The sequence below is a fragment of the Barbatula barbatula genome (assembly GCF_947034865.1).
Source record: "Barbatula barbatula genome assembly, chromosome: 13".
NCBI lineage: Eukaryota > Metazoa > Chordata > Actinopteri > Cypriniformes > Nemacheilidae > Barbatula > Barbatula barbatula.
In genome coordinates, this window is record NC_136776.1 from 14773981 (window position 1) to 14899985 (window position 126005).

The following is a 126005-nucleotide window of genomic DNA, read 5'->3' on the forward strand; positions in this document are numbered from 1 at the left end:
AAATGTTTGCTTTTGTGTTCCACAGAAAAAAAAGAGTCATTCAGGTTTTGGAGGACACGGGGGTGAATAAATGATGATAACATTTCTGTTTTCTGTTGTTAAACTATCCCTTTACATTTGTCCTTACAATTAAACACTATTTGGCCATTACATATCTCAACTATACACTATTTTCAATTAAATTGAGGTTGTATTAACTTTTATTGTCTCCTACCCCAGCCAAATGCAACGGACACCTTCAGAAACCATGCAGGTGCTCCAGTAATAGTCGCTTTGAAGAGGAGGAACACATGAATCCCAAAAAGAAAATTCCAAGTGAACGTGGCCAACAAAAAGTAATGAATCAAGGCTGTAAATATGGTGCAGGGACCCTCGTCTGGGTACCGCTTGTGATCCGACGAAGGAATTGTATTTTCTGGAATAAATTTTTCCTCTTTTGCATGTGTGATAGGATTGTTTATGCCAAATATGAAGATGAGGTAGAAAATGGTCATGCTCAAGCAGATGTTCACTGTAAGCAGGGTAGGGCTGCTACCTCGTGAATTCCTGTGCCGGAAAACATATGAATATATAAACTGCAGGTCAACTGGAAACAAAATGCCTGAGAAGTATGATTGTGAGCTGTTTACAACTTTCTTTTACCTGGTCGCAATTTGATAAACCACTGTGACAGCCAGTCCCACTATAGACACAGAACAGCCGATAATGCTGATCCAACTTAATGCTTCTGAATATTGATAGTTTGTATTGAAAGTCTGCAAAAGGACATTTTTAAAAACTTTATAGTTTTTATAGAGTCTTTATAGAGTCAATCACTGCAATACTACATAAATAATATATAAATAATATATATTACATCAGTAATAATATAATATATATTACAGATTACATCAGCTACTAAACACGTTTTGTTGCCATTTGACCATACATTTATAAATAAAAATGATTGGTAGTTTTTTTCGGGTTTCAATAAAAAAAACATGGTTGCTATAATATTGAATCTTTTTATCATTTATTTTTCAAATCATTTTTCCTCATCAAATTCAGTTAGATTATCAGTTTATTCCCTTTTGGTTTAACTTGTCAACTTCCCTTCTCTTTTTATTGTGTTATCATGTTTCATGGACTTTTATTGTGTTAGTTAGCTGATTTGTTTTAGTTAATATTACTTACTAAAAAAAAACAGCCGCAGTTTGATTGATATTTATTGGAATGCACAATAAAAACATGATTTTTGAAAAACAAAAGGATTTTGCGAATTAACTATAATAAATAAATGAATGAATAAATATGATTTTGTTGTAAATGTAAAGCTTACCATGAGGATGGCAAAGTTAAAATTCTTTTCATGCGAGTTTAAATTATTTTCATCCGAGGGTTTACAACCGCAATGTACATGGCCCGAGAAATTATTTGTTTTCGTGCAGCCTTCTGTACTCCAGTCATTTTTGGAGTAACTCCAAAACACACATGCAAAGTTGTGGAGGGACAATGTGGAATCATCCTGAAAGACAGTTAGATCAAATGTGGATAAATAAGGTCATCTTTGTCCATACCTTCTCATTTCTTTATTTAATGAGTGGATGAATGTAATTATTGTTTGCCACGCAAACGTGTCACAAAAAACAGCCCCAATTGAAGGACTGCCCCAATTTGTTAGTCATTTATTATGTCTGACAGTGCTGTTATGACCAATAGAACATTTTTTATGCTCAATTGATCAGAAGTTTTTAAGGAGATTTCAGCTGTGTGTGCTATATGATGCTGTTATAATATAGCCATAGATGGAATGGCAGAAGTGCATAATCTCATGTGGTCCTAAATTGTTAGGAGAAATAAAAACAGAAACAAATGAGACGATTGTTCAAATACTTAAAGACTATGAAGATGTACAGTAAATGTAAAAATTTTCTGAATTTGGATAGATTTGAGATTTGAGCCTTCATATTGAGATCTTCAACAGTATTGACTTTTGACTAGCCGTATTTAAACTCAGTTTGTGACATTGTTGCGATCTCTTCTGAAACTTTAATGGAGACGTGTACAAGACTTAAGCGAAAGTTTCCATTTGCTCTCCATTAAATCTCATTCATGTCAAGGTGAAATACTAAAGATATTGAGGAGATCTCTTCTGGGCGCTGAAAAAGAAGCTCACTCCAACAGTACGGCAAAACTGATAAGGTTGGAAATTACAGAGAAGATTGCTCACCGATGGTTTAACTGCAAACTGAAGCTCCATGTTTTGAAATTCTAACAGGTTAGCAGAGAGCACTCTTCTCTTGGTATCCAGGGAAGATTTAAAGCTTTTTGACTGAAAAAAATGATCACTATCATAGAGAAGAAACCCGACAACTTTATCATAATCTAGAGAGAGAGAGAGAGAGAGAGAGAGAGAGAGAGAGTGCTTTATTGACATTACCTAATCGTGCCTAATGTCTGGTTATTGAAATAGATTTATACCAGTAATGTAATATCTAAATTTTCAACGTAATGTTGTGGTTAAAATGTGTTTGGATCTACCAGTACTGAATGTGATATTGATCTGCAGGTCAACCTTGTCTTTTGGAATAGGCAAATCTTCAGGCACAGAGTCTAGAGGGATAGTGTGCGCGCACAAGAGAGAGAGATGTTTACTCGAGGTATGCAAACTCCATACAGAAAGACCATATGGCTCCAATATCACTCAAGAAATAAATGTATATACAAATTTTCTTACCTTTAGGCACATTCTGGCTCGAATTCAGTTTAATTCTGTCAGGTAAAAAAGTATCACTCCGTTCTGTAGATGAGAAAATAATCATAATTATAATAATCATAATAAGTTACCGTGTTAGCAAGATAAAATGACTTACAGCCAGTAATAATGCCAATTGTGCAAGCCCTGCAATTCTTTTTACAATGTGGACATTTTTACGTTACAATTTTTTACATTTTCACAATTGAATTACATTTATTTTTAGTCCTGGCTATATATATATATAGAGAGAGAGATTTTTACAGATCACATATTTAAAGTATCAGCCAAAGATTGTTTTAAATTGTTGTGTACGTACCATTAAACAAGGTTAACTGCGCTTGTCGAATTGGACTTGTCCCCTTAAAAGACTGCACTGCCAAATTTGGCTGCACCAGCGATGTTTTCAAGTCCTGAAGCAGTGAGACTTTCTGAAGAGTCTGTGTTAAACTACACAAACACAATACAAATTCAGATATACGGTACATTCAAGCATTATGCTGACATTTATACGTCGTGAGCTTTGTGGGAGTACACAGAGATGGGAATCATAAAGTATTTAGCTCCTGAAAGGTATAGCTCACCCAAAATCTAAATCCTTTCTTTATTCTGTGAAACATACAGTATCTTGAGAAATGTCTATGTGGTTTTGTGTTCATAATGCAAGTCAATGGGGGCCATTATTGTTTAGTTTAACAACATTATTCAAAATATCTTTTTTGTTTTCTTCGAAACTATACTCTCAGAAGAACTTCTGAGAAAATAATGATTCCTAACTCCACATATTTCTAAGTATCAACACTATAAAATACAGGCAAATGCATTTTATTTATATAAGACACTTATATAAAAAGCCTTTTTCTAAAAGCTAAATCTATAACTGGAGGGTCATCTTATAAAATCAGTAAATACAAAAAGATCACTTTCACTGGCATAACTTTTTCGCCATGGCTGTATTGGTGCAATGCTTTAACACATGAATAACTCATTGATACTGTTCATGATTCCCAGCCCAAGCAGTGAAGTGTGTGTGTGTGTGTGTGTGACATTTTTTAATACTTAGAAATTTCATCATGGTTGACTTCAGAGAACTGCACAGGATTGGTGTTCAGGAGCTGACTGACCACAGCTACTGTAGACACAACAATACCCTGCACAACAAACAAAGAGCTTTAAAGGTTACAACCTGTATCTCTGGCGCTCAGAGGGCAATGTTTATTTATTAACTTCTGCCATTCCAACCTCTATGGCTATAATAATGGCAAGAACCAATTGATACACACAGATGTTGGTCGACACAAGTTGATCCACACAAGTTGGAGGGACAATTTAGAATCTTCAATTAACCTAACATGTTTTTGGTCTGTGGGAGGAAAGCATAATATCCAGTGTAAACCCACACGGACATAGGGAGAATATTCAAACTCCACACAGAAGGGTCTCCCGTCCCCGCTGGGGTTCAACCAGGGACCTTCTTTGCTGTGAGACAACAGTGCTAACCACCGAGCCACTGTTCCATTCGTCAAGTCTTTGGTGGGGTCAAAAAGTTGTACCTGGGATTGTCAAATTACCAAGTTTATCTATCTGTTTCATCGGAAGCATGGAAAAGTAGGCGGACAAGGTTACGATGCATTGTGAGATAAAAATACCAAATGCAAACTACTTCCGTGAAAACAAAACACAAACTACCATCCACATAGACCAAAGCGGATTAAAGATAGGAACAAGTAAAACGTGCATTTGAAAATTCCAGTCTTGTTTCATCAACCCGGTTAGTTTATCGACAATGGGTTAAAACAACCCAGCACTGTCCCACATACTGTAATAAATGTACCGGAATCCAACAAAATTAATTAAAATTATGAATATTTATTTTCAGTCAAACAAATTATTTGTATGTGCCGTCGTGCTATCTTCATACATGATGTTTTATTAACAACGTTCGGGAGGAACCTAAGCATATAAATCAGCCCGATGTTCCATCAGCAGCAATCACCTATCAGCCGAGCACGCTATCTCTACTTAATTATCTAGGCATGTTCACCATCAGCAATCACCGTATTTACCCTATCAGCTCCAGCAAGCTCTATCATAAATAGACAAACAATCTTACCTGATACATCTTGCAAGATAAGCATCCCTCCTCCACCCCAGCTCCTCTCATTTTCTCTAAGTCCCGCAGGACCCTGTGTTCTGGCCTCGAGCCGGTTCCGAGCCCGGAGCACTTGCTCTGAGCAGGGTAGAGTGCTCCGGGTTCGGATAGATCCGGCGAGCTCGGAGCCCACTCCCTGTACAACACGCCAAATACGCATAACCTGCATTCCCATGCTTTACCATCTATCCCAACAAGGAGCTGTTTATCGGCGAGGGCGAACTCGTGAAACAGCGCTTGTGACAAAACACGCATATGACAACTAGTGTGATATGAATGTAATATGAAGTTATTGATATTAACGTCAATTGAGTTAATGTGTCAAAACTAAAATCTCGTTCAGACAAAGGTCTGCTTAATATTCAGCTGTTGAGTAGACAACATTTTTTTTTTAATTTTGTGGAATGAACGTGAATTTCACTATAATGTTTTACAATGCACCTGCCGGTAAACATTTTAATATCACTAAATGGGCTATCCATTTAATGATTTAAAATATAGTTTTGCTATATAAATATAGTAATAATTTTTTATGAAAGATGCATTACCATTGATTCTATGGATTTATCATCAGAGAGCAGAATGTTGGCTATCTTCACTGCGTTTGTGATGTTGCCAGGAGTTAGATTTTCTGGTTTAGATGTGAGGATCTGGGTGCTGGAAACTAATTTCCTTTTATCTGCCAAAGAAGCCACAGAAATCTTAATTGGAAAGAAAAATGTAATACAAACAGTTAGAAACTTTATTATATAGAGTTTTATCTAATTTAATATTGTTATCAAGTGACATTGATTGCTTACCTTTCCAAAAATGGTGTCCAAGGACAAACTACAATTTAGAATATTTGGATCTTCAAACTTCTGAGTAGTTATGTCACAGAGGGCTGATGCCAGTGGAATCCCAGCTGAAAAAATATAACTCGGAATAAAAAGACATTCGGAAAAACATTAACTGTAGTTTTTATATCATTAAAACCGCATTTTACGAGGATGAGTAGGCTACCATTAGGTGTTGACACATCACATAGCTCTCGAGAGGAAGCGAACTGGCCCAGGACAGTTCGAGGAAAGGTAAATGTGTTTTTTTTTGCTTCAGAGCAAAAAGTTGCTGTAAAACATATGACATATGTAAATTCTGCATTCAATTTAAAAGAGCCTATGGATAGTTCAACATAAATGTAAATTCTGCAAACATTTTAAAGGTCCAATGTGTGATTTGTTTGGTATCTGTTAACAGAAATGCTATATAATATACATGACTATGTCTTCAAAGGTGTATAAAGACCATTTATAATGAAGCGTTATGTTTATTTTACCCTTAGAATGAGCTATTTCAATCTACATATACCACGGGTCTCTTACATGGAATTCACCATGTTTATACAGTAGCCCCAATGGGACAAACTGCTCTACAGAGCGCACATCGTAAATACATTATATCCTTCAGCAAAGAAGCAAAAACGTGACAAAATAGTTGTCCTGTGTCAGCTGTAGTGCTTCGAAAGGGAGGGGGAGAGTGAGCCGTAAATTTCATACACTGGACCTTTAACATGTACTTGTAGAGACGGTTTATCTAAAATAACATGTACAACATAAGCTGTCAATCCAAACAATCTATAGTCTATACACATAATACAGACAAATATACTAAATATATCTTTACATAAATTTGCAGTGTAAAATGTGACCAAATATGTATACAGAAATATTGCTTGACGAAAGAGATAATACACATCAACATTTAAATATAAATTGAATTGTTTTACAAATGCTGCAGGTAGGTCCACTCCAATCGTCTGAACAGAGACAAAATCCATGTATGGGGACCCCGTTTTGGCAAACCGGTGTAGTTGTGTCGTTGAGCGTTGCACTGTTGACTGGTGTGTTCAGGTGTGTGGCACTGATGACTGTTGGGTTCTGGGGTGGTGTTGCTGTGGTGATGTTAACTGTGTTGTTTTGAGACCAACCCTGTTCAAGAACAGCTGTTTACAGAGAAAAAACATGATTTCTCTTGCCTAGCCAGATTTATAATTATTAGCATAAAGTCTGTTCGGCTTGCAGCCCAAGTTGGACAAGCACTGCCTTAAAGTCTGCCTACCTTACCTTAAGTTTTGTCGAACAGCGTCTAAACATTTAACTAGGATTATAATTTCTTATTGATTCTTTCTGCATCTCAAAATGAAGCTTTAATGCCAAAAGCTGTTAAAAAAATCTATTAAAGCAAAAAAGTATCGCAGCAAACCTTTATTGTTTATTGTATTAGCTTTGTAAGTGAGACTGTACGAGATTGCATTTGTTAACATTGGTTAATGCATTAGCTAATATGTTCACTAAAGAATAGATCATAACGAATTTTTTAAGCTCATTTCAGCATTCACTAATACATTTTTTAAAACATTGTGTATGTGAACATTGCTTAATGCAAAATGAACAGACACAAACAACAGTATTGGAATTAACCTACATTTAAAAAGATTAATAAATCACTAAAAACGATATTGCTCATTGTTGGCTTATGGTTATTAACTATAATGTTAACAAATACAACTGTAATGTACATTTATACAGAGATTTACAATACCATCTGGTGTACAATAATGCAGTTCCAGGCAAGTTTTTTGTACAGTATCAGATGGATACTGTACAACTTATTCAAATGAGTTTACGGCATTGTCTGAACAGTAGTCTGTTGTGTGGTTGTCAAATTAGGCTACGTAACTGTGTTCGTGTGAACTTGGAAAACACGCAATGATGCAAAATGGGTATGCTGTGGACATACTATGGTATTATGCAAATAACTCACAAGTCACACAAACAGACTAATAAGAGAATTTAAAAATATATGAACAAGTACTACGGTGTACTACATACCAATGAACCAATAAAACAACTCACCCTCATAAAAGTAATAATATTATCTCAATCATTAAAAATAATACATTTATAATATAAATAAACATCCATGGTACTATCATTGTATTCATTCATTCGTATAATATTTTTTTACATTTTCAAAAATGAATCTTACCCAAGGTAAACATCAAGAGCATACAGATGTCCATTGCAAACACGATGGATAATATCCAACTGGTACGAGCCGAACAACTACTGAACAACTGAACGATTCTTCTCTCTGTCTGCTTTATATAGTGGGCAGTACATCAATGGAGGAAATATCACATTTACAAACATAACAGGCGGAAAACCACAATTTTTCATTTCGTATACCATTGATATTAGTTCATCTACAATAAGTTAACCTTTATAAAGCATTTATAAATGTGTTCATTCATGATTAATGAGTAATTCACAAATGCATTATAAAGCAGTTCAAAGTGCTTGAATAAACGGGGGATTCTCACGAAATGCCTGCCAAATAGTGAGCAGGTATAAAAAAACAACATTACACACAGTCTGACAGCCTTTATTGCAAACAACATCAAGATAATAATAAATCTGCTTTCAAGTCAAATAAATAATGAATAAATACATGCAAATTAAATTTGGCAGGTATTTCGTTAGAATCCCACTTTTTATTCATGCAGTTATAACTGCTTCATAGTGCATTTGTAAATGACTTACTAATCATTAATGAACACATTTATAAATGGTTTGTAAAGGTTACCTTAATGTAAAGTGTTACCAGAAATGGTTTTTCAATAACAATACAAAGAAATATTTAATAACTAAAAAATAAAGTTTTATTGTTTACTTAGCCTCATGTCAGTCCAAACTAATATGCATGTGGAATATGTTGTCTGATGCAAACTTCAGAATGTTAACACAGACATCTTTATTACGAAATCAGTATTGTGGTGATGATTAATGTCAAGCTCAGATAAGTAACAAATAATAATCATGATAAAGAATTGTTTCCTTCGCATTGTTCCTATAATCGCTGCGAATCATTTACCTATTATCTGTTTTAAAGATTATGAGAAGACAGAGTAAACATTTCTCTGTGGATATCATGTTATACCTAACAAAATTATAATTTGACAAGAGTGTTATTGTATTGTTAAAAAAATAAACATATTTGGAATATATGGAAAACATGTTGATGATGAAGAAGAAAAGGGCATTTACTCTGTGCTTTACAACTGCTTAACTACCACTAAATAAAGGGAAATAAAGGGCAAAATGCTGGCAAAAAACAGCTTGAGATACTTTGTAAGAAAACTGTTATTTTACACAATTGTACTGTTTTTTAAATATGGTTAAACCCCTATCAGAAAAACATCACAAACCTGTTATTTTACAGTATTTTGATATCTTATACAGTTTAGGCCAATTTCTGTGTGTGATCCCTGTCTTATGTCTCCAGAAACAGAACTGTTTTCAAGGAACCATCTTTGATTCAGTCTTTAAATCCGTATTATAGCGAGCTTTCTTCTGGAGAAATGGCTTTAGTGTGAAGAAAATAAAAATCTGAACTCCCTTTAAAAGACCAAAAAGAATAGTCAAGACACACAAACATGGACAGTAAAATAATAGCACCATCTCCATCAGCTATTATCACATATATCTCTGTTGTATTGTATTTTATTGCCGTTAATGTAAACATTAAAAGTGTTTAAAAGTATAAATAAAAGTGCATTAACATACCTGTGTTGTGTTGCAGAGACAGAAGAGCGCACTCAGAATGATGTAAAGAGTTTTATCGTGAGTGATAAGCACAACGTATCCAATGACCCAAGACAAACCGAGTACCACAGCCAGAGAGAAACTACTCAGAATCTTCTTCTTTAAAGGAGTCGTCCGTGAACTTAATACACAAAATGCTGTTAGTTACCACAGATGACTTAGCTTGTAAAATAAGCATTTAGTTTTTCTACCGTAACAGACTATAGAAAATCGGAATATTTATAATATATAATATTGTTAACTGGACATGTTTCGTTTATGATACAGCATCTTTACGCTTGTTTTTCGTTACACTTACCTCTTTAGGTTTGGCTTTGCACAGCAGATGGTGAGAGAGAAGTAGACCAGAACTGCGATGTTAAAACTGAGCATGACCGCAAGAGGGAGCAAGAAGCCCCACAACATGGGCCGCTTGGGATCAAACCTCCCCTCCTTATCCAGAGACGCCAGCCAACAACTGCAGCAGACAAAACGGATGAAATCACTTTTTTTAAATGGTTGAATTGAAGAGAATGACTGTATAGTCCACTTACAATTCTTCTTGTCTATAGCCTAAAGGGTCTTTGAAGCTGTAAGTGGTGCCCAGTGAGATGCCAACAAGAAGAGCAGGCAGACCTAAGACATGAAATGAAAAACTTAAGTTGAGAGGATCTCAATGATTCTCGGTCAAGTTGACACACTTAAGAGTTAAATGTAACCTACCCCAGCCGGCTGAAATTGCAAAGGGAAGGAAACCCGCTGGGGGACCATTTAAGGCATTTCTAATGAGGAAGAACACGTGAGCGGCATACATGATGTTCCAGGTAAAGGTGGCGAGCAGGAAGTATTGAAGCAGAGCTGTGACTGGTGTACATGGACCATCATCCAGCTCCTGATACAAATCTGAAGCAGGAACCACGTTCTTCAATGATTTTGACTGATTCTTGTACTGGACGGGATTGTTGACTCCAAACATGAAGATCAGGTAGAAGACCGTCATGCACACACAGATGTTTACTAAGAGCACGGTGGAATTGGTTCCTCTTGATTTCCTATCGAGAAAGTGGGTCATGTACATTTAAATAACTATTGTTATTATTCCATTTAAAAGCTAGCTTTAGGGGTTTACAAAACATCTTTACTTTCAAAAAGTACAGTATTAGACATGGGATCAGGGCGATAGCATGCTATTCAGATAGAAGTCAATATAAGATTATTTTCATCTCTGCTTGAACTTTTGCTTTAAGGGTTTTCCTTTAAATTACGAGTTGACTGAATAAAAAATGTCTCGTAAACTTGAATTGGCATTATCTGTACATACCTGGTCTGAATTTGATAAAGTACAGTGAGCACCAATCCCACAAGAGACATACTGCATCCGAGAATGCTAATCCAGTTTAACGCCTCAGAATATTGATAATCTGCTTTGAAGCTCTGCAGGAAACATTAATGAAGTTTTGAGTTTTGCATTTATTTTTCTCCATCTAATAGTGGCTTGTAGAACTGGTCAGTCCAAGTCTCAGAAAGTATTTGTTATTTGCAGGGAGGTAGATGAGTAGATGATAAACTAACCGTTAGAACTGCAAAGTTGGTGGTGTGGTTGCATTTACACTCCACGTCTCCAGAGGGAGTCAGTATTTTATGGCATCCCTCTGTGCTCCAGTCTCTCTCAGTGTAGTCCCAAAACACACATGCAGAGCTCTGAGGCGTTACGCCAGATATGTTCTGAAAATACAGTTTAAAACAAAAGACAGTGAGTGCGTCCGAAATCGCCTACTGCCATACTATATAGTAGGTGAAAATGATTATCAGTCATGAATAGTATGTCCGAAACCTCAATATACAAAAAACAGTAGGTGAGAAATACCCAGATGGTCCACTACTTCCGCCGAGATTCGAGAGTGTGTATCGGATGGACACTTATCTATCCCATGATGCCACGGGAGCTGATTAACGGTCAAATTTCAAAAGTAAATCAAATAAATATAGTGGTAAACTTTAAGGCAGACGTCCATTAAATTGTGCCGATAAATGAATTTCTCGTGACTACATTATGTTTTTATCAAGCCTCACGTGTAGGTTGTTGTTAATTCGTCATATGGCATACGGGTCACATGACCATAAAACATGGCGGATGCCGTATGTCCGAAATATATTCATACTACATACTACTGTTTCAAAGGCTGATAGGTAGGAAATGCAGTGCGTACTTTCACGGTGTGCGATTTCGGACGCAGCTACAGTCTTTATGTGTCTACACTTAAACAAACATTTGTGTGCTTTGTTTGATACAGAAAGATGGGAATGGGACATATGCACAAGGTACGATGACGTACTTCCGCTAAAATCTTAGCCAGCTAGGTCACTTCCGCTCTCATAGCACTAAGGGACTTTTCACCAAGTAATAGCGATGCGTTTAGTAAGAAAACACTCAAATTTCGGCGAACCATCAGCACTACGGGTGAGCATTGTTAAGTGCCTCAGTGATCATGCCTCTAGTAAGTGCAAAAGTTCAATTGGCTTTTTTTGATATTTGTTGATCTACCTTGAAATGGATAGCCTGTAGTGCCTCTCCTTTATGGTTGTCGATGTATGGCGAAGTGTTTGAATAATTTGACTTACGTTGTTGATCGTAATCCTATGTGTATCCTGAAGCACAACGCAATCGTTCCCTATGGGGCCGGATGTAACAGCCTGGCCAAGATTTTAGCAGAAGTACGTCATCGACCCGTGTGTCTATACCCTATTGTCTTTTGATTAAAGTCACTGCTAGATATCATAAAGACATGTGACAGTGGTCCATGTGGTCATTTACCTTTGGCATGATGTTGAATTGGATATGATCAAGCATTTGTTTGTCCGTGAGACTGGCTGACACCACTCTTCTCTTGGTGCCTATTTGCATATTAAAGCTTTTCGACTTGAAAAAGTTATCATTTTTATACATCACCACTCCAATACCTACATTTTGGTTCTCTACAGAGAGAAAAAGAGGCAGGTGTAATAAAACCAGTGTTTCTTAGTTATGTCCTTGAGATGGTTTTCAAAATAACTGCAAGAACAACAGAAGAATTTATGATACCCCAGTTTTCCTGAGCATCTTTTTGCAGGTGAAGAGTTAACTGGATCTCAGCGGGATATCCTGAAGTGGATCTTGTGTTAGCAGCTTCTGTGCCCAGACCTAAAAACGTCCCTGGAAGTCCTAGAGAAATGCAACATATACAATATAATATTCATTGTACTGTATTTGCAAAAGAGTTTCTGTAAAAACGTCTTTCTAACATCAACAATTATAAAGAGGCAGATGTACACTTTAAATACTCTAAAAAAAGATGACTTTTCATCCCACACTGTAAAATTACTGTAATTTTATGGAATGTTACAGTTTTATTTCACAAACTTGTCACATATTTTTGAAATGCGGTAAAAATGTGAAATTACCGAAATACACTGTAAATTTACATGAGTGTAAAATAACATGTAAATATCATAACATAAATGTTATTTTATGTTTTTTTGTTGGTGCCCCAGCTGACGGAATAATGCCAGGGGTTTTTAAAGTTTTTTAATTGCATGCATGTTGGTTAAATTTGTAGACAGAACCAACCTTCTGTATGAATGAACCTATGCTCATTTGTTTGAACCCGATCATGGCTTAAAACAACCCATTATGTATTACCCACTGGTTCGTTCTGTCCATATAACAACCATGAGTTGAAATCAACCCAACATCACCATCTCTTGCAGAATCTTGGAATTTTTTAAAACTAAAAGAGAACAACCTTAAAATATAAATTTCTTAGACTATGTAGACTGACCTGTTGGTGTGTAGAATTGCACTTGTGGCGTCCCGCTCGGCACTTTAATGTATTGTATTTCCAGGTTTGGCTGCACCAGGCCACCAGATGTCGTATCGTTCATACTCATGCCCAAAGCAAAATCCTCCAAAGTCTTAGTAAGACTGTAAATATAAAATGCAAAGGTGAAAACGCATTTTTCTATCCTGACTAAAATTAGTTACTGCTTGAGTTATTCTCCCTCACAAAACAAAGACATGGCAATGTGTGTTTTGTGTCACAGTTCTGCAGTTACAATTGTTAAACAATTGTTTATTAACACATTTTCATTTGGGTCATGGGTGTTTGTATGTAAATACTTCTCAATAGCTGTGTAAGAGTCTTCAGAGTATTGGTTATGAGCAGCGTCCATCAGTTGACTAATGGTGGTCACCACTGCCAATGCAATCGTCTACACAATAAAAATAAAAATTTAAATTGTAAGATTATATATATATATTGTTACATTTTTTTTTACAATCCGTGCGAAGGAAAACTTTAGGAGGAACATATTTATGTTGACAAGCATATTAAAGGGGAGGTCTGATGGAATTTCACTTCTTGAAACTTTCTTAGTGAGTAGTATTGTTGCAACCTTCAAAGTTCACAGAAAAACTATATATTTTCTTTAATACAAATCACATTTTAAAGATTACAATCAACAGCTCCATGGGACCACAACAAGCTACTTCCTGCTGCAGAAGTCACATCATGACAGACAAATTTTACATAAACCCTGCCTCCTGAAAAACAGATAGGGTAATGGGCCTTACACTCTAAGAGTATATTTAGGTATGTTTGCGTTTTTTAAAAGTTTTAGGTACACACGACAGCGTTATCAAAATGATCTGCATTCACATGGGTCTGGGAAAACACATAATAACTATGTATTATGCATGCCAGGCTTGCGCACATCCGCATACACTGTTTTAATCTATAAGTGCTTTTAGTACACTTTGTCGGCATGTATGTGTGTTTATAGTAGTGATAAATACTATGTGTTTGCTGGTTGTAGTGGTGCACTAAAACTACTTTAGCTGAAGAAATTATTATAATTATGTCAAGTGGCACAAACATGCAGCATGGAGGCCGCCATTAGTATTTGGGGAATAGTTGCGCATGCCTAGACTGAATGCGCAATAAGCATGTGTGTAACGTCTATGTGTGTAACAAAGTGCCACTATTTGTGATCCCTGGCAACTATGACATTTATTTTACATTTGTTCATTGGTACTAAAATGATATACAGTACTTCTATGGTATAATTCAGTAAAATTAATAATTTCTTGCCTTATTTAACAGATTGGAGGACAACAGTCTGCGGGCAATAGTAGCAGCTGAGGTGATGTTCTCGTGGGTTAGTTGTTCTGGTTTGGATGTAAGCATCTGTACACTGGAAGCAATGAACCAGTTCTTGTCCACAGTGGTGCCAGATGCCTAAATAAAACAAACAAAATGTGAAAATCAAGCTAAGAGCTTTGTGGATACCTGTATCTAACTCATTTCTTAAAATGGTAATAATAATAATAATAATAGGGAATGAGTTGTGGCTAGAAGGGATAAAGCTAAGGCCCAAAATCTTGCCAGGCGAGCGCTGTTTTCAAATGAATTCTACCCTTAAACCTAAAATATTGCAGTATACCTTCTAGCCCTAGCCGAAGGAATGATGACTTACATTGACTATGTCTTGAAGGTTCTCCAGTGTCCAGACACAGTTAAGTCGAAGTTCACCAAAAGAGCGAGTTGAATTCAAACAGACAGCTGATACCATCGGGAGATCTAAACAACACAGAGAAACACAACAGGGATTAAAAAGGTTTATGTACATTTGTGTTATATGTAAAAAACTGAAGAACATTAGATACCATTGATTGTTCCTTGAGGACATGTCTGTGTTGAATAAGTAAGTTGACCAACGACAGAAAGTGGAAATGTGAAACCATTTACTGTTTCCGCTTGACAGAAATTACCTGCAACAATTTGATAAATTGTTTAGAATTTTCTTGAAAGAAATACACATTAATAAGCAAGCAATGACCTGTATATGAGTCGTTCTTAAAAAGATGAACCACACGACACATCAAAAATATTCATTATCTCGAAAGTTTCTCTAGAACATCAATGGGATTAAAGAGAGAAAAACTGAAACATTTATCCAAAGCGATTTACAAAGAGTTCAGGGAGCGATGAAGCATTGCTTTAATGTTATTGTGAAATAATCTTACTTATATTACAGGTATCCCCAGTCCATTCATCAGGACAGAGACAGACACCAGTGTCTGACAAAACCCCTTCCAGGCACTGTAAGGTGGGCTGGGATGCTGTTGAGGCCAGGTCGAGGGTGGTCACATTGGATGATGTCGATTGTGTAGTTGTAGCAGGTGACGGGCTGAGCAAATTGCTTTGTGTGGTTGACATGTTGGATAAATTAAGCACTGTGCTGGCCGTGATGTTAAACCATGTCGTATTTTGGCCCTCTGTCGTAACGGACTCATTTCCTACGTTAAATGTAGTGAGTGTTATGTTGTCTCCGTCGGTCATAGCGGACCCATATTCTGTGTCTGTTGTGTCATAACTTGAGGTTGTCATAACCTGTGCTGATGTTGTTATAATATTATAGAGTGACATCGGATTTGAAAAAGCTGTTGAAAAAAAAGGATTTAGATCATTGCTGGGTTTATTAAACCGGCTGTGTGTACATTATCCAATTCATACTATATAGACGACTTCGCAAGATGTAAACACTGGTCCAGAGGCACTTCCATGGATGAATTTCTGAGTTTTTTTTAATTAAAAATTTCTGTGTATTGTTTTTAAAAATTTTAAATTCATAATGAAATCGTAAATAAATCGTTGATCGTTTAACGTTTTGTTTCAGTTATAAATGTTCTGATGGTTGTATGTTGTAGTGTTAAGTTTGTGGATTTTTTTGTGTCAGTATTATTTAGTCATAAAAAAAATTAAAGATCTAAAAGAAATCTGAGATTGATAACAAAATTATTTGCATTGCGTGAAATCTTTGATATCTTTTCATTTTCTTTTCAAAAACGTTTCATCACGAAACTTTCGTGCACAAAGGAAAAATATGAAAGATTTGCACGCAATGCAAATCATCTTGTTATCAATCTCAGAGTTTTTTTGCGATCTTTCATTTTTTAATTACAAAATAATTCGTTTTACTCTCAAACACAGAATTCTTGATTGCATAAAAAAGACACAAAACACACACTCTATAGAAGTTCTTCTGGACCAGCGTTGATTACATCATCTGAAGTGGTCTATAAAATACACGATTAAACTGAACTGATTTTATTCATAATTATGGGTGGGCTACTGGGCTCATGGCACGAAACTCATACAAAATGCACATATTTTTTTAAATGGCAGTGACACATGCAAATTGCACGAACCCAGGACTATCCATTATATAAATAACAACCGATAATAATAAATGGCATGGACTTTTCAGCGCATGCAAAGTAGAGTGTTGTATTTCATATTAGGAGAATCTGTGCGGTTTAGGTACATTTAAAGGCTGTCAAAATGTGGAAAATTATATTTATTTGCATGCACCATCAAGAGCCCATTCAGTCTCTCCACAGGAATGTATAAATGGAATTTAAATAAAAGGGGACCTTTGTGAAATAATGAACATTTCTTGGATGTTTTTCACTATAAAGGACAGATGTTATCTATAAGCCATGTGTTCAGGTTAAAAATAATGAAAAACACCACTAATAGGCAGTACATAGTTCATTATTACTGATAAGAATTAACCATTAATTCCCCAAGTAACAGTAACTTTGTTTAACTAAAGGCTTCATGTAGTTACCGGAGGATTTTTCCTTTTTTTAAATGACAAGATTCAAGAAAATAAAATTAAAATAAATGGGTAAAATAGATAACAACCATAAAACAAAAACCATAACTCACATAATGTAAAACACACCATTTAGATTATACGGAAACATATATAATTTTTTTTTCTAAAATATGAAGTTGATATAAATGTGGAATTATAATGATAGAAATATTGTATTCACCGATAAAAAAACGTTTTGCGATTCAAGGGTCTCTAGATCTGTAAAAGTAGAAACCTCTTCTCTAAATCTATTACACTATTAGACGGTTAACTTCTGCATGATCTATAATGTAACAATAACACACTTACCTTTAACAAATATGAGCAGCAACATATGCATCGTGTTCCTGTTAATGTTTGGTTCTCTTCTTAAGCATGTCTGTAATTGACTTATGTAGGAGGATCTCACATGTTTAGTTTGACAAATTTGCATTTCTAAAAATGTTTTTGCAAGAACCATACATGAAATGAAACGGATTATAGTCAAAGGCTATTTAATGCAGTAGTATTTGAAACATAACTCACGTTTGCCATATTCCTGCACATACTGGCGTACGTGACAGAGAAGCTGGGCTCAGAGATGGCTTTCTCATGCACCAGCTCTACGACACGCCTGAGACGCTCCATCGTGTCGATCTGCAGCTCATTCACCTTCACCATCAGCTGGTCGAACTTCTCGGGGGTCAATCTGTTGAGGATGCTCCTGAAGCTCCGCAGAAGTTCCTACATAAAACAAACATTAAACATTATTTCAAGATACAAATGAATTCAATGAACCAAAGGCTGAATGAGATGCAAATTTGAGTTAAAGTAATTAAACACACCTCAGTTTTCTTGTGCTCTGAAACTTGACTGCTTGTCTGCTCTTTCTTGACGCTGGGCCTCCAAGCATCAGCCGACTTGTTCAGCTGGACGTCTTTATCCAGCTGAACGTTGATAATTTTGAGTGCAGGTAGTCGACGCACTTCTTTGTCCTGAGAAAAGAGCCAAATAATTTAACTCGGGATAACTTGAACTAGAGCTTCTAAATACACATCACTTTTGTTTATGAGTTAAACAACTATAATCCTGTTTTCAGTTAAAAGTATCCGTAAAGAAGAGATTTTAAATGGATGTTTCACACAAAAATTTTATTGAATGATGTTCAAGATATTGGAATATACAATTTCACTAATAATTATTTTCATTCAGTTTTCTAGGAAATAAAAGCTTTTTAAAAACTATTAGAATAGTAAAGATGGCGGCAAGTGGGCTGTGCGTGCTGGAGGAGCTGGAAGCTTTATGAGTATATAACTGAATGGATTGAAGAGCCCAAGCGGCTGCTGTTTGAAAAGTGTCCGTCTTCAATGCGCTGCGTAAAGCACAAAGGGTCTTAGAAAGACATCAATATCATAAAAGCCTGAGAGTTTTTAATGAGTGCAGAGAAAATATTCCCATATGAAAATATCTGGATGAGCTCCCTCCTGTTGGATTTGAGCATGTGGATGCATCTGCGTTGTTCAGCAGATTACAGCAGCTCAGTAGGGAGGAGCCGGTCTGAGAGCGACTCTGGAAACTCAGACCAGGAAGAATGAGAACGTGAGGGTGGTGGCGGCTGTGGAGCATCGGTTGTCTGCCTTGGAAAGGCGGCGCGTACCACCAGGCCAAGCCTATGGAGACGCTGGTCAACAAGCCTACGAAGTGGCCCCTGTACTACTGACGGAGACTTAAATGGCACCAGTGCGCTTATGTTGAAGCTGGATGTTCGCCGCCTTGTTGTAAACAAGCTTTTAGAAACTTAGGATATATTGTTTGTGCAGGAGACTTTCTTATCCAAACAGAAAAGCTGAACTGTTTACATGAAGACATCTATGGGGCAGGGGAGTCTACCACAGACTCTAGTACCAGGATAATCAGTGGCAGAATTTTAGGAGGTGTTGCGGTGTTATGGCTGAAAAAGTATGACCATCTGATTAAAGTGGTCAGGCTGAACGATGACTGGGCTATAGGGCTGGATTATGGCTCGATTATGTTGTTTGGATAAAAAGTTAACAATATTGAACATACATACACCATATGAATGCTCTGATAATGAATTTGAGTACCTCAATAGGCTGGCATATGTTATGGCATGTATACAAGATAATGCTTCTAGCTTTTCAATGCGGATCTCTCAGATAATAGGTCCTTGTTTGCTACTCACCTAAAGCATTTTTGCTCAGAAAATAGCCTTCTCCTCTCGCCAGTGAAGCACTTTTATTAAACGACAGCTACACGTACATTAGTGAGGCGTGGCATACCACCTCCTGATTAGATCATTGCATATGTACCAGTGATGCTCATGGTTCTATTGTATCCATTTGGATCAACTATTTGCTATTTCGGATCATGTGCCCTTCTCTTTGGTGGAGAATGTGGGCAAAATGCCATCTCTTAAGTGTATGAGCAATGAGACGCAAGTTGGAAAGATTAAGTGGTCCACCACAACGAAAGAGGAAATTGGTACATATACTGCCCAGACTGAAACCAGGCAGAGTAATATTGAGCTGCCTAAAAGTGCTGTAACCTGTAATGATATTAACTGTCAGAATCTGCAGCACAGAGTCGAACTGTGCACATTGTATGATAAGATTGCAGACTCTCTCCTTGTCCCAAGTCAACCTCTGTATAAGATGAAGATATATAAAGCTAAACCAGGCTGGAATAAATATGTGTAGCAGTCCCATGCTGAGGCCAGAAGGGCCCTTAATGCTTGGGATGAATCAGGCAGACCCAAGTGTGGTCGTGTTTTTGAGTATATGAAGAAAGCAAAGGCAAACTTTAAATATGCCCTACGGTTTATTAAAAGTAATGAGAACACTCTTAAGGCTGACTTATTGGTGAGGAAACTGCAAAGCAATAGCCCTACAGACTTCTGGAAATAAATGAAAACATGAACAGCAATAAACTGCTCCTACCAACACACATTGATGGTTTGAATGGAGCAGAAGAGATTGCAGAGATGTGGCAAAAACATTACTTTGAGATTTTCAATGCTGTGAAGAGTAATTATTTTATTGCTGACAAAATTGAGAGGAGTGAAGATCTGATTGTCACTCCACAAGAAGTCTTTGAGATAGTAATGCAGGCATGTGGTGCAGACGGGGTATCTGCTGAACATCTAAAATATGCTAGCAGTAAACTGTATCCCTTGCTCGCCATTTTGACAGGCTTTCTAATACCTTACCTGACCGATTATTGTCTGTCATTTTGGTTCCAATTTTAAAAAAGAAAACCGGTTAAATTAACAGGAAAGAAAATTATAGACCTATAGCTCTGGCTAGCACTTTCTCTAAGGTACTGGAAAGGTCCATTCTGAATAAGATGGAAGAGTTTTTTTCTGACTTCCGATTACCAGTTTGGCTTTAAACCCAAACATGGAACAGATATTTGCATTTTTGCTTTGAAAGAAATCTTGGATCTGTACAATAGAAATAATCCAACAATTTTTATGTGTTTAATTGATGCCTTAAAGGCCTTTGACTATGTAAACCATGATACATTTTTCTCTAAGTTGTATAAGATAGGTGCTCCAAAATGTCTATTGAGAATTCTGTTTATTTGGTATGGCCATCAATTAATGTCTGTAAAATGGGGAAATTGTTTATCTGCATCTTTTTGTGTCAAATGGAGTAAGACAGGGCAGCATTCTATCTCAGTTTTTATTTAATGTATATATGGACGAATTGTCAAGGGTTTTAAATGATTGTGGAACGGGCTGTAGGGTCGCCAACAGTACCATTAACCACCTTATGACCTTGTTATTTTTTGTCAATATAGCGCAGGGTTACAAGAGCTGTTGCATGTGTGCTCAAAGTATGGAACAGACTTTGACATAAGATACAACTCAAAGAAAAGTATTATTTTTTTGATACATGATTTCTTTCAAAATCTTAAATTACACAAACTGACGACGGATGAAGCCCCTGCGTTAGTAGAGCCAATTAGAAAAGAGGAGGTGAAAGAAACAATTATTAGCTTAGATGCTGAGGAAGCATTTGATCTGGTAGATAGGAAATTTTTAGAACAAACATTAACAGAGATGGACTTCAATGAAAAATGTACCTTCTGGTTTCGGCTGTTGTACAAGAATCCCAAATCAAAAATGTGAATTATTGGACATTGCTCTGACTTTTTTGATATAGAGAGAGGTGTAAAACAGAGGGATTATTTGGTCAGATTGTAAACTAAAAGTCTTAAACCAAAATTTCAAAGTCTACATTTGAAACTAAAATTCCAAGTCGAAAATGAATTTGATATATAGGATTGTGCATTTTGTATGTATGATTGGGCATTTAATAATTTAGCCATTTAGGATTGAGGATTTGGGGATTTAGGATTGGGAATTTGAGGATTAAGGATTGGGCATTTTGTATGTATGATTGGGCATTTAATCATTTAGCCATTTAGGTTTGAGGATTTGGGGATTTAGGATTGGGAATTTGAGGATTAGGCATTTGAGGATTGAGGAGTGTATGCAAATTAGAAGGCGTGGCCCAAATACTGGAGGATGGGTTTGAAATGGCTGGTACGCAGTGGCACCTTATGGACAGCAGAGAGAGCTCCCTCAGTGTAATGAAACCAAACACAGCGGGTGAGTGGCTGGAGCGAGGATGAGGCGCCGTATAGGGTTTAAATCAAACTGCGCTTAGGAATACATATATGAAAGCGTGCACACACACATATAGTTTGCTCACATATACATGTATAGTATTGGATGTTCAATATATGAAACACATATGAAAAACATGTGCGCTCTAATGTGAAATCCATACCAATACATATTATGTTAGTAATGCATGCATGTACACTTTTTCACGCATACATATAAACTCAATGCGTGCAAACAAACCTAAACATTCATACAAACTCTGCACACACACATCTATAAAACACTCGCACATACATATAAAACACTCGCACATACATACAAACTCTGCACACACACATCTATAAAACACTCGCACATACATACAAACTCTGCACACACACATCTATAAAACACTCGCACATACATACAAACTCTGCACACACACATCTATAAAACACTCGCACATACATACAAACTCTGCACACACACATCTATAAAACACTCGCACATACATACAAACTCTGCACACACACATCTATAAAACACTCGCACATTCATACAAACTCTGCACACACACATCTATAAAACACTCGCACATACATACAAACTCTGCACACACACATCTATAAAACACTCGCACATACATACAAACTCTGCACACACACATCTATAAAACACTCGCACATACATGCAAACTCTGCACACACACATCTATAAAACACTCGCACATTCATGCAAACTCTGCACACACACATCTATAAAACACTCGCACATACATACAAACTCTGCACACACACATCTATAAAACACTCGCACATACATACAAACTCTGCACACACACATCTATAAAACACTCGCACATACATACAAACTCTGCACACACACATCTATAAAACACTCGCACATACATACAAACTCTGCACACACACATCTATAAAACACTCGCACATACATACAAACTCTGCACATTAGACATTACATGAGAGCGCACATGTTTTCCATATGTGCTTGCTTGAACATCCAATACTATACATGTATATGTGAGCAATGTATACGTTTGTATGCACGCTTTTATCTATGTATTCATAAGCGCAGTTTGATTTAAACCCTATACGCCGCCTCATAGTCCTCCATCCAGCCACTCACTCGGTCTGTTTGGTTTCATAACAGTGAGTGTGCTCTTTAGCACTGGGAGCTCTCTCTGCTGTCCATAAGGTGCCTCTGCGCACCAGCCATTTCAAACCCATCCTCCAGTATTTGGGCCACGCCTTCTAATTTGCATACACTCCTCAAGCCTCAAATGCCCAATCCTCAAACCTTAAATTCCCAATCCTATATGGCTAAATTATTAAACGGCCACTCTTACATACAAAATGCCCAATCCAACATACCAAATTCATTTTCGACTTGGATTTTTACTTTTACATCCATTTCCATCCATTTTCTACCGCTTATCCGGGGCCGGGTCGCGGGGGCAGCAGTCTAAGCAGAGATGCACAGACATCCCTCACCCTAGACACTTACTCTAGCTCTTCCGGGGGGACACCGAGGCGTTCCCAGGCCAGCCGGGAGACATAGTCCCACCAGCATGTCCTAGGTCTTCCCCGGGGTCTCCTCCCGGTCGGACGGGCCCTGAACACCTTCCGGGGAAGGCGTCCAGTAGGCATCCGTAACAGATGCCCAAGCCACCTCAGCTGACCCCTCTCGATGTGGAGGAGCAGCGGCTCTACTCCGAGCTCCTCCCGGGTGACCGAGCTTCTCACCCTATCTCTAAGGGATCGCCCAGCCACCCTGCGGAGGAAGCTCATTTCAGCCGCCTGTATTCGGGATCTTGTCCTTTCGGTCATGACCCAAAGCTCATGACCATAGGTGAGAGTTGGAACGTAGATTCACCGGTAAATTGAGAGCTTCGCCTTGTGGCTCAGCTCTTTCTTCACCACGACGGACCGGTACATCGACCGCATTACTGCAGAAGCTGCACCGATCCGTCTGTCAATCTCCCGTTCCATCCTTCCCTCACTCGTGAACAAGACCCCGAGATACTTAAACTCCTCCACTTGAGGAAGGAACTCTCCACCAACCTGAAGTGGACAAGCCACCCTTTTCCGACTCAGGACCATGGCCTCGGATTTGGAGGTACTGATTTTCATGCCAGCCGCTTCACACTCTGCTGTAAACCGTCCCAGTGCATGCTGAAGGTCCTGGTTTGAAGGGGCCAACACGACAACGTCATCCGCAAATAGCAGAGACGAGATCGTGTGGTCCCCAAACCTGACACCCTCCGGCCCCTGGCTGCGCCTAGAAATTCTGTCCATAAAAATTACGAACAGAACCGGTGACAAAGGGCAACCCTGCCGGAGTCCGAGTACAATTTTACTTTTACATTTACATTTATTCATTTTGGCAGACGCTTTTATCCAAAGCGACTTACAAGTATTTTGTTGTTTATTTTTTTACAGTGGCACATTACTGCAGAGCAATCAGGGGTAAGGTGCCTTGCTCAGGGGCACTGAGATTCGAACCGGCAACCTTCTGATCACTAGCCCAACCCTCTAAGCACGAGGCCACCGCTTTTAGTATTAAATTTTAGTTAACAATCTGACCCAATAATCCCTCCATATTAAACAGGGTGATTCTCTCTCACCCATTCTCTTTGCTCTCAGTATCGAGCCTCTAGCGGAGGCAATACGACAGGATGTCCAGATAGAGGGAGTTGAGGATGGGGGGGCAACATCCCATTACTTCAATACCTCGACTAATGTAATGTCTAAAAGATTATGGAGACATTTCTGGATACAAAATTAATCAAAACAAATCAGAGGCAATGATGATATCAGGAAAATGGCCCAAACGACTAAACGAGATGGTGTCATTTCACTGCTCTAAACAGGGATTTAGGTACTTGGGGATTACTATCACACCTGAAACTACAAGACTTTGAGGAAACTATAATAAACTAATTCATCAAATAAGGAGGGTAATAAGGTAATAAGGAGGGATCTAGTTTGTTGGGAAGTTCTTCCTTTATCTCTGTTTGGCAGAGTTGAGACCGTAAGGATGAACCTGCTCCCACATTTCCTATTTATATTCCAGTCGTTGCCCATAACAAACTTTTAATATGTTAACAAATTAATTTCTCAATTCATATGGCAACACAAAGGACCCAGAATTAAACTTAACACTTCATCTGGCTAAGGATAAAGAAGGTTATTTCAAATGTTGTAAAAGTAACATCTGCTGCTCTATGCTGGAGACAATGTGGTAAAGCAGGTGACCATACACATATATTTTGGAAATGTCCAGTAATCCCTGCATTTTGGAAAAATATTAAAGAAGGAAATACAGAAATTGTAAAAAGGGAAATTCCCTCAAATGTACGTTTTTTCTTACTGGGTGTTATATCAGTTGATGCTTTCAATGCTGACCAAAGATATATTTTACGTGTATTACTACTAATTGCCAAAAAAACATTACTGAGTCTGTGAAATCACCAACTGTAACTGAATGGAAACAGAGACTAAAACAGATGTATATGATGGAAATAATGACTGCAGCAATACAATTGATAACTGACCTTTTTAATCAGATGGCATATGGTTAAAGAATATTTGAATCTATAAATTAAAATAGCCATATATCTATTTATTTATCTTTTTATTTATCTATTTATCTATTTATCAGTTTATTTATCTTTTTATTTATATATTTATCTATCTATCTATCTCTATCTATTTATTTATTTATCTATTTGTTTATTTATTTATCTATTTATTTATTTGTCTATTTATCTATTTATCTATTTATCTGTTTATTTATTTATCTATCTATTTATTCATCTGTTTATTTATTTGTCTTTTTATTTATCTATCTATCTATCTATTTATTTATCTGTTTATTTATTTATCTTTTTATTTATCTATTTATCTGTTTATCTGTTTATTTATCTTTTTATTTATCTATTTATCTATCTATCTATCTCTATCTATTTATTTATTTATTTATTTATTTATTTATTTATTTATCTATTTGTTTATTTATTTATTTATCTATTTATTTATTTGTCTATTTATCTATTTATCTGTTTGTTTATTTATCTATTTATCTATTTATTTAGTTATCTATTTATTTATTTGTCTATTTATTTATTTATTTATGTATCTATCTATTTATTTATCTATCTGTTTATTTTTTTATTTTTTTTCCACTATATACTTTACATCATTATATGGCTGTTTATAATTGTATCATGTCTGTTGTGAAGTGAAGATTCATATTAGGTGCATCAAAATATATATATATATACAGATTATTATTATTATTATTTGTATTATTCTTGTTATTTTATCACTTGTCTCAGATAATGTCCCTTGTGTTCTGTTTTGTGAAAAATATAAATAAAACGTTTCTATTTGATTGATTCATGTCAATGTGAATATACAAACCACTAGATTTTTGTGCTCCGTGTCCAGAAGGTTCTCTGTGGTCTCTGATTGTTCTTCCACAACATACTCTTCGGATTGGGATGAGGATGAGGCTGATGATGGGATCTGGGAAAGTGGAAGCTCTCTTCCCCCAAACCAAAATCCTCAGATAGGGCTGGAGATGTGGTCTGGGGCAGCTCTGGTTGTTTTCCCTTTTTCTTTGGTGCCGGGGAGACGAACCATGGAGTCTTTGGTCTAAATGAGATGTGGCTTTCATCGTCTTTCTTTAACTCTTTCTTGAACAGCGGACGTCTGACTTTCTGCTGTTCCATCTCCTCTTCCATCTTTGCCTCCTGGTGGATCTGGGTGATAGTCTTGGGACCCAGATTTGCCCTCCGTGGAACCCATAGATTCTGGAAAAAGAATAATACTGTATGTTAATGCTGTGATTAAAACATATTTTGAATATTGACAAAATAAAAATCTCACACAACTCACAAGTCTCAGGTCCATGACGTCCTGCATCATGAAGCGGATGCGCGTAGATGTTTTGCGCTCCTTCACCAAAGTTTCCATCTGGTTAATGTATTCGTCCATTTTAATCTGAATGTGAAAAACACAAGAGTCAAAAACATCCACAAGCATCAATCAATTCATCGGTATGCTGTTTTGCTGACACACAACCAAACACAAGAACCCTTACCTTTCTTTCCCCAGCGTCGAGTTCTTTGCCCACTGTGGTGAGCAGCTTGCAGAGGCACTCGAGTGTCTCATCATTATGTTGGTTCAATGAGTTGGTGAGACACTCGTGTATGATGGTCTCCTTCAACATCTTCAGTTTGTAGAGCTCCCCGATGAAGTTGACGTTTCCAATGGAGCATCTTCTAGCTTTCGCCCTGGCCTCTGCAAGCTCTTGTCTCAGTTTTTCCTGTTCGCCAGCCTGAAAGAAAGCAAGAAATATAAAATGAATTTCTACTATAATTTCATAAAAATACTGTGAAAAACTGTTTATCTAATACCTACAGCACCTTTAGAAGGTTTCTAATATAGCTTTTAATTATTAGTCTTTACATTTGAAGAAAACTTTGAATGTTTTTTTTTGAGTACTGAAACACTTACTGGTGCAGCCTCCATCTCCTTCTGTTTGATGGTGAAGCCGTCCTCCTTCACTTGGTCATTGTCAAACTGCTTCAAGCAGAATCGGAGCAGAATTGACTTGAAGGACGAATATGTTTTGGATGACTGTTTCGAGGGGACTTTAAACTACAAACACAGAAAACAAAAATAACTTAAACTCCCATCTGAAATCTTCAGCTGGATCTACATATGTAAGTCAAAGGCTATTTAATGCAGTAGTATTTGAAACATAACTCACGTTTGCCATATTCCTGCACATACTGGCGTACGTGACAGAGAAGCTGGGCTCAGAGATGGCTTTCTCATGCACCAGCTCTACGACACGCCTGAGACGCTCCATCGTGTCGATCTGCAGCTCATTCACCTTCACCATCAGCTGGTCGAACTTCTCGGGGGTCAATCTGTTGAGGATGCTCCTGAAGCTCCGCAGAAGTTCCTACATAAAACAAACATTAAACATTATTTCAAGATACAAATGAATTCAATGAACCAAAAGCTGAATGAGATGCAAATTTGAGTTAAAGTAATTAAACACACCTCAGTTTTCTTGTGCTCTGAAACTTGACTGCTTGTCTCCTCTTTCTTGACTCTGGGCCTCCAAGCATCAGCCGACTTGTTCAGCTGGACGTCTTTATCCAGCTGAACGTTGATAATTTTGCGTGCAGGTAGTCGACGCACTTCTTTGTCCTGAGAAATGAGACCGAATAATTTAACTCGGGATAACTTGAACTAGAGCTTCTAAATACACATCACTTTTGTTTATGAGTTAAACGACTATAATCCTGTTTTCAGTTTAAAGTATCCGTAAAGAAGAGATTTTAAATGGATGTTTCACACAAAAATATCATTGAATGATGTTCAAGATATTGGAATATACAATTTCACTAATAATTATTTTCATTCCGTTTTCGTGGGAAATAAAAGCTTTTTAGAAACTATTCTATAATAGCAGCAAATACATATTTCATCTGCTAGAAATAAATAAACCTCAACAAATGACGACTGTAATGTGTATGTGATTCAAGTCAATGTGAATATACACACCTCTAGATTTCTGTACTCTGTGTCCTGGAGGTTCTCTGTGGTCTCTTGCTGTTCTTTCACAACAGACTCTTCAGATTGGGATGAGGATGAGGCTGATGGTGTGATCTGGGACAGTGGAAGCTCTGGGGTCTCTTCCCCCAAACCAGAATCCTCAGATAGGGCTGGAGATGTGGTCTGGGGCAGCTCTGGTTGTTTTCCCTTTTTCTTTGGTGCCGGGGAGACGAACCATGGAGTCTTTGGTCTAAATGAGATGTGGCTTTCATCATCTTTCTTTAACTCTTTCTTGAACAGCGGACGGCTGACTTTCTGCTGTCCCATCTCCTCTTCCATCTTTGCCTCCTGGTGGATCTGGGTGATAGTCTTGGGACCCAGATTTGCCCTCCGTGGAACCCATAGATTCTGGAAAAAGAATAATACTGTATGTTAATGCTGTGATTAAAACATATTTTTGAATATTGGCAAAATAAAAATCTCACACAACTCACAAGTCTCAGGTCCATGACGTCCTGCATCATGAAGCGGATGCGCGTAGATGTTTTGCGCTCCTTCACCAAAGTTTCCATCTGGAGAATGTACTCGTCCATTTTAATCTGAATGTGAAAAACACAAGAGTCAAAAACATCCACAAGCATCAATCAATTCATCGGTATGCTGTTTTGCTGACACACAACCAAACACAAGAACCCTTACCTTTCTTTCCCCAGCGTCGAGTTCTTTGCCCACTGTGGTGAGCAGCTTGCAGAGGCACTCGAGTGTCTCATCATCATGTTGGTTCAATGAGTTGGTGAGACACTTGTGTATGATGGTCTCCTTCAACATCTTCAGTTTGTAGAGCTCCCCGATGAAGTTGACGTTTCCAATGGAGCATCTTCTAGCTTTCGCCCTGGCCTCTGCAAGCTCTTGTCTCAGTTTTTCCTGTTCGCCAGCCTGAAGGAAAGCAAGAAATATAAAATTAATTTCTCGATAATTTCATAAAATAACCCTTTTGAAGAAAACTTTATGAATTTTTTTGGAGTACTGAAACACTTACTGGTGCAGCCTCCATCTCCTTCTGTTTGATGGTGAAGCCGTCCTCCTTCACTTGGTCATTGTCAAACTGCTCCAAGCAGAATCGGAGCAGAATTGACTTGAAGGACGAATATGTTTTGGATGACTGTTTCGAGGGGACTTTAAACTACAAACACAGAAAACAAAAATAACTTAAACTCCCATCTGAAATCTTCAGCTGGATCTACATATGTAAGTCAAAGGCTATTTAATGCAGTAGTATTTGAAACATAACTCACGTTTGCCGTATTCCTGCACATACTGGCGTACGTGACAGAGAAGCTGGGCTCAGAGATGGCTTTCTCATGCACCAGCTCTACGACACGCCTGAGACGCTCCATCGTGTCGATCTGCAGCTCATTCACCTTCACCATCAGCTGGTCGAACTTCTCGGGGGTCAATCTGTTGAGGATGCTCCTGAAGCTCCGCAGAAGTTCCTACATAAAACAAACATTAAACATTATTTCAAGATACAAATGAATTCAATGAACCAAAGGCTGAATGAGATGCAAATTTGAGTTAAAGTAATTAAACACACCTCAGTTTTCTTGTGCTCTGAAACTTGACAGCTTGTCTCCTCTTTCTTGACGCTGGGCCTCCAAGCATCAGCCGACTTGTTCAGCTGGACGTCTTTATCCAGCTGAATGTTGATAATTTTGCGTGCAGGTAGTCGACGCACTTCTTTGTCCTGAGAAATGAGACCGAATAATTTAACTCGGGATAACTTGAACTAGAGCTTCTAAATACACATCACTTTTGTTTATGAGTTAAACAACTATAATCCTGTTTTCAGTTTAAAGTATCCGTAAAGAAGAGATTTTAAATGGATGTTTCACACAAAAATATTATTGAATGATGTTCAAGATATTGGAATATACAATTTCACTAATAATTATTTTCATTCCGTTTTCTAGGAAATAAAAGCTTTTTAGAAACTATTCTATAATAGCAGCAAATACATATTTCATCTGCTAGAAATAAATAAACCTCAACAAATGACGACTGTAATGTGTATGTGATTCAAGTCAATGTGAATATACACACCTCTAGATTTCTGTACTCTGTGTCCTGGAGGTTCTCTGTGGTCTCTTGTTGTTCTTTCACAACAGACTCTTCAGATTGGGATGAGGATGAGGCTGATGGTGTGATCTGGGACAGTGGAAGCTCTGGGGTCTCTTCCCCCAAACCAGAATCCTCAGATAGGGCTGGAGATGTAGTCTGGGGCAGCTCTGGTTGTTTTCCCTTTTTCTTTGGTGCCGGGGAGACGAACCATGGAGTCTTTGGTCTAAATGAGATGTGGCTTTCATCGTCTTTCTTTAACTCTTTCTTGAACAGCGGACGGCTGACTTTCTGCTGTCCCATCTCCTCTTCCATCTTTGCCTCCTGGTGGATCTGGGTGATAGTCTTGGGACCCAGATTTGCCCTCCGTGGAACCCATAGATTCTGGAAAAAGAATAATACTGTATGTTAATGCTGTGATTAAAACATATTTTTGAATATTGGCAAAATAAAAATCTCACACAACTCACAAGTCTCAGGTCCATGACGTCCTGCATCATGAAGCGGATGCGCGTAGATGTTTTGCGCTCCTTCACCAAAGTTTCCATCTGGTGAATGTACTCGTCCATTTTAATCTGAATGTGAAAAACACAAGAGTCAAAAACATCCACAAGCATCAATCAATTCATCGGTATGCTGTTTTGCTGACACACAACCAAACACAAGAACCCTTACCTTTCTTTCCCCAGCGTCGAGTTCTTTGCCCACTGTGGTGAGCAGCTTGCAGAGGCACTCGAGTGTCTCATCATCATGTTGGTTCAATGAGTTGGTGAGACACTTGTGTATGATGGTCTCCTTCAACATCTTCAGTTTGTAGAGCTCCCCGATGAAGTTGACGTTTCCAATGGAGCATCTTCTAGCTTTCGCCCTGGCCTCTGCAAGCTCTTGTCTCAGTTTTTCCTGTTCGCCAGCCTGAAGGAAAGCAAGAAATATAAAATTAATTTCTCGATAATTTCATAAAATAACCCTTTTGAAGAAAACTTTATGAATTTTTTTGGAGTACTGAAACACTTACTGGTGCAGCCTCCATCTCCTTCTGTTTGATGGTGAAGCCGTCCTCCTTTACTCGGTCATTGTCAAACTGCTCCAAGCAGAATCGGAGCAGAATTGACTTGAAGGACGAATATGTTTTGGATGACTGTTTCGAGGGGACTTTAAACTACAAACACAGAAAACAAAAATAACTTAAACTCCCATCTGAAATCTTCAGCTGGATCTACATATGTAAGTCAAAGGCTATTTAATGCAGTAGTATTTGAAACATAACTCACGTTTGCCATATTCCTGCACATACTGGCGTACGTGACAGAGAAGCTGGGCTCAGAGATGGCTTTCTCATGCACCAGCTCTACGACACGCCTGAGACGCTCCATCGTGTCGATCTGCAGCTCATTCACCTTCACCATCAGCTGGTCGAACTTCTCGGGGGTCAATCTGTTGAGGATGCTCCTGAAGCTCCGCAGAAGTTCCTACATAAAACAAACATTAAACATTATTTCAAGATACAAATGAATTCAATGAACCAAAAGCTGAATGAGATGCAAATTTGAGTTAAAGTAATTAAACACACCTCAGTTTTCTTGTGCTCTGAAACTTGACTGCTTGTCTCCTCTTTCTTGACGCTGGGCCTCCAAGCATCAGCCGACTTGTTCAGCTGGACGTCTTTATCCAGCTGAACGTTGATAATTTTGCGTGCAGGTAGTCGACGCACTTCTTTGTCCTGAGAAATGAGACCGAATAATTTAACTCGGGATAACTTGAACTAGAGCTTCTAAATACACATCACTTTTGTTTATGAGTTAAACGACTATAATCCTGTTTTCAGTTTAAAGTATCCGTAAAGAAGAGATTTTAAATGGATGTTTCAAATAAGACAAAGACAAACCATTGATCGGCTGCTTGATGGAGTTTTAGGCTTTGATCTCCTGTCGATGCTTGGACCCACTGGCAGCCTCTTTTCATTCATCTGTTAAAACAGCCAATCACAGAGCAGACACATGTTAAAATTTGGTAATTTTCTAATACTTAAAGAGTCAAGATTACTCAAGAGAACTTCTGCTTGTTTGATGTGTTAGAGCAGGACTTGACGTAACAGAGACTGACTGAGATTTCACTGGAAGCTGCTAAGATTTAGCACAGAATTATTGAATCACTTGCATATGGCTTTAGATATTGTAAACTAGAAGTCTTCTGGTTAAATATTAGTTCAAAATAATCTTCCATTCAAATGATAAATTCAATATTGTTATATAAATGCAGTAGTTCAGGGAATGCAATCAAACTGCATTAAGGCATTTTTAACAATTAGCTGTTGTGTTTTATATATTGTTGCTTATCATAGACATTATTACTTCTGTTGTTGGCCAAAGTGTATATTACATATACATTTAGATAACACATATTGCAATGAACATGCTTCCTTCTAATAACGTGTTGTGTATAAGAATAGGTGTCACCTCAGTGTTGGAGGTCTCTGGATCCTGGTCCCTCTGGGGCTCAGATGGACTTTCGGACGTCCCGTCTTGTTCTTCAGTGACGGGCTCCTCCATCATGGTTGAGGGTTGTTGTTCCTCTTTTTCAGGCTGGAGAATTAGCAGAGAAATAAATTTCAAAACGTCAATGTCACTTACTTTTCATTTAGAGTTGTTCTACATATAAACCACAATAAAACTAATCAAAATGTAACATGTGAAAAAAACATTTTAGCACAATGACATATTGCTCATATAATTTATTTCACACATTCAGTGGAAACATTTTATACGTACATAAAACAATCACTGTCTGTTTAGATGTTACACATAAAACATGTTTCTATTAAAAACCTACAATAAGGACACTTACATCCACTCTTTCCAGCGGCAGAATGGACCCCATAGCCTTGATGTTGAGGCATGATGGTAGTACGGACCCCATAGATATGATGGCGGGGTCCAGTATAGACATCAGGGTAACATTGGTCGGGTCGGTTGCTAGAACTGACTCCATACCAATGGCAGGAACTGATGATCTTCTTGGATATATGACAGTAGTTGGGTCAAAGGGAACTAGCTGCACTTCAATGATGAAAGAGTCGAAGTCTTGAAGTGGAAAAGCACTAGACCTTTGCTGCTGATAATAAATCGCTTTGAGAAAGTGATACAAACAATTTGCAGTCACGTAACTCTCGCTGTACTCCTAACCTGTGAGAGACAACAAGAAGGTAAACATCGATCGATCTTAACCGATCTCGGTTATTATCTTAACCGACGTGTTTTTTCATCAAAACAAGTGCAGTTGATCTAAATACATACGTTAAATACAACAAAATAGCTTAAAAACTGAAGAGGTTTTTCAAGCGTTACTTACCAGTCGTTCGCTCAGATAAGAGTGAGCGCGTCTACGCGTCAACAGAGTTTTGAAGCGCGCGGACTCATTATTACGTCACGCCATAGCAACAACCAACGTTACATAACATCAAACCAGTAACTGGAAGCAATAAAACACATAGAAACACATAGAAATCATGTTATATTATTATAATAAAACATTCACAAGACAAGTCGATTTGATCACTGGAATAAATAACATGTTTAGTCATGTTTTATGTATTAAAGCATTAGTGAACCGCACTTATACAGATGCCGCTTCAATTCCGCTTGCGGACAACTGCCACGCATGTAAATACTTCACAGGAATCATAAGACGAAGTTTAAATGTGCGTTAACATGTATAAAAATACACTTAATAATTGCTGTAGTCCTTTTTATTCTGTGAAGAAATACATTGTTTATTTTCATTGCCGTAGGCCTCATTTATTTGTCATTTGGTGGACGGAAATACCGTCTACATGCTTTGAGATTTTATGAGGAATAAAAAATGATTCATGGTCATCAACATTTCATCAAGTATTATTTAACGCATAAATCGCCCATTTCGAAGCCACCTTCAAATTCTTTCACGGAGCTTTTAGCTTTTTTTAAGATGGCGACGTTTATTTTCTCTATAACTATTTCTTTACATTCCTAAACATTTCGCTTTAATAATAGGACTCTTCTTTCCGTTTCCATCTCGATTCTCTCCACCACTTACAACCAGTGACTGTATCCAGTGTTATATTAAATAATGTTTTATAACATCAAAACACCCAAAGACAATAACAACACATCAAATGAATATTTGTTTTAATAGACAGACCTCCCCTCAGTTCAGGCTGCATAATACATGAAATTCTTTAGTTACGGTGTTTGTATCAAATGCTATCAACTGTGCTTACTCTGGTAAAACCCATGTTAATAATTATCGTAATAAAGTGATTTTACAAAATAAATACTAAATCATTTACTAGTTATTATTATGGCTATATTGTTAATTTTAGATCAAACTTTGGAATCCACTTATGATGTTTAATGGCAACAGAAGAGAAAGACTTGCAATAATAATAAAAACAATTCAATTGTATCCACACATAACAATAAAGATTTGATAGTATAGTACAAACTCACAGTATATTATGTTTACAGATCTCGTGCGTTTTAAACTCAAAGATGAAAATGTAAACAACACTTCTATTATAAGATTGTGATGCATCTAAATATGTATTAATATGTCTAAATGTGCACAAAATGGTGCCAGGTTGTAATGGTACCAATAGTACCAACATGTACTACACATTTACAAGAACATTTTACTTTCTGTCACAAACAATTTAATACAAAATTCAGATCCACAAACAATGCAAACAAGGTAAGCATAAATCATTCACATAAAATATCAATGTTAAAGTGCAACAACTTAATTTAACCGTTTAACTTTGAATAAAAGTTCCTACGACATGACATCTTAAATACTTGTATACTGTAAAAGATGACTTGCAGTCATTCAGTCCACAAGCTGTTAAAATTGAGTTCATGTGACGTGTTCATAGTTTCGTAAAGGTTATTGTTGTTCTTGTTGACCTTGTGCATCGATTTGACAGTTATTGGAAGGGGCTTTTCACCCACCTCTGGAGGAACAAAGCAAGCACTGAAGACTCCAATAATTCCCTTTTAAACTCCAAATCTCCTGCAAACCTGCGCACTATCCATTTTGACAAGTTTCCTCCTGGAGAAAGTCTTTTCCCAATCGTTTTTTACCAACTGTGAATGGAGCACCAGCATCACACTGTGAGAAAACAACATTAAGACATTAATGCAACCAGATTTCAATTAATCACAAACGTCTTGTTAAGTACATATGGACATATGACATAATTTTTCCCCTTTTTAAACCATACATGGTTCATCCCTAAAAACAATAATGCACTTAAGAGTTTAAAAAAAAGTTAATTTTGCCATTCTGACCTTTGTCTTTATGTTAATGTCATATCTCATCTTTTTGTGAATGTTTTGTATTGGCGAGAGATCATTTTATTTGCCCGACCGGACTGAGTCCATGTAAGTAGATGTGGACGTGGAATCCTGTTATTTACATGTCATCTGTGAATTATGTGCTCAGTTGAACATACGACACGAGTGATGGTCAAGGATTTATCTGAGGATATGAACACATGAACTTCATCTCCAGAGTTCCTCTGAGAGTTTATTTACAAGTGTTTTACTGTCTGAGTGAAGCGATCGGCGAACACACAAAAACCCCATCATCTTCCCTGCAGTATTTGTTATTGAACATTGTAGTGCCCTTGTAGTAAATTGATAATCACTGTTTACTTTAATAAAGTTAAAAAAACACTATAGTATCTAAGAATTTTACTAAAGTTTAATATAGTTAATAGTATAGTATACTACAGTAATTTATGTGGATACCACTATTGTATAGTAAAAAAGTAAAAACACAGAAATGAAAAATATTAAAACAAATGAAGGTGATCTAAAAATAACATGGTGCTAATTTATCCATCTGTATGTAACATTAATGTATTTTATCAGTTACCTGCTTATTCATGATGAATTGCAGTTTCATATTTATTTAAAGATGACAACAGTGGATTTATACTTGTTCTACTACGGTTTGGCCCGTGCTAGCAAACTTTAAACCTCTCTAACACCAGTGCTATGTGCAAAAGAAGTTCACTTAAAGCCTTAACACTAATAATAATGACTGCTTGCCTTTGTTTTATAACAATTATATTGATTATATTATATAATAATTCAAATGAAATATATATTTTTGATCTTTGGACAAGTGATTTTTGTGAATGACAAATGTAATAACATGACAATGCTTAATGTCAAGCCCTGAGATGTATTTTATATTGAACCGTATTGTTTTCTAGCTGTTCCCTCTACTATTGCTGATGTAAACAACACAGTCACGTTATTCCAGAACCGTAGTGCACTATATAGCCTACACAGATCTAGTGGAAGTGGACAAACTATAAAACACAAAGCTGTAAACTGACGTTCACTGAAGAAACATGAAGTTCAAGTTGTTAGACAGGCGCACTACGTGCAATACATGTTTTGAACAGGAGGGGCCGCTGTGTTCACAAACATACTGACGTCTCTTAAATGTAAAATAATGTCAAAAGCACAAAGTCTAAGTTTGATTATATTTAAGAACACTTTGGAATTGTTCGTTGGTTTTCTTTGATGTGGACTTTGTTTTAAAATTGCAGTTTAGTTTTGTAATTTTACAATTTTACAAAGAAATGTGCAGTTGTTCATTTAATTTGTCTCATCTGATTTTGTTCAAAATAAACGTTTTCGTGAAGTGCATGACGTCAGTCAGCTCCCAAAGCAAAGTTATTGCGCGCGCATTCAAACTGACTGACAGTCGATCGCGCTTTTTAAAACTCAGAATAAACCTGGGAAATTATCAATCCGGAAATGACGTTAATGGACTAAATAAACCCCAGATTATTTTTCACAATAAATGATCGCTTCATAATTTACCTGCATCGCGAGCTACACTGTCTGTTTATCTTATGCCAGCAGCCCCTGGATGACGTATGTTCATCGTCTTCTTCTGCGAACAATATACAGCCAGTGTTGCCAACAAATTTACAGGGTTAGTTGCTAAAGGCAGATCGATTTGTTGCTACAAGTTGCTAAATGACGTTGAGACGTCATTGCGCTGTGACGTCATTACGTAATCGCAACACAAACCTACGCCATTAAATGTAATACGTAGATATTATTGTTTATTATATATATATATATATATATATATATACATACACATACACACACAGCATTTGTAAAAGTAATACAAACAACACTTATTCATGATAAGATTTTTTTTCTTTTCAAATACAACATTGATATTGAACAGTTAAACACTTTCGAACAATTACAGTTTATGTAGACTATTTTCTAATTTACCATTGAAACTACACATTAACTGAACAATTAAAGCACTGTGGTAGTTGATATACCCTAAAACAACTTTTTTTATTTAATGATCTGTAAGACTGGGGCTTTATTAATGCTGTTCATTTATTCAAGTAATTCTTTGACATTTGGGTCTAAAGTGTTTTAATTCTACAATATACGCTGTAAAAAGGTAAAAACGTCTGAGTGCTGCCTGCAGTTGAATTTTCCTATTGGAAGTTGTGATGCCCTTACCAGCTCGCCACGCCCTTGCCGTTTCATGTGTTTTTTGGACTAGAGTCACTTTCCAGAAGTTGCTAAAAGTTGCCAAATAAATAAAAAAATTGGTAAATTTGTTGCTAGGTGCTTTATGAAAAAAAAGTTGCTAGGGTAGTCTGAAAAGTTGCTAAATCTAGCAACAAAATTGCTAAGTCGGCAACACTGTATACAGCAGCTCGCCTTAAAAACTGTGACGTTCATTGGTTTCAGGTGAGTGACAGTTGACCTCATCCAATGTGCAGAGAGCCTGTCCATCGTTGCCCGTTTTGATTGCTGGACTATCGTGAAGAGGCGTTACAGGTGTGGAGGCCCCGCCTCCAAGCTAAAAGCCGCATCCCAGACCACTTATCTCACATTTTCAGCTGACAACATTGTGACGACATTTGAACCTAATTTAAGTTTCTTTTTCTTAAAATGTACAATATTCTCAACCCATAAGGGAACACGTGTTTAGTTCATCACAAACATTTAAAAGGGAAAGAAATGGTATGAAAGTTACAGTCAACAAACCTGACACACAGTGTAATATGATGTGTTAATACTTATTGTCCTAAATTCTTTATTCTTTGTCTTTTCGATTTTGTTTATGTTTGTTTATAATGTATGGGGCTGTAATGAATGAGCAAACTCAGTCTGAGTTTTTATTGCAGACGATTAGTTTTTTTTTATGTTTATCAAGATACATCATAAATGAACAAATATTACTATTAAAAATATTATTATTACAGGATAAAGCGTATTTCACAGAAGTATTTAACATTGCAGTTTTATAACGAAGGTATACAGTACCATTTATTTCACAGCTCGTTGGAATGCTTGATTCTGATTGGCCAGTCGCGACATTTGCAGGTCAGTTTATTCCCAGATAACAACCTCTCAAAACGAGTAACCCTGATGCAGCAAATAATTTGGAATGCGTTTTTTTTGACAAATTAAATATAAATATGTCTTTTCATAACACATAGTGATTCAACCAAATCGCCTGTTTGTGACAGTTGAACGTCGTTTCTTACCTCAAAACCTAATGAAAACGGCTATTCCTCGCGGAAGGTCTGCGTTCCGTATAAAAATGAGCTAATAAAAGGTTTCAATTTAATCGGAGCCGATAGCCTTGTGGTTAGTGCACAGACATGTGGCGCTGTAGCGCTTCCGGGCGACCCAAGTTCGTGACCCGAGTTCCAGTCCCGGCTCGTGGTCTTTTCCCGATCTCACCCACTTAGTTTAACGCTGTTCGGGCTTATTTCTGCGATAACAACCGGCTGCCTGTACATTATGCCTTACTCCGAACACATATAATATCAGTTTGCCATGGATACAACTTTGAATAACCTTTATTTGTTTGTTTTAGATACACAGTTAATTTAATAGATCTGGGTAATTCTTTACATAGTTCCTTAAAGCTGATGTGATCAGCAGTTTCAACATCTAATATCAATATATGTGATACATTACCATAAATATACAATAATGTATGTCCAGTTTAAAATAACAGTTTATTTGGCATTGATGACATCGGGTGGTCTGAGAGAGTCAGGATTTGCAGGTGTGTAGATTTCTCTGCTTTCCGGTAACTTAACCTTCCATAGAAAGAAGTTTCTCCTATGAAGGCCAATGTCTGGTGCATTCAAATTATTCAGAAAACCTGGATTTGATTTTAAGAAAGATCTCAGTGTGAATAACACGAATATCTGTATGCCCTTTGGGAATGGAAAGAAAATGTGAAGTGAATATAGAAGCACTGCATGTTAACAATCCATAAAGTTTAGTAATATGAGTTGAATTCAGCAACACGACTCTATTTTTAATAACAGGCTGGCTGACGGGCCTGTACGGGCGCAACACGCAAATGGTTGGAAAAGAAAAAAATTCTCACACCTGTGTTGTGTTGCAGACACAGAAAACTACGCTCAGGATCAAGTGGAGAGTTTGTTCACGGGTGATGAGTAAAATGTAGCCGGTGACCCAGGTCAGACCAAGCATCACAGCTAGAGTAAAGCTACTCAGAAGCTTCTTCCTCGTAGAAGTTTGTTGGGATCTAGAAGACAAGAGCACTTAAACCTTTTTGGGTGACACCAACAAGATTGCTTAAGTATGAATAGATGAATCTGAAGAGAATTGGTTTAGGTACCTGTTTAACATAGGGTTGGTCTTACAGGTGTTGTGAGAGAAATGCAGCAACATTGCGGTGTTTGAGATGAGCATGATTACCAGAGGAAGCAGAAATGCCCAGAACATTGGCTTTCTCAAATCAAATTGCTGTTTGTGGTCCGAAGAAGCCAGCCAGCAACTTAAGAAAGGAAGGGTTACAAGTGAACTTCTACCAAGTGAAAGTACTGAGATCTGACATTAAAGAACCCATTATGTTACTATGGTAGTGTCTACATGGACAAACCCTATATTAGGTAGTACTTACAACTCTTCTTGTCGATAACCTAAAGGCTCATCCATTCTGTAAGTGGAACCCACTGAGATACCAACAATGACAGCTGGAAACCCTGAGATAAAAAAATGTATATGGACAGTCATATGCAAAGGTTTAGGCCGTAATCTTCTGAATGCAAATAGTTTCATTATTCACTCACCCTCATGTCATTTCAAACCTGTATGACTTTCTTTTTACTGCAGAACATAATAGAAGATATATGTTGGTAACCCAACAACACCGGCCCCCATTGACTTCCATTGCATTTGACACGAAACCACTGAGACTTTTCTCAAAATGTCTGCTTTTGTGTTCCACAGAAAAAAAAGAGTCATTCAGGTTTTGGAGGACACGAGGGTGAATAAATGATGATAACATTTCTGTTTTCTGTTGTTAAACTATCCCTTTACATTTGTCCTTACAATTAAACACTATTTGGCCATTACATATCTCAACTATACACTATTTTCAATTAAATTGAGGTTGTATTAACTTTTATTGTCTCCTACCCCAGCCAAATGCAACGGACACCTTCAGAAACCATGCAGGTGCTCCAGTAATAGTCGCTTTGAAGAGGAGGAACACATGAATCCCAAAAAGAAAATTCCAAGTGAACGTGGCCAACAAAAAGTAATGAATCAAGGCTGTAAATATGGTGCAGGGACCCTCGTCTGGGTACCGCTTGTGATCCGACGAAGGAATTGTATTTTCTGGAATAAATTTTTCCTCTTTTGCATGTGTGATAGGATTGTTTATGCCAAATATGAAGATGAGGTAGAAAATGGTCATGCTCAAGCAGATGTTCACTGTAAGCAGGGTAGGGCTGCTACCTCGTGAATTCCTGTGCCGGAAAACATATGAATATATAAACTGCAGGTCAACTGGAAACAAAATGCCTGAGAAGTATGATTGTGAGCTGTTTACAACTTTCTTTTACCTGGTCGCAATTTGATAAACCACTGTGACAGCCAGTCCCACTATAGACACAGAACAGCCGATAATGCTGATCCAACTTAATGCTTCTGAATATTGATAGTTTGTCTTGAAAGTCTGCAAAAGGACATTTTTAAAAACATTTATTTGTCTACGTTGAAGGCTTTATAGAGTCAATCACTGCAATACATCATAAATAATATATAAATAACATATATTTCATCAGTAATAATATAATATATATTACAGATTACATCAGCTACTAAACACGTTTTGTTGCCATTTGACCATACATTTATAAATAAAAATGATTGGTAGTTTTTTTCGGGTTTCAATAAAAAAACATGGTTGCTATAATATTGAATCTTTTCATCATTTATTTTTCAAATCATTTTTCCTCATCAAATTCAGTTAGATTATCAGTTTATTCCCTTTTGGTTTAACTTGTCAACTTCCCTTCTCTTTTTATTGTGTTAACATGTTTCATGGACTTTTATTGTGTTAGTTAGCTGATTTGTTTTAGTTAATATTACTTACTAAAAAAAAACAGCCGCAGTTTGATTGATATTTATTGGAATGCACAATAAAAACATGATTTTTGAAAAACAAAAGGATTTTGCGAATTAACTATAATAAATAAATGAATGAATAAATATGATTTTGTTGTAAATGTAAAGCTTACCATGAGGATGGCAAAGTTAAAATTCTTTTCATGCGAGTTGAAATTCTTTTCATCCGAGGGTTTACAACTGCAATGTACATGGCCCGAGAAATTATTTGTTTTCGTGCAGCCTTCTGTACTCCAGTTATTTTTGGAGTAACTCCAAAACACACATGCAAAGTTGTGGAGGGACAATGTGGAATCATCCTGAAAGACAGTTAGATCAAATGTGGATAAATAAGGTCACCTTTGTCCATAACTTCTCATTTCTTTATTTAATGAGTGGATGAATGTAATTATTGTTTGCCACGCAAACGTGTCACAAAAAACAGCCCCAATTGAAGGACTGCCCCAATTTGTTAGTCATTTATTATGTCTGACAGTGCTGTTATGACCAATAGAAACATTTTTATGCTCAATTGATCAGAAGTTTTTAAGGAGATTTCAGCTGTGTGTGCTATATGATGCTGTTATAATATAGCCATAGATGGAATGGCAGAAGTGCATAATCTCATGTGGTCCTAAATTGTTAGGAGAAATAAAAACAGAAACAAATGAGACGATTGTTCAAATACTTAAAGACTATGAAGATGTACAGTAAATGTAAACATTTTCTGAATTTGGATAGATTTGAGATTTGAGCCTTCATATTGAGATCTTCAACAGTATTGACTTTTGACTAGCCGTATTTAAACTCAGTTTGTGACATTGTTGCGATCTCTTCTGAAACTTTAATGGAGACGTGTACAAGACTTAAGCGAAAGTTTCCATTTGCTCTCCATTAAATCTCATTCATGTCAAGGTGAAATACTAAAGATATTGAGGAGATCTCTTCTGGGCGCTGAAAAAGAAGCTCACTCCAACAGTACGGCAAAACTGATAAGGTTGGAAATTACAGAGAAGATTGCTCACCGATGGTTTAACTGCAAACTGAAGCTCCAATTTTTGAAATTCTAACAGGTTAGCAGAGAGCACTCTTCTCTTGGTATCCAGGGAAGATTTAAAGCTTTTTGACTGAAAAAAATGATCACTATCATAGAGAAGAAACCCGACAACTTTATCATAATCTAGAGAGAGAGAGAGAGAGAGAGAGAGAGAGATTTATTGATATTACCTAATCGTGCCTAATGTCTGGTTATTGAAATAGATTTATACCAGTAATGTAATATCTAAATTTTCAACGTAATGTTGTGGTTAAAATGTGTTTGGATCTACCAGTACTGAATGTGATATTGATCTGCAGGTCAACCTTGTCTTTTGGAATAGGCAAATCTTCAGGCACAGAGTCTAGAGGGATAGTGTGCGCGCACAAGAGAGAGAGATGTTTACTCGAGGTATGCAAACTCCATACAGAAAGACCATATGGCTCCACTATCACTCAAGAAATAAATGTATATACAAATTTCTTACCTTTAGGCACATTCTGGCTCGAATTCAGTTTAATTCTGTCAGGTAAAAAAGTATCACTCCGTTCTGTAGATGAGAAAATAATCATAATTATAATAATCATAATAAGTTACCGCATTAGCAAGATAAAATGACTTAAAGCCAGTAATAATGCCAATTGTGCAAGCCCTGCAATTCTTTTTACAATGTGTACATTTTTACGTTACAATTTTTTACATTTTCACAATTGAATTACATTTATTTTTAGTCCTGGCTATATATATATATATAGAGAGAGAGATTTTACAGATCACATATTTAAAGTATCAGCCAAAGATTGTTTTAAATTGTTGTGTACGTACCATTAAACAAGGTTAACTGTGCTTGTCGAATTGGACTTGTCCCCTTAAAAGACTGCACTGCCAAATTAGGCTGCACCAGCGATGTTTTCAAGTCCTCAAGCAGTGAGACTTTCTGAAGAGTCTGTGTTAAACTACACAAACACAATACAAATTCAGATATACGGTACATTCAAGCATTATGCTGACATTTATACGTCGTGAGCTTTGTGGGAGTACACAGAGATGGGAATCATAAAGTATTTAGCTCCTGAAAGGTATAGCTCACCCAAAATCTAAATCCTTTCTTTATTCTGTGAAACATACAGTATCTTGAGAAATGTCTATGTGGTTTTGTGTTCATAATGCAAGTCAATGGGGGCCATTATTGTTTAGTTTAACAACATTATTCAAAATATCTTTTTTGTTTTCTTCGAAACTATACTCACAGAAGAACTTCTGAGAAAATAATGATTCCTAACTCCACATATTTCTAAGTATCAACACTATAAAATACAGGCAAATGCATTTTATTTATATAAGACACTTATATAAAAAGCCTTTTTCTAAAAGCTAAATCTATAACTGGAGGGTCATCTTATAAAATCAGTAAATACAAAAAGATCACTTTCACTGGCATAACTTTTTCGCCATGGCTGTATTGGTGCAATGCTTTAACACATGAATAACTCATTGATACTGTTCATGATTCCCAGCCCAAGCAGTGAAGTGTGTGTGTGTGTGTGTGTGTGTGTGTGTGTGTGTGTGTGTGTGTGTGTGTGTGTGTGTGTGTGTGTGTGTGTGTGTGACATTTTTTAATACTTAGAAATTTCATTATGGTTGACTTCAGAGAACTGCACAGGATTGGTGTTCAGGAGCTGACTGACCACAGCTACTGTAGACACAACAATACCCTGCACAACAAACAAAGAGCTTTAAAGGTTACAACCTGTATCTCTGGCGCTCAGAGGGCAATGTTTATTTATTAACTTCTGCCATTCCAACCTCTATGGCTATAATAATGGCAAGAACCAATTGATACACACAGATGTTGGTCGACACAAGTTGATCCACACAAGTTGGAGGGACAATTTAGAATCTTCAATTAACCTAACATGTTTTTGGTCTGTGGGAGGAAAGCATAATATCCAGTGTAAACCCACACGGACATAGGGAGAATATTCAAACTCCACACAGAAGGGTCTCCCGTCCCTGCTGGGGTTCAACCAGGGACCTTCTTTGCTGTGAGACAACAGTGCTAACCACCGAGCCACTGTTCCATTCGTCAAGTCTTTGGTGGGGTCAAAAAGTTGTACCTGGGATTGTCAAATTACCAAGTTTATCTATCTGTTTCATCGGAACCATGGAAAAGTAGGCGGACAAGGTTACGATGCATTGTGAGATAAAAATACCAAATGCAAACTACTTCCGTGAAAACAAAACACAAACTACCATCCACATAGACCAAAGCGGATTAAAGATAGGAACAAGTAAAACGTGCATTTTAAAATTCCAGTCTTGTTTCATCAACCCGGTTAGTTTATCGACAATGGGTTAAAACAATCCAGCATTGTCCCACATACTGTAATAAATGTACGGGAATCCAACAAAATTAATTAAAATGATGAATATTTCTTTTCAGTCAAACAAATTATTAGTATGTGCCGTCGTGCTATCTTCATACATGATGTTTTATTAACAACGTTCGGGAGGAACCTAAGCATATAAATGAGCACTTGCTCTGAGCAGGGTAGAGTGCTCCGGGTTCGGATAGATCCTCGGAGCCCACTCCCTGTACGACACGCCAAATACGCATAACCTGCATTCCCATGCTTTACCATCTATCCCAACAAGGAGCTGTTTATCGGCGAGGGCGAACTCGTGAAACATCGCTTGTGACAAAACACGCACATGACAACTAGTGTGATATGAATGTAATATGAAGTTATTGATATTAACGTCAATGGAGTTAACGTGTCAAAACTAAAAACTCATACAGACAAAGGTCTGCTTAATATTCAGCTGTTGAGTTGACAACATTTTTTTTTTATTTTGTGGAATGAACTTATTTACGTTTAGTGAATTTCACTATAATGTTTTACAATGCACCTGCCGGTAAACATTTTAATATCACTAAATGGGCTATCCATTTAATGATTTAAAATATAGTTTTGCTTCTGAAGACATTTGGCCCACAGGACTACTTAGTGATGGATGTGCTTCTTGAAGCTTTACCATTTTCAAGCCCCATATACCATAAAGTGGGAAGAAAATGTACATGATGGCATTTTTAGTTTTAGATTTTTTTTAGTTTGCTGAGGTCGGGAGTCAATTATGATAGAATTTTCATATTTGAGTGAATTTCTATGAACAAATTATTTTTTATGAAAGATGCATTACCATTGATTCTATGGATTTATCATCAGAGAGCAGAATGTTGGCTATCTTCACTGCGTTTGTGATGTTGTCAGGAGTTAGATTTTCTGGTTTAGATGTGAGGATCTGGGTGCTGGAAACTAATTTCCTTTTATCTGCCAAAGAAGCCACAGAAATCTTAATTGGAAAGAAAAATGTAATACAAACAGTTAGAAACTTTATTATATAGAGTTTTATCTAATTTAATATTGTTATCAAGTGACATTGATTGCTTACCTTTCCAAAAATGGTGTCCAAGGACAAACTACAATTTAGAATATTTGGATCTTCAAACTTCTGAGTAGTTATGTCACAGAGGGCTGATGCCAGTGGAATCCCAGCTGAAAAATTATAACTCGGAATAAAAAGACATTCGGAAAAACATTAACTGTAGTTTTTATATCATTAAAACCGCATTTTACGAGGATGAGTACCATTAGGTGTTGACACATCACATAGCTCTCGAGAGGAAGCGAACTGGCCCAGGACAGTTCGAGGAAAGGTAAATGTGTTTTTTTTTGCTTCAGAGCAAAAAGTTGCTGTAAAACATATGACATATGTAAATTCTGCATTCAATTTAAAAGAGCCTATGGATAGTTCAACATAAATGTAAATTCTGCAAACATTTTAAAGGTCCAATGTGTGATTTGTTTGGTATCTGTTAACAGAAATGCTATATAATATACATGACTATGTCTTCAAAGGTGTGTAAAGACCATTTATAATGAAGCGTTATGTTTATTTTACCCTTAGAATGAGCTATTTCAATCTACATATACCACGGGTCTCTTACATGGAATTCACCATGTTTATACAGTAGCCCCAATGGGACAAACTGCTCTACAGAGCGCACATCGTAAATACATTATATCCTTCAGCAAAGAAGCAAAAACGTGACAAAATAGTTGTCCTGTGTCAGCTGTAGTGCTTCGAAAGGGAGGGGGAGAGTGAGCAGTAAATTTCATACACTGGACCTTTAACATGTACTTGTAGAGACGGTTTATCTAAAATAACATGTACAACATAAGCTGTCAATCCAAACAATCTATAGTCTATAGTCTATACTACAGACAAATATACTAAATATATCTTTACATAAATTTGCAGTGTAAAATGTGACCAAATATGTATACAGAAATATTGCTTGACGAAAGAGATAATACACATCAACATTTAAATATAAATTGAATTGTTTTACAAATGCTGCAGGTAGGTCCACTCCAATCCTCTGAACAGAGACAAAATCCATGTATGGGGACCCCGTTTTGGCAAACCGGTGTAGTTGTGTCGTTGAGCGTTGCACTGTTGACTGGTGTGTTCAGGTGTGTGGCACTGATGACTGTTGGGTTCTGGGGTGGTGTTGCTGTGGTGATGTTAACTGTGTTGTTTTGAGACCAACCCTGTTCAAGAACAGCTGTTTACAGAGAAAAAACATGATTTCTCTTGCCTAGCCAGATTTATAATTATTAGCATAAAGTCTGTTCGGCTTGCAGCCCAAGTTGGACAAGCACTGCCTTAAAGTCTGCCTACCTTACCTTAAGTTTTGTCGAACAGCGTCTAAACATTTAACTAGGATTATAATTTCTTATTGATTCTTTCTGCATCTCAAAATGAAGCTTTAATGCCAAAAGCTGTTAAAAAAATCTATTAAAGCAAAAAAGTATCGCAGCAAACCTTTATTGTTTATTGTATTAGCTTTGTAAGTGAGACTGTACGAGATTGCATTTGTTAACATTGATTAATGCATTAGCTAATATGTTCACTAAAGAATAGATCATAACGAATTTTTTAAGCTCATTTCAGCATTCACTAATACATTTTTTAAAACATTGTGTATGTGAACATTGCTTAATGCAAAATGAACAGACACAAACAACAGTATTGGAATTAACCTACATTTAAAAAGATTAATAAATCACTAAAAACGATATTGCTCATTGTTGGCTCATGGTTATTAACTATAATGTTAACAAATACAACTGTATTGTACATTTATACAGAGATTTACAATACCATCTGGTGTACAATAATGCAGTTCCAGGCAAGTTTTTTGTACAGTATCAGATGGATTCTATACAACTTACTCAAATGAGTTTACGGCATTGTCTGAACAGTAGTCTGTTGTGTGGTTGTCAAATTAGGCTACGTAACTGTGTTCGTGTGAACTTGGAAAACACGCAATAATGCAAAATGGGTACGCTGTGGACATACTATGGTAATATGCAAATAACTCACAAGTCACACCAACAGACTAATAAGAGAATTGAAAAATATATGAACAAGTACTACGGTGTACTACATACCAATGAACCAATAAAACAACTCACCCTCATAAAAGTAATAATATTATCTCAATCATTATAAAATAATACATTTATAATATAAATAAACATCCATGGTACTATCATTGTATTCATTCATTCGTATAATATTTTTTTACATTTTCAAAAATGAATCTTACCCAAGGTAAACATCAAGAACATACAGATGTCCATTGCAAACACGATGGATAATATCCAACTGGTACAAGCCGAACAACTACTAAACAACTGAACGATTGTTCTCTCTGTCTGCTTTATATAGTGGGCAGTACATCAATGGAGGAAATATCACATTTACAAACATAACAGGCGGAAAACCACAATTTTTCATTTTGTATACCATTGATATTAGTCAATCTACAATAAGGTAACCTTTATAAAGCATTTATAAATGTGTTCATTAATGATTAATGAGTAATTCACAAATGCATTATAAAGCAGTTATAAGTGCTTGAATAAACGGGGGATTCTCACGAAATGCCTGCCAAATAGTGAGCAGGTATAAAAAAACAACATTACACACAGTCTGACAGCCTTTATTGCAAACAACATCAAGATAATAATAAATCTGCTTTCAAGTCAAATAAATAATGAATAAATACATGCAAATTAAATTTGGCAGGTATTTCGTTAGAATCCCACTTTTTATTCATGCAGTTATAACTGCTTCATAATGCATTTGTAAATGACTTACTAATCATTAATGAACACATTTATAAATGGTTTGTAAAGGTTACCTTAATGTAAAGTGTTACCAGAAATGGTTTTTCAATAACAATACAAAGAAATATTTAATAACTAATAAATAAAGTTTTATTGTTTACTTAGCCTCATGTCAGTCCAAACTAATATGCATGTGGAATATGTTGTCTGATGCAAACTTCAGAATGTTAACACAGACATCTTTATTACGAAATCAGTATTGTGGTGATGATTAATGTCAAGCTCAGATAAGTAACAAATAATAATCATGATAAAGAGTTGTTTCCTTCGCATTGTTCCTATAATCGCTGCGAATCATTTACCTATTATCTGTTTTAAAGATTATGAGAAGACAGAGTAAACATTTCTCTGTGGATATCATGCTATACCTAACAAAATTATAATTTGACAAGAGTGTTATTGTATTGTTAAAAAAATAAACATATTTGGAATATATGGAAAACATGTTGATGATGAAGAAGAAAAGGGCATTTACTCTGTGCTTTACAACTGCTTAACTACCACTAAATAAAGGGAAATAAGGGCAAAATGCTGGCAAAAAAACAGCTTGAGATACTTTGTAAGAAAACTGTTATTTTACACAATTGTACTGTTTTTTAAATATGGTTAAACCCCTATCAGAAAAACATCACAAACCTGTTATTTTACAGTATTTTGATATCTTATACAGTTTAGGCCAATTTCTGTGTGTGATCCCTGTCTTATGTCTCCAGAAACAGAACTGTTTTCAAGGAACCATCTTTGATTCAGTCTTTAAATCCGTATTATAGCGAGCTTTCTTCTGGAGAAATGGCTTTAGTGTGAAGAAAATAAAAATCTGAACTCCCTTTAAAAGACCAAAAAGAATAGTCAAGACACACAAACATGGACAGTAAAATAATAGCACCATCTCCATCAGCTATTATCACATATATCTCTGTTGTATTGTATTTTATTGCCGTTAATGTAAACATTAAAAGTGTTTAAAAGTATAAATAAAAATGCATTAACATACCTGTGTTGTGTTGCAGAGACAGAAGAGCGCACTCAGAATGATGTAAAGAGTTTTATCGTGAGTGATAAGCACAACGTATCCAATGACCCAAGACAAACCGAGTACCACAGCCAGAGAGAAACTACTCAGAATCTTCTTCTTTAAAGGAGTCGTCCGTGAACTTAATACACAAAATGCTGTTAGTTACCACAGATGACTTAGCTTGTAAAATAAGCATTTAGTTTTTCTACCGTAACAGACTATAGAAAATCGGAATATTTATAATATATAATATTGTTAACTGGACATGTTTCGTTTATGATACAGCATCTTTACGCTTGTTTTTCGTTACACTTACCTCTTTAGGTTTGGCTTTGCACAGCAGATGGTGAGAGAGAAGTAGACCAGAACTGCGATGTTAAAACTGAGCATGACCGCAAGAGGGAGCAAGAAGCCCCACAACATGGGCCGCTTGGGATCAAACCTCCCCTCCTTATCCAGAGACGCCAGCCAACAACTGCAGCAGACAAAACGGATGAAATCGTTTTTTTTAAATGGTTGAATTGAAGAGAATGACTGTATAGTCCACTTACAATTCTTCTTGTCTATAGCCTAAAGGGTCTTTGAAGCTGTAAGTGGTGCCCAGTGAGATGCCAACAAGAAGAGCAGGCAGACCTAAGACATGAAATGAAAAACTTAAGTTGAGAGGATCTCAATGATTCTCGGTCAAGTTGACACACTTAAGAGTTAAATGTAACCTACCCCAGCCGGCTGAAATTGCAAAGGGAAGGAAACCCGCTGGGGGACCATTTAAGGCATTTCTAATGAGGAAGAACACGTGAGCGGCATACATGATGTTCCAGGTAAAGGTGGCGAGCAGGAAGTATTGAAGCAGAGCTGTGACTGGTGTACATGGACCATCATCCACCTCCTGATAGAAATCTGAAGCAGGAACCACGTTCTTCAATGATTTTGACTGATTCTTGTACTGGACGGGATTGTTGACTCCAAACATGAAGATCAGGTAGAAGACCGTCATGCACACACAGATGTTTACTAAGAGCACGGTGGAATTGGTTCCTCTTGATTTCCTATCGAGAAAGTGGGTCATGTACATTTAAATAACTATTGTTATTATTCCATTTAAAAGCTAGCTTTAGGGGTTTACAAAACATCTTTACTTTCAAAAAGTACAGTATTAGACATGGGATCAGGGCGATAGCATGCTATTCAGATAGAAGTCAATATAAGATCATTTTCATCTCTGCTTGAACTTTTGCTTTAAGGGTTTTCCTTTAAATTACGAGTTGAATGAATAAAAAATGTCTCGTAAACTTGAATTGGCATTATCTGTACATACCTGGTCTGAATTTGATAAAGTACAGTGAGCACCAATCCCACAAGAGACATACTGCATCCGAGAATGCTAATCCAGTTTAACGCCTCAGAATATTGATAATCTGCTTTGAAGCTCTGCAGGAAACATTAATGAAGTTTTGAGTTTTGCATTTATTTTTCTCCATCTAATAGTGGCTTGTAGAACTGGTCAGTCCAAGTCTCAGAAAGTATTTGTTATTTGCAGGGAGGTAGATGAGTAGATGATAAACTAACCGTTAGAACTGCAAAGTTGGTGGTGTGGTTGCATTTACACTCAATGTCTCCAGAGGGAGTCAGTATTTTATGGCATCCCTCTGTGCTCCAGTCTCTCTCAGTGTAGTCCCAAAACACACATGCAGAGCTCTGAGGCGTTACGCCAGATAAGTTCTGAAAATACAGTTTAAAACAAAAGACAGTGAGTGCGTCCGAAATCGCCTACTGCCATACTATATAGTAGGTGAAAATGATTATCAGTCATGAATAGTATGTCCGAAACCTCAATATACAAAAAACAGTAGGTGAGAAATACCCAGATGGTCCACTACTTCCGCCGAGATTCGAGAGTGTGTATCGGATGGACACTTATCTATCCCATGATGCCACGGGAGCTGATTAACGGTCAAATTTCAAAAGTAAATAAAATAAATATAGTGGTAAACTTTAAGGCAGACGTCCATTAAATTGTGCCGATAAATGAATTTCTCGTGACTACATTATGTTTTTATCAAGGCTCACGTGTAGGTTGTTGTTAATTCGTCATATGGCATACGGGTCACATGACCATAAAACATGGCGGATGCCGTATGTCCGAAATATATTCATACTACATACTACTGTTTCAAAGGCTGATAGGTAGGAAATGCAGTACGTACTTTCACGGTGTGCGATTTCGGACGCAGCTACAGTCTTTATGTGTCTACACTTAAACAAACATTTGTGTGCTTTGTTTGATACAGAAAGATGGGAATGGGACATATGCACAAGGTACGATGACGTACTTCCGCTAAAATCTTAGCCAGCTAGGTCACTTCCGCTCTCATAGCACTAAGGGACTTTTCACCAAGTAATAGCGATGCGTTTAGTAAGAAAACTCTCAAATTTCGGCGAACCATCAGCACTACGGGTGAGCATTGTTAAGTGCCTCAGTGATCATGCCTCTAGTAAGTGCAAAAGTTCAATTGGCTTTTTTTGATATTTGTTGATCTATCTTGAAATGGATAGCCTGTAGTGCCTCTCCTTTATGGTTGTCGATGTATGGCGAAGTGTTTGAATAATTACGTTGTTGATCGTAATCCTATGTGTATCCTGAAGCACAACGCAATCGTTCCCTATGGGGCCGGATGTAACAGCCTGGCCAAGATTTTAGCAGAAGTACGTCATCGACCCGTGTGTCTATACCCTATTGTCTTTTGATTAAAGTCACTGCTAGATATCATAAAGACATGTGACAGTGGTCCATGTGGTCATTTACCTTTGGCATGATGTTGAATTGGATATGATCAAGCATTTGTTTGTCCGTGAGACTGGCTGACACCACTCTTCTCTTGGTGCCTATTTGCATATTAAAGCTTTTCGACTTGAAAAAGTTATCATTTTTATACATCACCACTCCAATACCTACATTTTGGTTCTCTACAGAGAGAAAAAGAGGCAGGTGTATTAAAACCAGTGTTTCTTAGTTATGTCCTTGAGATGGTTTTCAAAATAACTGCAAGAACAACAGAAGAATTTATGATACCCCAGTTTTCCTGAGCATCTTTTTGCAGGTGAAGAGTTAACTGGATCTCAGCGGGATATCCTGAAGTGGATCTTGTGTTAGCAGCTTCTGTGCCCAGACCTAAAAACGTCCCTGGAAGTCCTAGAGAAATGCAACATATACAATATAATATTCATTGTACTGTATTTGCAAAAGAGTTTCTGTAAAAACGTCTTTCTAACATCAACAATTATAAAGAGGCAGATGTACACTTTAAATACTCTAAAAAAAGATGACTTTTCATCCCACACTGTAAAATTACTGTAATTTTATGGAATGTTACAGTTTTATTTCACAAACTTGTCACATATTTTTGAAATGCGGTAAAAATGTGAAATTACCGAAATACACTGTACATTTACATGAGTGTAAAATAACATGTAAATATCATAACATAAATGTTATTTTATGTTTTTTTGTTGGTGCCCCAGCTGACGGAATAATGCCAGGGGTTTTTAAAGTTTTTTAATTGCATGCATGTTGGTTAAATTTGTAGACAGAACCAACCTTCTGTATGAATGAACCTATGCTCATTTGTTTGAACCCGATCATGGCTTAAAACAACCCATTATGTATTACCCACTGGTTCGTTCTGTCCATATAACAACCATGAGTTGAAATCAACCCAACATCACCATCTCTTGCAGAATCTTGGAATTTTTTAAAACTAAAAGAGAACAACCTTAAAATATAAATTTCTTAGACTATGTAGACTGACCTGTTGGTGTGTAGAATTGCACTTGTGGCGTCCCGCTCGGCACTTTAATGTATTGTATTTCCAGGTTTGGCTGCACCAGGCCACCAGATGTCGTATCGTTCATACTCATGCCCAAAGCAAAATCCTCCAAAGTCTTAGTAAGACTGTAAATATAAAATGCAAAGGTGAAAACACATTTTTCTATCCTGACTAAAATTAGTTACTGCTTGAGTTATTCTCCCTCACAAAACACAGACATGGCAATGTGTGTTTTGTGTCACAGTTCTGCAGTTACAATTGTTAAACAATTGTTTATTAACACATTTTCATTTGGGTCATGGGTGTTTGTATGTAAATACTTCTCAATAGCTGTGTAAGAGTCTTCAGAGTATTGGTTATGAGCAGCGTCCATCAGTTGACTAATGGTGGTCACCACTGCCAATGCAATCGTCTACACAATAAAAATAAAAATTTAAATTGTAAGATTATATATATATATTGTTACATTTTTTTTTACAATCCGTGCGAAGGAAAACTTTAGGAGGAACATATTTATGTTGACAAGCATATTAAAGGGGAGGTCTGATGGAATTTCACTTCTTGAAACTTTCTTAGTGAGTAGTATTGTTGCAACCTTCAAAGTTCACAGAAAAACTATATATTTTCTTTAATACAAATCACATTTTAAAGATTACAATCAACAGCTCCATGGGACCACAACAAGCTACTTCCTGCTGCAGAAGTCACATCATGACAGCCAAATTTTACATAAACCCTGCCTCCTGAAAAACAGATAGGGTAATGGGCCTTACACTCTAAGAGTATATTTAGGTATGTTTGCGTTTTTTAAAAGTTTTAGGTACACACGACAGCGTTATCAAAATGATCTGCATTCACATGGGTCTGGGAAAACACATAATAACTATGTATTATGCATGCCAGGCTTGCGCACATCCGCATACACTGTTTTAATCTATAAGTGCTTTTAGTACACTTTGTCGGCATGTATGTGTGTTTATAGTAGTGATAAATACTATGTGTTTGCTGGTTGTAGTGGTGCACTAAAACTACTTTAGCTGAAGAAATTATTATAATTATGTCAAGTGGCACAAACATGCAGCATGGAGGCCGCCATTAGTATTTGGGGAATAGTTGCGCATGCCTAGACTGAATGCGCAATAAGCATGTGTGTAACGTCTATGTGTGTAACAAAGTGCCACTATTTGTGATCCCTGGCAACTATGACATTTATTTTACATTTGTTCATTGGTACTAAAATGATATACAGTACTTCTATGGTATAATTCAGTAAAATTAATAATTTCTTGCCTTATTTAACAGATTGGAGGACAACAGTCTGCGGGCAATAGTAGCAGCTGAGGTGATGTTCTCGTGGGTTAGTTGTTCTGGTTTGGATGTAAGCATCTGTACACTGGAAGCAATGAACCAGTTCTTGTCCACAGTGGTGCCAGATGCCTAAATAAAACAAACAAAATGTGAAAATCAAGCTAAGAGCTTTGTGGATACCTGTATCTAACTCATTTCTTAAAATGGTAATAATAATAATAATAATAGGGAATGAGTTGTGGCTAGAAGGGATAAAGCTAAGGCCCAAAATCTTGCCAGGCGAGCGCTGTTTTCAAATGAATTCTACCCTTAAACCTAAAATATTGCAGTATACCTTCTAGCCCTAGCCGAAGGAATGATGACTTACATTGACTATGTCTTGAAGGTTCTCCAGTGTCCAGACACAGTTAAGTCGAAGTTCACCAAAAGAGCGAGTTGAATTCAAACAGACAGCTGATACCATCGGGAGACTATCTAAACAACACAGAGAAACACAACAGGGATTAAAAAGGTTTATGTACATTTGTGTTATATGTAAAAAACTGAAGAACATTAGATACCATTGATTGTTCCTTGAGGACATGTCTGTGTTGAATAAGTAAGTTGACCAACGACAGAAAGTGGAAATGTGAAACCATTTACTGTTTCCGCTTGACAGAAATGACCTGCAACAATTTGATAAATTGTTTAGAATTTTCTTGAAAGAAATACACATTAATAAGCAAGCAATGACCTGTATATGAGTCGTTCTTAAAAAGATGAACCACACGACACATCAAAAATATTCATTATCTCGAAAGTTTCTCTAGAACATCAATGGGATTAAAGAGAGAAAAACTGAAACATTTATCCAAAGCGATTTACAAAGAGTTCAGGGAGCGATGAAGCATTGCTTTAATGTTATTGTGAAATAATCTTACTTATATTACAGGTATCCCCAGTCCATTCATCAGGACAGAGACAGACACCAGTGTCTGACAAAACCCCTTCCAGGCACTGTAAGGTGGGCTGGGGTGCTGTTGAGGCCAGGTCGAGGGTGGTCACATTGGATGATGTCGATTGTGTAGTTGTAGCAGGTGACGGGCTGAGCAAATTGCTTTGTGTGGTTGACATGTTGGATAAATTAAGCACTGTGCTGGCCGTGATGTTAAACCATGTAGTATTTTGGCCCTCTGTCGTAACGGACTCATTTCCTACGTTAAATGTAGTGAGTGTTATGTTGTCTCCGTCGGTCGTAGCGGACCCATATTCTGTGTCTGTTGTGTTATAACTTGAGGTTGTCATAACCTGTGCTGATGTTGTTATAATATTATAGAGTGACATCGGATTTGAAAAAGCTGTTGAAAAAAAAGGATTTAGATCATTGCTGGGTTTATTAAACCGGCTGTGTGTACATTATCCAATTCATACTACATAGACGACTTCGCAAGATCTAAACACTGGTCCAGAGGCACTTCCATGGATGAATTTCTGAGTTTTTTTTAATTAAAAATTTCTGTGTATTGTTTTTAAAAATTTTAAATTCATAATGAAATCGTAAATAAATCGTTTATCGTTTAACGTTTTGTTTCAGTTATAAATGTTCTGATGGTTGTAGTGTTAAGTTTGTGGATTTTTTTGTGTCAGTATTATTTAGTCATAAAAAAAATTAAAGATCTAAAAGAAATCTGAGATTGATAACAAAATTATTTGCATTGCGTGAAATATTTGATATCTTTTCATTTTCTTTTCAAAAACGTTTCATCACGAAACTTTCGTGCACAAAGGAAAAATATGAAAGATTTGCACGCAATGCAAATCATCTTGTTATCAATCTCAGAGTTTTTTTGCGATCTTTTATTTTTTAAGTACAAAATAATTCGTTTTACTCTCAAACACAGAATTCTTGATTGCATAAAAAAGACACAAAACACACTCCATAGAAGTTCTTCTGGACCAGCGTTGATAACATCATCTGAAGTGGTCTATAAAATACACGATTAAACTGAACTGATTTTATTCATAATTATGGGTGGGCTACTGGGCTCATGGCACGAAACTCATACAAAATGCACATATTTTTTTAAATGGCAGTGACACATGCAAATTGCACGAACCCAGGACTATCCATTATATAAATAACCACCGATAATAATAAATGGCATGGACTTTTCAGCGCATGCAAAGTAGAGTGTTGTATTTCATATTAGGAGAATCTGTGCGGTTTAGGTACATTTAAAGGCTGTCAAAATGTGGAAAATTATATTTATTTGCATGCACCATCAAGAGCCCATTCAGTCTCTCCACAGGAATGGATAAATGGAATTTAAATAAAAGGGGACCTTTGTGAAATGAACATTTCTTGGATGTTTTTCACTATAAAGGACAGATGTTATCTATAAGCCATGTGTTCAGGTTAAAAATAATGAAAAACACCACTAATAGGCAGTACATAGTTCATTATTACTGATAAGAATTAACCATTAATTCCCCAAGTAACAGTAACTTTGTTTAACTAAAGGCTTCATGTAGTTACCGGAGGATTTTTCCTTTTTTTAAATGACAAGATTCTAGAAAATAAAATTAAAATAAATGGGTAAAATAGATAACAACCATAAAACAAAAACCATAACTCACATAATGTAAAACACACAATCTAGATTATACGGAAACATATATAATTGTTTTTTTCTAAAATATGAAGTTGATATAAATGTGGAATTATAATGATAGAAATATTGTATTCACCGATAAAAAAACGTTTTGCGATTCAAGGGTCTCTAGATCTGTAAAAGTAGAAACCTCTTCTCTAAATCTATTACACTATTAGACGGTTAACTTCTGCATGATCTATAATGTAACAATAACACACTTACCTGAAACAAATATGAGCAGCAACATATTCATCGTGTTCCTGTTAATGTTTGGTTCTCTTCTTAAGCATGTCTGTAATTGACTTATGTAGGAGGATCTCACATGTTTAGTTTGACAAATTTGCATTTCTAAAAATGTTTTTGCAAGAACCATACATGAAATGAAACGGATTATAGCCTTTGTCTCTATTTGGCTGGGAGTATTATTTATCTGGAATTTGACATGTATTTCACTATATACATCTATCTGGAACTATACAACAAAAATTGTCTACATTTTTTTAAGGTTTCCCCTTCAAAATGTAAATGTATTTGGTATTATTAGTGTTGCTAATAAGACAATTATCATTATATAGTATAGCTTAAAGTCGACAATACAAAAAATCTTAAAACAAAGGGGAATAAGTCATTTTTAAACCCCAGATGGTTTCATAATATCTACTAGATTTATAAAAAGAATCTTAATTCTGTAGCATTAATTCATCTTTGCCTATTTTTTCAGTATTACAACAATCTTTAATATAAACCTGATTCATGATTAAATTGTCCAAAATTGTTTTAAGTTTTAAAATGGCAATCCTAAAACTATACAAACAAATTATAAATCATTAAATAAATTAACAAAACTTGACAAGTAGTAGGAAAAAGTACAATGGCAGTCAAAAGTGCCCAGAACTGGTTGCTTTCTATTCTTCAAAATGTGACAGCCCTAATGTTATCCCTCATGTACCGTCCAATACTGTAGGTTAAAAACACTACTCCTAGCTTTTATGTGCACCTTTAAGAGAACTATTGAGAGAAAGCAACTCTCTTTTGATTAGAAGTGAGAGAAAATGTGCTTTTGGTTACCGCTAAATTTGTAAATACAGCGAAATTAAAAATATGGAATATTACTGAATTGCACGCATGTAAATTTGAAAGAACTTAAGATCGGGAATAAATAGCTGATGTTTTTTTATATTTATAACATATATTTATTTATTTTGCTTAGCCATCGTATTTAATTAAGCTATCGCAAGTCTCTACATGCCTCACTGAAATTGATTCTGTTGACTCAATAGCATTTTGCGGTAATACAAATGAATGCAAATGTAGAGTAGTATTATAATGATTCCCAACATGGCTGAGCTAGTTTCATGTCTCTCTTTGGTTTCAATGTTTTGAATTCAATGTATGTATCAATTTATATTTATTTGGTACTATAGAAGACATGCAATAAAAACTATAACAAAAGGTAAGTGTCATGCTGCTTATTTTACTGATGGTGACCAGCAGACTGAACTGTACAAAGTGATTCAGAATCTGCTGTATGAACTGTAATGCATTTGTATATTTGTGAGTAGGATTTATGTTGTGTTGTTGCCATATGTTACAAGCACTTAATGCGACAATCATTTACCTTTGACCTGATGTTGACTTCCAATTTGTAACGTTATATTGATGCAATTTTATTAAATAAATAACTCTGATGCTTTTATTTTATATTTAATACGTCTGTAAACAAAAGAACTAACCACGCCTGTTTTATTAACAAACAAACATAGTCGACAGCAAACATAGCTAAATGTTTTAAACTGCTCTAAGGCATTCATTCAGAACGTTGCAGGGAGAATAGAAGAGTTCAACTGTTTTAAACATTAACTATAAAATTATTAATAGGTTAATAAATTAATTAAATTACATGTAATTTTCAAACCTGAAGGGTTTAACCAGAGGCCCGTGGACCATTAGGGTTCTGTGTTCAGTAATAAACATTATTTGTAAGTGTAATGGCGCAACAAAAAACATTTTAAGTTCAAAATGTTTATCAATATTATTAATAAAGGTTATCATATTGTTTCACCAATAAAATGTATCTCTTAATTTAGGAGACCCTGAAATGGCTAATAGTTGGGGTGGACTTTATCCTGCCCAAAAATATTTTTCTGTAGACTGTTCGCTGAATGTACCTACCCTGTATGGATCTATAATGTAACAATAACACCCTGACCTAAAACCAACACGTGCAGCAACATATGCATCATGTTTCTGTTAATGATCCAAATCTGGGTCTCCACCTCAGCATGTATGTTATTAACTTATGTAGGAGGATCTCAAATGTCCTGTTTGACATATATATTTGCATTTCTTGGACATGGTAGGCAATGTTTTGCAACATGACAGAACCAGGTATGGCTAGGCAGGTCACATCATTTGCCTGTATTAAGCTGGTAGTATAGGCTGATGTCACTGTTTAATGTTAAATGTATAACTTATTTAATGTTAAAGAAATATCACTGAAGGCTAAATGCTGTATGTCCTGCTATTTGTAACTATACGTTAATCATCGTGCTCTTGTGTACTTTGGTGTTTTTAAATTTTGCATCAGTCAAGTTTCACCTTCAAAACTGTGAATGTTGACAGATAAAATGTCTCTTATACAATTGTATATATTAATAATATAAAATGATCTATTATTGGGGAACTGGTTCTTCTATGGCATCGCTGTCAAAACCCTTTTGTGTCAATTTTACAAGCATGTCATTATTCATTTTTTTTTATTCAAAGCAGGTCCTTGTATTGGATGCAAATGACCTTGAGGTCAAATATGTCATCTGAACATGCAAATTACTCATCTCTATACGGCTAACGCAAGGTAATGGCGGAAATGAGGTTGACATGATGTTCCTTCGTGGGTTGCACAGCTATGCCAGTCACCTGTTTGCTTAGGTAAAAATTCTGAGAAATATTTTCATGCACACAGGCCAACGACTTTCCTACCCAACTCATGTTCACACATAGAAGTCATAACTTTTCTATACTGAACTTCTGTCTTTTGCATGTGGATTGCCCCAAAGCAAGATAGTAATGTACGTGACCGTCCCATGTGAGATTGAACATATAAAAACATCATGTAGGCTTTCATAATGTCAATGCCTTTGAAAATCAAGCTTGAATAGCTCCATCTCCAAGTCTACAAAGAAACATTAGTGACGGCATATTTGAAATGACATCAAGGTAAACATGTGCCTCAAGAACTTCGAAGGACACGAATAAAGCTGAACAAGATAAGAGAAATGGTTAAACGCCTTAATCTGGGTAAGCTAATAAAGCTTTGGAAACTTGTGAGAGCTTTCCTGGCTCTGTGGGTAGAGCATCAACGCCAAGGTCATGGGTTCGATCCCAGGGCCTTGCACATAGTCAGAAACAAATGTATAGTACAATGCAATGTAAGTCGCTTTGGATAAAAGCGTCTGCCAAATGCGTAAATGTTATGATGGAGGATGCACCTACCTTGTAACCTCCAAAGCAACTCTGTTCCCTTCCACCTAGCTGGCAGTCATCACTTTATCCTCACGGCTAATGGGGTTTAAAATAGTGAGACCAAAAGAACTAACATTCTAAACCGGACTGGATCACACTGTTCGAGCTAACAAAACCAATCAATTGTATTTCTTGATGTAGTGAACCAGCCATTACATACCCCAAACCCAACAACGTTCAATTGACCTTTGATTCGAGTTTGATTTTCCGTTTAGATTAATGACTTGCTGAAATCAGTTTATCACTCATTTGGCCAAAGTGACAGACATCCAGGTAACACCGTGGTGAAGCAACAAAAGACAATAGAACACATTATAACCCATTATTTAACATTCTGTCCACACTGCTGCGGCGTGACTGGTGTAGACAGTGTAAAGGTCTGTGTTTACAGTTAACAAAGGAATGTAAAACCTCACCCTGGTTAATTATCTGCTCATTATTTCTATTAAAAAAACCAACAGCCTTGGTTTTATTTTTTCTCTTGTTAATGTCTGACATAAGCACAAGTACATTACAGGTTAAAACATACCGTTTAACATTCACACTTTTCAAATACAGATACATTTTGCAACGATTCACAAACATGTTGAATTTTAAGAGACACCGAGCAGCTTACAATATCAATGTTATCTTATTTTTTTAAAGATTGCATAACGGGCTTCAATTACTGATGCATAGTCTGCCAAGCTTTTTTTTATAAGCTCCTAAAAATATTGACATCAATATACAGTACAAAGTAACTCATGTCAGATTTTAGAGCCACTGAGCAACGCACAAAATTCCTAGTGATACTAATATGATGGTTTTTGCATTGCATACTTGCAGTATAGCACAGTATGCAACACATTTAAAACAGCAAAAAAAATTCATATCACTTTAGTAATTATGAATTTTTTTGTAATTAATATAAAACCATCTATGAAGAGTTTGGTTCCAAAAGGAAATCACTCAGTTTTTAAACATGTCATGTTATCATGTTTTTGTTTTGTTTTATCGTGTTAGTTAGCTGTATTTTTTCACTCTCTTCAACTCTTCATATATACAGTTCATCTAAAATACTAACTCAGGCATAATTTCGACTTATAAATAGTTAGAAATGCACCGATATATCGGCAAATAATCACCATAATCGATAAAAGCAATTTTTCACACTATCGGCAGATAGGGCTGATATATCCTGTCAATCAAAAGAGGACAGGAAAATTTTATGAATTTGTACTCTGTGCAGAGAAAATGTTCATCACCATTTTGATGTTCAATATTATTAGTCATTAAATGAATGAATAACATTCAGGTTAATAAATATTAATTTAATCCTTAGAATTGGTATTGGCAGATTTTACTCTGAATAATAGGTGGAGAAATTTAATTTCGGTGCATCTCGATAAATAACTACCGAATTATTGCATAAAAAAAATTCAAACACCGATTATATTTTGTGTTTAAAGTCAACATTTTATTTATCAATTTATAGACAAATGAGAGAGCAAAATATCATTGCATGCTATTTTACTACATTGACACTCCCTGGTTCCTTATAATTGAACATATTCCCCAGGGATGCTTCTATCCCATCGACTCCGTTGTGGGACAGACCTGAGGTATCCGGCCGGTAGAAAACAGACACTGACATGTGGCAGTAAATTCTGATTTGTTAAATCAGAGATTACAACGGCAAGTGACATCTAAGCCTTGAAGCTTATGCACATCACTGAGGTCTTGATGTTGGCTCAGAGTCAATGTGAGTAAATTATTCAAGGATTTTGGCCTCCTCTTCGGCTCAAATTAGTTACTTAGGTAATAAACAAATTATGTCACCAAAGAGCCCTCAAACAGAGGATATAGACACGAAAACAGGTCACAATAATTCTGCACCAGTCTCTTTATTTCTTCTTTTTGTCCTGTGTGTTGGTGAACCACGCATCCAGCAGCTTTTTGCTGTAGTAGATCTGCCAGCCATGCACTTGAACTGCAATAATCATGACTAAGTACATCACAGACACGGCCGAGAAGCCAAAGATGAACCTATAAGCCTTGCCGTGGCGATAAAGCTGTTGAGCGATGGGGAACATCTCCATTCCTCCGTAAAGAATAGGAGCGACACTGAATAGACCAGCACTGATCATTGAGATGACAAGGTAGCTGATGTTGTTTTTGGGCAGAGCCATGAAGTTGAAGAGAGTTGGTATGATGCTCAGGAGATAAAAGTATTCCCATTGGTACGGAGCGGCCACCACTTTATGCGATACTAGGTTCAGCTGACTGACCACCACCTGTGCCGCAACAAGCAACCAGAGTACTGCTTGAGCGATGTTCAACTTCTTGATCTCAGATTTTAGCGCCACACTGGGAGGAAGGGATACAGAAGGGTCGGATGAATGAGTTAGAGACCTCAGAACTGAATCCGGTAAAGGATTTGAAGTCATAATTTTAAAGTGCTGTGAGCTTGTTTCTAACTAAGCTGAACATTTCTCCATTGTGGCAAAATATGAAACACTAAAAAATGTGAAAAACATTTATGAAGATGGAAGTTATGGAGATGTGTGCGCACAAAATAATGCATTGGAATGTGCTTATGCAATTTTCCATATCTTTTATTTTATAAAAAATACGTTTCATACATAAAAACATTTCATACATGAGGCTCACTGAAATGCAAATCAATATCAAATCTTTGAATCATTATTACTCCGGTTTGATTGCGGAATATTTTTCCAATTACTATGAACTAACATTTAAAAAGAAATGCTTATATTATATATTCTGGGTGCGTCTTTATAAATATCCTGTTTGTAAAGTTTAAAATGTACTGCAAAACTGGAAAAACCAGAAGAGACGACGCTTACAGTACACAGTAAATCCAGCGTAAAACATACTTATGAATCAGATTATTTATCTGAACACAAAACCAATCAAAGGACAACGGACACGTGACGTTACCTCATCTGATAGTGCGGCGCCACACGCTCGCGATGCTGATAGTCGCCGCCGTCAGTTCCTGCAGCTCGCGGTCCTGATCGTGATGCCATGGCAACCAACTACCTTTGACCTTAGGTAAAACTGTACGAATTAAATTACAAAGTGTGTATAGCATCCTTAAGATCCAAAGAACATAGTTGAAAAGATACATGTTTCAACCACGACGATAACCGTGTTACAGACGGTTATACAAAATCACAAATGGCAAATGTTCACCTAACCTTAATGTTTACTGTACAATGTATACTGTCCAACCTAAATGCAAACTATCTTCCCCTAAGAAAATTCACCAAGCCTTTAAATATACATTACACAGATGGGTGATTTTGGATAGTAAAATCATGACCACAAAAATCTGAACAGAACAGTTGAACTCCTTCATTTAACCGGATTAATTTCCCACATCGAATATACAGTCTGGATTTAACCAGATTAAAAGTATTTAGTAGATTACAACATTAATGTTAACAAAGATTGAATAACATTAAAAGTAGTTATCAACTATAAAAGAGCTAAATTACAGGAATTATTTCCGGGTTGAGGTGGGAAGTAACTCTCGGATATTCGATAATTCCCACTTCAACGCTTTTATCCGATTAGTTATGTATTCTGTACGTTCTTAAACCGTTTGTCCTTATATAGAATCTCGTTTATTGTTCTCATACGTGATTTGAGCAAACTTCCCAAATATCAATATTACTACAAAGTATTTTAGTGAAGCATATGTTCTCAATTTGAAAACTAACTAATACATTTCGCTGTACGTTAGTTCATGACCCAACGTTACAACCGAACTACTAACTGTCAACCACCTGGTAAACAAACGAAGTCACCCACAGTACGATTTAGTTAAGTTACACTCTTTTACTGATCAACAACGTATTTTTCGTTCCTTAAACAACAGAAACGGTCAAATGAAGAGTCCAATCGTAATGGCAACTTTAGATTTTGCTGACGTCTCATAGCAGAGATATTTGTATATAAGAAAAACATTACTGTAATTCCAATACAATTATTCATAATCAATTCAATATATAATACAATATATGCAACTAAGATAACAAAAACATACCTTATTTTGACATGAACCAGGCAACTTCTTTCATTCAGTAGTAACGTCACGTGGGCCAAAGAAGGTCTTATTCTACAAGCGCATTCGTTTTGACATTAGAGTCCCCTACCGCCAACCCTGGTGTGGAGAGGAATTACATCTAATAAAGTTTAAATAAATGTACTGTAATGACTTCAAGATTTTATGGTATATGAACAGTTATACACACATAAATGATCAATGTTATTCTGATAATCTCTACAGACTGTGTAAACAAATATTAAATATATTAATGAAAAAAGAAGGGTAATGTATGTCATTAAGCAAAGTAAAGATCTAATGGAAACTAAAGACTGAATATGGGAATAAAAGGTTAAAATAAATTTTGTTTAATTAAATAATATAAAATCGATTATATAATCAACAACACCAAATGGGTCGAATTATAGGCATCTAAGTGACTTTATTTAACACGCTTCCTGAACAATATCTGTTCTTGTTACTCACTAAACGTTGCATTGTGAACATTAACGCCGTGTCTGGTCAAATGTATATAAATAATCGATGCAAAAATTATAAAACACGATTCAGATGGTCAGCATTCTTTATTTGTTTTAAATTTCCCAATTACAAATGCATGCAACATTACTCCATATTTGTTTAACAGTTTAGCACCATTGTCAGAAATTAAAAACACATAAATAAATTCCTTCATTCTGTGCATCACCATCATTTTGAACATATACAAATTTTGGAATTCAGTAGTAAAAGTAAAAATAAATTACAAAAGTGTCTATTCTAAGAAACGTTTACTGTAAGATTTGTGTGTTGGTACGGTGTGTGTGTTTGCACAGTACCTGCTGTATTCACAATAAACATCCTTAAGTTTGTTTTTTTATAAACAAAGACCTTGAATATCATGTGGTGTGAAAATTGGTGTTAATGTAAAAATTAGTGGACATTCAACAAACAAACAAGCAAACAAAAACAAACACCTTATGTGCCCATATACTCTAATGAAATTCATTGAGATGGTACAATGAAACATTAAAGACAGCAGAAACATAGTGCATATCCAACAATAGCAATCTAGCTAAGAAAACATTCTCACAATCTGAATACTGTATCAAATACTGATATGTACAGTAGTCAATATGACCCCAGCTATAAACAAACAATATAGTACCAAACAATAAGAAAAATGCAAATAAATAATGTAAAAAGAGATCTATCAAAGTGCTTACAATTTAAATGGGATACTGAATGTTGTAAAATATGGTAAGCCTGCTTGAAATTATGTAGTTGTGTATGCTAGACACATATATTAGCAATTCCACTTTAGCACATTATCCTACAAAGTATACGACACATGAAATCACCTCATCCAAAACCATGTCTGTTTTATATGTGCTGTTTCAGTTCAGGTTGATTGAAAAATGTATCTTAATGTTTAACTGTGTTTTCCCACTTTTTAACACATAAGAAATGTCTCAGCAATTATGGCACAAACACAGTTGATGTTTGAAAGATTTTTCACATATTTATATAGGATATAACAAATACCCAGAGAATGATGAGTGTACATATGGACCAGCATAAAGTCCAGCAGCTTGGTCTGATGGTAGCTGGAGATATACAGTGTCTCCAGCTCGTAAGGGAAGCACTGCACTCCCTGATGCCTGATCCAGGTAACCTTTTTTGTATTCATCATACGTATACATAACTGGCTCATTGTTCTTGTACAAGGCCACCCAAACGTTGCTTCCTTTACAGTGAACATGGTAGGCAAAGTAGTAAATTCCAGGTATTTTGCAAGTGAAGATGCCTGTTTGAGGATTGTAATTCTGGTTGCCATTATACAAAATCTTGCTGAAGACAACAGCTTGCCCAACTAAAGGGAATGGTGTTGTTAGTAGTGCAGTAAATGCGGGCATCTCTTGGCCATTCAAACCTATTTGGGCTCCTCCAGGCTTTTCTTTTTTTTTATAACCATCGAACCCAGGACCAGTCACAGGAAGGATTTGCCCAAAACCAGGAGACTGAGGAGGAGCCCCAGGTGGACCAGGTGGGCCAGGAGGACCGGGTATTCCAGGTTGACCAGGAAGTCCACCAGGTCCAGGATTACCAGGGGGACCTATTGGGCCTGGAAATCCTGGTTTTCCCTCACCTGGTGGTCCTGGTTTTCCTGGCAACCCATAATCCCCCTTTGGCCCTGGGAGACCAGGTTGGCCTAATGGTCCCGCTGGACCCACTAATCCTGGGATTCCCATAGGCCCCGGTAGACCTTTCTCACCTGGAAATGCAACTTCTCCTTTTGTGCCTGGCTTTCCAGGGACACCAGGTGTGCCAGGTAGGCCTCTCTGTCCATTTTCACCTTTAGGTCCCATGGGGCCAGGTAAGCCCCTAGGTCCTGGTTGAGCTATTTCACCAGGGTATCCTGGTTTTCCTGGAAGCCCTGGAGGCCCTGGTTCACCATTCTGACCTATTGGTCCTTTGAGGCCTACTGCACCACCCTCTCCTTTTGGACCGGGGAAACCATTTCCTCCAGGGAGTCCAATTGGACCCGGAGTACCCGGGAGGCCATTTGGACCTGGCGGTCCATCCATTCCAGGAAAACCACCATGACCCTTTTCACCTTTTGGACCTTGAGGCCCAGTCAAGCCACCATGCCCCTTTTCACCTTTAGGGCCAGGAAAACCAGGCTTTCCGAATCCAGGCAGTCCTGGACCCCCTGGTAAACCAGGTGGGCCTGGCACACCTCTTCCACCTGGTAAACCTGGTTTCCCTGGAAACCCATCTGACCCAGGCTTTCCCAGACCTGGTAGTCCTGGTGGCCCAGTTTGGCCCCTTTCTCCTGGAACTGCTTCCAGCCCTGGTTCTCCAGGTTCACCAGGTTTACCTGGCTCTCCAGGAGCTCCAGGTAGTCCATTCTGTCCTGGCTTGCCAACTCCTGGTGGTCCTTGTTGTCCTGAAGGCCCTGGAAGTCCAGAGGGTCCTCTTATACCTGGCGCCCCTTGATGACCATTCCCATTGCTACCTTTTGGCCCTTGGAGGCCAGGAATCCCAGGGAGGCCTTTTTGTCCAGGTTCTCCACGAAGCCCAGGTTGTCCTGGAAGTCCTTGTCCACCCGGTTTTGACATAGCTGGTAGGCCATGAGGCCCCGGAAAACCTGGAGGTCCTGGTAATCCCATTGATCCTTTACCACCAATTGGTCCCATCTCACCCTTTGGTCCTGGTAAACCAATGCCTCCAGGTTTTCCTGGCAATCCTGACATTCCAGGCTTTCCAATTCCAGGGAATCCTGGTGGACCTTTGGGACCAGGATTTCCAGGAGGTCCTGGCATACCATTCCCAGGAAGTCCTGGTGGACCTTGAGGCCCCGGAGGCCCGATTGGACCAGGCTCCCCAGTGACACCTTTCACTCCCCTTGGAATTGTTTCACCTACATTAAAGAAATCATAACTGTTCAGTATCTGGTAAACTGGACAACACTTGTAAATAAAATGAATATAAAATAAATTAATCTATTCCTTTGCTGATACATTTCTAAGACAACTTTTTAATCCTACCTTTTCCTATATTGGGTTTACCCCGGTGCATAGGCATCTGTAGACGTTCTTTTCCATAATGTGGAAGCAAAGCCATCTCATTTCCGTATGGCAGTTGTGGCATTTCTTTTCCATAATAATGGTGTTGGGGTATCCCCTCATTGCCATGTGGCAGGAGAGGCAGTTGTGGAAGAGGCTGGTGCTGTTGCGGCAATGGCTTGTGCCTATAAAATGCCCCTGCATGGATATGATGTAGCAGACAAAGATGCTCCACTAGTACAAACAAGCGGGCAGAGAGGAGAGGCCCAGCCATGTCCTGTGGAATGGAGCAGAGAAGAGGAAGTTGGTGCTCATTGACATAAAAACACAGAGAAATTATAAAACCTCTTCTTTGCACAAGCACCACATTGTTTTAGAGACTTCTGGATACAGAGACTACATTTAGACATATAGAGAGAATTTGTTTGGGTTAAACCCAAAAAACATACTTTGTTTGGGTTTAATTTTCTGTCGAATTGTTTCGCTTTAATTTGTACCGATTCTCGAAGTGTAACATCACATAATTTCTTTTACCATCAACAGTAAAATGTTTTCACGCAATTATAAAATGTTGATATTATTACTCATACGCAAATATTACAAGGCATGACACTGACCTCAAAACAACAGTTTAACATAACAGTTACTAAAAATTAGTCGTTCAAAACTTCGGAAGTGTACATTTGATCGTTTTTGTCTCAACATTTACTTGAGCTAAAAATACACTAAAACATTGATGCAACATGAAAATAAATATTAGCAAAACAATTAGCTCCACAGAATCGTTCAAGAACTATAAAAAGAAAGAAAAGTTGGTTACACTGCATAATCAATTCACTTATTGCTAAAAAATTTATCTGGTTTTGAAATAGTTATGCCAATAGTAAATATGCATGTCACCTTATGACAAAATTAGCATCATATCCCTGTTGGTGGATTAAGTAAAATAACTATAAATATAAATAGATAGATAGAAAACCATTATGAATGGATTATAAATTAAAATTATAATTCTGTACAAAATTATGCATTCAAATTATTTAGTTGGAGTTACATATCTTGTGACTTTTAAAAACATGACCACTACAGGGCAGTAAATAAAATAATGAAATTGAAAGGGAAATGAAAACCAGCAACAGCAAAACTGTACTGTCAGCATCATCTTACACGGATCATCATGTCTTGTGGTTTGTTAATTCTTGTAAATTGTGTTTTTCAGGACTTATTTTGTAAGTGATTAAATATTGTTTTCTAAAAGCACTTTTTAAAAAGTTTTATTGGTTAGATATTTGCAAAACCCAGTGAAAAACATAAAGGGTAACTAATAATAATGATTAATGACAAAAACAAAGACGAAATATGGAGATACGAGGTTTCAGAAGGACAGCAGCAATATACCATTTTTATTAACATCCATTCTTTTTATGATGTTGTCAGAGTATTTTATAGGTATCCTTGAATTTCACATGTGACCTGGAGGCAAGGTTATGATGTTTGTATGGTGTGAGTTCTGTTTTCACAAAGGTTCTGAGTAGTAGCCTACAAAGTATTTGTATAATGACCGTCTCACTGTATGCCTGATGTATTCCTGTTGCAAACTATAGACCGTATTTCAAGTCAACACATACAAATAATTAAAATATAAAACATTTAGCATTTCTTTAAAAAGTTCACAGTATTTGCAGAGACTGTGTTTTTTAAGTCATGACCACTAGAGGGGAGTACCTCTCCGTAAAGCAAGTTCTGTTTCATACAGAAAGTAGCTAGATCAGTTTTCTAATACACACAGCACATAATTCATAATTAATTTGTCTATTTTGGCATTCTCAAAACTCCCCACTTAAAAAATACTGATGCAAATACACTCATATTGTACACACACATGCTTATCAGGTTTAAAGGATCGAGAGTTTTGTTTAGTTTCTTATCACACAATTTTATAGCAATTTGCACATTTCCGGGTTTTTCAGAAGCGAAAGTTATCATAGTTGGGTACACTTCTATAGCCACAGTATAACTAAAGCATATAACCACAAATATGCTTTTTGCATTCTCATTTACTCAACTAGCAAAAAAGAAACAAACTCAACGATAGTGTTCTGACTTTCAACAAAATAAAAAAACAGCGAGAGTCTGAACGGCAGTCAAAAGAGAGAATGATGTCAAATTTACCATGACTTCCACAAACACTGTATAAGAATCACCCTGGCATTATTGTTGTTTTGTCCTTTTTATGCAAAGGTAATATAATACAAACTAGTGTTATAAACGTACATCATTTTTATTTAAATGAATCTAGGAAAAACTTTAGAGGATTTACGATGCTGATGACCATTGAACGCATCATCGCTTGTAAAAAGGTCCATTGCGTATATGAAGTATAAACTTCAAAAACCACACACGATTAGAGCCAGTGACAATGAAAAACATTTAAAATCAAATTAAATTTGTTTTATTTAAACATGACAATTATAAAAGCAAATTAAATGTTGCAGAGCACTATCAAAAATCCCAAGAATCGACTGCAACGTTGCCCATTGTGTCATTGCACTGCAATGTTGTCTAGTTTCAAGAAAAACATGATGTGTTCCTTACTTCTGTGTCTACTTCTTTCTGTCGTCTTGATATATGAGAGACACTTCTCCTCAGTTCTGTCCTCTTTGGCCGTGTGAAACAGTGATGAATGGTAACAGCCTCTCACTTAGTTTCTTAGAGCGTTGGATAAACTGTGCTGAAAGCCCAACCTCAGTGCTGAGGCGGCATCCACCTAATGTGATGGGAAAATCGCGAAAGCTTGAATTATTTTTACAGAACATTTTTTGATCGTAATACATAAAGACATATTGAGATCAGTGTAAAGGCCGGGTTGACGGATCCCTGATTCTCTTTCTTGAGCACTGAAAGAGAGATCTCGCTTGGACCAGCAATTGTAAAGTGAAGACACAATGTAACACTTCTTTCTGTAGTAGAACACAAAAGATATTTTGAGAAATGTCTCAGTGGTTTTGTGTCAATACAAGGGAAGACACAATGTTGTTTGATTATCAACATTCTTCAAAATATCTTCTTATGTGTTCTGGAGGAAAAAAAACATCTTACAGGTTTGATGAGAATGAATAATATTATAATACTGTCTGGCATCAAAACAAATCACATTCATAGACAACATTACTTATTTTACGTAATTTTAGGTGGCACAGAACATCAAAAACAATTGCACTCTTATAAGATACCCGAGCATCAAGGAGATGGCGTGTAGGGGAGGTCACGGGAGAAACATGCCTCACAAAAAGTAGGTTTGTCCAAACTGCAGAATGTAACCTAGCCCGGTGTAATTTTCTATGCTTATTTACCAAATTCACAAAGCCGAAATAAGCTTCTCACTTTGTTCCCTGTGGCCTACATCAGTACAAGCATGCCAGTAAAAACTCTAGTTTTCAGTGCTGAAGGCACAAGCCTGCATATCTCTTTAAAAGACGAGAAGTATGTTAACAGACAAGGGTCACAACCACAAAGACAAGCATGATGGAACAACAGCAACCCTACACGTCCACTGGAAAATGCAGGAACCAATGTTTCCCCCTGGTGTTTCTATGGTTTTTGCCCAAATTTACAACCGCAGTGCTTGTCTGCTTGGTTTCACGCCACAGCTCTGTTATCGCCTTGATTCTGAAATAATCAATTTTCCATTTTAACTTCTCTGACTGCTTCCAGATGGTTCACTTCAATTCACAATAAACGAATGAACCCGTTGGGTGTCCACCGTACGATCGATGCCGGGGGCGGCATGAGAAGAAGATTGCATGCTTAGCCTCTGATCAAGGTCAATTTGCCACATTTTTTCAAAAGACCTACAGCCGTGGAAAAAAGAAAGAATAATTTTCAGTATTTCAGAATTTACTATAGGTATGTGTTTAGGACGAATGATAGTTTTGTTTCATTCTGTGAACTACTAACAATATTTTCCAAAAAAATGTTTTGAAAAACTTGAGAAACAGGTCAAAATGTTGTGATGTTCTGTATTTTTTCAAGCTTTAAATACTGCAAAAGTTAATATTCACGTTTAAGCAATACAACAGTTATATTTGTACATACTGTAACTAGGAAGAGTTAAAGAAACAGTTTTTGTTGTCTTGTCATGTTGACAGTCTTTGCTGTTGGATGACTTTATGTAACTCCTTAGGTTTTGTTTTGTTGAAATTCATCAGACACTTGACTAAAATAGCCACAATACATCTAGAAATGCTGAATAAATGAAACATTTTGAAAATGTGTCTGCAACATTGTAATCGGTTTGAACATGCACTATTCCTAAAACATTTCATCCTATTCGGCGTATACAGTACTTGTCACAATGCATAGACATATGATAAAACGCATCTAAAACATGCCAAGTGATCCAATGTAGTGTGTAATTTTACAGTGAATCTGTTTTTCTTTCCCTTGGCTATTTTCATTACAAAAATATTGTGAAGATGGATTTTGGATGCACATTTTTGTATCAAGATTTCATTTGATAACGTCTGAAAAAAGCGAAAGAAAGAATTAACAGGGAAAGATTTGGTAATGAAAAGCAAAAAGATCAGCACTGCGGCACAAAGCATTAGGTTTGCGGGCTCTATAATCTATCTCTTACTAAAATACAGATGTCACATTTATACCAAGCTCCGTTAAACCAGAGGTCAGTCGGGGGTGTTTTTTGTTCTAAAAATGCTGTATTCACGATTCTGTATTTTTGAGACTGCTGTTTTACAATCTGCAAACCGGTGATAATGAGGTGCTGACAGTAAACAGCAGCAGATGCCAAAACACACAGGCACATGATTCCACGTTCCCACAGCTATTACACAACTTTCTCAGATATAATATTCATGTTTAAGAATGAAGGCTGAAAGTGAGACATTTCTCCAATGAAACAGACACACAAAAATGTTTTCCTATTTAAATGGGCAGATCCAATAACACAGATGTCTAATGTTTCATATGCCGCCATTTATACTGACTAACCATAATCTTATAACAGGAACAAGAGAAACTTAGATTTTTTATTATTAAAAATGACATATTTTGGTATGTTATTATTGTCCATAGGCTGGGACGAGAGATTTTTTGTCTGATTTAGTAAATAAATAAATAAATACCATGGGAGAGACCTGTTTGGTTACTGACATTCTTGCAAATTTCTACCTTTGTGTTTAACAGAATAAATGAACGTATACAGGTTTGAGATGATAAGAGGGTGAGTAAATGATGACACAATTTTCATTTTTGGGTGAACTATCCCTTTAACTTGAACACGTCTAGCAAATCAGTCCCAAAGATCAGTCAGGGCCTGTTAACCCATATACACAAACTCTAAACGGACATACATGACAAGATATTGGACATTCTATTTGCAACAGGGCAATATAATCAGAGTAAACCCTTTATTTAAAAAAATCACAATGACCTTATAGAGACAAAGGAATGTTTGGGAATAATGTGGGGATGATATATTTATATATTTTATAATCATGTATACACTGAGATGAAGCATGCAGTAATTCCTCAGGACGGAGGAATGTAGAATCAGCTGACAAAACTGACCGTGAGCCAGAACAGCCTGAGACTGTAAAACATATTCTCTCTCTCTCTCTCTCTCTCTCTCTCTCTCTCTCTCTCTCTCTCTCTCTCTCTCTCTCTCTCTCTCTCTCTTTCAGACAGAGAGGAAGATTTTCATGTAAGCATATGTTTTTCTGCATATATACCATGAGAGACTTTATCCAGCTCTGAACAAAATGCATGGATGGATGGGCATAAACTGTATTTATTCATAAATGTTTTTAAGTTCGTTTCACCATTAAAAATGTCATTGCTAGACTTTAAAGAGCTCATATCCTTCCACATCAGGCTGTACAAGCGATTGCCTTCAGATTTAAGCATTTAGCAGATGCTTTTATCCAATGCGACACTGAGGAAAACAATAATTCATCTTTATTCAAGGAGTAACAACTAGGGCTGTGCGAAATTGAGGAAAAATTGAAATGCGATAGCATGCTTAATGATGGGATATTTGATATGCGATACGATATTTCTTTTTCCAACATCCATTTAAATTGTATTAAAATATATTCTAGAAATGATTATTATTAAATCATTTCACATTATTTTAGGAAAAAGAAAGCGTCACTACAACTTCTGAAAGTAAACAGTCATGTTTTACGGTTGCATTAAACAAAGCTGACGTTTTTAAACAAACAAAAATAAATAAAACAAATCTCGCTTTGCAACGCGGATTGTTCATCGACTATATCATACGCACGCACGCATATCCCAACTAACATCCACGCGTGCCAGATAGATACTATACCTATCCGCATCGACCTAAGACTTTGACCATACATTACGTTTCGAAGAAAAGCAAAGCATCGCAATATCGCATCCACCACACACAAACTATTTAAGGTCCAGTATATGGTACACCTCCACTTTTATGTTTCATCTGAATATTCATACTTAATCAGCACCATTGACCTCGAATGACCCATACATCTTTTTTATCTTTTGTTCCAGCTGGACCCTGATGCTGGTGATTTACAGCACTGCAGACATGTGCCAGGGTCAGAGGTTTGCTGGTGCATTTGTGAGTGTATGTGTCAGATTCCAAGCTTACATTCTCCCACGTGTTCAGAGGCAAGCGCCTTTCAGCCTTCAAACCAAATCCCGGCGCCAATTCCAAGCATTCCTCTTCCATTCACTGCTTTTTGTGCTGAGATCAACTTGGCTTGACTCGGAAAGTGAGATGAGACACAACTGACCCTAAATCAGCAGTGTGAAGTACTGGAGATAGTCCATCCCTCACATCTTTATATCTCACCATCATGTGCATCATTTTGTTTTTAAGTGATGAGGATGATGCTGACATCACAAAGGTAAGGAGCTCATGTGTAATTGGGTTTAAATATTTTTTGTGTTGATCTTGAGTGTTTTCTCTTACTGAGATGTAAAACATATTAATGTTGATGAAATTATTAAAAGAACAATATCAATAGCACATTGAGTGACTGCTTCTTTTTTCGATGCGGTTTGGCCGTTCGTCCAAACTCAGTTCTCGGGCACTGAAACTGAACTTTTTTGAAATCTCCTGCCAGAATTGAAGAAACTCCGGTTTTGGCCTATGACGTTGGAATGCGTGCCCCTATCTCCTTTGTTTGACGTCAGATTCCAGGTTTCTGATTGGCCAACACGGCTTTATGGTTAGGGTTATATCACAACCTGATGGTTTGACAAAACTTTTTAAACGTTTATAAAAATAGCCGTGTACGTGTGGACTATGCCTAAGAGGCCACACGGAGACGCGTTTAGCTGTACATGTAAAGATTTTGTATCGTATAGGCGTTTCATCCACATGGCATCTTGTGAGCCTGAAACCGCTAGTTTTGTAAACCGGGTACCAGAGTGGATGAATTTGAAAAAGCTTGCATTCCGTGTGTAAAGGCAGATCCATAAAACGATTATTGCATCACCCCAGCACGCAAAGTTTATGCGCATGCTCCAAATCTTCTTCTCCGTCTCTGTGGCAGAATCACAGCGCCACATACTGATATGGCGCATATGCTACGTGGTTTGGAAATCGGTTTAGCGGTTTTGTGTGTACGCAGGTACTTCTTCAGACGACGCCGTAAAAAGGGAAACAAATCAGATAGGAAAAGCTCTGGCTTCGTGTGGATGTGGCCTTAGAAATGCATGGTTATTTTTAACGCAGCGTTAAATTAACCCTGAAAATGTTCATGTTTGACCCAACAATGGGCAAAGCAACCGAGCTTTGGTTAATTTACAATCCAACAATTGAGTTAGTCTCTTTCTGACCCAACGCTGGATGGAAAATAACCCAGCATTGAGTATCATAACCCGCAGAAAAGCAACAGGTTGGATTTTCGCCATTATGACAACCACACAACTAAACATTAAGCATTACAAATTCCAGCAACAGACTATCACTCCTAAATAACATGAACAAAATAAAACATTTGCTCCAACATTTGATGTTGCTCCCGTTGTATCATTCTTTTGGTCATTTGGATTTGTTTTTCCACCAACCTCTTGCATTATGGGTTTGCCTTTTTCACTAAGGATACAGCCTTAGAATTTGGCCAAAATAAAGTAACTTAGAAGGCAATCCTTTTGGAAAGCTTCAGCGTTGGAAGAGCGCCTATGATGCCTTAGCATTTCTGCCTACGGAGGAAGCAAACTAAGTTCTCAACGATCAAACTCTTTCCTGTTTTTCTTTTCGTCTGTTACAAGCAAAACTACTCTTTTCCAGTCATCCTGGGGAAAGCCCATATAATAAATACATACATTTGTGATTAGCCCTGAGCTTTGTCAGCCTCGCAAAAATATCTTTTTTTAGGCCCTGCCTCATGTTGATGTTCGACGCTGATTTGACATGAGAAACTGCTGCCAGGGAAGACCTGTAATACTATAGTCTAGGATGGAGAAGATTTGTACGGTACATCGTTTTTGGCCCCAGGACAGAGGTCACGACAAAAACTGCATTCATGCATCCAAACTACGTCGCATAATACTAACTATTCATATTATTTTCAAATCATGTCCGTCACAAATTCTGCAGAACGAAGCAGCCCAATCCATCATAAACCTGACAAGATCTTGAGCAAGCCTCGCCTTCTCTCTTTTGTATGATCTGTTCCTGTTTGTGAGAGAGCATATGTCTTCCATTTAGATAAATAACAGCATCAACATAAGCAGCTGGATGTCTTCTTATCAACATCAGGTTGTTGCGTGGAAAGAAGAAATACGCCGTACCTGAAAGGCTCAAAAGGGCACAAACAGATTTCTGCAATGGAAAATTCAAATTGCCAACACAAAATTGTTGATGTTTAACTCACTTTTTATGCTTTTTAATAAATTCACAACCAAACCATTTGGACCATTCACAATAAGAATTCAGTCTAATTGCTAATACACAATGCAAAGCTTATAACAATGATTTATAAGTTGTTATTGTTGGGTGTGATTTTGCCGGAAATGATTGACATCATTTGACTTCAGCAAATGTGGTGGTATGTACAAACAGCACCTGCAATTTTACTGTTACTGTTAATTGGACTGATGACCATTCTACAGATGTAGAAAAAACTCGACAACTTTCAAATGGAAACAAAACACAAGTTTGTTTACTATAAAGAAAATGCCAAGCAACTCTAGTTAAACTAGAAAACTATATTTGCTCGTGTATGATTTCTAGATAAAGACGAAGTCACAAATTAAATATGCAGCCACAACGTCTACTGTCTATAGTTATCAGACGCAGCGTAAACAAAAACAAGGAGATCTTGATAAAAAAGTAAAAAAAAACAAATCCATCTGAAGCAGAGATGGAAGAGCAGAGATATAACGGGAGAAAACAAGAAAGGGGATCAAACACCCACGCTTTGACCGAATGCCCTCAGGAATGAATCCTTTGAACCTTAGAGACATAACAGTTCGTACAGCTGCCCTCCAGCCCTCGATAATGCCCCGTGTCAGGAAATCAAAGTGAAACTAGAGTAAATATGACTCTGGAAGCATACAAACCCCTTGAGCAGAGCTCGGTAAAGACCCTCGCACAACAGCAGGTGTGGTATGCGGCAGGAAATGAGTTCGCTCGAATCTGCTGCATGAATCGAGATTTGTCTACAATATGCAAAATCAAAGTCAAATGTTGTTTAAAGAGTCTGACAGCCAGTAGGGTTTACTCTTACATATCCTTCAAACATATTGAACTTTTTATTATCATATGAAGTTTCTAAAATAAACAGTCATTTTATAAAAAAAGGTCCCACTTTTGACAAAATGTATTTGAATAACATTTATAGTTATTTGTGAATGAATATATATATATATATATATATATATATATATATATATATATATATGTAAAACACAAAAAGGGTGTGCGTGTGTGTACTTTATATATCTTTATAAATCATATATTTTACTATTATATATTTCTATTATTCACAGTACATATTATATCTTTATTACATTTGGAAAAATATATATAGAAAATTCTACAGCTAATTATAGTCGATTAAATGTTTTAAGGCAGAGTATTACTATGAAAAGAGAAAATTCCATTTGATTTATTTCTATAACATTTTCCATAAACCCAAGATACAATCTACACAAATTCAAGATTACGAATAACTCATAACAGTGCATCTTCAAGCATCAATCCAGCATGCAGACAATAAATGAAAGACATGTCTATCATGCGCTGCTATCATTTTAGCATGTTTTTCTTACCAACTCAATCAAAATTGCACGCAAATGCGTATTCTACAATATATTGCATTTATATTTTCAGCTGCAGACAACCACTGCTGGATCAATATCCACAGATGCTCAAATAGCCAAACCGGTTTCAGACTTCAGTGTTTTAAATATGTACAGCACTCACCTCTCTCTCTCTTTTTCTCGCTCTCTCTTCTTTACAAGGTCTCTCTGCCTTCTGTTTATGTCTCCGAGTGAAAAGTAAAAGGACGAATATTTAGAGGTCAGAGAAGAGTAGTTAAAGGCTTAAGGCAACATGCTTTCCACTTTTATGGACAGGTAGGAGGGGCAACGTTCTCAAAGGAGGTGGGCAGTGAGAAGGCGAGCGAGCGAGAGAGAGGGTGAGAGGGAGGGATAGAGAGAGATGATCAAATAGTCCTCCACCCAAGGCGTTGATTCAGCTATTAAATTCAGTTATGATTGTTTATACTGTACTGTAATTTGCTGCATTAGATGTATGTTACAAATTCATTCCAAACTGATGGGTAATGTCTTAAAGGGACAGTTCAAATTGTTGTCATCATTTACTTACCTTCGGGTTGTTCCAAACCTGTATACTGTATTTCTTTGTTCTGCTAAACACAAAGGAAGATATTTGGAAGAATGTCAGTAACCACAGAGCTCTTGGCCCCCATTGACTCCCATAGTATTTATCTTCCCTTCTATGGCAGTAAATGTTACTGACATTCTTCCAAATATCTTTCTTTTCTGTTCAGCAGAACAAATCATTTTCTACAGGTTTGGAACGAACTGAGGGTAAGTAAATAACGACAGAATGTTTGACAAAGCTGCTTCAGAAACTGTGTTATTAAAGTTCTGCTTCCCGTGATGAAACGGCTTTAAGACCGGCAGTTCAATCCGGTGACTCATGTTAACAGGTGGACATAAACCTCCGCTTGTTCCTGATGTTGGATGAGTCAGCGGCGGCTGCAAGGGCTTTGGACAGTTCCTGCGATACGTCGGAAAACGTGAACCTTCAAGAGGCCGGGAACAAACTGTGGGGCGAGATTTTTTGACGTTGGTTCAAGAACAACTTCGAAATATTTGACGGAGATGAAGTACGTTTATTTGTAGTTGCAGACGGGTGAATGAGCGTGTTACACTGAAATTGATTCTGCTCTTTGTTTCTTTTTCCGTCCTGAAATCCAGAAACTAGAGAACAGTGTTTCTGGATAGTTCAGAATCAGAAAGAGCTGTATTGCATAGTGTGCTTGGACACACAGGGAATTTGTCTTAGTGACTGAAGCTTCTAGTGCACATACCGCTTAAAAGTGTTTCCCAAAATCATCTTTTTTGCAAAACAAAGTTCCACATTTTCAAGAAACAACATTCCCTTTAAGTGCTATTGTGTTTTGGAATGTTGCCTTGTATGGCCGGATATTATTTGAAGTTCCCATACGCTTTTAAAACACTCAGATTTGAATCACATTGTTTGAATTCACTATAGTATGAATAGCTAAACAGTACGCAGTCGATGCGCTAATACACAAGCGGACAAGCTAGAAATCATTCTTATTTGCTGAAAGTATTTTTAAATGACGGTAGTTCACATTCTCAAAATTCACTGTTTATTCACTGTTTCAACAACTCTTACAAATAAATACAAGAATGTGGGCTCAATGTGTTGGATTTAAGTGTTAAGATGGCGAGGCACCGCATAGCTGTGTTTAAAAAATATGTCATTTAGGGTGAGTCAGGAGGTGTCTGTACATACAACCATTTGAAGCGAGAAAGCAACGAATAGTGAGACTTGACGTAACTGCAATTGTGAGTGCGAAGGACTGTTGGCACACAGCAAACAATAAATGGCTATAAAAAAGTATTTTTAGATTCAAAATCTTAAATCAAGATATATTTTGATATACTTGAGATATACTTGGGAAGATAAATGGCAAGATTTTTTAAACTAACTATCAAAATGAAGTCAGTTTGAGCTTCAAACAAACAAAATAAGCTAGAATTAAGTGTACTGTATTAAAGGGGCGGTTCATCTAAAAAATGAAAATTCTGTCATCATTTTCTCACCCTCTTGTCATTTTAAGCTTTTACGACTTTCTTTCTACTGCAGAACCCAAAAGAAGACATTTGAAAAAAAGGTGATAACCGAACAGCACCGTTCACTTCTATAGTATGGACACACAACCAATGCAAGTGAATGGGTGCCGGTTAACAACATTCTTCAAAATATCTTCTTTTGTGTTCTGCGTAAGAAACAAAGTCATACATGTTTGAAATGACAAGAGCGTGAATAAATGATGACATCATTTTTATTTTGGGGTGAACTATCACTGCAAGTCAGAACTAAAAAAGTAAAATGATGTTAATTTTGATCATTGCGTGTTTTGCAAATAAGTAGCAATTGTTTTTTTACATTTTGTTCATTACATTTTTTACAAGATTTTTTGCCGAATGCTTTTATATAAATCGTCTCAGGGTGCCACAGTGGGAAATTGATCAATTCTTTCATTCATTGGACATGAAAACGATGATGGGAATTGTTTGCGGCAAACTCAACCAGCCTTAACTACATCCCTGGTTCTGAAATCTAAAGCCAGAAACTAGACAATGATCTATATTTAAAAATGTGAAATAATAAAAAATGTAAGACATGCACATTAAAATTGAAAGATGTAATTGGTGGTAGGTCAAACTTTGCATGTGGAAGTTTTCCTTGTGTCACTTCTGTTCTGTATGTACAGTATACAGTCCCCTGCCGTCAACAAACAATAATGCATCTTCACAATTTGGCTGACCTGTAGGCAACGTTCAGTTTTATCAACTTTTATAAACTGAACCCATTAGAGGCACATATTAGTCATATTTCCTAAACAGTCTCTTTCAGAAGAACAGAAGAAAAAATGTAGACTTTTCCCACTAATCACAATTAAGATTATTGAGAATGTCAGATTGGTGGCACACCCAAATCCTCTCACTTGTTTCCTGAATTTTTTGATTCTGTGGAAATACATGTAGCCCACTTCTGTGAGGCAGTTAATACGTGCAAACACACTATACGTTTTCGACAAATATGTGGTGTAAATATGATCGTAGAATAGAAAAATGCCTGACTTTGGCAGTAGTGGAAACATCTGAGATCATTTCCTAGTTCAGTGTTTTGCAATATTTACCTCAATAGAAACAGACACATGAAGAAATTCCATAAAACAAGCTCAGATAAAAACATAATCACACCCTCAACTGGACAACTTGTGAAAAATTTAGCCACTTTTCCAAGTCTGCAAGGTATTTTCAGATAGCCAGTGAGAGTCGGTTGTTCAAGACTTGGAGAGGTAAACAGGCGTCTGTAACTCAACAGAAAACATCTGGTAACAACAGCACATTTGTCCTCAGAGTCTCTTAAAGGGACAGTTCACTCACAAAATACATTCTGTCATCATTTATTCGCCCTCATATCATTCAAAACCTGTATATGGCTCTTTCTTCTGCGGAACACAAAAGAAGTCTCAGTGGTTTTGTGTCCATTCAATGAAGTCAAAGGAGGACAAAATAGCCTTGCGTTCTGCAGAATTAAGAAAGTGGGTGGACATGAGGCTGAATAGAGAATGAAATAATTCTTATATTTTGTTGAATTATCCCTTGAAGGTCATTTTTTACAATTCAAAGGGTAACCAAACAAAGTCTCAATCTTACAGTGCAACACATTTAGATATATACTTCAGTTGTAACACAACAATTTATTTGATAGCTACAATTGAATCAAAACCATGAATGGAAATGTGATTTATATACTGAATAATGGCTGTGACAAATAATATTCACCCCACTTTGTGTTTGTTTATATTTTGTGCTCAAGTTCTTACGTACCAACATGTATAACGTCACGCTCTGATCAATCAACTGTAAGTGTTATTTGATGAAAACAAGCCTACGGCTCTGTTACTTTAACAGGTTTTGTTGGTCACCAAGTCTGACCGGCTGAAAAGTGGCCAAAACCCAATTTAAACCATCAAACAGACCAGCCTGGCCAACATTGCTTGGCTGCGAAACCAGTTAACCACCTTTGGCTGGACTAAGCTGTTTTTAAAGCAGTGTAGTCGTTCTCCCAGCCGGCGAGAGGAAGTATAGGAAGTATATTTTGATGGGGTTTTTAAAATGACTTTCCAAAAGTGTCACCACTCAAACATGTATTATTCTGCAACCACCATTTACTTTCAAGAACTGTTGATAGATTGTAGACGTGTTCTAGCGCTGCTCAGCAGGCTGTTCAGGTCACCAGTTTAGACCAGCTAACCTGTTTAAACCCCCTAACAACCTGTTTGAGTCAGTTTATGACCTGTTTAAATCAGCAAAAGACATGTTTGAACCAGCTGATGTAGATGTTAGGAGACATCCTGGCCAGGATTTGGGTGCAAAATTGCATACGTCACCGAGGTTTATTATTTCAGGTTTTATTTCAGTAAAGCAACTGTTACATTTCAAGGTAAGAATAAAGCTAGAATGATTATACGTCTTAATAGAAATAAATGTAGAATATTTTCTTTTTTAACACAACAAATGCAACCTCCGGAGGACGCACATGAAATCCCGGCCAAGACGTGTCTGGAAAGTATGGCACGTATGGTAACCAAGCCAGCTAATGACCCATCTGAACTGGCTAATAATCAATTTCGCCAGCTAATGACCCATCTGAACTGGCTAATAATCTATTTCGCCAGCTAATGACACATCTGAACTGGCTAATAATCTATTTCGCCAGCTAATGACACATCTTAACTGGCTAATAACCAGTTTGGCCAGCTAATGACACATCTGAACTGGCTAATAACCTATTTCGCCAGCTAATGACCCATCCGAACTAGCTAATAACCTATTTGGCCAGCTAATGACACATCTGAACTGGCTAATAACCTATTTCGCCAGCTTATGAGACATCTGAACTAGCTAATAATCTATTTCGCCAGCTAGTGACACATCTGAACTGGCTAATAACCTATTTCGCAAGCTAATGACCCATCTGAACTGGCTAATAACCAGTTTGAACCAGCTAATGACCCATCCGAACTAGCTAATAACCTATTTGGCCAGCTAATGACACATCTGAACTGGCTAATAACCAGTTTGAACAGCTAATTACCCATCCGAACTAGCTAATAACCTATTTCGCAAGCTAATGATACATCTGAACTAGCTAATAACCTATTTCGCAAGCTAATGACCCATCTGAACTGGCTAATAACCAGTTTGAACCAGCTAATGACCCATCCGAACTAGCTAATAACCTATTTGGCCAGCTAATGACACATCTGAACTGGCTAATAACCAGTTTGAACAGCTAATTACCCATCCGAACTAGCTAATAACCTATTTCGCAAGCTAATGACACATCTGAACTAGCTAATAACCTATTTCGCAAGCTAATGACACATCTGAACTGGCTAATAACCAGTCTGAACCAGCTAATGACCCATCCGAACTAGCTAATAACCTATTTGGCCAGCTAATGACACATCTGAACTGGCTAATAATCTATTTCGCCAGCTTATGAGACATCTGAACTAGCTAATAATAATCTATTTCGCCAGCTAATGACACATCTTAACTGGCTAATAACCAGTTTAAACCAGCTAATGACCCATCCGAACTAGCTAATAACCTATTTGGCCAGCTAATGACACATCTGAACTGGCTAATAACCTATTTCGCCAGCTTATGAGACATCTGAACTAGCTAATAATCTATTTCGCCAGCTAGTGACACATCTGAACTGGCTAATAACCTATTTCGCAAGCTAATGACCCATCTTAACTGGCTAATAACCAGTTTGAACCAGCTAATGACCCATCCGAACTAGCTAATAACCTATTTGGCCAGCTAATGACACATCTGAACTGGCTTATAACCAGTTTGAACAGCTAATTACCCATCCGAACTAGCTAATAACCTATTTCGCAAGCTAATGACACATCTGAACTAGCTAATAACCTATTTCGCAAGCTAATGACCCATCTGAACTGGCTAATAACCTATTTCGCCAGCTTATGACACATCTTAACTGGCTAATAACCAGTTTGAACCAGCTAATGACCCATCCGAACTAGCTAATAACCTATTTGGCCAGCTAATGACACATCTGAACTGGCTAATAATCTATTTCGCCAGCTTATGACACATCTGAACTAGCTAATAATCTATTTCGCCATCTAATGACCCATCTGAACTGGCTAATAATCTATTTTGCCAGCTAATGACACATCTGAACTAGCTAATAATCTATTTGGCCAGCAAATGACCCATCCGAACTAGCTAATAACCAGTTTGAACCAGCTAATGACCCATCCGAACTAGCTAATAACCTATTTGGCCAGCTAATGACACATCTGAACTGGCTAATAATCTATTTCGCCAGCTAATGACACATCTTAACTGGCTAATAACCAGTTTGAACCAGCTAATGACCCATCCGAACTAGCTAATAACCTATTTGGCCAGCTAATGACACATCTGAACTGGCTAATAATCTATTTCGCCAGCTAATGACACATCTGAACTAGCTAATAATAATCTATTTCGCCAGCTAATGACACATCTTAACTGGCTAATAACCAGTTTGAACCAGCTAATGACCCATCCGAACTAGCTAATAACCTATTTGGCCAGCTAATGACACATCTGAACTGGCTAATAACCTATTTCGCCAGCTTATGAGACATCTGAACTAGCTAATAATCTATTTCGCCAGCTAGTGACACATCTGAACTGGCTAATAACCTATTTCGCAAGCTAATGACCCATCTGAACTGGCTAATAACCAGTTTGAACCAGCTAATGACCCATCCGAACTAGCTAATAACCTATTTGGCCAGCTAATGACACATCTGAACTGGCTAATAACCAGTTTGAACAGCTAATTACCCATCCAAACTAGCTAATAACCTATTTCGCAAGCTAATGACACATCTGAACTAGCTAATAACCTATTTCGCAAGCTAATGATACATCTGAACTAGCTAATAACCTATTTCGCAAGCTAATGACCCATCTGAACTGGCTAATAACCAGTTTGAACCAGCTAATGACCCATCCGAACTAGCTAATAACCTATTTGGCCAGCTAATGACACATCTGAACTGGCTAATAACCAGTTTGAACAGCTAATTACCCATCCGAACTAGCTAATAACCTATTTCGCAAGCTAATGACACATCTGAACTAGCTAATAACCTATTTCGCAAGCTAATGACACATCTGAACTGGCTAATAACCAGTTTGAACCAGCTAATGACCCATCCGAACTAGCTAATAACCTATTTGGCCAGCTAATGACACATCTGAACTGGCTAATAATCTATTTCGCCAGCTTATGAGACATCTGAACTAGCTAATAATAATCTATTTCGCCAGCTAATGACACATCTTAACTGGCTAATAACCAGTTTGAACCAGCTAATGACCCATCCGAACTAGCTAATAACCTATTTGGCCAGCTAATGACACATCTGAACTGGCTAATAACCTATTTCGCCAGCTTATGAGACATCTGAACTAGCTAATAATCTATTTCGCCAGCTAGTGACACATCTGAACTGGCTAATAACCTATTTCGCAAGCTAATGACCCATCTGAACTGGCTAATAACCAGTTTGAACCAGCTAATGACCCATCCGAACTAGCTAATAACCTATTTGGCCAGCTAATGACACATCTGAACTGGCTAATAACCAGTTTGAACAGCTAATTACCCATCCGAACTAGCTAATAACCTATTTCGCAAGCTAATGATAAATCTGAACTAGCTAATAACCTATTTCGCAAGCTAATGACCCATCTGAACTGGCTAATAACCAGTTTGAACCAGCTAATGACCCATCCGAACTAGCTAATAACCTATTTGGCCAGCTAATGACACATCTGAACTGGCTAATAACCAGTTTGAACAGCTAATTACCCATCCGAACTAGCTAATAACCTATTTCGCAAGCTAATGACACATCTGAACTAGCTAATAACCTATTTCGCAAGCTAATGACACATCTGAACTGGCTAATAACCAGTTTGAACCAGCTAATGACCCATCCGAACTAGCTAATAACCTATTTGGCCAGCTAATGACACATCTGAACTGGCTAATAATCTATTTCGCCAGCTTATGAGACATCTGAACTAGCTAATAATAATCTATTTCGCCAGCTAATGACACATCTTAACTGGCTAATAACCAGTTTGAACCAGCTAATGACCCATCCGAACTAGCTAATAACCTATTTGGCCAGCTAATGACACATCTGAACTGGCTAATAACCTATTTCGCCAGCTTATGAGACATCTGAACTAGCTAATAATCTATTTCGCCAGCTAGTGACACATCTGAACTGGCTAATAACCTATTTCGCAAGCTAATGACCCATCTGAACTGGCTAATAACCAGTTTGAACCAGCTAATGACCCATCCGAACTAGCTAATAACCTATTTGGCCAGCTAATGACACATCTGAACTGGCTAATAACCAGTTTGAACAGCTAATTACCCATCCGAACTAGCTAATAACCTATTTCGCAAGCTAATGACACATCTGAACTAGCTAATAACCTATTTCGCAAGCTAATGACCCATCTGAACTGGCTAATAACCAGTTTGAACCAGCTAATGACCCATCCGAACTAGCTAATAACCTATTTGGCCAGCTAATGACACATCTGAACTGGCTAATAACCAGTTTGAACAGCTAATTACCCATCCGAACTAGCTAATAACCTATTTCGCAAGCTAATGACACATCTGAACTAGCTAATAACCAATTTCGCAAGCTAATGACACATCTGAACTGGCTAATAACCAGTTTGAACCAGCTAATGACCCATCCGAACTAGCTAATAACCTATTTGGCCAGCTAATGACACATCTGAACTGGCTAATAATCTATTTCGCCAGTTTATGAGACATCTGAACTAGCTAATAATCTATTTCGCCAGCTAGTGACACATCTGAACTGGCTAATAACCTATTTCGCAAGCTAATGACACATCTTAACTGGCTAATAACCAGTTTGAACCAGCTAATGACCCATCCGAACTAGCTAATAACCTATTTGGCCAGCTAATGACACATCTGAACTGGCTAATAACCTATTTCGCCAGCTTATGAGACATCTGAACTAGCTAATAATCTATTTCGCCAGCTAGTGACACATCTGAACTGGCTAATAACCTATTTCGCAAGCTAATGACACATCTGAACTGGCTAATAACCAGTTTGAACCAGCTAATGACCCATCCGAACTAGCTAATAACCTATTTGGCCAGCTAATGACACATCTGAACTGGCTAATAATCTATTTCGCCAGCTTATGACACATCTTAACTGGCTAATAACCAGTTTGAACCAGCTAATGACCCATCCGAACTAGCTAATAACCGATTTGGCCAGCTAATGACACATCTGAACTGGCTAATAATCTATTTCGCCAGCTTATGACACATCTTAACTGGCTAATAACCAGTTTGAACCAGCTAATGACCCATCCGAACTAGCTAATAACCTATTTGGCCCGCTAATGACACATCTGAACTGGCTAATAATCTATTTCGCCATCTAATGACCCATCTGAACTGGCTAATAATCTATTTTGCCAGCTAATGACACATCTGAACTAGCTAATAATCTATTTGGCCAGCAAATGACACATCTTAACTGGCTAATAACCAGTTTGAACCAGCTAATGACACATCTGAACTATCAAAGAACATATTTGGCCAGCTAATGACCCATTTGAACCAAATAATGACCAGTTTAAACCACATAATAACCCATTTTGAACCAGCCAATAACCAGTTTGAACCGGCCAATGACCCATCTGAACTACCTAATAACCTTTTAGAACCAGCCAATAACCAGTTCGAACCAGCCAATGACCAGTTTAAACCAGCTAATTACCTGTTTTAACCAGGAAATTACAAATCTGGATTAACGAATGGCCAGTTTAAATCAGCCAATGACCAGCTTGGATGGTCAATAACCAGCTTTTGCAAAACTTCAATAATTCATAATTAATGGCTGAAAATGCTCAAAACATCACTAGAAAAACCAAAGAGAATACCAAAGTGCTTCAAATGACAAAACGACCAGAAGTTGTAAAACAGATCTTGCTTTGTGAATGTGAGAAACATATTTAAAAGAAATGCAACAAAGAGAAGCTTTCATGCAGGTTTCTGTAAATAGCCTGAGTCTGCGATTCTCCGTTGGCTCATATTAGTTTAGCGGTGTTTGCTATCACGGCCGGCCTCTGGTTTATGTCCCAGCTGAGGAGAAATCATGTGGAACATATTTCGGGGGTAATTTTAAATTGAAAGGATGTGTCTGTCATCAGCTACTTAAACGAAGCCCATGTTATACATCTATGATGTCACTGTAACTCAATGACGCCTTTAAGAACCAGACCGTGGACTACTGCACAAACACCAAAACTAGATGACATCATTAGTCTTTGACTTGTGGATGTTGAAATGTTTGATACATTTGATAGTAGCTACATTTAAAACACATGTTTATGTATGCAGCAATGTGTATATTATTGGTTTGAACTAGACATGATACGTCACTACTGTTTGGGGCACTTTGCCTTAACTGAGGCTCGCATTCATATTTTGTGCCTTTATGAGCCAGATTTTGTTTAGAATTTAGTTTGCTGTAAATGTTTCATCCATGTATGAAGCTCAATTAGATTCACGCTAAATTTATATTCATCCAAACACTGCCAAAATGAATAATCCCGTGCTTTTGGGACACTTTTTGATGTTTTATTCTAGGGGAATGTTTGGAGGATCTCTCGTCTGATATAATGCTAAAAGCTCCCAAAAACACGATGAGCAAACCTATTCTTCTTCTTCTTCACCCTGGGAAATTATTCATCAGAGATGTTTGGAAAGAAACGTTTTATCTCCGTTCTGATGTCTTTAAAGCAGTTCTGTCTGTAGGCCTCCTGAGATCCAGCTTGTAGAGCAGACAGAGCATTCTTGGAGTGTAAAGAGAGCCAATAAACCAATAGGGGAGTTTTGGACAAGACTGTATGGAGCAGAACCAGGGTCGGTCTGGGTTCATCTGGGTTGGGGTTCATCTAAGACCACCCACACTCATTGACTTATTGATATAAATTCACTTGTTTTCATTACAACTTTTATCTGAGTTTAATCTATTTTGGATAAAACTTCCTTAAACCACTGGTAAAAGTAAACATTTTTTCCTTGGAATTCTTTTCCCTGTGTTTGAAATGTTTTTGGGTTACTAATCTCAGGATTTTAAGGTGATAATTAACCCAAAAATTGGAAATTCTTTCAGAATTGAATCATCCTCTTGTCTTTTCAAACCTGTATGACTTTCATCTGCAGTACACAAAAGAAGACACTCTAAAGAATGTTGGTTACCAGTCATCATTGGAGCCCATTGACAGCCATTGTGTGGACACAAAACCACTGAGATATCTCTTAAATATATTTTTTAATTGTGATCCACTGACAAAAGAGTATTTGGATTTTACACCACAAGAGAGTGAAAAAAATATGACTGAATCTTTATTTTTGGGTTTAAACCATTTTCATAAAGCCATCTGTCTAAAACTTAAAACAGCAGGTTAAAATTGTGCAATATTTACATGGATTCGGGTCGAATAACGAATATAATAATACTCCCATTATCAACAAATAAACCTTTTTTTAAGCCTACCAATGTGCGTAAGGTACTGTAGTGTCATCAGCACATACAGTTTTAATGTTATTCAAAAAAGCAAAAAATATTTGAGCAAAAAAAGTTACAGATTGCGACTTTAAACTCTCAAACTATTCTACACAAAACAATACAATATTTTGAGAGGAATGTGGCCTGTGGCCCGACAATTTTAATATGATACAATATAATATGTCATGATCTCTGGAGGCCTTTTTAAGAAATTATATTCAGACTTTGTCAATCAAAAATATATTTCCACACTACGACGTCAAGGGTGTCCAGAGTGAAATTACTGTTCGGTCTCTCCTGTGAATAAAGACCTGTCTTAGTAAAGTCATTTACAGGTTATATAAATCAGTAGTCCACACATTCTGAAATTGTATGAATGTTCCCTTCCAGACGTCCACAATGAACATTAACGTGTCGGCGTCAGGCCATGTTTTCGTGAAAATGAGTCTAACTGCATTCACAACATCCTTATTTATTTTCCGTCTACCTGTCAGTCTCCGGCCTCTGAATCCGTAAACATAATAAATGTTGTCACCGTGGAGCATTTATTCACAGCTCATGAGCCAGCGGCCCGTGATAATGGACGTGAAGTGTTTGAAAACAGAACATGGTCACTGTGTTGAATTGGTCTACCTCTGCTGAGGTCAGGACCTGTTACAGGAAAGTAAAACACACATCATTACCGTCCGCAAAACCTTTTACGGAGCCCCGCCGACCAAAGACATAAAGTCATTTACACATTAAAGTGAAAATAGGGATAGTTCACCCAAAAATATTTACATGTCATTTCGAACCTGTATGACTTTCTTTCCTCTGAAGAACAAAAAAAATATATTTCGAGGTATGTTGGTACCAAACAACATTGATCCTATTGACTTCCACTGTATGGACACAAAACCCCATTTATCAAAATATCCTCTTCTGTTTACCACTACAGTCACATACAGGTTTTGAACGACACGAGGATGAATAAATGGTGACAGAATTTAGATTTTTGGGAAAACTGATACTGACACAAGCCACATATTACACAAAAGCACATTGAGTATTATGAGTTAAACACTACAGAGGTCGTATTGTGAGCGCTCTTATAAGAGCATGTGTCACATCCTGTTTATTTAAATAACAACAACAAAAAACTTAACCGAGCTGCAACCAAACTCATGACCAATTTTCCCGTCAGACATGGTTGAATGGCTTTTGTAAAAGTACGTAATTGCGGACCGTTCCCCTCCGCTGACATCCAAAGCGTGGTGCTCTGTTTATACTTCAAAACAGGAAACCCTTTGGAAAACTACCCATTACATGTAACGTAAGAGTCGCAGAGGAGGTTCTCAATGAGCCATTATAAAGGTGACCTGCACATGGGCAGCCGCCTTCTGAGGGAGCAAGTGAACTGCTATGGAACCTTGTAAGTGACTAATTTGGAATAATCTACATAGTCAACAAGTGTTCCAAACAAATAGTCTCAAGTGCACTGGAGACTCCAGTTACGAGTGAGTTGAATATAGAGTTTTATGCGTAGTTGATGTGGATCACACGATATATTGACGTAGTCAAGTAATTAATAGACCAAACTGTTTAGATTAATATAATTTTTTTAGTATTCAATAAAATAGCTATTTAAATAATTAATTCAAGTTGAAATGCATTGTGGGCAACGCCTTAAAGGAGTAGTTCAATATATATGAAATATTCAATATTCAATTCAAATTTTTATCTTGCAAAGCTTTACGTTTATGAGTTACTGTAGTCAATTATTAAAAGATATGAAATTATAATAATGTATATCAAATAATGTAATCACGAAAGATAAGGAGACGGAATACGTATCGTAAAACATCAAATTATTGCCATTTTTCTCAATTAATGTACATTGATGAAACTTAGTAATTGAACCTTTCTATAGAATGCAAATGTTTTATTTAAATAGGAATATGGTCTTTACACAAACCCATCATTACATTTAATAAACCAGCTGATGTTTTATGGATTTTATGTTTTTGTTGTAAATTTGCATTTAAAAAATACGAGAATACAGTAAAATTACAGTTTTTTACAGTGTAAACAAGTGATATTGTGGATTCTGTCTGTTTCTATTGTTTGTGTTTGTGTTTTTTTAGACTGTGCGTCCTTAATACATTTTATGATAATGATAAATATTAAGAAATCAAACTGTTAATAAAGTGTTATTTTATATTCTAAATATTTACACAAGTCATGCCATAATACAGAATTACTATATCGGGCAAGCTACATATGATTCTGTAGATTTTCCACCTTCCCCACAACTCGCCCATAGCATAAACGTGAGCATTCCGGTAGTTCATCCAATCACAAACCTCAAGTTTGCGAAACAGAAGACGTTTTAATTCACAAAGACACATTCGCAGTTGCTTTATAGCGCCTGCGGGCTCTTCAAATCACGACGTTGAATGTTAAAACCAGACGGGAGCAGCAGGAGTGCACGCTAATGTCAGCCATAGTGGATAAAGGTGACAAGAAATGAAAAATGAGCTGGAAGACAACGTCCTGAATCCAGCAACTCTTCGAAGTGAACTTGTGACGAGTCTATTACCGAAATGCACTCCCCTCCGGACCTTTAAATTTGAGACCGAGTGGCAGTTTAATGGCGGAAAGTCAACACAGGTGCGGACGAGAGCGGATCGAACGCAGGTCAGCTGCCGGGAGAACACGAGGAAGGGATACGGGTGCACGCAAAGGTTGAAACTGCTGGTTGGAAGTGCTGGATGAAATCTATTTTGATTGAATTTGAGGGTTAAGCTCTTAAGCGCTTTGTGCAGTGTATAAAAACAACATCTGTTAATACATTCAGAAGCTCTCTTAAGCAGGAAGGAACTGATGGAGTTTTTTAAGGCACGTCAACAAAGTACAACCGTTTTTTATGAAACACTGAAGATGTTAGAGACATGGAGGAAACTGATGAGACACCAAAACGCCCCGGACCTGTCCATGTGTTCACCACCTACGTTCTGTCCTGAAACTCACACACATTATTATGAAGAACTTAATAATTATAAGACACCTTAAGTCCTCATTGCTGTGTGTGTTTATGACCACAAACAGCATATCGAAATTCTTTTCCGAATCATTTTCCAGTACAAAACAGCCTGTAACGGTCTAGAGTCAGTTTCAGGATTGCTCAGCAAAATGAAAATTACAGAGACGCTGGTGCCAAGTCTCAAGAAAATGTATGTTTTGTCTGGTTTTGGAAAGACAGAAGCCCGGGTATCATTTTGGCTCAATGACGCAAATGAAACAAGCAACTGTAGACGCATCCAAAAAACGTGCACACGCTTTTGAAGCATGTCTGATTATTGTTATTATTAAAATCTGAATAATTTGATTTGACAAGGATTAAATAGAGGGAAGCTATGACTAACCGTTCTTGTGAACGGCGTCACAGAAAAACTTCAGATCCAGTTGTACTCTTATAGGAAATAACTCGTGCCTAATATCATGGGAACATTGCAGCCATGCGAAAATTACAGCCAGACTACCTTGGCATCTGTTTTTCTCTATTAAATGCCTCTTATTTGTTTGGCTTGCACAAGTAGCTGGTATCTTATTTCGTTGTGGTCTGGAAGCAGTGGCAGCGTGGGGTTATTTTGACCGGGGTCCCTTGTTTGCTTAAATCAAATGAATACTTGGAGGTGTTTGGTGCGGAGCCCCATGAAGTCAACGACTGCTGAGTCACTGTCTGTTCATTTGATGGCTGTCTGGCCAAATCTCCAGCCATCGTTTTAACTAACAGCACCGTACAGAGCGTTCATCTCCTGTGCTTTTCTCCAAAAGTATTTGCCCGTGGAAATGGACCAAGAAGACGCAATATAAACTAGATTGTTGGTTTTGTGAATTCCTACGGTCAAAACGCATGGGCAAATATGGAAACCTGTAGGGAGGAGATAACAAAAGTGTTTAGTATGTTTTATTTATTTGAAACCCGAAAGGAACGCGTGTTTAAAGTCTAGTTGTTGGGTTTTGTGTGATCACGGTCTATTGGTGTTTGGCTTCACTGACTGAACAACTGTAGTTTGTTGTGACTTGGAATTTTTGAGTAGTGTAGTATTCTTCCAACAAACCCTGATGTCATCTGACTGTTAATAAACCGTTACCATGACAGGGTGATATGTGGTCTTCATCAGGTTAAGTTTTTATAACCCTGTCAAGGGATGCTTTACAATTTTATGTCTGGAAATAACTTTAAATCCAACAGCCACACAATTATAACATTTCATGAGAGAAACATTAGCCTTTGTGCCACTTTCCCATTCGGAAAGCGGACAACTTTTCTCACCAAAGGAATAGGATTTGGAGACAAAACAGCTTGATTCAAACTGGCATTGCCCAAATACTGTAGGCATCAAGGCTCAACGTGAAGGCCTGAGTTGCATAATAAAATCACACATTTAAGAGATTTACTGTATGCATTTGGAAAGGTACAATTTGACAATATGTACTTGTCTGCGAAAGACTCCCTGAGTTCTGCATCGCTAACACCATAATGCTCTACCATCTGATCTACAGGAATCCCCAGAAATGAATGCAAGCATTTCCTACTCAATAAACCATCAAGAGTGAGTTGTAGTGCGTCTTCAATCTGGCCTTTTCCTTGCCAATGAGCCATAAATGTTAACAAAACGCAAGACATTCAAAACTTTCAACAGACCAATTCAAACAAACCTGCAATACCAAAGGTCAAAAGTATTCATGGCGGAACGGATCCTAAAACCACCGTGGTGCATCTGACATGTCTGATTTGTCAAAATAAATGATTGTGGGTGGAAATGAAAACAAACTGCATGCGGATGGAAATGTGATTAACTCACAATGCTAAAGAGGTATTGAAGAGATTACTAAAGAGACAAGTTTAACGCATTTACAAACTACATGTCTCACTACATTCACAGACACGTTAGCATTTCACCACCCACAGCGGATTAAAAAACTTCAGAAAATACTGAAAATGAATCCACTTTTTTGCATGAATGATGCAAACAGGTTTGTATAAATGTCACTTTGTGGACGTCTGTTCTATATTGGCCTTTTCAGTAATCGCAAGTGTTTAATGGTCCGAACAGATGTCGCTTTGATACCGAACCAAAGTTCTGTCATATCCCCGCGTTGTGTAGAAAATCTGGCTTAAGAACTTGAAGAGCTTTAATTTCAGTATCATAACCCGGCTCCATCTGAACAAACACAAGTGACTCGGCCCTCAGTTTGATGATACATGTTTACACAAAACATGGAAATTAAAACACTGATGCTTGTGTGATGAAAGTGTGTGTGTGTGTGTGTGTGTGTATGTTTATGTAGGACAGAGAGACTGGTTAAAGGAGACCGTCACAGAAAGTTAAAGTAATCCCAATAAAATGTTAAGCAAATTGAACCATTTGTGTACATGAATGAAACTTTACCTCACAGAATTATGAGAAGATTTAGATTAATATAGATAGGACAATGTTTGCCGAGCATATATAAACATTCTGGGCGTTACGAAGATATGGATGTGACATTATTAATCAAAACTTGAAATAAAAAAATAAAAAATTCACTTTATGGATGTGACAAAAAAAGGATGAGCGTTAAAACACATTTTTTTATATAAAGGACCGTACGTAGCTGTAATTGGGCATCTGATAAAAAATATTATAGAGTTGGCTTTTTAGTAAAACAGTATATTTTTATATATTTAATATTCAGAATAAATACTCTTTTACATACAGGTGGATTAGCCATTAACAACTAAACGTTTTGGTAATCCACCAACAAGGCGCAAATCTTTTATTGGACGGTGATCTAATGTGTTAAACACTGTAAATTAATTCCAACCAATTAACAAAAATCACCAAAATGAAAGATGCAACAAAATCAACCATTTCTTACTGCACCAGCTTTGTGCTTTTAGCCGAATTGCCAAAGCAGTTGGTCACCATTCGAAGGCTCTCAGGAGGAAATAGTTGAAAATCGCAGAGAGGCGCTATGTACCAAGCATGTGATGAATTAAGTTTCTTCTCCATGCAACACATTTATCCTGGCAGTGTGAACTGGACAGCGTGTGTGTTTTCGCTCGCACAACCTCCGGCATGAGATCACACACAGACACCGTAAACGAAAGCAGGCACTCAGACAGACACAGCGTCAAAAGCTTTTTATTTCGACTTTCACTTAAAGACTACAAGGTGGCAAAAATCCATCGAGTCTTTTTCTGGACAGGAGTAATGTTATGGTTACTCCCACAAGATTGAAGGTGTCGCTCTCGATCATGCGATGCGAGTTCTGTCCGTGTTATTTATCTGCCAAACCCATTAAATGAAGAAATGCGGTAAGCTTCCCGAAACGGGCTCAAATGTTTGGATCGGATATCGTAAGATTTACATTTTAACATCAGATGCTTTTATGATTATTCTTCTCCATCATGTTGCACAATGCAAGCATCCCAATACATCAGTTGAGCTTAAGGAACATTAAATCAGTTCTAAAAATATTACAAAACTATATTGATGGTCATGCAACTCCATCAAGGGTGGACAAATCAAATCTCCACCCTCGGACACAACCTTGAACTTGCTCAGATATATTTGGTGTCATGTCATAGTCCCATAGTTTATTTTAGAATACCGAAGCCATGAGAACACAAACACTTCAAACACACTGCACGCATACTAGTTTATTCACCTTCCAGTGAACAGATCACACAGCTCTTCACTCTCTAGCATCCCTGGAAGGTTCTCTGTGCCGCAGGAGGTTTATGATCATCGAAGCCCATCTTGGGCGGTCTGGAAGTGTATGGGGAGGACAACAGTGATGGAGAAGTCTACAGGGACTCATATATCTTCCCCAGCAGAAGCAGACTCAATCCTTCTCCTTGCCAAATCTCACCGTTGGATTCACACAGTGTTTCAATTGATTTGTATGGATTCAACGGTGATTTATATATATTTTTTCTTACAATACTATCATTTTCAAAGTCTTTTTGATGAGCTCAGTCTCTCAGTTTGTACAAATGTTTTGTAGAACTAGAGATGGATGGGTTTTTTTAGGCTTCCTGTTTGTATCATGATTAACAAACATTTTAGTGTATTTATTACATTTTTATTCGTATTATTTATTTTTGCTCAAACTCAAGCTTTACATTGGTGTCCAAAGCAGCCAGTCAAACCAAATTTAGCTTGAACCAACAATTGAGTTTAGTTTATGGGTTTCTGTTTGTTCAGCAATGGTAGACGGGGGGGAGTGTTTTGGATCCGATTTGAAATAGTCATTATTTTTGGCATTACACACTTTAATGTAAACATTAAATGGTAAGTGTGTAAAATACTCTTTGCCGAAGATAAATGTCACCATAAAAATGCAACAAATTACGAGAATTGTTGCGGCCACGAAAGAGTCCTTAAAACGTTTTTCCCGTTACAAAATGTAAAAAGACCCCACGCTGAAAGGAACAAATTGCAGTTTTATCAAAATGTAAAATGACATCATTTCAAACCATTACATATTTTGTAAATGGACATTTATGCATTTGACTGATTATATTCTGTATATTCTTAATGTTGGTAACCGAACAACAGCTGTACCCGTTGATTTGCAATGGTTTTGTGTCCATACCAAAGACGTAAATGGGTACCGCCGTTGTTCGGCTCCCAGCATTCTTCTAATACGAACTGGTTTGTAAACCTCTAAAAGGCCAACCGTTCAAAATGTTTAGTCTGATAGAGGCTTTCGTTGCTTGGTATGCAACGGTACATTTTTCCAGAAGAACTGGGAAGCAAATTATCCACAACACAACAAAATTTCACCTCATGAATTCTGCTCTGAGATTTGAAGAATGCAGGGGTTTCTCAGACGTGACCCCCGTCACCTCATTGTGCGCCGGAGAGCGGTGTACTCAAATGTTTAGTCTCAGATGTTTTACTCCGCTGCCTTCATTACATATTGTTGGCAGTGCAAGCATTCGCTCAACGCCTTTTTTTGCTTTTTCCCCAGAAACCGCTTTCTTCCTAAAAGCATTTCTCGTGAAGTCGCAAAACAAATGACTTCAGGGGTTTTCCTGCTGCCTTGCAAAGACTATTCGCTTACATATGAGAAGTAGGATTGTGTGACACAAAGCACTTTACATTTTAAAGAGTAGATTGTGGATTATATTTTCACGCTCTAAAATGGATTTTTTTCATCAGATTCATTCAGAAAATATTTTTAACTGTTTTGAAAATAAGATTTTTCTTTGTAAGTTCAGTGTATCTCACCATAAAAAAAATATATAAAAAAACCCACAAAAATACAAATCTACATCGTGTGTATGGAAGTGAAAAACAGGTGTGTGAAGGGGATATATCGGACCCCATTTACTTCCCTCGTACGGACACAAAACGACACATTTTTCAAAATATCTTCTTTTGTGGTCGACAGAAGAAAGTATCATGTTTTAAACTGTAGTGTCTTTGTAAAACAACTTTGTTTCAATCCCGCACTTTAAGAAAGTACATGATTCACATGTTCTGGATTTTCTCTTATCAAAATATCACAGCAAACAGACTTACAGAAATGATTCTTAAACTGTGTGAGCGATATAACTCCATTCTAAAATGATAAGACTATTATACATACTGTATTAAGCCTATTATAAAAACAGAAGTCAAAATTACTTCCTTGCGGAAAAACAAGTATTTCTAATGACATGTCAGTCTGTTTCCTGCCATATATATACAGGAGCAATAAATGTCCCGCAGCAGAATCCTTATTATAAACAGATTTCAAGCGAAAATAAAACTCACGCGCGTGTAACACGTAAAAGAATGTTTTCAGCGCCGCCAGAAGACTAGCGTGGATTTTAATGCTGTATCTGTGTAATTCCAGCAGCGCGCCTGGCTAGAATAAAGCCGTCTCAAATCAGTTCCAGAGGAATATCTCTTTAATTTCGGCAAAGGAATTTAAGGGGCCATCAAATAGTGCTTTCAGACGGTCTTTCATGACCAGGGCTTTCATTTTTGGGATGGCTGGTTGCACACTTTGCTCCGTCAGGCTAGACTTTGCACGACCGATGCCACATTTCGAAACCCTCTTTGTCGCTCTAATGCAGTTTTATGAGATTTTACTTGGCTTTGGTAGACGACCACAGACCACCCCAAAACCGACAAACATTACATGGCGAGACTGGCAGTCTTTATTCAGTTGTACAGTGTGTCAGAGCTCTGGTGGAAGCTTATATGGGTGCCTTCATACGCGTCACTGACCTCTAGTGGCAGCAATGGGAAATTTAGGGCGGTTTGGAATCCATGAACATAAAAACTCCAATAAAAGGATCAGCGTGAGAGATAAAAACTTGGTTTCCCCTCTCACCTATCAGTTTCGCCATGCAAAACAATGGAATGCGATTATTTGGACTGGAAGCAAATCAAAAAATGTGGTCGATATAACAAGAGAACTGACCTCAATAATAGACGAGTTATGCTCGCAATGGGTTTTAAATGAGATCTGTGGTATCTGTTGGACAAGACCATTGGCTTTCTGCGTTTACTGCCGATCTCCTGTACCGAGCGTGTCTTAAGACTTACCGCTAATGCTAGAAAAACACAAGCTAATCTGCTACGCTAACATACGTGGCTTCCAGCTCTACACATTCATCATCATCATAATAATACCCTTTCATAATATCCCAGCATGCTACTGCACCCTAAACCGACTCAGCCTTTAAAAAGTTCGGGTATGATTTCACTATTTATTTTTTACAGTCAACTGAATATCTTCCTGCTATAGATCTAAACTGAAAATCAAGGTAAAATAAAATAGAAAATTCAAGCTCGAGTTATTGGGCCTCACACAGTACGGGCCTTGACGGAAGGTGTTTGTTTGGACATATATTTCTCAGGTTCAGAACAGGGATAATATGAAACCCACCTGACCGAGTAATGACAAAGGCATGGTCAAACATCCGAAAAAACTCAGATCAATTCTACGTTTCCCACACTTCATTGCAGCGGAATGTTCAGCGTCTGCTTGGCTTGTAAGCGGAGAGCTGGATTTCTTCCTAAATCTCACAGTTAATGAACTCTATTTGTTCAGAATGTTAAAGACTTTGGGATAGTTCACCCCAAATGAAAATTCTTTCATCATTTATTCACCCTCTCGTCATTCTAAACCTGTATGACTTCCTTTCTTCTGCAGAACACAACTCGATATTTTGAAGAAGGTTTGAAACCAAACTACATCGGCCCCCATTGACTTCCACTGTATGGCCACAAAACCCCATTCCTTAAAATATCTTCTTTTGCGTTCCACAGAATAAAAAGTCACATCATTAAAAGATAAAGAAATGTGTACCTCTTTAAAGAAACACTAGAGAACTTTAGCTTATGGTTTGCGTGTTGTGTCTTAAAAACGGCGGCTGCTTACATGTTGCTAAAAGCGACTACTTCCTTTGGCGGAAACGTTAGTCGTCATGGTGCATATAAATAATGCAACACGGGCACAAATCTCTTAAAACGTAGATGCGGATTCATTCACGGAGTAATTACTTACCAGGGAACACATTTTTAATAAAGTTTAAAAGAGTTGTCGAAGGCTCGGTGATGGTGACGTTAATATCGAGCAACCTTAAGTGTATTCTGTTTGTAGCATCGTATTAGCTTTTTATTTCAGCCGATTGCTTTTCGGCTTCAGAAGTAATAAATGTGGTGTTCATTTGTAAAGATTATCTTGATAGACAAAACGTGTAAACATCATAAACCTTCTTTTTTTGCGATCTCCCAAAAGTCTATGGGGAAAAATGCAAGAGAACCAGTGCGACGCTTACTTCTGGGTAAGCCTACAAAAATACATCATCTCTGAGGTACAGGATACTGTTGCTGTATAACATTTACATTTAGGCATTTGGCAGACGCTTTTATCCAAAGTGACTTACATAGCATTATCCTAAACATTTTACATAGGTATCAAACCCACAACATTGCGTTGTTAACGCAATGCTCTTACCACCAATAGTCTACATGCATGAACTAAGGAATCAGCAACTTTTGACCATAAAACATTTATTGTGGTTTGGTAGTCATTGTTTACAAGCATAACACTAAATTCATGACGAGGCACGATCATGCTATAAGCTATTGAGACCCGGTGTTCTGACAATTTATGCTACCATTCCTCCCCTACCCCAACCCTTACACCTAAATTACCCCAACCCAATCACAACACGAGGGTAGCAAAACTCATTTTAGAGAGATTATTTTAAGGGTAAGGGTTAAAAAAAACTCTGTAGTGTTGCTTTAAATTGCCTTATTTCTTTACTTCACCATATTAAAATTTGTTTTATCACAGTGTTTTCTGATTAAATCAAAAGATCTGTCGTAATCAGAAACCATGCTCTACACTTGGACAAGGAGCTCTACTTTTATACGGCTCTGTCATGCAGTTCAATCGATAAAATGAAAAGCATATAGCAGATGGTTGGTGATAACACAAAAATCTTTCCATCTCAGTCATGAGGTCATCGAGACACATCTGCTCGACCGAGTCACGTGTGACGGGTATGCCATGTAGGTTACATCATAGGGGAAGGTGTATGATTTAACGCCACAGTCCTGAGTTTCTAAAAAGTCCTTTGATAGCTGTGGACACTGGAAACAAGCTTGTTGGTACAGCTGGATGACTTTTCCAGGCCTCACCAAGCTGGTTCAAATATTTAAGGCTCCCATCTTGGTCTAACATGCAAAGACTTTCTGTTCCAAAGCAACGTCTGTCCACTAGAAAAACAATCAAGGCTAAATTTCACATCCTGGCCTCTTTAAACCATTCAGTTCATTTGGAGTTTGAGGCCAAATGTGATATAGATCTTTGAGATTCACAAATGGATTTTCCAGATATGGACTTTTATCAGGAAGGTATTTCTTTAGAAAAGATAGAACTGTTTTTATCTCTAATGAGCATATGATAAAAACAACAATGTGAAATGATTTTTGTGCAGTTAATGTTGCCTTGGGGCAATAACAACAACTACATTCTTGATGGCAGTTTTTTCTACCCTATGGCCGAAATGCATAATGGTTACAAACAGGACTTTTCATCATTATCCATTGACTTCTAATATTTACACAATAAAAGAACTGTGCCAGTGACACATTGCATGAACATTTCTGCAGCCGAATCACAACCATGCCACAACCTTACAGCACTCTTATTGCTTTAGTAAATAGCGTTAGTAAATTTAATACATTTCTTTATAGGTTCAGTGTGTGAAATTTAGCAGCATCTAGTGGTGAGGTTTCGACTTGCAACCAACGGCTCACTTCACCCCTCCCCCTCCGTTTTGAAGCCCCTCCCATGATGCAAATTCGTGTCTGTAATGAAGCGAATTTCACGCACGAATGATGCGAGTAAACTCAAAATGTACAAGCGTCCAACTACACGTGAACAGCACGATTTACCGCGTCTGGTGTGAACACTCTATAAGATGATGTCACGTTTTCGCTTCTTTGCCAAAGAAGATAACTTGACGCACTCTGTAGAGAAGTTTGTCCCTTTAGGGCTACTGTAGAAACAACATGGTGAATCCCATGCAAGGGACCCGCGGTGTATGTAGATAGAAATAGCTCATTCTAAGATAATAAAAACATAACTCTTTATTATGTAAGATTATGTATATTATATTGCATTTTTCAATTCAATTCGATTGTATTTATACAGCGCTTTCAAAATGTGCATTGTTCCAAAGCAGCTTTACATGAGAAAATAACTAAAACTGAAAAACAGCACAGTGGATGGTGTTTATAGAACAAGCAAGAATATTCTAGCAAATAATATCTAATGTCAGCAGCCTCCCGGTGGTTTATTTTGCACATTTTGCCTGAAGTGAATGCTTGACTGAAAAGATGTGTCTTTAATCTAGATTTAACATGGGCGAGTGTGTCTGACCCTCGAATAGTGTCGGAAAGGCCATTCCACTTTTGTGAATAGATCCTCCAAAAGTTACACACTGGACCTTTAAAACACAAATTACTGAAATAATTGCAAATGCTCCGATACTTGATTACACATTTTTGGTACACAATGGTGTGATATGATCTTGTCTTTACTCTGTAGGAGTGTGGAATACGGTCTGAAGGCATTTCGTCAGAAAGCGTCTCAAAGTCATTATGACTGAGAAAATGTGAAGAAAATTTCCAAAACCAACTGTTTTGAAAGTGTAACTGGCATCAACACCGATTTGATCAGAACCAGCAGAAACCTGTTGATGTAAGCCCGGGGGAGGTTGTTACCCGTCGTATAAACTCACATAGCCTTGGATCATTTGTTAACCACTTTTGGAGTATCTCACAATCTCATCCACCGTTTCCAAGCCAATGATAACTACAAGCTGTGAAGTGTTAATTTGCTCTCTCTCTCTTCCACCAAAATTCTAACTTTGTAGCCATCATTTGGATGTTAAATTCAACTAAACCCCTAATAATCTCCACAGTTATCCCCAACAACATTGATGAGCACAGGATGAAAACATGAAAGAGTTTTTGGCCACCACTTACTACCATAGTTGGATTACTAAAGTAGTCAAAAGTGCCCCCAACTCTTTGCTGTCCTACATTCTTCAAAATATATTTCTCGGTGTTTATCAAAACAAGGAAATGACACGGATTTGGAACAACTTGAGGGTGAATAAATAATTCAGAATTTCCCTATTAAGGTGAACTATCCCTTTAAGGAGTCCTTTATGTTGCTGAAGTCAGAATCCACCAAGAAACCACCTACAAACATTCATGCTTACAACCATCAAAGATTTCCATAAACGGTCAATACTCAATACGGACATTTTAGCAACGGAGTTCCCGCCTTCCGTACAAAGAGCCAATGATCGATCGGTAAAGTTTGATGACCTATAATAATATTATAGTCTTGTTTTATTGTAGTTTCAATAATATTATGAATAACCATTTATTTTTATATTTGTCACTTTTGTTTAAGTTTTAGCTATTATGGTATGTGCTTTTGTTATTGTATTATTTATTTATTTACTGCTACTTACATTTATTTTATTTATTAGTTTTGTTATTTTGAGTTTTGTTGATTTTCTTTCAGTAAATCAGTTTAGTGCCTCAATTTAAACTTATTTAAGTCTATCGCTAAGGCAATGTTTAATCCAACATCACTAAATGTGAAAAAAAAAACACTCTTCCAGACCGGCTGCTGGGTTGCACAGTTCAACCACACATCATACCGAACATACACTGTGGCAATTCATAGATATTACAAAATAGCCTAAACACTGCACAACACAAACCCAGATAAATGTAGGAACAGTTGAAAAACATTTATTCATCGCCAGACAAAAACACGAAACCAAAGCCAACACTAACGTCAGGACTGAACAGACCACAAGTAAACCATTACACGAGGGTGCTTAGCAAAACACTCTTACTGAAAACATAATACATTATATAACGTGTAGAACAGACGCACTTCACGTATTACCGTAAAACTGCTGAGTAAACAAACATAATTGCACTTGATTTGTGAATACCACCATTCAGTGTCCGTAAACGTGAAACTCAAAATGTCCACAAGAGGGCAGCAAACAAAGTCTAAAAGGTTCATCTAAAGTTTAAACAAAGTTACTGCTATGAATTAAAAGAAGTTTTCAAAAAGACTGTCCTAGATAGGACCTTTAATCCACATGCGTTATAAAATAAACACCTTTAACAATACGAACACGAGGTGAAAGAAATATAAATATCTTTGCGATTCAAAGTATTTCCTGAGAAGATACCTCACTTGTCTTGTTTGGCAGCGATTCTTTTAGAGCGCCGGAGACCCCCGACATCACCCTCCGTTTTTGAGGCTTTTAGGCCTGATCGAGATGTAGGTGGATTTGGGGCGAGTGATCCTTTTGGGGCAGATCGAGCAGGAGGGGGATTTGGGATAGAGGAGGGTTTAGGGGCAGCAGACGCTTTTGGGGCAGATGTAGGCGGTTTGGGGGCAGATGATCCTTTTGGGGCAGATCGAGCAGGAGGGGGTTTTGGGACAGAGGAGGTTTTAGGGGCAGATTTAGGCTGTTTGGGGGCAGTTGATCCTTTTGGGGCAGATCGAGCAGGAGAGGGTTTTGGGACAGGGGATAGTTTAGGGGCAGTAGAAGCTTTTGGGGCAGATGTAGGCGGTTTGGGGGCAGTTGATCCTTTTGGGGCAGATCGAGCAGGAGAGGGTTTTGGGACAGGGGATAGTTTAGGGGCAGTAGAAGCTTTTGGGGCAGATGTAGGCGGTTTGGGGGCAGTTGATCCTTTTGGGGCAGATCGAGCAGGAGAGGGTTTTGGGACAGGGGATAGTTTAGGGGCAGTAGAAGCTTTTAGGGCAGATGTAGGCGGTTTGGGGGCAGATGATCCTTTTGGGCCAGATCGAGCAGGAGAGGGTTTTGGGACAGGGGATAGTTTGGAGTCAGCAGAACGCTTTGGAGAGAAAGAGTCATAAGAAGAAGGTTTTGGGGCAGATTTGGCGGTGGTTGGTTTAGGACCTCTCTGGACTTTTTGTCGTGGTTTGGCAGAGAGTGGCGCCGCCTACAGGTCAAAAATAGCATATTAATTTGAATTAATTTGAATGAAAAAACATCTTTAGTATTTATGCGGCAACATGTGATGGATGCTTGCCTCCTTAACCGACAGCTGGGATTCCAGTGCAGCTACACCCGCAGTCAGTTTTTGTACGTTTACCTTTTTAAATCAAAAGAAAAGATAATCTCAAGTGCAACGTGTTACAATGAGATCAATTTCACACAACGATCCAGCAAATCACCTTGATTTGGTCGATGTTCACTTTACAGGAGTCAGTGTCCTTGTCGAATTGCTCCTGCTTTTTTCTGTAACCGAATGAATCTTAAACATTACGGACAAACTTTCCCATTTAAAGTCCGCAGAAAGCGTGGATCTGTTGGATTCATACCTCAATGCATGTGCTTTTGTCACCTCTGTGTTGAGCTTGCTGATGTTCGTCCTCTCTTCAGAAGTAAAATGCTGCACATCGGCCACCTTCAGTTGAGCTAGAAGACCTTTGAAATCGAGCCCTTCGAGCTCAGCGGAGCTTTGTGACTTGAGGAGTACCTCCTTAGACATTTCCTGCACCCGTTCGCACGACGACACCTGAAATATCCATTCAAAAAATATATGCGTTGTGTGATCATCGCATTATGAAAATGCACAAAAGTCGGAAAGAGAATAAAGCATTCAAATTTCGAATTTGTGAGAAACGTGTATGTGGGCGTTATGCTCTTGTATCACCTTCGAAAGCTCTGCTTGTATTTTTCCATGGGCAGCGGCAGCCAAGTCGCGCAGTTGCTTAGTGCTGTTGAGAGCATTCTGCACATCACTTATCTCTTGCTGTAACCAACAGGGTCATAAAAATTGTAAATAAGATGCTTACTGCCCAAGCATACATTTTTTAAAAGCCGAAATACACAAGGGAATAATGTGTGCAATGCATTTGATCTTCCATTTCCAGTGCGACAAGCGAACCTTGAGCAATACGCATTTAACAGCTTTGTTTTATTTTAAGTATATTATTCCAGGCCTAATCATTCACCTGAAGCAGCTGAACCTTCTTTTTCCATTTAGTTTGATAGACAAATTCCAGGTCCGTGTCAGTCCACTGGTAACCCTGCATTCCCTGGATGAAGGTTTCCGGATCTGCATTCCCAGATGTCGCTTGACATTGACAAACACAAAAGTGAATATTAACGATATGTAATACAAGTATATAAACAAGTTTAGATTCACACATCGACACCTGTCGCAGCTGTTAAACTGGACCTTCTGACAGACTTCCTTTCGTCTTTAACGTTAGGGTTCACTTGATCCATTGCAGGAACTGATTATAGTCATTTCCTTGAAAAGAAAGAATTATACATTCAATTGGTGTTTTTTTTTATTTATAGTGATTATATAAATACATTTCTGTACAATACTAGGCATTGTATCCGCTCAAAACACATTCAGGTGTTAATAAAATGTACTATGCTTTGTTTTCTATATGTTATTTGTGTATATTTATTTATTTTTTGTATAATAAGGGGCTTGAAGTCAACAGAGTTGACAGTATTACATTTAACTTTGGCAGGGCCAGATTATCCAATGGGCATTATGGGGCATGCGCGCAACCTTCCTTTTTAAATCAAATGGAGATACTGAAGACAACATGCTAACTTTCATTGTCAAGTACCTTTGTTTTAGAAGTGTGTATACATATATATATGTGTGTGTGTGTGTAGAATAAGGGTAGGCCTACATCAATATGCTGGACCTTTGTTTGCTTTTAGCAAAACATCCCAATGAGAGTTAAGTGGACACATAGTTTACGCATATGATGGACACAAAGGCCCACTCGTGTGCTCAAAGTTTGTTTACCTGTGTGCACGGCTCGTTGTGATATTGTTGAACCTTCTGCTTTGTTTATTTGGTCGGAGACTCTGTCAATATTGGATGGAGGTGTTCGCTCTTACTGTCGTCCCACAGGTATAATGTTCAGACGTTTGTCGATGATTGATTGATCTAATGAAGGCGCGTCGTGCGCATCCAGTTTGCGCACATTTTTCGTGCGTTTATTTCTGCCTCCCTTTAAGCTCATATGAGCTGTCGGTAATCTCAGGTCCTAGTATATGTATCTGGTGATACGTAAACAACCAAGCTTCAAACCTGAGACTGACACAGTCTGCAAGTCGTTCCACAATCCCGAGTTGTGTGCTGAGAGGTGGCGGTGGCATATGATGACCAACAGATGGCGACATTGGAGACGCTTGTATCGCGTTGATTCTTTTTACTTTTGTGCATTTCCAAACACTGGACGTATTAGAATATCATTTTATTTAGAAGAAAGTTTATTCAAATAATTTGCATTCAAAGAAAGATAGACAACAATAAAAACTTTATTAAAATATTATTTATAATAAAACAAACAATATGGTGTGGTTATAGTACACAGCGTGCTTATCCATTGCCACACATTCATAACAACAGCTGTAATGGTCATAATCACAATTCAATTATGATGCAATTTTATTCCGTTAACGCAATGTCTAGAATCAAATGAGTTCAAATGAGTTGTTTTATGTAAATTATTAAATAGCATGGCAGATAACACAAAATATAGCTGCAAGCAGCAATTACGGGCTCAAGGCCTAAAAGAACACAAAGGGAAATCTACGTACATGTGGATATATTTGATGATGTGCTTTTGAAAAGTATCTTGTCTGTTTTCAGAGTATGACTATTTTCAAACTAGATGCAAAAACATGCTGCTATGTTCTTCTGTCTAACTAATCATTACACTTCTGTTTGCTTCATTTGTACTTACTGTAATAGCACATAATTTACAAAACTGCAGCTTATAAATATTAAAATTAATTGACGTCAACTAGATTGTGACAGTAAAGACTGGCTGATGGGGCGTCTCTTTCGATGCTGAAGGCAGTGCATCAAGAACTGATGGCTCCCATATATCATCCAATCAGTTCCTGATGCAGTAACACCAACATCAGAAAGTTCTCAGACATCAGACCCACTCAACTTCCTCCAGTATCATCACATCAGATACGCTTTACCAAGTGTGGTCATATGGTGACGGATGGATTGATGGAAGAACTGAAAATGTGTGATTCTTTGAGTTGTAAATCGATGAATAATTGAATAACTCGAGCACTTTGAATACTTCCCTTGCAGCACAGCTACACCCTGTGTAGTCACAAAAGGCAGATTCTATTACTTCACCTTTCTTTCAGTTGGATTTGATTACATTCCTCTCCCCCGTCAAGTGAAGTCGTTGTGGTGTGTGCCAGCTGTGAATGAATGTAGCAGGTCGCTGCACGTGACAGAACCCCAGCAGCACCTGTGAGAGGGGCGATACGCTACTCACAGTTGCCAGCTGAGATTATGCCAAAAGTCAGCCGTTCGGTACCACAGACAGTCAGCAGGGGGCGCAAAGACGGTCACGTCTCAGGGAGGGTAGCAGATTTGAGAACTTTAGTTAATTGAAACAGTTAGAAAACAATGTTTGGGCTTAGTGGAACTTGAAGCTGTTATTGTAAAGCAGCAGATAAGCATTTTAGCATCAACATATTAGCATAGATCTACTGTTGCGCTAAATCAAGACCAAGTTGTTTTCTCTGTCGGCAGGTCAGGTTTTAGGTGTAAACAGACTACTCAACCCCTACAGGTCAATGTGAGACTGTAATCACATCACAGTTGCCTGCAGAGATTACCCAGTCAGCTCATTGTATCTTTAGCCTTGTGGTGGCTAAATTATAAAAAAAATTGGATGCATGCATGCTTGTGTGTGTGTGTTTTGTCAAAATCGCATGCGAAGTGTGTCGTAAACAACCACTCTAATCCATTAAGGCAGAGATCCGATGGCAAGGGGCAGTAAGCTGAAGGGCGTCTCCCCAAAGCATCTGGCGTGTGTCCCCCAATAACCCCTCACCCCCCCCCCCCCCCCCCGCCCCTAAACTACAGCACTCACACACACCCCTGCTCAGCGAGGCTGCGATCCCGCTGTCATCAGGGCCCACCGGTCGCCATGGCAAACTCACAGGAACCTGTGCCTGCATTGTCCAAGCGTCCGATGTGTATGTCCCACTCACTGTCTCTTCTTTAGAGTCACGGCTCAGGTTCTTTGACACCTCTGAACGCTGCAACAAATTGAGAAAGACGGCGTTAAAGCTTAGAAGAATGGAGAGCGAGAGAGAGAGAGAGAGAGAGAGTGGCAAGTTCTGTGTTTGTTAGACTAAGTCTTGTACACCAGATCAAAGACCAGTTCTTCCAAAACTAGTAGACCGTTTACAAAGCTTGATGGCCTTAGCTTTTGTGAGAGTTGTGTATACTGACCATTCAAACCATGGCTAAAAAGGCGATTTACTACTTGAGCACCTGATATGAAACAACAAAAATACAAATAAAACATGAGCTTTACAGTGTGTTCCGGTTTGTACTTTTACTGAATGCATGTTTTCATTAAGTTCAATTACATGTATTTGCAATTGTGAAAACTATAATTATTGTGTAAAAATGATCATTATACATTTCCAAATCTTTAATTTCTCTTGCACAGTTTGCTTGTTTCTTCAACCTCATGAATAAGTTTATCTTGTTGAACACAACAGGAGATGTTTGGCAAAATGGTTGAGAGCTGCATCAACATTCTGCAGAATTTCATCTCATGTCTCACATGGTTATGCAGTTTAATAAAGGGCCAATGATAACAGAATCATCTCAATTATTCAACTTCATTTTTATTCAATATCTAGTTTACATTTAGGATATTATTGACTGTCGAAACTGGGTCAGCGATTGCCCATGCTGACTTGCTAACAAAAGAGTTAAGTGGTGGAACAACATCTGCCCTTGTTATCTTTTTATCTGTGATGAAGCTGTCTGCAAAACAGTGATGTTTTTCAATTTTTTGTCTAATATTGTGGGTTTTTTTGTGTGTACGTTCTGCCTTGCGCTTTATGGTTTGCGATCCGAAACTTTGCATGGGGGTAGATGTGGCTCTTTTTAGACCCAATGAAGGAACGTAAAGAAACCAAAAGAAATGTAACAATTTTAATCTACAACTTATTGTTTACTTGATTTATAAAGGTGGCCATTCAAATGTCAAAAGTCGTATTTCACATTGGGTCGTCTCAAAACAAAAACATGCCCCTCCCATTTACTCTCAGTGTCTTATGTGTCATGAATATCTTTTCACGTTTCCCATTCTGCTTACCACTGAACCTATGATACTTTATTCTTAGATGACCAACATCATATTTTAGTAAAATTGTATTTCATCTGCCCTTTGCTTAATTAAATTTTGCGTTTGTCTACAAAGATCGCAAACTTCATATGGGTGCAAATGTGGCTATTTTTCAACCTACTGAAGCAAGACATTGAAACAGAAGGAAATGTAAAAATTTTAATCAACAACTTGACGTCTACGTGATTTATAATTAAATTATTGATTTGTAATGAAATAAATGGATGTCATATTGACTATTTTCTGGCTATATATTTACTATCATAAGGCTATGTTTTATCAATAGGTTTATATTTCAACTTACTCCTGAAACCTCATTATTGTTAGATGTCCAGCATAATATTTTTATCAAAAAGATCGATTCGAATTTTTAGTTTTGGAATTCTTCGCAAGTTTCGTTCTGTTTTTCTTGTTTACCATTTGCCAAATTTGTCATCTGAATCTACCCTACATTTTTTTGTCCGTTTTGGTTTGTGTAATTATCTTTTTTCCACATTCCTCTCCCATTAAACTGAGATGAGATGTGTCAGTTGGTGGCCATATACAGAAGACTGACTGTACAATGGCGTTTCTATGTAAATTTGCGTGAGCTTTGGTTTGGGGGACCCCTGCGCTGCAAACGGCATTGTTAGGAAAGACCGGTCGCGTTCGTGAACTTAGGCTAGACCAAAGTTGGCGTGCAAAGGGGACGGAGCATTCCCAGGATCTCCTCTCACCGTAAGCCAACATCTCAAGACATCCGAGCCCCAGCTTGGCCACAAACAATCACGGTGGACTTGAACGAGGATGACATTTTTATTTGTCACGGACCCAAAGTCTAAGTACTTTCCCACCAGGGGTAGAGGGTCAATCAAAAAAGTGGAACAGGCTGACTGGCAGTGGATGTGGCCGGGGACCCCCCTCGGACGTCATATTGTCTGGTAGAGAATTGAAAACAAAAAAAGACAATATGGCCAGACCTTGACAGAAGGATCTCTGATGTTGCATTTGTCTCATTAATGAGGGCTGTTATATTGTGTTCTCTGAAGTTTTGCTCCTGTCGTACCATGGACGTCTTGGACTTTATTCTGTAATTAGAGTAATAGTCATCTTCAATTAGTGATCGCTCACGCACATAAAGAACGCGATGAACCCCCTGCCTCATTTGAACCCTATTCAGCTCCTCTTCTGACATACAATAGGAGCAAGGACTATATTTTATATTGGACATTTAACTGCATATGGTATTGTGTTGTATTGTATGTATGTTGAACATATTACAATGCAAACTTGCGCATTCACTCCCATGATCCTGCACTTCCATTTTTATAAAAATATTATTAACTTATTACTCCAATTATTAATTCATATATTTTGCACTAATATCAATTAATAATTGATATGCCCGTATCTATACAAAAAATATACTTTTGGAGACACCTTTAAAATGTAAAAACAACACTTTTTAATTTGTTTAAAAATATATATTTGTATTTTGGATAACTACATCAAGCCTATATATTTAGTTATTAAAGTTGGTCGAGCTCATTGCGAAAAGGAGCAGATGTGCAAGTACAGTAGTGGTTTCACTGATCAATGAATGAATGCATTACTGCAATCAACTGAATAACTGATGGTGCCATATGGGCCAGTTGCCCGTGATGACAAAGCATATTTTTTGAGAAATATAAACTCATCATTAAATAACTAATCGGCAAAATGCACAATCTACATATAAATAATGTCGCCTGAAAAAATCAGTTTGCTCTCGAAAAGAAGACACATAAAATCGCACCACTTGCCGATCCCTATCCAAAACGTGCAATTTTTGTATAGCGTATAAAGGCGTCTTACCTTGCCTTTTCCTCACAATTGAACGTTCGTCTCAGGATTCCTGCCCTAGGCCTTCCAATGCAAACACATATACACGTGTACTATACAATAAGAGCGTATCTTGGCTCTTGGTGTGGAGAGAGCATGTACTCCCAGTCTGTGAAATCCCACCCTATCGCTCTGCCTGTAAAGCAGCAAACTCCCCCTTCTAAAGCACCCCCTTCATTGATCTATCTCGCTCCCTCCTGCTGTCCCGATAGGCGTTCCACCATGCAGGTCACTTTCTTCCCGTTTAACCGTTGCTTCGGTTTCTTTACCAAGATGCAATCCTAAAAAGGATTTTTGCTCATCCCTTTCGCCTCTTCCCCGTTCTCTCCAGTGGGACGGAAGGAATGTAGTATCTGCATGTTAAAGAGCCCTGAGTGTAAGCGGCCTCGTTAAAAGGGTGGGTTCTGCTTATGGATGTTTAACCCTACACAGCTTATATCGAAACGCAACTCTTGAAAAGTTTTCCTTAGCGAGACTTAGAGTTCAGGCCTGGTGTACGTAAACAAACATTAAGTAAAATTTGGAATTATTTTGAAATGCAATGCGCAATCGTTCGTTTGTTCTTTATCGTTGATGTAAGTTTGTCAACTCATATCGCGTTGGATCTGCAAAACAAATTCAGAAAAGCCATAAATTTATGTAAAAGACAGAATTTTCATTAAATTCGCAAATGATGAGCAATCGGGACAAGGGGGTTGTGGGTAGGGTTCAACCCACTGTACATTACTTGTATTACTGTATTTCTTACGAATTTGGTGCCAAACCGATTTGGATTGAGACATATCGCCATTCGTCGTCATGCTTTGTATTTTATTTAAAGTACTTTACTTTGTGCATTTGCATATTTTTGCGAGAAATTTAGTAAATCTTTTTAAAAATGCAAAGATTATTGTCAATATTGCGAACGGCAGACGACCAGCTTAGTTGTAAAATGTAGTGAAAGAGATAAGTAATAAAATGGCTGACTCAGTGAAGATGGAGGTTCTTATCGCGTGAGGCGGCCCAGCCGGTGGCCTTCCCACACTGCCGTTCGTTCATGATTAAACATTCAGTCTGTCTCTATCGCAAGGTACGGCGCAGCCACACCTGCTGTTTTTCACCCAGGACTTTTGAAATCTTCTTTGCTGAACTGCAGTGCAACTCAATTTCCACTGGCTTTGTTCAAATAGGTGTGAAGTGTGAAAAACCAATAACGATATTACGTTTCTATCTGGGTCACAACGAATATTACTATGTTTATAGTTATTCAATGTTGTGTTACATAGGCTTTTGCTGTTGTCCGTCTACCACCGCATTTGACTTTTGTGGTTTGCTCTATTTCATTGTAACTCATTCTGAGTTTGGATTTTGGTTGACGTAAAATAATAAAGTGTGCATTGTCAAACGGTAATCAGCTACAGTGTTTCGCATTCTCAAAGCTCTTGCTCTCAATGGCGGTTAATCTCCTTTTTCACAAAAATTTGCATGAGAAAATGTTGGAAGGGGAATATCAATAGAGTATTGTGAGGCAACATTTGAAAATAAAAAAAAATTCACTCCATCCCTTATAGGAACACGAATAAATTAAAACAGTGTTTTTATATGTTGTTGGAAATAATCATTGAAAATACACAGAAAACTTTAGAAACATAGAAAAATACCCTTGATGTGGGCTAAGAATGAGAAAAGGCATGCAGGTGCAAATGCGCAGAGTGAATAATTTCCAGAATGTTCACAAATCTGTCGAGTGGGTGTTGCCCTGCGCTGCCACCAACAATTGGCTGGTTGCACCCAAGAGCGTCTTAGCAGATACTTTGGATAAAACGCGAATTTCTGCGATGCGCTTTCAAGAAAACACTGATATTTCACAATTAATAACTTAGGACTGAAAATAACAAGTGTAAAACACATTTCAGGAAACGTTTTGAACGCATTTAGGTTTACACGTGGTGATACGACATACTTGTTTATTTCTAGCACATTTATAGTAAATGGGCCAACAGCCCTGAAAAGGATTGCGTGAGGTGTGTATTGATTAGATATCGTTGGAGTCACGCCACGAGTGACCTTGGCCCTTTCAGGGTTAAACTTATTACCCTCTGACTTCTTGTGACCCCCCCTGACCTTCGGTGTAAAAGCGAATAATGCTGAAAGATGACCATTGGTCAGTTCTCAATGGCCTTCTGTTGACCAAACAAAATACACAAATGCAGCGAGGGGGCCAAAACGGGCTTCTGTCCAGAGAGGCACACTCCTCAAATAATGCCATTAACCAATCAATACAAGAGACAGAAGAGGGAGTGGACACACTGGTTTTAGAAACGTGCTTGGTGGAAACGGGTTCGCCCTACAGAAGTGTGCCATGCTAATCTAATATCTAGATATCACAGCTAAACTTTGATTAGCAAGTGGAGCATTAGCTTTTTATAAGGGGCGTAAATATTTGCGCCCTGTTGAATAAGAAGATGCATTTGTAAATAAATATCCGCATAATGCTCCTCTGCTTATTTCTATCAATAGAAAGACGCTTCTTTTTAACATGGACACATGGATGAATTTGTTTAAAAACATAAGCATTATATGAAATAGAAATAGTAAAGTTGTGCAACTAAATAAGTTGAAGAGAATGAGTGTTTCGTTAATGTTACATTTTGCAACCTGCTGTTCATAGTTGGGTCAAAACATAAACATGTGTTTACGACCCAGAGTGCCATGCGGTGTATTAAATATGCAAAACAATAAACATGATTCATTTAGAACGAAGGCGTTTTAAAAAACGTTACATGCCATCAACAAAATTTTTGTACATCAGCAATCTTTCCAACATGTAGACGTCCTGTTGGGTGTAACAGAACAAGAACGCACACAGCTGCACGTTCAGCGAAAAGTTCTTTTGGACAATCTACGATAGCAACAAGCCACACAATATACATGAGCGAGAGCTTAAAAAGAGAGAAGGAAATAAGAAGGAGAGAGGGAAGAAGAGTACCTCGTGGTTGCACTGCAGTGGTCAGCCAGGGTGGAGGAGAGAGGCGTGACGGCCAGGAGATGGAGGAATAGTACTCCATGCCTAGAGTGTAGGAAAGAGAGAAGGCAGAAGAGGAGAGGAGAAGAGAGGACCACTAGCTTTAGCCCTGCTACTGTTTTTGCCCTGCTGCCAGTGGCTGAGAGCAAGGGTAGCGTGTGATTGGTGGGTGGGGGCAGAGACCCCGCCTCCTCATCCTCCTCCTCTCTGCAGTCTGCGTTCCCGGCCTGTCAGGGTGAGTTAGCCGAGGGAAAGAGAGATGCAGTTCCCCGCTCTACTCTTCTTTCACCCCCTCCATCATGAACGGATGGCAGGTGGGGCAAGAGCTGCCGGAATGGCCACAAATCTCACCCCAACGCTTTTTTATTTGATCTGCTCTTTCTTTAATGTGTGCTGGACCCGTTAAACTTGTGGAAGCAGTAATACATTGTAACTCTACAATATGATATTGAGAGCAAGAAATATGAAGGGAAGAGAAACGGGAGAGGGGTTTAAATTTCAGCGAGTTTGTCAGCAGGTTGTCACGCCATAACAAAGCGTACCGAGGAACGTGTTACAGTTCACAAAAAGAGAAAAAGAGAAGAAAAAAAAAAACACTAGGAGGAGGAAGGAGGAGGGAGCGAGGCCCTTTTACCAAAACGTTCTTCGCTAACTCTTTTCGCAACTCACCCCCACCCTGTCTTTTTTCTTTCTCTCCCTACACTGGACAACTGATCTTGGCGTCCTCGGCCGCTGCATTTGTCATCCGTGTACGCCACTGGACACGGAAAGTATTGATTTTTTTCTGCCCACCGTCCAGTTGCTGCTTTGCTCTGTTGCCTACAATGTGAGGACAGAACCATAAAAAAGCAGTTGCAACTGCAAAAATTAGGGACAATACTCCAGATTGACCAACTTGGTTTAGAAATTGTTCATTGAAAAACTCAAAATGATCAACCATGGTTACAACCACCATCAGATATGAAAATACATATCCGAACTTTCCAGAGACAGCAAGCAAATACAGTTTAAGCGATTCTCCCAAGTCGCAAAATAAATTTAGGACGCAAAGTAGCCAAAGAAAACATACTCAAACTAAACTGAGGATGAAACTTGATTCTGAATTAGCTGTCCATCAGATTAAATTGGCGGCGTGTGTCATCTGCTCTTACGGTCATCACGTTTTTGATAATCAGAAAGCACTTCTTTGAGTCTGTGACCGCAACTAATGGCATGGAGATGCGAGGCTTTCTTTAAGATGACCTCGGCCCGTGTCGCCATAACCCTTCCCCAATTCGCTTTCAGTGTCCGTGGTGTCCAGTGACCTTTAACCCACACGTGTCCCCACCCCCAGGCCCCAGGGGTCTTGCCCTGCGGAAGGGTCGCGTGTGCCAGGGGTCCCAAGAGACTTGAACCCCGTTGTCATGGAGATAACCTCAGGGATACAGAACTCCCTTAGCGGTTACATAACACTCATGACCAAGCAAAATCTTGCCTTGTGCAATTGACATTTTAATCAAGTTTTAAGCTTTAAGGAAGAGCTGAGAGGGATTGTTCCTTCGGACCAAACTTGCAAAGGCCTCAATTGGGTCATTCCACAATAAGCATGCCTTATGAAAATGTCAGTATACAATTCCCAGTAACTAAATGTTTTCTTTTCTTTTGCTAAGTGTATGTGTTTTAGCTCTGTCTCCATCTTGAGTTTTAACTTATCTTCAATATGGAAAATTGAAATAAAAGCTAGAATTGTTCATTTATAATCGTTCTGTATACACCAGTATTTTTAGATTTGTGTTCCCAGGTTATGTTCCCATATGTCGATCCTGTTATCATCCTCACCTTTTCAAATGATGAACAGTTTCATTAAAATCATAAAACATCATACAAATACATTAGCATCATTTTATAAGGGCATTCAATTTCTAAAGGACAAATCAGTTTCTCTTCTTTTCTTTAGATTTGTAAAAAGGAGATGTATTTCAATTCAGTTTACTTACTAATAAAAAGTAGATATTTGTAGACATATCTGTAATACATAAGCAACCTGTAATATAATGTGTCATGATTGTGAGGCTTAAGCTAGTAGTGCCTAAATTATCTGTAAAACTGGTATACAGCAAACAATCTTCAATTAAAGGGATGGTTCACCCCAAAATAATAAAAGATCCGAATTTTTTTACAGTCACGTGGTTCAAAATATGTATATGACTTCTTCTGTCGAACAAAAAGATGATATTTTGAGAAATGTCTCTGCAATTTTGGGTTCATTCAGTGGAAGTCATTGGGCTCCAGTGTTATTTGGTTAACAGCGTTCGGCAAAATATTTGAAGAAGAATGAAATACAGGTGAGGGTGAGTAAAATATGAGATTATAACCTTTCAAAAAAATTCTAACTTGTACTGAATTATTTTCATAGAAATCTTTGTCTGCTTCAGTTGCTGTTTTGTCCAGGCTTTTCCTTTAAAAAAGTAAATGCACAGATGAGGTCTCTAACATTTTTTAAGACGGCTATTAGATTTCCATAGACTGTAGATTAAAATCTCAAGCAATCTTCCACCGATAAATGAAAATTCTGTCATGAATTACTCATCCTCAAGCTGTTCGACAACCGTAGGACCTCCATTTATCTTCAGAACGCAATATGAGTTTTGTTGCGGTCCGGGAGCTTTCACATTTTTCGACAGAGGATCATTTAGGCCTACAACAAATATGATGTTACAGTGTAAATGACTTCACTGCATCACAAGTCGCTGAAATCTCACATTCTATAGCACTGTGTTCAAAATATCATTACGGCGATACATCGTCATGAGCTGCTGACGATTATCCCATCTATACACCTGCCTCTGTATAGATTCTGCAGCACTTTTATCCATATATTCATATTTATTAGTAATACATATTGTCTATTTGTAAAACACATGCATACATATGATGTAGCCTAGAAACCCTGTTTGAGAAACAAGGGTCTCTGTATAAGGACTTGATCTTTAGCAACTTTATACTCATTCTTAATACTACTTTATACATTGATTTGTCAGATACTCTGCAAGTATATTTTGCTGTAAACCTGTCATGAGATATGAAATAAAAATTGATACGTATCGGGATACGTATCGCATCGTGAAGTTGTTGGCGATACAAAAGTTTCAGGAAATATCTTAACAATGTCACAAATTATGCTCAGATCCGCAATTCAAAGTATACACTTAAAAGTCAATATTATTTACAATTTATAAAAAGAGGGGTTCCGATACCGATTCCTGGCCTTAGCGTATGGGCCGATACTGAGTACTGATCCGATACCTGTGTGTGTATCTGTAGACTGGTAATTGATAGAATAATTTTATGGTGTGCTTCAAACTTAAAGTATTTTTATTATCTGACAGACATTTGACAGTGATGTTATTTATTTTTCTGGCTGGTTGGTCCAATCTGAAATATTGCCAAAGAGCCAAACGCAAGCACGTTTTCATTTCTTCTTCTCTAAACAGTGGTTGCTTGTGACGACACATTACAACTTCCTGTGTTTGCATTCTGAGCAGCGAAGAAGAAGTGATTTCCCATTTGCAGGTCTAAGCAAAGCTAGCGGGCATAAGGTCCTGTTTAAGAAAATGGTATTGGATCGGTACATGGATCCAGGTACTCGCCGATACCGGAATTTTATGTGGTATCGGTGGCATCTCCACCACTAATTTATAAACTTCAACGTTGCTCATGCAATTATACCAGTGATCTTATCTACAGAATACCTTAATTCTAAAGCTTTACATTCATGTTCATATTCTTTATTTTTTTGATTGTATGTATTTCTATTTCTCCTGCACTTTCAAGACAAACAAATTTGAAAAAAATTCATATCTGAAAATGTAAATCTCCAGAGCCATGAAAGAAAAACCTCTGATCCTCTGGGTTTATAGATGTAAGCAGGTGCTGAAGGAGGATTTTCATGGGAACACAAGGCAACCAAACTTCAATCCAAAGCATTGACGAGTGAAATTCTGTAACTTGCGTCGTGTTTGATCATCCCTATGCTGAAAAACTAAACAAACAAGTCAATAACAAGTGAACTGAAAGATTTGGCGTGGCCCCTCTAGCGCAGCAAGCTTCTACAACGGACCTTGAGATCAAACCCGGTCAAGTGTGACAAGACAGTACTATGGACTCCAGTGGCCATGACGCACCACTGTTGGGATTAAAAAGATTTTTCGGGTGCTGACAACCCTGTTAGGGCACCTGATCGCGCGTAAAGCCTGAACCCCCTTTACAATAGCAGGGCAGGGCGGGAGGAAGCATTGGGGGGGGATCGTGCTGTTGTTGTCGCAGCCCACTAACACTGCACGCACAGGGGCACAAAAGCTGCCGAGGATGGGGGTGGAGTGGAAGTTCAGAGGGAGGGGGAACTTACGCCATCTGCCATAAAGCTGGTGCATTTGGGCAGGGGTCGGTAGGGAGGGGCCGCGCTGGTAGGAGTATGTTAGCCATAGATGTGTTTTTGCAAGAGACGTACCGGGTCTTCGCTCAAATTAGACACGACCCCCCGAAGTGTAAGCCACAGGAGAGGGCCAATTCCTGCCCGCTTTCCTCTGTTTGCTTAGCAGCTTGATAATTAGAGAAATTAGGGAATGTCTGGAGATTAAACAGCATGAGTTACACACCCCTATTATTTTTGCTTTTCTTCCTCCGTTCATCTGCTCTACTGTCTCCTCTGTGTGTGGACAAAACATGCATCAGGAAACATATACCTGTAAGATATCAAACATTCGCATCATCCGTTCACGTCATTATCTTGGAGAGTTTCTTTTGCGGCACATAAAATCGAATGAGTCCGTTTTACACAAAACACACCGTCCATACACACACAAACTCACGAAAACAAACACAAAGCACACAATGGCCAGCGGTTCACGGTCCGTGCAAATCGGTGTGATACTTTTTCTTAAGAAAGGATCAACCCTGCTTTGTAGCCATTGTACTAATATTTCTGCTAATGGAACAAATGTAATAATGTTACAAAAAACAGCCTGTTTGAGTCTATTTTCTGTTTTCAGTCAAAATTCCGAGGTGCAAAATCTTTATATTGTGTTTTATAGCAGCAGCATAGAGTTTTATATTATCTAGAGTTGAATATTTCTTCAGACTTGCTTTATTTACTCACATTTACACATTTTAAAGAAACTTTTGTCCAAAGTGAATCAAATACACAACCTTTAAGCCACCAACCCAATGCTGTTCCGAATAAGCTATAGAAACACTTTAGAGCCTTTAGACCTATTACATCATGCATATTTGCATATTAAAAACCTATACATTTGCATATTTGTGCATATTTTACTGAACATGACATTAATGACTGCAGGTTCACTGTATCATAGACGCACACCGTCCCATTCAATGGCATGAAATGCTTCGGAGTGGCGCTATCTAGTGAAGAAAGTATGCATTACAGCAATCTACAGAATTATTTCATTTCATACTTTTCTGTTTTGATTTATTATGTACTTATTTTTATGTTTTTATCTCTAATGCCTGTATTAACATGCATTTACTGTATTGGAAATACATTAGAAAAATTGAAGTGAATCTAATTAAAATAAGCTGTTGAATAAGAAATATGAATGGTGTTCTTATTTAATGGTAGACATGTATTATTTACTTATTATATAATATTAATATTAAAAGATGAATAGATAAAAATGTTACTTTTAATCAAATATAATAGAATTATGTATGTTTGATTTTTTTCATGAAAACTGAGGCGCTCACAATCGTCACAATAACGTCCATACATGAGACACATGACTTGATTTGTTCGTGCTTTCTTGGATATTCAGAGACAAATGTCATTTGATGCTGGACAAAAACACACACATGCCTCAGCCCAAATCATGCCTTCCGTCACAACACACAGCACCCTGTCTGAAGCAGACTGTAAATAAGTCATGCCCCCTGCTGTCTGTCAGACTACAACTGCAGTTCCTGGTTCAGTTTTGAGTTGCAGGCCAAGCTCATAAGGTAAAGTGTCGACAATGCACGGCTGTTCTCAGACCGGCCTTTTTTGTCTGTGACGTGGTGTCTGGGTACTGTGACAACCCATTGACTTACAAACAGGGAGGGATTCACTTTGGGGCGGTAACTCCGATTAGGCATCTGTCATATCTACATTTATCCAGAAGGGGCAGAAAAAACCCAAACAACATGAACACATTCTACCCTACATCCTAAACAAGATTTTCACAGTTGCACTGAAGTCTATAATATGCAGTCAACGGACGCTGTTTTAAACCTGTATACTTATAAATCCAAACCTTTACATCATTAATCTTGTGCGTGCAGAACCTGCCATAACATGTTCCCCAATCCATCAATCATGAGTGCTCTCCAAGGTCAAGAAAGACACAGAGAGAAGGAGAAACGGGAGGTAAAGGACCAGAAAAATAGGAAAGGATGAGCGATAGACAGCTGGATGAAAGATTTAAGGCAGTGTGCGTCGCAGGTATTAGGTGTTATAGTCTAACTTGTGTAGAGTATGTGTAACTGTTTGAAGTAAATGTCCCTGCTGCAAATAACAATAGAACCCTGCCCAAACATACAATAGGAAATGGTTATAATTGGGAATTGTATTGGTTTTAATGGAAACTAAAATGTTTTCTACTGTTTTGTGATGAGTTCTGTTGGTGGAAACTGTCATGATTCTGCCTAATCTTGTCTTGGTTTTCTGGTCTAGGGGCAGAATCATGACAGACCCACGTGTTTTATGTGGAGAGAAACATATTATTGTCAATCAGGACATAATATGTGTTCTCTCCAGTCTCGTCATTGGCCCCGCCCCTCTCGTTCCTAGTATTGCTTTCCTCCTGTGTCTCATTACCCACACCTGCCCATTGTTATCTCCTTTGTTAGTCTCCCTATTTAATGCCCTCTTGTCTATTGTCTTGTGCTGGTTCGTTGTACGTGTTACCTTGTTGTACTGGTGTGCTTTACTGGTTCATGCTTAAATGCTATGCAATGTCTAGTCTAGTCTAGTCTAGTCTAGTCTAGTCTAGTCTAGTCTAGTCTAGTCTAGTCTAGTCTAGTCTAGTCTAGTCTAGTCTAGTCTAGTCTAGTCTAGTCTAGTCTAGTCTAGTCTAGTCTAGTCTAGTCTAGTCTAGTCTAGTCTAGTCTAGTCTAGTCTAGTCTAGTCTAGTCTAGTCTAGTCTAGTCTAGTCTAGTCTAGTCTAGTCTTCGTTCCTGACAGAAACCATTAGAACACCATATTATCCTGATGAAATAATGCACAAAACACACTACAAAAAAGAATAACGTAAATGGTTTTAATGAAAAAAGCTAATGGTTCATAATGGTAGTCAATGGAAACCAATAGAACTGTGATGGTTTCCATTGTTGTTTTTCAGCAGGGTGAGTGATACTTGCTCAACCAAAGTCACGATTATAAAATGTGGCAAACAATTAATTGTTGAAATAAATACTTTGTGTGCTTCATTCGATATATATTTGTCACGAATTAAATCCTTCGTCAAGTTTCACTTGCAGTATCAGATTAACACAATTATCTATAAAATATTATAGTATTTATTTGATGAAAAACATGCTGATCATACTGATACGGATCATCACAAAAATACAAAGCTGATATGACTTAAATAAAGGAGAAATGTCATTTGAAGCCATCAGTAAGTGACGGTCAATGAAGGTCTGCTGTACATAACAACAGATTCTACTTTTGTCTTCTAAAGGTGCACAATAATTGCATCTCTCTGAAATAAATGCGGTCGGGTCAAATAATTGTGATCAGATGATTATTGTCTGTAATAATCGTAACAGCACATCACAATGCTGTGTGTTGTAGTGAAGTGGTCATAATATGCATAATATCATTCATATTCATAAGGCTAAACACTGTTTGGTTGTCGTGCGCTTTGTGCGGTGGAAGATAAAATCGGAGCTAGCCAAAGTGGTTATGGAAGCACACAAGACGGAACAAGTCCTGGAAGTGGCACAGAAATGTCATATCGAAGCCCTGATTTCAGCGGCAGTGTATTCCTGAAAGGGGTTGGACCCCAATGTTTCAAAGAAAAAATGTGTTTGTCAAGCAGGAAGGAAATGTAGGCCACTGCAAAAGGATTAGGCTACCAAACCGTTTTTAAAAAACAATGAAGAATAAATAAGAGTACAGATGTTGCGTTATATCATTTATGCAGCACAAAGAGGACAGGATGAGTTACTTACCTCTACGAAGTCATTCACATATAACAGCCTCTATCATTTGAGAAAGAAACATATGGTTAATGGAATAATAAGAAATTGAAAACAACATAAATGGAATGTATTAAAAATGTTATAAGTGTGACAAATCGTATTAGTGATGCTTGCCTCATGCAGCAAACACCATTAATGAATCCAACTGCATTAAGAAAGATAAAATTGGATTAGCTCCTTTATTTTAGGTTAAATGGAAATTCTACTCCAGCGGCTCCCCTGTGATTTCTCCCAACATGATTCCAGGGACTTAAAAACAACGGTTACAACTTTTGCTCGATTTCTTTAAAGCTTTAGAGTGGTGGTTTGCTCCTCGCTCCACCCAACCGTGAATGGTTTAATGCAGACCACCTATTGTCTCGGCTGAGGTGCAGAACGACAATTCCCTTTATAGTTAAGATGAATGCATACGTGCATACGCAGAGCTGTGCTATCTTCAGTCCTGCTACGGTATTTCATCCTGCTATTGATGTACCAGGACAGCTCTGATCTGCAGGTGAGGCTAAAGGACTTCCTTATTCAATGCAGATCTCAATATGTAGGTTGTTTTTGTTCGATCCTATTTAGATTCAATATCGATTAGTTGTCAATACTTAGTACTTAGTATATAAATGCTGGTCACTGGTCCCCGTCTGCACAGCTGTATTAGTAAACTACAAATTCACAGAGCCTAATTACTATTATTTTTACGTTGAAATTCTGCCATTATTTACACACCCTCTTGTCATTTCAAACCTGTATGACTTTCTTTCTTCTGCAGGACACGAAAGAAGATATCTTGAAAAATAGGCTACACCCCCCCCCCCCATTCAGTTCTACGTGTGCAGTGAAATACGTTTATACTAAATTGTAGAGGTTTTGTTATGAATATATAAAATAGAATATATACAGAATAATGCAATGTTACTACACG

At 37.6% G+C, this 126005-nt stretch overlaps 8 protein-coding genes across 9 annotated transcripts in view; all 8 read right to left on the bottom strand.

Moving 5' to 3' along the window:
• The window catches only part of LOC306902398 (adhesion G-protein coupled receptor G7-like), a 9448-nt gene extending 1403 nt beyond the window's left edge, over nucleotides 1–8045 (bottom strand). Inside the window, exons 1-13 of the mRNA XM_079470920.1 lie at nucleotides 7914–8045; nucleotides 6652–6867; nucleotides 5889–5993; nucleotides 5687–5790; nucleotides 5435–5587; nucleotides 3794–3885; nucleotides 3054–3184; nucleotides 2717–2779; nucleotides 2521–2592; nucleotides 2210–2364; nucleotides 1319–1504; nucleotides 643–755; nucleotides 215–546 (exon numbers count right to left, since the gene is read on the bottom strand). Of these exons, the coding sequence (XP_079327046.1) occupies nucleotides 215–546; nucleotides 643–755; nucleotides 1319–1504; nucleotides 2210–2364; nucleotides 2521–2592; nucleotides 2717–2779; nucleotides 3054–3184; nucleotides 3794–3885; nucleotides 5435–5587; nucleotides 5687–5790; nucleotides 5889–5993; nucleotides 6652–6867; nucleotides 7914–7947 (1756 nt within the window). The 5' untranslated portion in view covers nucleotides 7948–8045. The remainder of the gene's footprint in view (nucleotides 1–214; nucleotides 547–642; nucleotides 756–1318; nucleotides 1505–2209; nucleotides 2365–2520; nucleotides 2593–2716; nucleotides 2780–3053; nucleotides 3185–3793; nucleotides 3886–5434; nucleotides 5588–5686; nucleotides 5791–5888; nucleotides 5994–6651; nucleotides 6868–7913) is intronic.
• A 1146-nt stretch (nucleotides 8046–9191) lies between these two features.
• On the bottom strand, nucleotides 9192–10325 carry LOC306903103 (adhesion G-protein coupled receptor G7-like). Its single transcript, XM_079472052.1, has 5 exons — nucleotides 10232–10325; nucleotides 10063–10144; nucleotides 9828–9986; nucleotides 9491–9650; nucleotides 9192–9322 (listed from the first exon to the last, which is right to left on the bottom strand). The coding sequence occupies exons 1-5, from the start codon at nucleotides 10320–10322 to the stop codon at nucleotides 9224–9226; spliced, it is 591 nt and encodes a 196-aa protein (XP_079328178.1). The 5' UTR covers nucleotides 10323–10325; the 3' UTR covers nucleotides 9192–9223.
• A 64-nt stretch (nucleotides 10326–10389) lies between these two features.
• LOC306902974 (adhesion G-protein coupled receptor G7-like) lies at nucleotides 10390–14440 on the bottom strand (the record flags this gene model as incomplete). Its single annotated transcript, XM_079471894.1, has 9 exons — nucleotides 10390–10411; nucleotides 10459–10560; nucleotides 10830–10942; nucleotides 11081–11233; nucleotides 12324–12484; nucleotides 12591–12710; nucleotides 13327–13469; nucleotides 13665–13756; nucleotides 14420–14440. The coding sequence occupies 9 exons, from the start codon at nucleotides 14438–14440 to the stop codon at nucleotides 10390–10392; spliced, it is 927 nt and encodes a 308-aa protein (XP_079328020.1).
• A 24965-nt stretch (nucleotides 14441–39405) lies between these two features.
• Nucleotides 39406–47654, bottom strand: LOC306902263 (adhesion G-protein coupled receptor G7-like). The gene is made up of 16 exons (XM_079470680.1): nucleotides 47445–47654; nucleotides 46681–46785; nucleotides 46484–46587; nucleotides 46232–46384; nucleotides 44654–44745; nucleotides 43856–43986; nucleotides 43518–43580; nucleotides 43323–43394; nucleotides 43020–43174; nucleotides 42129–42314; nucleotides 41451–41563; nucleotides 41023–41354; nucleotides 40505–40586; nucleotides 40220–40378; nucleotides 39967–40126; nucleotides 39406–39788 (listed from the first exon to the last, which is right to left on the bottom strand). Exons 4-16 carry the CDS (start codon nucleotides 46232–46234, stop codon nucleotides 39585–39587), a joined length of 1752 nt encoding a protein of 583 aa, XP_079326806.1. The 5' UTR covers nucleotides 46235–46384; nucleotides 46484–46587; nucleotides 46681–46785; nucleotides 47445–47654; the 3' UTR covers nucleotides 39406–39584.
• A 1763-nt stretch (nucleotides 47655–49417) lies between these two features.
• LOC306902975 (adhesion G-protein coupled receptor G7-like) lies at nucleotides 49418–55228 on the bottom strand (the record flags this gene model as incomplete). Its single annotated transcript, XM_079471895.1, has 12 exons — nucleotides 49418–50116; nucleotides 50285–50444; nucleotides 50622–50780; nucleotides 50857–50938; nucleotides 51026–51354; nucleotides 51624–51736; nucleotides 51875–52027; nucleotides 53112–53272; nucleotides 53379–53498; nucleotides 54115–54257; nucleotides 54453–54544; nucleotides 55208–55228. The coding sequence occupies 12 exons, from the start codon at nucleotides 55226–55228 to the stop codon at nucleotides 50018–50020; spliced, it is 1632 nt and encodes a 543-aa protein (XP_079328021.1). The 3' UTR covers nucleotides 49418–50017.
• Nucleotides 55229–62073: 6845 nt separating this feature from the next.
• On the bottom strand, nucleotides 62074–65753 carry jagn1b (jagunal homolog 1b). Of its 2 annotated transcripts, none has more exons than XM_079471240.1 (3): nucleotides 65647–65753; nucleotides 64536–64655; nucleotides 62074–63941 (listed from the first exon to the last, which is right to left on the bottom strand). In XM_079471240.1, exons 2-3 carry the CDS (start codon nucleotides 64622–64624, stop codon nucleotides 63479–63481), a joined length of 552 nt encoding a protein of 183 aa, XP_079327366.1. In that variant the 5' UTR covers nucleotides 64625–64655; nucleotides 65647–65753; the 3' UTR covers nucleotides 62074–63478. The 2 variants fall into 2 exon arrangements, with proteins under 2 accessions (XP_079327366.1, XP_079327367.1); XM_079471241.1 differs by having other exon boundaries at nucleotides 63033–63941; nucleotides 64536–64644; nucleotides 65647–65698.
• Nucleotides 65754–66213: 460 nt separating this feature from the next.
• Nucleotides 66214–79799, bottom strand: col8a1b (collagen, type VIII, alpha 1b). The gene is made up of 4 exons (XM_079472222.1): nucleotides 79654–79799; nucleotides 71808–71979; nucleotides 69195–69489; nucleotides 66214–69067 (listed from the first exon to the last, which is right to left on the bottom strand). The coding sequence occupies exons 3-4, from the start codon at nucleotides 69484–69486 to the stop codon at nucleotides 67167–67169; spliced, it is 2193 nt and encodes a 730-aa protein (XP_079328348.1). The 5' UTR covers nucleotides 69487–69489; nucleotides 71808–71979; nucleotides 79654–79799; the 3' UTR covers nucleotides 66214–67166.
• Nucleotides 79800–105508: 25709 nt separating this feature from the next.
• LOC306902380 (uncharacterized protein) lies at nucleotides 105509–108974 on the bottom strand. Its single transcript, XM_079470898.1, has 8 exons — nucleotides 108609–108974; nucleotides 107992–108089; nucleotides 107788–107909; nucleotides 107487–107585; nucleotides 107152–107348; nucleotides 107005–107068; nucleotides 106860–106922; nucleotides 105509–106769 (listed from the first exon to the last, which is right to left on the bottom strand). Exons 2-8 carry the CDS (start codon nucleotides 108062–108064, stop codon nucleotides 105990–105992), a joined length of 1398 nt encoding a protein of 465 aa, XP_079327024.1. The 5' UTR covers nucleotides 108065–108089; nucleotides 108609–108974; the 3' UTR covers nucleotides 105509–105989.
• Between the last annotated feature and the right edge of the window lie 17031 nt (nucleotides 108975–126005).

What these genes read in the sequence shown, in the direction of transcription:
- LOC306903103 (XM_079472052.1), bottom strand. Translation starts at nt 10,322, where the DNA reads ATGTATGCCGCTCACGTGTTCTTCCTCATTAGAAATGCCTTAAATGGT. An exon ending in TGCAATTTCAGCCGGCTGGG is followed by an intron (nt 10,145 to 10,231) that starts GTAGGTTACATT and finishes TTCATGTCTTAG; the next exon opens with GTCTGCCTGCTCTTCTTGTT. An exon ending in GGCTATAGACAAGAAGAATT is followed by an intron (nt 9,987 to 10,062) that starts GTAAGTGGACTA and finishes TGTCTGCTGCAG; the next exon opens with TTGTTGGCTGGCGTCTCTGG.
- LOC306902263 (XM_079470680.1), bottom strand. An exon ending in ACAGTTAACCTTGTTTAATG is followed by an intron (nt 43,581 to 43,855) that starts GTACGTACACAA and finishes TCTCATCTACAG; the next exon opens with AACGGAGTGATACTTTTTTA. An exon ending in GTGTCTGCAACACAACACAG is followed by an intron (nt 39,789 to 39,966) that starts GTGTGAGAATTT and finishes CCATTCCCAAAG; the next exon opens with GGCATACAGATATTCGTGTT.
- jagn1b (XM_079471240.1), bottom strand. Translation starts at nt 64,624, where the DNA reads ATGGCATCACGATCAGGACCGCGAGCTGCAGGAACTGACGGCGGCGAC. An exon ending in GCGCCGCACTATCAGATGAG is followed by an intron (nt 63,942 to 64,535) that starts GTAACGTCACGT and finishes CCTTCCTCCCAG; the next exon opens with TGTGGCGCTAAAATCTGAGA.
- col8a1b (XM_079472222.1), bottom strand. Translation starts at nt 69,486, where the DNA reads ATGGCTGGGCCTCTCCTCTCTGCCCGCTTGTTTGTACTAGTGGAGCAT. An exon ending in TAAACCCAATATAGGAAAAG is followed by an intron (nt 69,068 to 69,194) that starts GTAGGATTAAAA and finishes TCTTTAATGTAG; the next exon opens with GTGAAACAATTCCAAGGGGA.
- LOC306902380 (XM_079470898.1), bottom strand. Translation starts at nt 108,064, where the DNA reads ATGGATCAAGTGAACCCTAACGTTAAAGACGAAAGGAAGTCTGTCAGA. An exon ending in TACAAGCAGAGCTTTCGAAG is followed by an intron (nt 107,349 to 107,486) that starts GTGATACAAGAG and finishes TGGATATTTCAG; the next exon opens with GTGTCGTCGTGCGAACGGGT. An exon ending in TGAACATCGACCAAATCAAG is followed by an intron (nt 106,923 to 107,004) that starts GTGATTTGCTGG and finishes TGATTTAAAAAG; the next exon opens with GTAAACGTACAAAAACTGAC.